This window comes from Balaenoptera acutorostrata, chromosome 3 (assembly GCF_949987535.1).
Source record: "Balaenoptera acutorostrata chromosome 3, mBalAcu1.1, whole genome shotgun sequence".
NCBI lineage: Eukaryota > Metazoa > Chordata > Mammalia > Artiodactyla > Balaenopteridae > Balaenoptera > Balaenoptera acutorostrata.
In genome coordinates this window covers 148,564,109-148,687,759 of record NC_080066.1, presented here as the reverse complement: position 1 = coordinate 148,687,759, position 123,651 = coordinate 148,564,109, and the positions used below count along the sequence as shown (strand labels likewise).

At 46.8% G+C, this 123,651-nt stretch overlaps 1 protein-coding gene and 1 non-coding gene across 2 annotated transcripts; one reads left to right on the top strand and one right to left on the bottom strand.

Moving 5' to 3' along the window:
* Positions 1–2,470: 2,470 nt before the first annotated feature.
* Positions 2,471–82,155, bottom strand: LOC103015127 (uncharacterized). The gene is made up of 3 exons (XR_009007742.1): positions 81,856–82,155; positions 39,399–39,603; positions 2,471–3,280 (listed from the first exon to the last, which is right to left on the bottom strand). It is a non-coding gene; the product is annotated as an uncharacterized LOC103015127 (transcript).
* Positions 82,156–118,964: 36,809 nt separating this feature from the next.
* CCDC177 (coiled-coil domain containing 177) lies at positions 118,965–122,302 on the top strand. The gene is made up of 2 exons (XM_057544584.1): positions 118,965–119,056; positions 119,922–122,302. The coding sequence occupies exon 2, from the start codon at positions 119,950–119,952 to the stop codon at positions 122,044–122,046; it is 2,097 nt and encodes a 698-aa protein (XP_057400567.1). The 5' UTR covers positions 118,965–119,056; positions 119,922–119,949; the 3' UTR covers positions 122,047–122,302.
* Positions 122,303–123,651: the final 1,349 nt, after the last annotated feature.

Sequence of the window (123,651 nt, the reverse complement as noted above, 5' to 3'; positions counted from 1 at the left end):
CGAGCAGAGAGGGGCAGCTCCGAGGGCTTCGGCAGGAAACACACCAGGAGCAAAGAGCCAGCCCCTTGGAAAGGCTGCTGGCCAAACTCTGCAAGTTCAGGTTGCCAATGACAGAGGGAGGCGCCCTGGCAACAGGGGAAGCTTGGCTGCTTGCAGCACTTCCCCTCGCCCTCCCTCCCCAGCACTGCGCCTTAGGACAACGGCATCCATCACTGAACAGTAGACTTCAACAAAGCTGGACTTACAGAGATCTAGCGCATGTGGGATTTTTTTCAGCATTTTATTTTTTTATGATTACAAATTGTGTATTCTTTTTTTTTTTTTTTAACTACCAGTCTATCCCTCCCCCTGCCACCCTTCCCCCCTGGTAACCATAAGTTCATTCTCTAAGTCTGCGAGTCTGTTTCTGTTTTGTAGATAAGATCATTTGTATCTTTTTTTTTTTTTAGATTCCGCATATAAGTGATATATATTTGTCTTTCTCTTTCTCTGACTTAGTTCACTTAAGTATGATAATCTCCAGGGCCATCCATGGTACATATGTACAATGGAATATTACTCAGCCAATAAAAAATGAAATAATGCATTCGCATAATGTGGTTTTAATAAAACTTACTGAAATACACAACGAATCAGAGTGACAGGTGATAAAACACCAGTAACCTGCACAGGGGAAACATTAGCCTTGTTTCCAACATCAATACCAGAAAGGATTCCTTCGCATAATAAAAATGTGACTTCTTGGCATCAGAGGCGATTGCTGATGCATTTCCTGGGAGGCTTCCCAAGCCCCCATGCACCACCCATTCCCTGACTAGAGCGGTCACTGGCATCACTCGTCTCTATCCCGCAGTAACGCCCATTATTTTTCATTCAGGTAGGACTGTTTAGTTTTAAAAGCACCTTCATTGACCTCCTATCTTATTTATTCCTCTGACAACTCCGTGAGGTAGTTATCATTTCTCCCTTTGAAGATGAGGACACTGGCCCACAAAAGTTAAATGACTTTTAGCCAAGTCAGGCAGACCTGGGAGCAGAGCCAGGGCTTCCGATTCTAAAACCTGTGCTCTTCCCACCAGCAGACACTGCTTCCACCCCAGGAGTGAGTGGGCCTTTAAGGAGTGCATATGTCAAGGTTGCCTCCCCTTTGAACAGGTCAGTTAGGGAGATGGCAAGTGGTACCTAAGTGTGGTGGGAACGCTGGTGTAGTTAAGTTGCAGTAATACGTCAGAGGAGCCGGAAGGCCTGAGCAGCCCAGGGAGAAGGCAGCCTCCCCTTCTGAGCCCGGACAGACACTGCAGAACTGAAGTCCCCCGGCAATGGATTATGGGGTGTGCCTAGCAAAAATAGGAGGGGACAGGAGGGGCATCACGGGATCACTGTTAGGAAGGCTGGGCTGGGGGAGAAGACATGCTGGCAGGTGGCCAGGCACCCACAAACTTCAACTTACCACAAGCCTTATTACCAAGCCAGGAAAGACGAAAGTCTCTAAAGGACATTCGATTTTGCTGACAAATACCCTGTCCCCATTGTGGCTACCACAAGGACATCAGTATGAGAATAAGAACTGCTGGGTTTCTTTTCTTCACTTCCTCTAACAGACCTGGAGTCTCTTGACTGTCTGAGATAAGGTGCTCTCCCTTCATGGGACCACCCACCACTCTCTCACCAAATACCACTTCCCTTCAACGTACTATTAAGCAAGATGACTGCCAGCCAGGCTGCGGGGTGGATACTAAGTCAAAAAAGAGATGGTGGCTCCCTGCCCTTGGGCTGCGTGTCACTGAGACTGGGAGAAAAGACTCCACAGTTAAAGCCATTAAAACCCTGGGGTAGGTCCACAGGGATCCAGAGAAGTCTGGGCAGCCTCTCTGACACCAGCAGATGAGCCCAAATAAGCCCCCTCAGTCCCCTCGAAGCACATACCTCCTCCTCCTCTAGACTCTTCCAACACCACCCACCTCGCCCAAGGTCTTGAACGGGAGGGAGACACAGGCGTCACATTCCTTCTGGTGCCTCTCTAAACTCTGGCCAAGTAGTTCAAAGAGCTGGCCAGCTGGATTTCCAAAAGAACCTCAGCAAACTGCTTTACCCCTTACACTTTCCCTCTTTTGTTCAGGGCAACAAGCCTGCCACAGATTCTCCCGGCTCTCCTTGGGTTGTGTCTAATTGGTTCATTTCCTCAGCATAATTAATGATGAGCGCACCCGGGGGGCAGCTCCCGAAAACAGGCAGGACCCACTTACAGGTCCAATGTGCTGGGGAAGACGGTCCCAGGGGAAGGGCTGCTAATTCTAAAACCATTCCTGCTCTGCTGGGTACTTCTGCCCATAAAACCCACATCTTCACGGAATCTCTGAGAGGGGCCCTGGACATCACCTGGCACCCATTTTATACGTGCAAAAAATGAGGTCTACAAAGAGGCGACTTACAATTGTATTTCAATTCAACTAATATTTACTGATTACTGTGTAGGGATCACTGTGCTATGCTCTGAAAAAGGATAGAAAGATAAGCACTTCAGGTACTTGTAGCCAAATAGGGGTATGACAAGTAAGTCCGCACATATATATTTTTAAATTAATTAATTAATTAGGTTGGTTGCACCAGGTCTTAGTTGCGGTAGGTGGGCTCCTTAGTTGCGGCTCGCTGGCTCCTTAGTTGTGGCATGCAAACTCTTAGTTGCGGCATGCATGTGGGATCTAGTTCCCTGACCAGGGATCAAACCCGGGCCCCCTGCACTGGGAGCTTGGAGTCTTAACCACTGCGTCACCAGGGAAGTCCCGACACATATATTTTAAAAGTTGTTTTCTTCATGGCTTCTGGGTTTTGTGTCTTGGGTAAGGACATTTTCCTAAACATACTCTCCAATATCTTCTCCTAACGTTTTATAGACTGGGTCCTTTGTTATGCAAATAATACCTTCATAGAAAAAATAATCATAGGAAATATATACATGGTAAAAATCCAAAAAGTAAGAGGGTGAACATGAAAAGTAAGCCCTTCTCCTTTCCTAGTCAACTCAGTGCCTCTCTCCAAAGATACTCCACACAGATTTATTCTAATACACATCAAAGAAAGGGATTAGTGTCACAAGAGAGGGAGCTGAGAGCAGGAGAGACCAACCTTGTGTGGGGAACGGCTGGGAACGGCTCGTGGAGGAAGTGGCATTTCCAATGGGGCTTGATTTCAGCAGGAAAGGAGGTGGTGGTTTGCAGCTAATGCACCAAAGTAGGACAGTGTAGATTAAGCCCAGAGAGCATCAAGTAGCCTAGGTTAGCTTGGTTGCATAAGAAAATTTGGCAGAATAAATAAATAAATAAATAAATAAATAAATAAATAAATAAATAAATAAATAAAATATAACGATAACAGTAGTAGTAGTAATAATAATAATAATAATATTGTGATGAAACCATTTTGTAGAGGGGCCTTGGCTGCAACAGGAGGTGTTTATACTATATTCAATGGGCAGAATTACAAGAGGAGCTGAATTTGATATAAGATGGACAGAAGTGGAGAGAGCTTTTAGAGTAGGTCAGCAGTAGAGCAACCCTTGCATGGCGAAATAAACTGGACAAAAGTTCTCTTATGTTTGTCTATGAGGATCATACAAAGGAAACAAACTAGAGTACATTAGGTTCAGCGTCACAAAGGGACTGCCCCAGGTCCGAGGAAGAAATAAGGAGGCCTTAGAAGGAAAAGTCAGAAAAGGGCAAGATTGTTTTAAGACACCAAGAACATAAGGAAAAAATATGGCCCTCTTGCCCAATCAAAGAGCAGAGTGGGAGAGCCATGGCAAAGAGCAGGTGTTGGAGTGGACCGTCTCGGTGATGCCTGGGGTTCACAGGAACGGGAAGGACATCAGGAAGAGCAAACAAATCATTCAGTGGCTTCCAGAAGCCCCTGTTCTGGGCAAGAGGCTGACTTCATCTGTGCATCAGGCTTGCTTCCGCTCTGACAACCCCAGGTCCGCAGGGGGAGTTTCAAGCTCTGTTCCTAGCCCCAAGAAGACAATGAACTCATCTGATTTGGCAAAGCTGCATAATTTTAAAAAGAGAAGGAGAAAGCCAGAAGATGGAAATTTTACAGAAAAAAATCAATTAGCTCTCCTTAGCTTCCTTCTCCGCTTTCCGTTCTCTCTTACACCCACTTAGGCCTCCAGTGAGCACGGGAAGCAGCGAGGTAATTCTCCAGGGGGCCCGGCAGAGTGCCTGGAGCACAGCAGTCATTGAGCGAGAGACCATGTGACCAGCTGGTGAGGGTGCAGACGGAGGAGACGCAAAGCCATCTGGCTGATACTTCCACCCCGAAGTCCCCACAGCCTAGAACCATTAGCAGAAACCAACAAGAACCCACAGTCAGCACTTCTAAATGTGTTTTGCTTTTGCCGTTTTGGGGACCAGACTTTTAGGAGGAAGAGACAAATTAAAGACAAAACAAAGTCTTGTAAGATTCCATAACAAGGGAATCAAAACAAGCTCCAGGAATGGCCCTGGGGTCAAAGGATTCAGCTTAATAAACTGAACAGATACTTGAGCCCCTTTAAAACGAGGTGTGGGGCGTAGGGAGTGTGAAGATCAGCTTGCGGAGCGGAAGCAGACATGTAAACACCTCGTGCAGTTAAAAAGACTCAACACTAAGAGGTGTCCATCTGATGTCACTTACCAAGAAAACACTACACTCCCACACACATTGCCTGAGGGCTTAAGAAACTGTGTCAGTGTTCACTGGCAGGTTTGAAATAATGTCGTTTTACACCAAAACCAGTGCAGTGGCATTTAGAACACAACTGAGCACAAAGAAATAGGTGCTCAGTGAAGGCGTTCAAAGGACGGCCAGAGAAAAGCTTCCCTGGGAATTCAGGGGAGAAGGAAGTGGTTCCCCCAAACCCAGCACACCAACACGGCAGCTGTGGTCATCAGGGACACGGCTGAGGCAGTATCAGACGTGTCCCTGTGTGGCTGTAACTGCATCAAACAGTTAGAGCGAGCCTCTCCTCACAAGATGCTCTAGCAGGGCCACAGAAGTAAAGGAGACAGGACCACGCCCTCAGAAAGTTTACCGTCTACAGGACACGGACACGCGCACAGCCAACTCTGATGTAAATGAAAGAAGGAAGTGTTCAAAGGTGAGCTCTTCTATTGGCCTGGGGTGACCTTCTGGGTAGGGACATCTTTTCCGTTCATCTGAGAACGGCTGGCGACCAGGGGAAGGTGAGAGCCCAGGCAAAGAGAAACGGGAGAAAGGGGAGGAAGGAATGGATGGAAAGCACACACCTAGCACAACACTGTCCAACAGAAATAGGATGCGGCCACACAGGTGATTTTAAATTTTCTTAGTGGCCACGTTAAAAATGTACAACTGGTGAAATTCATTTTAATAATGTATTTTATTTAACCAATATATGCAAAATACATTTTTGATAGCTCAACGCATAATCAATATAAAAATTTATTAATGCGATATTTTATATTCTTTTCTTCACAGTAAGTCAGCACTTACAGCGCATCTCAAGCCACACTAATCGCATTTCAAGTTCTCAAGAGCCACCTGGGGCTAGTGGCCATTGTACAGGACGGCACAGATGCTAGGGACCTGAGAACAGCGGGAAGGGTTCAGACCACACGACCGAGTGTGAGACGGGAGGCTAACAGCAGACGAAGACACCATGGAGCACTGAGGGTCCCTTCAGGTTGTGCTTTAAAGCACTGTTTATGTGCTTGCTCTCAAAGCCCTTTCTTGATATATGAAGGTCCAATTTCTACTTCTAGCCCTCGATGGTTTGTTAGGAACAGAGAGAGCCAGAGAAAAAGCAAGGCAAAAACAGCAAAAAAAAAAAAAAAAAAAAAGGGCATTCAAACGTGCAGACTTCTTTTTGCACGTAAGACAAAGAAAATAATAATTACTGCAAACAGCGTTATTACGTGTGCCAGGCACTCTTCTGAGCTCTCTCTTTACACGAAGCAGGTACTACATTTTCTCCATTTTATAGATAAGAACAATGAGGCTTAGCTAGTTGAGTCATTTGCTCCAAGCCACACATCTCTAAATGACTCAACAGGTGCTCTGGCTCCTGAGCTGCAGGCCTGACCACGAAGCCAAGGTGGGCCTGCAGAGGAGGGCAGGACACCAGGCTCCGTTCTGCGGCTCATCCCCCGATGGACTAGGCCTAGGGCCTTTGGAACATCTCGCTACTCTGTGAAAGGTGTGAGCTTGCTAGTTCAAAGGGGAGATGATTCTCCTCAAGAAAGCCTCCCCAGAAAGTTGGTACTGGGCATTCCAGACAAATGCAAGGCGGGGACGGGGTATCACATCTGACCACAGTCTCAAGGTTCCTTCTGAGGCCTCCTTGAGAAATCTCAGTAATTACAGCTCCTAGTCACTGACCTTCTACTATACGCCAAGTACCAGTCTAAGCACTTTACATGTTTAACTCATTTAAACTTCACAGAAACCCTGTAAGAAACATTATTATAACATTATACAGATAAGCAAATTGAGTGAGAGAGGTTAAGAAACTTGCTCAAGGTCACCCAGCAGGTAAGAGGCAGAGTCAGGATTTGAAGCCAGGAGCGGTGGCTTTCCACTCCACGGCGCTCCCTGGGCAGCAGCAAGGGTGCTGAGCCCCGCTTCTCCTCCCACACCCGCACCTCGGAAAGGGAGCCCCGGAGAGAGGAGCCCAGTGACGAAGACAAATCTGGGTGCTGCCTGTGGACACTGGTCTCTCTGGGACTCAGTCCACGCAGGCACTGAACCAGATGGCCTCCAAGTCTGCCACTGGCAAATCTGTCTAAGTTGGGTGGACGGCCAGCCTCACCACCTCCCAAGATTCCTTCATAAAAGTCCTACAGCCACCACGGTTTTGGACTGAGCACAGGGTGTGAGAAGCCCCAGGAGAAGCGCCCTGTCTGTGCAGAGGCTCCTGCATCCGGCGTCAGGGCAGATTCCTACCTTGGGCACGTGGTGAGGGCAGAGGACCAGGCAGGCGGAGGTCAGTTAACTCAAGAGGGAACCAAGGGCTGCTTCTGTCCATGGCTTCCCCTGGCTTTCTGCCTTCCTGGCCCCACTCAAATAGTCAAAAGTCTAAAACAGGCTGCAGCGAGAGGGAAGAGAGGATTTCTCATGCCATTTGCAACCTTCCTCTCCTTTAAGACAAACCTTCCCAGCAGTCAGACAGGAAGCCCATTGTCCAGCCAGGATCCCTTTTCTCATGAGAACTTTCCACATGCCGGGAGGAGGGCCAGCTGTGGCGCTCAAGCCCTTCCCAGGGTGTGGCACTGGAGCCAGGGTGTAGGCTCAGTGGCAGAAGCCACCGCGGCTTAGGCTGTCCCCACAGCTCCTCGCAGGCCCCCAGCGCCACCATCCTGAGAGCGGCCCAGCCCAAGCCCTGCTCCGGGGGCCTGGCAGCTCACAAATGGGTCTGGCTTCAGAGCCTGTCCCTCTTGTTTTAAGCCTGAGTCCCTCACTCCCCCCACCCACCTCACAGGAGAGGGGACATGCCAGCCAGCAGGTCAGAGTCCACAAGAAGGAAGAACATTTTCTTTACTGAACCCTGCCCCAAACATAAAAACTCTTGTCACCTGGAAGTAGCCATCAAAGTCCCTAGTCGTTCTGAAAGAAGAAGTGCTAATCCTCTGCCTGGAAACCCTGACCTGAAAGTACAACGGGGTCACCTGAAACCCAGCCCATCTTTCAAGACTCAGTTCCAAGGTCGCCTGCTCCAGGACACTGTCCCAAAGAGAACTAAGCAGCACAGGGTAGAGATTACCAGCCTGTGCCTACAGTGAGAGCACCCGGGGTGTGTACCGCTCTGACAGTTTCCCACCACGTGGGCTCAGGCAGATCTTCCTATGCGCCAGTTCCCTCATTTGTAAGATGGGACACTAAAGGTATGTACCTCACAGGGGTGCTGTGCAGATTCATCACAATCATGCAGGTAAAGTGCCTGGTAAAGGGCCTGTCACACTCCAAGTGTTCAATAAACAGCAGCTTTATTACTCCTCCTCTGTTTTCCCCTAACATCTTCACACCTCTCTATAAACATCACTGTATTGTTGTCTCTGCAATTATTTTCTCACAGGTCAGTCCTTCCCCTACCTCTCCATTAACCCATCCACCTACCCAAGCTGTAGGGCAAGCATTTGTTCTGCTTCCTGTTCTGATTCTTGTATTCCCAGAACTCGGCACAGAATCTGGCAGAGAGTAGACGCTTAGTAGAAAACTGACTTGACTTGGAAAATTTTGCCCACATTTCAAGGCACTACCTTGTTTTTAAATGCAAAGGGTCACATGGTTTCCGATGTGAGATGAGTCAGGAGCAGGTAACAGCTGAAACAGGAGGGAAGGGGGTAGGGCACAACCTTTAAAAGAATGACACAGCCATAGGACAAGACAAAACTGGTTAGAACTAACCAGATCCACGATGGCGGAAGATTCCACTTCCAGTGGACCTTGAGCCTCATTATACGCTCATTGTAATGCATTAGCTAAATGGTACACCCACTAGCACCATGACAGTTTTGAGGCCAACCATAATAGGTCAAAAAGTGGGCGGTGGCCCAGTTCCTGGAAATCCCCGCCCCTTCCCCCAGAAACAGTTGGAATAATCCTCCCACTCATTAGCTTACGAAATTACCCCGCCCATAAAAACTAACCACCCCATATTTCCAGAGCCTCTCGCCTTCTGAGATGGCCCACTCTCTGTCTGCGGAGTGTGTTTCTCTCTAAATAAATCCACTTCTCACTTATCACTTTGTCTCCCACTGAATTCTTTCTGCAACGAGACATCAAGAACCTGAGCTTCATTGAGTCCTGAAACCAGGTGTGTGATCTCCATTAAAAGACCTTGGGTTCAAGTCCCAATCTCAGTTTAGGCTGGGTTCGAGTCCTGGCACATGGGTTCAAGTCCCAGTCTGAGCTGCACAGTGTCCCAGCAGAGAGACTCCCTCTGCATAGTACATCTCATGTCCTCCGAGCTGGCATCTACCAGTGAACGTATTCTCCCAGCCAACCAGGATCAGGGCCACAGAGAGCCAGAGCATGGTCTGACGGATGAATCTGGGTTTGACCTAGGGGCCTGCCCTGCAACCCTGTCAATTGCCTGAACTCTTCTGGGCCTTACTCCTTGACCGCCAATACCCTCCTCCGTAAAGTGTTTGAGGGGACAGATGAAACTGTGTACCTGAAACTGTCTTGCATCATGCCTGGCACACAGTAGGCACTGATAAATTCTTTACATTTATTTTCACATTGTAAACTAAATTCTTACCTCTGGTTTTTGGAATGGGGTAGGGCAAAGACTCTGGCAAAGAAAAGAAAAAGGGCTGCTTCAGAAATTTCTGGATATCTGGAGAGAGGACAGGCAAGAGAGCAGAGAAGGATGAATACCTTGGAGGCGCTTGCTTTGCTCCCTCCTCCTCCAGCTCAGTAATATGCCAGCCCCTTCCCCACTTCTCAGCAGAGACCGGGCTGCTCTTCGTGGACAAATGGCCTCCATATGGCCTGGTACCCCTTCACCCCCTCTTGTTCTCACAGCTCAGGGACCTGGGGGACATGCTGTCAGCTGGGACTGCACCCCCTACCCCACCCCTACACTGTATGACTGCTATAAAACGGGCAGGCAGGAGGACCACTCTCCTTCTCCTGCTGCTCCAGGCCTGGGCTGTACAGCATCTAAAGCCCCCCACCCAATGTAGTGACCTACAGAGCAGCGCCCACAATTGTCTGCCGCCCGCGCCCCCAGGATGTTGGGACACAGGCAGAGCTAGGGAGCCAGGCCATTCCACAGGCATTAACCAATGATACTGTGTTCCCTTGACAGTGGTAGTTAAAGGGTTAAAGGGTTAAGAGAAAACAGATGTTTATTTTTTTCCTCATCAGCAATTGCTACTTCCTGGTCTCATCTCCGTCATCCTATCATCTAAGGAAGTTGCACGTGAGTCAGCTCTCGCCCTCAGAATTCCTCACCTCCAGGAGGACGCAGGCTGGTCCTCTGGAGGAAGGCCCCAGTCAGCTGCTTAAGGCACTGTCCAACCTCAGAAGGATAATTGATGAGCGAGTGATAATTAACTTAGGAGTCGGGCTTGGAGTTTACAACAGGGTTGGACTCTTGGGTACAAAGCTCAGAGCTGTGGTTTCATTTCCAATTCTGCCATCTAATGGAAATGCTTTATGCCAAGTCTGGTGCCAGGCACACACAGTAGGCCTTCAAGAAACACAAATTTAAATTTAAAATAAATGTAGAGATCTCTGTTGTCCAACAGGGTAGAAGGGACTAAGAGAATTAACATTTATCACCAGGCGCTACACTAGGCACTTTAAAGTTGCCATCCTAATTAATTCTCCCGTCCTATGAGGAAGGAAAGTGAGGCTCTGAACAATTTAGTAGTGGCCTGAGGTTACACAGCCACCCAGCAGTAGAGTCTGGATTCAAACTCTGGCTTGCCTTTCTCCCCATTACAGAGAAGCTCCCTGTCTACAGATGCCACCAGAAAAACTTACCCCAAGACCTACAAAAGTATAGCATGGGGGTGGGGTCCATCTGACAAATGTTATAGTAATTCCTGTTTGGAGAAGAATGTGGACTGGTGAGTTTGCTTGTGCCCAGAGGACTCAGCTCGTATCTCAAGTGGGGCCCCATTTTTCCAGAGAAGTGGTGGGGGGAAGGTAAGACAGTGTCCTTCACTAAGCTCTGAGCATTACAAACAATGGAGCTATTTAAGGAGCACAGATCCCAAAGCTGCAAGTGGGAGAGGGTATGGGGGCATTTTCAGCTGGGAACACAAGCCTTCCAAGAGGGATATGTGAAAGGAAGCTTGCCACTAAACGCAGAACAGGGACGCGAGCTAGAGTAGGTAGAGGGCTGCCCTTCTGCTAGCTGCCCAGAATACATAGGATCACTGGGGCAGCTCTGCCAAAGCCCAAAATAAACAGCCTCTGCCGTGTACCTCCAAACAGTGAGTCAGGCAGCGTCTTGCTTATGTCGGGTGCTCAACAAGCCACTGCTACTTACCGAGGCCCTCACAACTGCAAAGAATGAAAGGAAACAATCAATAAACTCTACCCACAGACGGTGGCAGAAATCAGCTGAGGTGGCAGAAATCAGCTAGGGGGATGGCCTAAAACCAGCAAGCACCACACTTCTTTGAAAAACACTCACCAGTAATTGAGGGGTAAAGGCCTGAATAATCTTTCCTGAAAAAACAGATGTGACTGGGTCTCCCTGTGACAGACAAGGTGCAAATAACAGACTACGAGTCTAAGGCAGGCCACGAAGTGAGCCCTGTATATTCTGTAGGGGCTTGTGTCAGGCTGACCCTACCACAAGACTAAAGGAAATATAAAAGGGAAAAGCTGTTTTTTTGGAAGCGGGGTGGGTGGCATGGGGAATGAAGCTAGGGCTAGGGGTCTTGTCTTTATCACCTCTGAACCAACAAGTATAAGGAACACTGTGACAAACGGACCATGGGAAAACAGAGTCAAAAGTTACAAAGTCCACTCATCTGGAGAGTCTCCTCCGTCCTGTGGGGGATGGGATTCTCTTATTCAAACACTTCATCTGTTTAAACCACCCTGTCTCACATAACCACCACAGGAAAAGGAGCTTGTCAGGCCTTCTTGGTTTCCTCTGCATCTCCTAGAAGGGGAACTTATCAGCCTGCACTATCATTAGCTGATCAAAGGCGGTGAGGAGTCAAATCCGCCCAGAGGTTATTTTGTTCTTCCCTACTTTCAACTTGTGGATCTTTCTAAATTTCTGGACCAGATGGAGCCAGAGTACTCCTAGCAGATCCCCTTCCTCCCCCCAGGCAGCAAGGAAGACAGGAGAGCCTCTCACCTCCTGTGAATCCACTCAAACCCGCTGTCAGGTCCAAAGCAGGGCCCCTGGCCCCCAAGGTGCTTTCTCACCCGTCTGGGACTGGCCTCCCCTTTGATTTTAGCCTGAGTATTTATTAGCCTGACTCTGACATACTGTCAAGACTCCTTGATCATTAAACAGAGCGACCCCAAAACAGATTACGGAAGCTTTGGGGATAGAGTCTCAACCATGCTTTTATTTGTCACACTGAGGCCCACGCTCCTGTTACCTCCCCTGGCCTCTCTTGGTCTTTGGACCCCTGACCCTGGCAAGCCACTTTTGACTGACCGATCGAGATTCCTGGTCAGAAGATGTCGCCTGTTGCAGCCTCACCCATTCTGTGCCTCAGTAGATAATCTTTTGTATCCCAAAGAATGACTTTCACCCAGAAGAGAGGTAAAAAACATTTGCAAGCACTGATTCTTATTCTCTCTGGATTTCACTCTCCTAATAGGAATGCCTTCTTCAATGTAACAAATAAATATCTATGAGCACCTACCAATGTGCCAGGTTGGTGCTAGAAATTCAAGAGCAAATAATACACAGTTCTGTCCCTGAGGAGACTTCAGACTCTTTGGGGAGACAGATGAGGAGCCCCAAGTACCTTATAATAATAGTAACATCTACGCTGTTTATCCTCCAGAGTTCACGTAGGGATTACATGTATCCATCCATTCTTTCAACAAGTTTTTACTAAGCACCAAAGCACTGTAGCAGGCAATGGGAGAAGAAGGGTTGGGAAGATGGCAAAGATATAGGCCCTACCCTCTGGGAGCTTATAATAAATAATCACAATAGACACATGTTAGAAATCACTACGGACTACAATATGAGGTTCTAAAGAAAGATTAATCCAATGAGGAGGAGATCAGAAAGGAAGAAAGAAATGATAACAGAACTCCAATTCTAGGGGGAAACAGGATTGTGACCACGGGATAAAAGACTGTGACTATGGGATTGTGAGTGGGCTAAAGGAAGGGGGAAGAACACGCAAGGGGGACGATAAGGGCATGAGCAGCAAAGGCAGAGGAGCAAGAAGAGGGGGGGGGTGGGGTGTGTGTGTGTGTGTGTGTGTGTGTGTGTGTGTGAACACGCAAGGGGGAAGATAAGGGCATGAGCAGCAAAGGCAGAGGAGCAAGAAGAGGCGGGGGGGGGGGTGGGGTGTGTGTGTGTGTGTGTGTGTGTGTGAGAAACACGCAAGGGGGAAGATAAGGGCATGAGCAGCAAAGGCAGAGGAGCAAGAAGAGGGTGTGTGTGTGTGTGTGTGTGTGTGTGTGTGTGTGTGTCTGTGTAAAGCAGCAGGTTTAGCAGGAGATAGCTGGAAACTGAGAAAATCAGGCTGGCGCCAGAACAGGGAGGGCCCTGACTACATACATAGCTAAGGAATGAAAAAATCTTGGGTTCCTCTTCCATAAAATGAGATTTTAAGGACCTTTCCAGTCCCAAAATGCAAAGTCATGTTACTACTAATAAAAAGAAAGCCTGCTCTACGGTACTAATCCAGCTGAAGAAGCCAGCCATCTCAATCTCCCTGCCTACCCCGGCAACTATTTTTCATGTTACTACTAATAAAAAGAAAGCCTGCTCTACGGTACTAATCCAGCTGAAGAAGCCAGCCATCTCAATCTCCCTGCCTACCCCGGCAACTATTTTTCAATGGAGCTGGCTGTGCTGGTGCGGTGGAGTGGGCACAGGAGAAGAACAGAAGGGGAAACCACGTGAGTTTCCCAGTGCAGATGCATCATGCTTCTTAAGTTTGCCGAGGTGAAGGGGGCCAGAAAAAACTGGAGGGACTAGAGCGGAGAAAAGGAGTACAAAGACATCTCGCGGTCAATTTCTTTCCCAGGGTTCTCTCGCATGGCAGCAGATGGCCTATCCCTGAAGGACTGGATCTCAGAAAGCAGCTGCTCCCAGGTCCTGGTCTAACAGCTGGGGTCACAGGACCTCTCTGCACAAGCTGAATGCCAGAAATCAATGGGTTGCATTGTGCCTGCACGCATGAACTCTCGTGTCCAGGCTCCTGCCCTATGCCTGCCTGGAGCAGAGGACTGGGAAGAATAACACTACACACTTTGAAAGACTGCACTTGCAAATTAATGGAAAGATATAGTATTATAAAGTCCAATTTCATTTAAATTACCTTGACTTTGCTAGGAAACTACTGAGATGATAATTATTTGAGAGATAAAGGACTCATCAGTGAGAGGGTCAAGGGGAGAGGGAGCAGAGGGACAGATCATAATCAGAGGAAAACCCCTAACTGCCTCCCGCCCTCCTCTTCTTCCTGCCCAATGCACGGAGGAGTCTGACTCCACCATACCAACCAAAAAGCGGGCTAGATGTTCCATGTACTGGAAAGGGGGACAAAAATCCATGAAACGATGTGTGTGTACACAGAGGAGTGTAAGTGTATGATTACATAATTAGGCACATTAAAGTATTTATACTGCTGAGACTAAAAGCCCCTTACTCAAAGGCATTCCACCAAAGTTGAAAGGGGAAAAAGAAAATAGAAAATAAAGCATCTAATTGCCATCTCCCACAAAGCCAGACATCCCCAGCTGGTGCCACAGCTGGATTCTCGTAATTAACGTGTGGTAACGGCAAGCAGGAAAGACCCTGTATGCTTATCAACTCCGAGCCGCAGGCCAGCCAGGCATGGGAGAAGCCCGCGGCACTGCTACAGTTAAAGAGATTTTTCTGTTTCCATTATAATGGTACCTTGGTGTAGGAGGTCGGTTATTTTTTCTTAAAAACTTAGCTGTTTAATTAAGCACACACATAATAAAACTCTATACCCACAAAGTCAGGGACTGAGACTGGAGAACATAAAAAAGTTCACAGTCTAGGAGCTGGTTTATTTTTGGTGGTTGGTTTTCTCTTACCGCCCCAAACGTGGGGCTTTCCCAGTTAGAGAAGGCTAGCAATGCTTGAGCAGCCTACACTTTTAAATAAATAAAGCCCATCTGACAGCTTAAAAATCATAGGTTAAAAGTATCTAAATAGAAAAAAAGATGACAGAAATTAGCATATAAATGAGTACAATGCAAGGGGAAAGGCCTTGATACATCAAGAGAGTAGATCAATACGGACTGTGTTCCAAAGGGTACACTCAGCCCCAGAGGGGCCGTGCACATTTACAGAAAGGGTTCTGTGGGACTTCCCTGGTGGTCCAGTGGCTACGACTCCACGCTCCCAATGCAGGGGGCCTGGGTTCAATCCCTGGTCAGGAAACTAGATCCCGCATGCGTGCCTCAACTAAAGATTCTGCGTGCCACAACTAAGACCCAGTGCAGCCAAAATAAATAAATTAATTAATTAAATAAATACATATATATTTTTTAATTTAAAAAAAGGGTTTTGTTTTTGCACAATTCTTGGTCACAGCAGAACCTGGTTTTAGATAGTCCCCCCCATTTCCCTGAAAAGACCCCCTCCACCAAAGTCAAATAATAGGTTTACATATTATAAGGAAGTTGTGTTCTCAGAAAGCCAAACAAGATGGTAAAATGCCTAATTATACTCTGCCTTTTACACTCTTGGACAACATAATTTGCGCATTTTTTTTTACATTATTCTTTAACTGTGTTTTTTCCTCTTCATAACTGAGCAGGGCTGTTGACTTAAGAGTCAGCAAGCGTTCAACTGACACTAATGATTCCCTACTTCTGGCATGCTCATTGAGTTTCCAAATCTCCTCCTCTATTACATCAACTTTAAAAGTCCTACCCTTCTTCTAACTACCATCAGCGATGTCGTTTTCCCATTGTCAACCACCCTTAGAGCATAAACGTCCAGAAATTCAAGTTACTGCTACGGCGTACACGGCTGCGCAGGCGGAGGCAGCGAGGCTGCCCAGAGCGTGCCGCAGGCCGGCAGCCTCACCGCAGACCCGCCGCCAAGACGTTCCTTCTCAGCTGCTGCACCGAAGCCCAAACTCATCACCCAAAGGTGAGCGGGGTGTCGATATGCAATGCGCCGAAGCACAGGCTCTTCCTAAGACAAATGTTCAAAAGCTGACTGCTCAGCACTGCTTCAGAACTACCTCACGAGGAATCCAGTTTGGACCCCTCGCCCCTCGCTCCCCCAACCCCAGAGGCCCGGAAGCATTCTGGTGAACCTGGAGAAAATGCATTATTAGGTAGGCCCAGATACAAATGAGGAATGTGTCCAAGGATCACGAGCACTCAGCAACACACACACCTGCACTTCACAAAGAAGCCGGGACTGCAGCCAGGGTGCAGAGGTTTGCACAGCACCAAGGGAAGTCAAGCTAGTCAGCACCTGCCACAGGCCTGTTACTCAGATGACAGCTCATCCTGGGTTTCCCTGGCCACCGCTTTGCCTTGTTGATGGCACACGCGCAATCAGGGATCCTGAGTCTTCGCAGATGCCTCCAGCCAGACCTTGCAGTGAAATAACGTTAGCAGAACAATAGTTCCTTCCCCACTGCCAGGAGCAACTTGGCCTACGGGAGACAGAATCCACATGCTTCAAAGACTCCACACAAATGGGTGGGCACTCCTTTGGGGCTAGGCCATTTGTACTCGCAGCCCTTGTACAAAACCGAATGAAACCATACACCCCAAGACAGCATAGAACTTGCAGAGCAACTGATTCTGAACTCTGGGCCTTCTCCTTTCTCCCCAACAATCCCCTCAATTTTCCCAGCTAGCCTCACCTCTCAGAGGGACAGAGAAAACACAAACTCAAAGACAGCTGGGCCTTCTGCAAATGTGGGCTGGGCCACTAAAGTCAAACCTCGCTTTACGGACCACCCTGTTACTCAACTGTAACAAAGTGATTACTCAGAATTACTTAGCAGTTTCTCTACCAGCAATCCAAACAGAGTATCTGGGGCCTTAGTTTTCACAAAAAGGGGAAGAAAGCACTGGTCTTTTACATGAGGTAAAAGCTGAAGTTTCAAGGCTCTAGGCTAAGCCCCGGCACCTCTCCTGCACCAGGGCCCCAAAGCCCTCAGTGGAGAGAGCCAAGGCTGGCAGCGGAGCCTCTGCCTGGCCTACACCCTGGCCTGGTTGACAGGCTGGGATGATCCCCAAAGAGGAACTGCTCACTTCCCAGGGCTGCAAACTTGACATCAGCCCTGGCCATGTTGTGGGTCCGTGCTGGGGAGCTTGGGGTGGGTCAGCTGGGAGTGGCAGGCCAGGCCCAGGCCCAGCAGCTGGTACGGAAACTGTGATTCCTTTTCTGACTCAGGCGAACTGGGCAGTACCTCCCTTGGCAATCATTTACATTTCCCTCTTTCTACTGGAAATTAATAGATCTTGTGATATGCAAAACGTGTTTATGCTTGTTTGTCCCCACTGATACAATCTCTCTCAGCAAAAATTTATTTTCTCAATTTCCATTTTTCTCGAAGAGCAGCTACTAGACAGTCTATTAGAAGAGCACTTTCTGGGCTTCCCTGGTGGCGCAGTGGTTAAGAATCCGCCCGCCAATGTGAGGGACACAGGTTGAAGCCCTGGTCCGGGAAGATCCCACATGCTGTGGAGCAACTAAGCCCATGCGCCACAACTACTGAGCCTGCGCACCTAGAGCCCGTGCTCCACAACAAGAGAAGCCACCGCAACGAGAAGCCCACGCACTGCGTCGAAGAGTAGCCCCTGCTCGACGCAACTAGAGAAAGCCCGCGCGCAGCAATGAAGACCCAGTGCAGCCAAAAATAAGTAAATAAAATAAATTTTTTTTAAAAAAGAGCACTTTCTGACTGATACTCTTTGATATTATTTATAATCCAAAGTTACCCAAATTCCTTATTTAAAGTTGTTAAGGGGGTGCAAGGCACAGGGGATGGTAATAGTACTCAGCACTGGCAAGGATTTTGGAAACAGCACTCTTTTACTCCTGATTAGGCATGAGGTGACTTGTGTCACCTGGATCTGAGCAATCATCCCTGGTCAATCACATCCTAAAATGACCAGCTGGAGGGATGGAGCTCACTGCACCTTGTGCCTGGCTCCACTGGGCCCACCAGGGCACATCACACCTCCACGGTGGGCCTGGTCAAAGCTCAACTCGAGCTGGCACCTAATGGCTGGTCCTACTCAGCCAGCACTAACCTCATGGCCTGAGCTGCTGTGCCCTGCCAGGGGGCCAGAGGCCACAGGCACTGTGGGGCCGTGCTCACTCAAGACAGAAGCCTTCTACCAGGCCACCCCTCCCTTCCAGGACCCAAGTACAACTTCCTTCCAAGAACTGTGGATGGAGCTGGGGTTCTCCTACTGCCCACCTGGAGGCATATTCTAACTCACCCTGATCAGCTAATATTCCCCCAAACCACATCTTTCCTAACGATGCTCTCTTCTCAGAATCTTTGAAAGTCTGCCAATTTCTCTCTATAAGTCTGTGTTTCTCCTGGATACGCCAGGCTCTCCACAATTTGGTCTGTCCCATTTCTCCAACGTCAAGTCCCACTAGGCTACCCGTACTGGCCTTATTCACCCACACTCATGGCCTCAGATGGGCCTTCGGGCTCTTCTCAGCTCCTTCTTCCCCTCCTCTCAATATCCTTCATTTCCCTCCATCAACTCAAACCCCTCCCATAGTGCAAGGCCTGGTCTTAGTGCTTTCTTCTACAGGAATTTCCTTCCTGTGAACTAAAGTACCCAAGACTACACAATCTAGCCCACAGTTACACACCATTTTGTTCGCCATTGCTACGTGGGAGTTGGTCTTGCCTCTCCAGGGTACCGTGAGCAGCTCAAAAGAACAGAGAACCCACCTTCACCAGCCTGGGCACACTGAAGGCACTGAACAAATACCTGATGGAGCTTGGGTGCAGAAGGGCTGATACCTCTTACAACGTGGACTGATTAAATGCTTAAAAAGTCCCCAGCTCTTGCTTCTCAGGGAGTCTCTCCTCCCCACACCCCACTCCTGGACCCAGTCCTGGCAGACTCGGAGACTTCTGCCTGCAGACAGCCAGCATTCCAGCTTGCATCAAAGCGTCAAACAAAGGATTTCACAATGCCCCCACCCCGCTTCAGACTCCAAAGCTCTTCAAGGGCACCCTGTTTAAACAAGAGGTGCAGTATATTTTTGGGAAATGATGAAGCAACTTCCCATAAGAGAAAAGAAAAAATTCCCCAAGTGCAGAAGGCTTCTTGGAAAACAAACAGAACAGCTTCCCTTGCCAGGGCAGAGAGAAAGGATTTGACATCCAGGCTCCTCGTCCTTGGCAAAGAAGCTTGCTGTGCGGGAACAGGGGAGACAAGACGCACGGGGGAAAAGGAGGCAAATCCTTATGGCCAGATGTAGAGCACAGCAGTTTTCAGAGTTGGAGGCCCAACCTAACGCCTCATTTCACACTGCCCAAGGTGCCACTGGGAGCTCCACCATCTTCTCTTCCTCTTACACACCTTAAGCAACAGACGTGACCCTATGAAGTTGGGTGCTAATGCAGTATTTCACACACACCAGGAACACCTCTACTTAAAAACAACTGCATAGGGAATTCTCTGGTGTTCCAGTGGTTAGGACTCGGTGCTTTCACTGCCAGGGCTCAGGTTCAATTCCTGGTGGGGGAACTAAGATCCCGCAAGCCGTATGGTGCAAAACAACTGCACAGTGACTCCTCTGGTGGATGGTAAAATCCTTCTGCAGTAACCACACTCTTGGACTTCCCTGGTGGCGCAGTGGTTAAGAATCGGCCTGCCAATGCGGGGGACACGGATTCGAGCCCTGGTCCGGGAAGTTCCCGCATGCCACGGAGCAACTAAGCCCATGCGCCACAACTACTCAGCCCGAGTGCCACAACTACTGAAGCCCGCACGCCTAGAGCCCGTGCTCTACAACAAGAGAAGCCACCGCAATGAGAAGCCTGCGCACCGCAACGAAGAGTAGCTCCCGCTCGCCGCAACTAGAGAAAGCCCGTGCGCGGCAACGAAGACCCACTGCAGCCAAAAATAAATAAAATAAATAAATATTTTTTAAAAAAACCTCATTTTTTTTTAATGGGGGGGTGGGTTTTGTAATTCATACATTAGGTTTGATTATAAGGATTGTTTTCTCACATATTGCAGAGTGTCTGCGTTTCAGGGGAGGGGGCATGAGCAAACTGGGGTAGAAGGAGAAAATTCCTATCATTGTGCTTGATCTTCAAGGCTTAACTAACTTCTCATATTTCATCTTTATAACCACTACTAATCAAACAGTACAGCAACATTAGCAGTACTCTTCAAATAAGAAGAAAGAAAAGCATCACCCACAAAGGAAACCTCTCAGGTCCATATCCATATAAAGACTTAATGTTTCCATACCTAGTAACCAGCATCTGTGTGTTCAGACCTCACTTCTTTGGCATAAGCCCCTTCTCCCTGAACTTGAGAATTCATGTCCACCTGGACTGTTTACATGGACCAGAAGGCAGTGTGCAACACGTCAAATCCTAGCTTTGCCCTCATCAGCAACACGAGCCAAGGAACAACTCTTCCCCTTCTGCTGTCTTACTTTCCCCACCTACCTAGTGACCATTCTCAAGAACCAACGAGGGCTTCCCTGGTGGCGCAGTGGTTGAGAATCTGCCTGCCAATGCAGGGGACACGGGTTCGAGCCCTGGTCTGGGAAGATCCCACATGCGCGGAGCAACTAGGCCCGTGAGCCACAATTACTGAGCCTGCGCGTCTGGAGCCTGTGCTCCTCAACAAGAGAGGCCGCGATAATGAGAAGCCCGCGCACCGTGATGAAGAGTGGCCCCCACTTGCCGCAACTGGAGAAAGCCCTTGCACAGAAATGAAGACCCAACACAGCCATAAAATAAATAAATAAATAAATAAATAAATAAATAAATAAATAAATAAAATTAAGAAAAAAAAAAAAAGAACCAACGAAAGGGCCATAAACAAGCTGCCAAAGAAAGTCAACTCTTTCAGACACAATAACGATGTGAAGAAGGCTCCTGCAAGCTTACAGTCTCGGACTTGAATCCCTTCTCAGGTACACACCCCAACCTCTTACAGCAGGCACGCAGGCCTGCAGTCTTTCCAGCAGTAGCCCCCTTACTCCGTACCCACGTGGATTCCTGCTACAAAGCTCTTTCAGAAAATAAAAGTTAATCTACCTAATCTGCATCTCTAACAGATTTCGAGGGTTTGTGAAATTTTATTTTTTAAGCTGCTGAAGGGGAGGCAGGAGGCTGGGTGGGGCTAAATGGGAAAAACAGCACCATCCAGAATTCCTTCCCTGAGCAGGGCCTTTCCGCTGGCAGCATTAATGCACACATACAACTCATGCATCACTTTTAAAATATGCCAGTCAATTTAAAATAAATGTCAATTTATTATTTTTCAAAATGAGCAATAACTAAATTGGTGGTAGGGAAAGCGAGGGACTAGGTGCTTTCATTCGTCTGTTCAGCGCCTTCCCTTCCTGCAGGCAAGATATGCTGGAAGAAAATTTATTAGGACGTCTACATCAGCTCCTTAACCACAGAAAAGAAATCCCCTTCTCTTGCAGCTACTAAAGAACTGGGATGCAAAATAACAACAGGAGTCAATCTGGTAAACAGAATTTATAGGGAAGGAACTTGTGGGGAAGGGATGGAGATGTAGCAGTTGTCCCCTAACGAAGCCACAAGTGAAACAAAGACTAAAAGAAATTAACTCCAAGTCTTCATTTTAATCAGAAACGCTGAGTTAGTGGGAAGACAAAGATGAAAAAGGGATCATCTTCTCAGAATTTATATTTGAGTTTTGTGGGGACTGAGAGTCAAACAAGCTCTCAGATGGGGAGCAACATGTGAGACGGAGGGAAGAGCGTAAGCGAGGCACTGGGGGCACATGCGATGGTGTGTTATGGGAATGATAAAATGCCTGGTGATGTTCCAGGACGGAGAACAGGCTAGGGAAGTGGCTAGAGAGAAAGCACAGACGAGGGTTACGTTGCTAAGGAGTACAGACCTTAAGAGCAGCCTTATAGCAAGACCTGAATTTGTTTTCGTCTGTTTTAAGGGGAGAAGTATCATGCTAAGTCTGAGATTTTAAGTTATTCTGGCAGCAAGGTGGAAGACAGATTTGAGGGAAGGGAGGTGGGGAATACACTGGAGACAGAGAAATCAGTAAGAGTCTGGTGAGAGGTGATGAGGCCTGGGATGTCAGTAGCGTTATTTTTTTCTTGGAGGGGGCCACCACTATACCCCTCACTGTAGTCAGCCTGGTGGCTGCGTGCCCACCCACTGCCCTCACCCACCCAGCCCAGCCCAGCCCAGACACAACCAGGAAGAAGAAAGCTAGTGCTTCTCTAACAGGAACTCAAATGTCCGGGGCTTTAGAGAGGGGACGCGCTTCCAGAATCCCTGTCACTAGTGAATTCTGGTCCTCTGGACAGCAAGTTGGCAATGAACTAATGATGAACACAAGGATCCAAAATGAGCATGTACAGCATCTCAAGGAGAGACTGCTGTATTCTGCAAAATGCTTGGCGACTATCTTGAACAAAGGGGTCTGGAAAAAGTGACTAAATTCCTGCCTATCCCTCCATCCCTTCCCACCCCACCCCCAAACCACCCCCCCAACCCCCCGCCAAATAGAATTCTACTATAAAGGTAGATATGGAAAACGTTCTATTCAGGCTATACAAATGTTTTGAGAAGGTGTAAAATTAAGCAGCTGACAGGCCTGGGAAATGGCAGACAGCACCCACAAAAGTACATTCCTAAACTTCTAGAAGAAAATATGAGCCCATCTTCATGAAATTTGGACAGAATTTCTTAAGCAAGTCAAAGAAAACATATTCCACATATACACACTACTATATATAAAATAGATCACTAATAAGGACCTACTGTATAGCACAGGGAACTCTGCTCAATACTCTGTAATGACCTATATGGGAATAGAATCTAAAAAAGAGTGGGTATGTGTATATGTATAACTGATTCACTTTGCTGTACGTCTGAAACTAACACAACGTTGTAAATCAACTATACTCAAATAAAAATTAATTTAAAAAAAGAAAACATATTCCAGGAAGAAAAAAATATATGAATAAAGTAGCAGGGGTTCTCAGACCCCTTGTTCGCAAGTCCCCCTTACACTATCGAAAATTACTGAGGGCCCCCAAAGTTGTCTGTGTGTTATAGCTATCAATACATACCACAGTTGAAAATAAAGCTAATTTTTACTATTTATAAATTCATTTAAAAATAATAATAGGGCTTCCCTGGTAGTGCAGTGGTTAAGAATCCATCTGCCAATGCAGGGGACACGGGTTCGAACCCGGGTCCGGGAAGATCACACATGCCGCAGAGCAACTAACCCTGCACACCACAACTACTGAGCCTGCGCTCTAGAGCCCGCGAGCCACAACTACTGAGCCCGCGTACCACAACTACTAAAGCCCGTGCGCCTAGAGCCTGTGCTCCACAACAAGAAACCACTGCAATGAGAAGCCCACGCACCACAACGAAGAGTAGCCCCCGCTCACAACTAGAAAAAGCCCACGCGCAGCAACGAAGACCCAACGCAGCCATAAATAAACAAACAGACAAATAAATAAAATTTTAAAAATAAATAAAAACAATAATAAACATCAGAGTGATTGTGTCAACACATGTCATGTAGCCTCTGGAACTCCACGACACATCTGTGAAAAGAATGAGTGCAAAAAGGCAAATAGCATCTTAGTATTAATACGAAAATAGTTTCAACCGTGTCAGCCTCCTGAAAAGACCCCAACGACCCTTGAGAATCACTGCCATAGAGAAAGTTAAAATAATCTGCAAACTGGGAGAAGACAGTCAAGGAAAATACAAAATTCAAGCCACATGGAGATTCCATTTTATATCCATCAGATTGGCAGAAACTAATATCTAACAATACCAGCTGTTGCAAAGCATGTGGAGAACTAAGAATTTTCTTATGTATCACTAGTGGTGAAAACTCATACAACTACTCTGGAGAGCTACTTGGCAATATACAGAAAGCTGAAGTTGTACACTTCTAATAATCCACCAACTCCACTGCTATGTGTATATGCCAGAGAAATCTTGTATACATATTCAGGACACATGTACAAGGATGTTCCTTGCAGTGTTCCTAACAATGAAAAACTGAAGTCACCTGTATGTCCATTAATGAGAGAATGGTTACAAACATTCTGGCACATTAACACAATGGAATGCTATACTGTAGGTAAAACAAACGTATCAACATGGCTAAATTTCAAAAACAATGTTGAACAAAAAAAGGAGGCTACAGAAGATAACATGCAATTTAAAACATAAAATGATATCCTAGGGGCTTCCCTGGTGACGCAGTGGTTGAGAATCTGCCTGCCAATGCAGGGGACACGGGTTCGAGCCCTGGTCTGGGAGGATCCCACATGCCGCGGAGCAACTGGGCCCGTGAGCCACAATTACTGAGCCTGCGCGTCTGGAGCCTGTGCTCCGCGACAAGAGAGGCCGCGATAATGAGAGGCCCGTGCACCGCGATGAGGAGTGGCCCCCACTTGCCACAACTAGAGAAAGCCCTCGCACAGAAACGAAGACCCAACACAGCCATAAATAAATAAATAAATAAATAAATAAATAAATAAATAAATAAAAAATGATATCCTATATCACTTAGGAATGCAGGTATAAGTATGTAAAACTTGTACATGTCATATAAAAAATACAAAAAAAAAAACCCAAACACACCCCACCAAAACTCAACCTCCACAGACTGAGGGCTCTTAAAAAAAAATGCATGTAAATACATGTGTAAGTATGTAAAAACAGAGGCATGGTTGGAAGGATACACACTGATTTAGCACACTGGCTATATCTCTGGAGAAAAAGATCTGAAGCAAACATGGCAAAATATTAAATCTGGGTGGTAAGTACCCAGGTATGTTAGTCTCTGTATTTTTTTAATGTCTGAGAATTTTCATTGAAAAGCTAAGAATGGGATAATAGATTTAAAGTGGTTACTACCTGAAACATTGCACATTTACCATAGGTATTTCACAACACCCCAAAACTCAGGCATGTCACTTCTTAACAGGGTATTTAGTAACTTGGTTAAGTTTTCTAATTCTTCACTACCACCCTAGGTCCCATTTGGTCCCAAAACACAGACAGAAATCTTAAGATTCACCAAGACTGCCAACTCCTATGGAAGACACTGGATTACCTCTTCCAGGGCTCTCAATGTATATGACCCTCAATCCCAAAGAAGTTTCCTCCACCTACCCACTGACTGACCCCTGACTGCTCCCACTCCCAAAACTCATCTGAAAGCTAAGATAGCAAACAGCATCTGTAAAAATGCTTTTCTTAAAAGTCAGAGGGGGCTTCCCTGGTGGCGCAGTGGTTGAGAATCTGCCTGCCAATGCAGGGGACACGGGTTCGAGCCCTGGTCTGGGAGGATCCCACATGCCGCAGAGCAACTAGGCCCGTGAGCCACAACTACTGAGCCTGCGTGTCTGGAGCCTGTGCTCCGCAACAAGAGAGGCCGCGATAGTGAGAGGCCCGTGCATCGCGATGAAGAGTGGCCCCCGCTCGCCACAACTAGAGAAAGCCCTCGCACAGAAACAAAGACCCAACACAGCCAAAAATAAAATAAATAAATAGCGTTTAAAAAAAAAAAAAAAGTCAGAGGCACATGCAGTAACTCTGAGCATGCACTGTTTTGAAGGTCCTCAGCCTCAACGGCCCCACCACCTGCCTTCAATTCAAGAGAGCAGCCAGACTGACCCAGCCACTGTCAGAGTCAACTTCACTTACATCATTTAATACCACTCCTCCCATTCCTCCTTAGTTTAGCCTAAACACTTAGTCCTCAGGAGTGGGCCCTCTATGGTGTCAAAACCCAGATCCCCAGCCCCTAATGCTTCCTGCAACATGGAGGGCATTTCCTTGGAGTACAGTGTTTCTCAGAGGGCAGGCCACCCTCACCACCTGCAACAGTGTGTTAAATAGCTTCTGCCTCTGGAAGGGAACAAATGAAACCTGCACCCTTGCTTTCTTCTGTTCAGGAAAGACAACCCAAGGGCTGGGAGACTGATATTATTTTAAAACTTTTAAAGAATGCATATTGCTGGGCTGCACTCCAGACTGACTGAACGGTTCCTTGTGGGCATGGGGTGTGCGAATCTGGTTTTAAAAGCACAGTAAAGTTGGAAAAGCATCACCCCAGAGGATGTTAGTTCTCTAAGTCTGATGAAGGACTCAAACCTCACCACCTTTTCTGTATCCCAGAGTCCTAGGCGGCCAAATACCAAACTCCCCTTTCCAGCTCTCCCTTGGTTTGGATCCTGCCTTCCCACCAGGCCCAGCGTTAAGTCTCAGCTCTCTGGAAGCCTTCCTGGATGACGTCAGGGTTAATTCTCTTCTTTCTAATAGCACTCAGTACCTGAACCACTCAAGGTGTATTCTGTCTTATCTTTCTCCCCAATTAGACTATGAGGACCTCAGTTTCTGGCAGAGGGCCCAGCGCATACATAATAGCTTCTTAACACTTCAGTGGTTGAAATAATGCTAAAGACAATGGCATGGGAAAGTCAGTGTGAAACACACACACACACACACACACACACACACAATGTAGTACGAAAAGTATTTCATTTGCAAAGGGAGGACCTGGGTTCAAATCCAGCTTTACCCTTTACTGGCTGTGATAAGTTATTGTGAAGACACCAGTATGACATGATATACAAGAAAGTGCTTTACATTCTGTCAATTGCCAACAGTAGTAAGCTGTTACAGCTATTGCTACCCATTATTTCTCTGATCTCAGGAGGTGGTTCATATTATTTATTCCTCTTTAGAGCCAAGAAAGGAAAAACACTGAAATAGGCATTCTTACCATAAAAACACACAGAGAAAGCCTTAGAGACAATTCCCACGGTCTGCCTGCTGGAACCTCAGCTACTCAGGCCTCTGTGCTTCCACCAGGGCAGGGAGGAGGGGCAGGGAAACACTCAGTAACTAGACCGTGCCTGGCACACCCAAGAGGTCTGTAAATGTTGAGTGATGAAAAGCCTGCATACAGAACTTGGGACAAGAGAGCATTCTCCCAGTGACCCCTTCCCACCGGCACACCAAGAACTAGTAGAGTTTTATAGGAGCCAAAGGTGAGCGAGCCTGAGGCCCCCACGTGGGTGTCAACTGAAGGGCAGCAACAGTCTCAGCTTCTGGAAGTACTGTCAAAGCCGGTCGTTAAAATCACCCTCAAACTGCTCTTCCAGTAAATGAAAAAGCAGCAGTGCAGTATCCAGCTGCCTCAGATTAAAGCAGGGGAGTGGGGGCAAATGAGAAACAGAGTCAGGATTTCCAATTACTGCTAACATGAGGGTATTCAAAAGGGAGGAAATTAATGGAATCATCAAAAGGCTGGTGATTTCACTTAAAGTGAATTAAATCAACCTCAGTCTTTCCCCGTTTCAAAGCAGACCTCAGGCTAGTCAGTGCTTGAGCTGCCTGAAAGCCACCCACGCAGGATCAGAGAGGGGCTAAGTGACAATCAGCCAAGGCTGGGAAATCTTTCATTTGCCCCTTCAGACAGAGGCTGGAGAGACAGGGTCAGACAATGGTTCTGAGGCAGGACGTGCTAATTTTCTCCAGGCCAGGAGTCCTTTAGTCTGCCAATACAAACAGCAGGAAATAAAGGCTGTAAATGGGGTCAAATTCAATCTGAAGAACAGCAAACTCCCCTAGGATGGCAAAAACATTCTGTAACTCACAGCTACCCCAGACAAAGTGGGCAAAAGAGAGAAGGGAAGAGGAAGAAGACTGGGGAGCTCTGCATGTGCCCCTCACACAGATGGCGTATGCAGGGCCTTTGTGATCTCCCCAGGCACACCCCAACCCCTACACACACAACGTACAAACATCAGCGGCTAGCTCTGTCAGAGCAGAGAGTAGTTAAAATGAGCACAGAGGAAGAAGAGGGAGAAGGGCAAAAGGACAATTACACGAAGTTAAGAAGGGAGAAATCAAAGGAAAGGAAAAGAGGCACATGGATACATCCCTCTATTCCAGCCACCAGCGAATATTTTCACAGGCCTACCATGAGCACTGTGCCAGGCAGTGGGGAATGCAGGAGCACCTGGAAATGAGAACTGATCAGACAGCCTGGGAAACACTGCAGTCGACAAGTGTGATGATCTGGAGTGAAGGGATCAGCACCCAGCAAGGATGCTAAGTCACTCCTCTGTGGACAGTTTTATGGAAGCAGCGTAACTGTGGAGCCCAGAGGCTCTCTAAAAAGAAAAGTTACTCCAATTTCCAAACTTCTCTAGTTTCACTTTCCAGATGGGATTCTGGCTCAGTACTGCGTATCAATGGAAGTTCTCACCCACATTAAAAAATAAAAAACAAGTAACAAGCAAGCAGAAGTTCCTGACCCTGCAGAGGAAGCTGTCAGAGAAGGCATTAAAGAATATCCGGTATCTAAGCTCAAAGGGCCCTGGAGAGTTGGTCCAACCCTTACCTCACCGCTGAGCAAAATGAGGGGCCTTCAGTTACTGCTCACTAGAGGCAGTACAGGGGCTGAGGCCCGGGACCTCGGCTCAGGGCCCTGCTCTTCATACCACAGATCCCAAGCCGGGGAAAGACTTTCTAAAATGCAGACTTTCGGAGCTCACCGCTGCCTAAGAGGGCAGAATAAGAAGTGGAGGGAGGAGATGCCCAAGGTGATGCCTCCAGGGCTTCACCAGGCCTGGTCCCTCCCGCTCTGCTGGGTAGTCGGCAAGGACCAGAACCAGACTGGTGAAGGTTAAGAGACCTGCCAGCACCTCCCTTAATCATTTAACCTTTTCTCAGTTTTCAAGTTACGCTGGTCCACCTGCAGCGTCCTATTTCTGAACTTCCTCTCTCCCCAGAGGTTCACGACCTCTCCAGCCCTCTGTCTCCACCTAATCAAATTTGCTCTGGAAGGGTTAAGTGAGCTTGCTCAGCCCCACTGTAAACCGGTGATTCTCAAAGTGTGGTCCCCAGACCATCAGCAGTAGCCTGTAAGAACTCAGTAGAAATACTGATGCAAACTGGAGGTGGAGGTGGGGCCCAGCAATCTGGGCCCTCCAGGGGATTCTAACGCACACTCAAATTTGACACCCAATGGTGCTTATAACGTACATGCTTCAGCCGGTTGCTTCTCTCACAAGTAGGTGACTTAACTGGCACAGCTGAATGACCTGAACTTCAAGCCCAAGAGCCCACGGAGCTGCCACTGGGGGCAGGAGGAGCTTCCCAACTCAGCATCCTCTTCCCCTGCTTCCAAGGTTCAAGGTCTTGTACAAGAAAGTACACAAACTGTCCTTGAAGCTGTGACCAGAGGCTGGAAAGCACAGACTTGGGGAGAAAGATCTCGAGGACCCTGAAGGGCCTGACCTAGTAAAGTGAACAAAACGGAACCTCCCTTCGCCAGCTCTACACTGCTGAGACCAGACTTCAGAAGGGACAACGTTGGGCCAAAGGGCTCAGGCCTCTTCTTGACTGGAGAGTTGACATGACTCTGATCTGCCCAGATGCCATCCTGCCCCATGGAGGCTGCAGTACTTGTTCTGCAGGAAAACTGGCCTGGGTCAGACACTCAGGGAGTTGCCTGATCCCGCCTCCATGGGGCTTCACCATGGGACCTGCAGAAGACAACGGGCACCTGCTGTGGGTGCCCTGACACACTGGGTCACGTCGGGGTGGTGAGTGGGTTTCCACCGGTGTGTGCCAGGGAGCAGTGGTACCGTGGTGCAGAATCTGGTGCCTCAGGTATCGCCAACCACGGCCTAAACAGAACAGGACCTGTGTCCAAACCTGCCGTAATTAGCCTTCTGCTTCTCTAGCTTATACCAGGCCCTCATTCCTAGTAGGGACTCTGGGGCTTCCCAGAGGAAAATGGATGTCAGATTTCTAGGCCTCTAAAAATCCTGACTACAACAACCTTGTCTGACATGACCATGTCTGTGAAAAAAAGACTTTTTTAAAGGTCCCTCCATTTCTCCTCTCACCTTCCCTATTCTCAGGAGTGAGGCATTCTCACATTTGGAGGTCCAAGCTTTAGACTCCATAGATTTGGGCTTCAGACTCAGGATCTGGGGCTCTGTTGGAAACTTTAGTTTGATCTCCTGCACAAAGGGGGCTATCAAATGCCAGCCTCCTGCCCAGGGATGGATGAAGGATTAACTGGTTAGTGTTAACCAAGTGCTTTGAGCAATTCAGAAAAGAGATACTCTCTTTAAAAAAAAAAAAAAAAAAGAGTATTATAATAATCCTTTCCATTGGAATAGACTTTTATTATTTACCCAGAACTTTTACATGTATTATCTCACCTAATCCTATCATTCACACTCTTCATTATTCCTGCAGGGCCAGGGTCTGCCATTACCGGTAACAGAATTTCTGTTACTGAGACGGACTGCAAAGCTTCTCAAGTGCCTGACAAATTGTTACTGAGATGGACCGCAAAGCTAAGAACAAGAGCGTGGAGAACGGGTTCCTCTGCTGAAAGCCTCTCTCAAGAAACTCGAGACACTGGGACTTCCCTGGTGGTCCCGTGGTTAAGACTCCATGCTTCCACTGCAGTGGACACAGTTTTGATCCCTGGTGGAGGAACTAAGATGCCCACATGCTGCGTGGCCAAACTGGAGACACATCTCTGCTGGAAGGCACAGCGGTTCTCTGCACCCTGAACACATCAAATCACAGAGAGTCCTCACCGCAACAGCTCCAGTCACGCCGGCCTGACCCCAGCTGAGGGGTCCTGGATACATGCGCATGCCCGTGGCCAGCTGCTGCTCTTCCTCTCTTCTCCCTTCCTGAGCATTAGGAACTTCCCCATGGAATTCCTGACGCAGAGATCTACATGGGGACCCTGTGCAGTGCATCAGACTGGCTGCAATAAGCCATCCTTGTCAGGCACGCCTGCCTCCCACGGGTTGGCTGGGCTGAGGTAAGAGGATGAAGGGCCTATCCTGAGTGACGCCCTGGAGGGGCGGCCTCACTGAGCCAGTCACTTCCTGTTCCCACAGGCAAATAGGAGCCCATTCTTCTCATCCCCATCTTGTACCAAAATCAACACCCTCTGTCAGCCCTCCTTATTTCCCTGTTTAGACTCATTCAACCTTTAATACATTAACTGGTGTTTGCTTTTTTTTAATCCATTAACTGGTGTTTGCTTTTTTCTTTAACCCTTTGATCTTTCACACCAAGCTTGTTCCTCCTCCACACTCCCTACCCCTCCACAGCTCTGACAGCCAGCTAGGAAGGGCACCTACCTGCCTCCACCAGCATCTTACCCCTGGAAGCTTCCCCCAAACTGTGCTTCTGGTGATGTTCCGCCCCATCTCTGAACTCTGAGGCTAAGGATAGACTTCATTTTTCTTTTCTGAAACGCCAGCTTCCAAACATACTCCACCAGGGACATCCCTGGTGGCGCAGCGGTTAAGAGTCTGCCTGCCAATGCAGGGGACACGGCTTTGAGCCCTGGACCTGGAAGATCCCACGTGCCGCAGAGCAACTAAGCCCGTGCGCCACAACCACTGAGCCTGCACTCGAGAGCCCGCGAGCCACAACTACTGAAGCCTGCGTGCCTAGAGCCTGCACACCGCATCCAGGAGTAGCCCCCACTCGCCGCAACTACAGAAAGCCCACGTGCAGCAACGAAGACCCAATGCAGCCGAAAATAAATAAATTAATAAATTAAAAAACAAAACAAAACAAAACATACTCCACCAAAGTAGAAGAGACGACTCATTCATCCAGCAGGGTAAGAGGAAAACCAGTTTAGAGAACAGAGTATATTGGACTTCCAAAGTTTCAACAGAAGTGACACTGCAAGTTCCAAAGGAAGGAAGAGCCAAGGTGAGCACAGCAGACACGAAGCTCTCCCTCTCCTCCCTCCAGACTGCCCCCAACATGCTGGCTGAGGTGACACAGAGTAACATAATGATGGTAACACCACAACCCTATATGGTGAGTATGTTATCCCAATCTCACACATATGAAAACTGAGGGACACTGAGAAACTTGCTCAAAATTAGACAACGTGTTAGTGGCAGAGTTAGGATTCAAACCAGCCTACTTGGCCCAAGAGACTGCATTCTTAACCTCATTATGCCATCTTGTCCCCCTACTTGCCTCCAGGTCTCAGTGTACACTCCTCTCCTTCAGAGAGGCCTTCTACGACCACCCCTATCTGAATCAGGAGCCCCGCCCACGCGTATTCCAGTGCAGCAATGACTTCCCTGATCACAGCAAGTATCTCCCAGAACTGGAGCTGGCACAGTCGCAGCACTCAGCAGGAGCTCAGCAAGTAACTGTGGATAAACCAGAGTCTGAACCATCCCGTCCGCATCCCTGCTGGTATAGAGTACTGCTCCTGGCTGCAACCGCCCGCCTCTCACAGGCTGACTGTGAGGACCAACTAGATGTGGTAACTTCCAACAAGAGCCAGTCCAGTACTTGGCCCCAGGAAGCCCCTTACGGCATTACCCATCTCCTGCTGTCCTCCCTGCCCGCCTTATATCAACGCACACTTGCTAAACGAGCTGATGCCGCTTATGAAAACACCAAACCCAATCTGTCCCAGAGCAACCCTGGCAACCCTGGTCATTAGGGTTTGGAACAAGTCCATACAGGGTTTGTGTGTCATGATCTGCAGAACTAAGAGTTCAGGTTCCCCAAAGCTGAAGTCTTAACGAGCTGTCCAATCCCTTCAAATAATCAAAGACAGTTAAGATTCTAGGAGTTGGAATCCTGTTCATAGGAAAAACTCTCTGACATCCTCCCAAGAGAAAGGACTGAGACCAAAGAGCTCCTGCGAATTCCATTCAGCAAATACACACATAGCCCACTCTCCTTCCTGCAGACCCTATTACTTCTAGTGGTAAGGGGATGGGTCGGTGTCTCAGAGGAGGTTAACTATGAATTTGATCTTAAAGGATGAAGTGAAGTACAGGAGGGAGGGGAGGCTGGGATTCCAGCCACAGGAATCTAGCCACTGAAAGAACAGTGTGAGGATAGGCTTGACTGTGCTAATGTTCAGGAAAGGGGAATAAGGAGTCCCCTTAGCCTTGACTTTAGGGACAGAGGTAGAGGGAGCTGTGGGTGGGGAAGGGAAGCCAAACCCATGCAAGCTGCCTTTCCCCCCTCCAATGTCAGTATATTTTTAGAGCCAGCACGGTTCTTCCATGCATTCTACCACATGACTTCACTCCCCATAGGTAATGAAAGCCTTCCTTTCCTCCCTCTTCGTCACCTAAAGGGACCCACGCTGGGTTCAAAGATCCTCACTCGGGCTGAAAGTTAGCGCACTCTGTGATGAACTCTTCTGGGCAGCCTGCCCAGTCCCACTCCCTTCCTCTCAGAGGAGCCCCACCACCTGCATCCCCTGAGGCATGAAGACACTTTCACATCCTTCTCCACTCCCAAGAAGGCTGTGGACAGAACCTCACGGGGAACCGCAGATCAGGCTGCTGCTGCTCACAGGGCCGTGGACTCGTCCTGCTTATCCTCACGCACAGGACGGGCCATGATCCTGCACAATCCTGCCAGGAGTGACCCCCTCTGGGGTGATCACTGGCCTGGTTACAACAAAGCACAAAGGACTCTGTCTCTGCCTTCAATGAGCTTACATGCAAACACTTACAAAACCAAGAACAAAGAACACGAACTAAGATCAAGTGGCTCGTGTACAGAAGACTCAAAGATCAGAGACTGAAGGGGTCTACTGTGTGACAGGTATAAAGCAGAGGGCCACACAACCTACTGATGTCACCACCTAACTTCATGGACCATTAATTAGCAATTCGGGGCAACCGTGCATGGTTTTCAGGAGCCCGAGTGGGGCTGCACTGACTCCAGACACCACTGGGTCCTCTGCAATCTGGCCTCGAAAGTAATGAGACCAACCGGGAAGCAGAAACATCCAAGGCTTCTCTCCTGTCGGCCCCCGCACCTTGCTGTGATCAGTGCTCGGCAAATACTGACAGGTGGCTCCCCACGCCCACTCAGTCCTTGTCTGGTGTGTGACAATCCCAGCGACATTCTCTCGTGCCTCCCACCATTGCCAGAGTCAACAAGGCTGAGCTGTCAGAACTCCAGCCAGTGACAATAAACACACAGGTCCCGCCCTCTCCCAGGGAGACATGTGTCCACTGCACGTGAAGAACTGATCATCAGGCCCATTGTATTTCATAAAGTGTCACTAGTTACTCAGAATAACAAAGGCTAGAGCAGAGTTATTTTATAATCCTGCGGGAGTACTTGGCCATAACTTCCTGAAACACATTTTTCCCCTCCTTGGTCGAAACACCTAAAATACTTTTGTGAGTTTGAAAAGAAAAAACGTTTTGCAAAGAATAAACCTTGATGAGAATCTGTTTGTGTTCCCTGCACTACTTCCCAGAATTTTGAATGATTAAACAGTTGTACTTTTAAAAGATTTGGCTACTGGCAAAGCTAACAAGTTAAAAAAGTTAAACAAGGGAAAAACCTTGTCTCTGGGGAAGCAAGTGAATCTAGGTAGGAAAAAGCTTCTTACAAGAAGAAATGCTGTCAAATATAGCTAAGTAGGAGGAGGCAAAAGGACTACCAAAATGGACAGACGAGAAGAGAGCTCCTATTTTTTAATTCTAATGTTGTATTCTCACGGATGTGTTTAGGAATTCTTTAAAATGTAATCCTTCAATCATATATCACTGTGCTGATGAAATGAAATACCTCATTAAAAGAACAGACCCTTGGCATTCTCAAATTTTTAAGGTTTCAAAAAAACTCTGAAAGTTCCTAACAAATAGCAGCTTTGAGGAATCCCAGCTCTGAGATGCCAACAAGACAGCCTCACTGAAGGGAAGGGCTGACTGTGAGATGACCTAGCTGACCCCTCAGCACAAATATCGCCAAGGGCCACGGCCCCTCTTTTCTGCTTGGCTTCATGCATGAGATGCCAACATGTGGCATTTGAGAATTAGGAACTTGTGAACTATGAAGAACTCATGCAGTACGTGTCTAACTCTGCTCAGGATGCACCGAATTGAATCCAAGAGAATCCAAGACACACGGAAGAAACAAGGAACTCCTTCCAACCCGAGCTAATCAGCTATGGTGTCAGAAGTGTAGACTGGTATCAGCTGGTGCTAGAATCTGGTCTTCAAACCTAGGAATTACTTCTTTGTATGCCAGTCAATGTCCTAAGTGCTTTATATATTCTATCTTATTTAATCCTCGCAACAGTGTATTAAGTAAGATTATCTAGTGTCTTCCCTATTCTAGGGAACATCGACAATGATGTCTGGAAGATTATCCAAGGTAATACAGGCAGCTAGGCATAGAGGCAGTATTCACCCTCATCTTCCAGTGAATTCAGAGTTCATGCTTCAGGTTGGCTGAAGGTGCGCTGGGTGAACAGGGCTGGGAGAAACCAGCGGCCAGCACCCCCCTCAGTCACACCACACCATGGCAAAGTTGTCTCTAAACACTGCTGTCCCTCCGGGCCCCAGAGCTAAACACGAGGCGGGCCAAGGTCACTCCTGATCTGGCCCCAGTCCAGGCAGCCAGCTACACCAGTACCAGCCACCTGGAATGGGAGGGCTGCTCACATCCTCACAGGCTCATGCTGCTGGGGTGACGCAGAAGAAAGGAATCTCCCAGTGGGTAAGAGGTTGTCAAAGAATTCATCTGAAAACCTACCTAGAATAATTAAAGACTCCGAGCACTAACCCTAGTTGTTTTTTTTTTTTTTTTTTTTGCTTTTTTTAAGCACCCTGTGACCCCCTTTTGTGGAAAGAGTTGGGCAGGTAAGGATAACCTCTAAGCTTGCAATTAAGGACAGGGTAGTGAGGCACCTTTGTTTGGTAGGTGGAATCTGTGCCTAATGAGGGCTTTAACCCAGACGAGAGCCACTGAGGTGTTCAGTCTGGCGGACTCCTGGCTTCTTTTGTTCGAAAGTTACAGTGCAAAGGTCGCACCATGTGTTGGCAATGTTCTAAACATGGCACAACAATCAGCCTGCAGAGGGTAATTTCTCAATGTCTTTTCATGACGCCAGGGTTCAGCAAGCTCTGTAATGACCCATCCAGCCTCCTACCACAATCCCCAAGTCTTTTTATAGTCACAGGTAATTACACCATGGAGAGATTACATCACGTCGCCAGCAGGGTTTGCAGCTGACAGGAAGATGCTCTGCGGATGTTTTGGGAACTACAGCCTCATTTAGCAAACAATTTGCTGTGGTCCCTATTGTTCCTTTCCAAGAATAGAACTGCCTTGGCAAACCTTGTGCCTAAACTGGGACCCAAACCACCAAGGGCCACTGTAGATAAGAACAGAAACAACCACAGAGGTAAACATGGTAACCCAGAGATGACTCCTGCATCCTATACCCAGGGAAGAAAACAGATGGTGCCTCTCTTCCTCTGTCAAAATCACCCTCTGAAGGGTGATCTGAGGGCTCCAACAGAGCAACACAAGACACAGGTCTCAGAGAAGCCCGCCACTCAGCACAGGTAGTACAGTTCTCGGCAGAGCATGGGCGACACGGTCAGACAGACTGCACGCAAATCCAAGCCTGCCTCCCCACCTACGACTGCGTGTCTCTGACCAAGCTACCTAACTTCCCTCTGCCTCGTTTTCTCACTTGTCAAACAGTTACATGACCACCTAGCTCACAGGCACTCTGAGAACTTTACATGTGACGACAGAGCCCGACACACAGGTGATGTTCCACACGCATCGTTTCCCTGCCTGTTCTCTCTTCCCAGTTCAGTGTATGTTACCTCTGACTCCAGGTCCCTTCAGAGACCGTGAGGTGAGCCAGGCCACCTGCCAACATCTCTCTGCCACAGCAGTGCTTAACGGCCAAAGTCACATCATCCCCTGAGAGCCTAGCTCTCCACATTTTCCATCTTCAGTGAACACTAACTGCCTGGCTTTCTCCCTCTGCCACACGGAAATGCAGATGGCTGCCTTCCCTGCTTTAGGTGCTTGTGTGACGTTTAACAAGGCCGCTAAGTGTTGTGGCAACATCTTAAAGGGAAAAAAAAATCAGAAACAAGTAAAATACTAAGGTTTTTTTCAATAAATATGCTCAGAACAGGGAGAGAATGGAAATTAAAAGCTTTTTACATGAGCTAGGTTGAGACCATCAAACTATGCAAACATGGAAGGCAAAAGGGATTCCGGAAGTAATCAATCCTTCCTCAACTGGTCCAGTTTGACACCTCCTCCCAAACCCTTCATCCCCAACCCAAAAAGTGACTCTGCATCTCCAGTTTCGTTTTTTAAAGACTGCAGAGGACGTCATCCACAGGAAGTCTCTTGCCCAACATGACTCAACAGGAGGTCAAATACCGTCTCTGCTGCTGTTGTTATTTAGGAATTACGCTGAGCATTTTTATATGTCAAGTGCCTTCCAATCATTTTTATTACACAACACCAACCTAACATCCTTAAGTATCTTATTTCTGTTTTACAGGGCACACAAAGAGGTCAAGTGATTTACCTAAGGTCACACACACAGCAACTTTCTTAAGGTCACAGGTAAAGACATCTGGGAGAGGCTGCTACACAGTTGGGATCCTAATTCCTCTCTAGCCCAAGAAAAGCAAGTTGGGTAGCATGAGCACAGATCTTATTTTTAAATCTGGTCTTCCCCTGCAAGCTGTGACCAGGTGTGAAGAATAAGATATGCTTCCTTTTGCCACCTTGAAAAAGGGAACTTTATCAATAACTCTCTTCATCTCTGCTACAGGCATGACCATGGGGCAAGCTGAACCCGATGTCTCCGTAACCGCTTCTCTGTTATAACTCCAAATCTCCAGCTGCAGATAAGAGGAACCAGGATGGAAAACTGAACTTTGAACATGACATATGTAACTTTTCCCAGAACTTTACCCCAGAACTCTCAAGTGCCTCTTCATACATGATTCTTTTTTCTAAACCTGAGCAATTATGGCCAAGACTAGAGGTGCCTGTGGGACTTATGACCAGAGACTGTGCAGGCCAACGCCCCACCGAGGGTGCGCACTGACCTCTGTCCCGTGGGATTCTCACCGTCGCGAATGTGCCGGGACACACGAGCATATCTACTAGAGCTCACTGGGTAACAAGCGCCTCATTTAAAAAGGCCTCTGGAATGGGTATTCAGGGGAAGCTACAGGAGCAGGTAAGAAATGCAGGAAAAGGAAGAGGAGACCTTGCCTGACCTGAATTGCCTTTCCTCGACTTCAGAGTATCTGAGGGCCTTGGTTTCTTGGCAAGCTTGCTTGGCACGCTGCTCAGGGCAGGCACAGCCGTACAGGTGTGCTCTGGGTCTCAGGCCAAGGTGTGGGCACCTCCTTCCCTCAGAAGCCACTCCAGAGAGAGGGAAAAACATCGTAACTTGGTGCACTGGATCGAAGAAATGATGAAACCCCTTCCCCTGCCTGCACCCTGCTCTGTGCCAGTACGTTTGTTTTATGGAGAGTAAAAAAGATTGGGCAGAGGGAGTGGCGTGGCAGGGGAGGAAGGATTCTTTGCAGATGGGGGAGGGAAAGAAAACAACAGAGCCAACTTTCCCATCCTGGTCTGAGCCCACACTACAGATATATTTTTCCATACTGGAGAATAATAATCCCTTTATTCAGCCAGTCTGGAAGCATCGATCCCTGATAATTGATTTCAGACCTGGAATGGAAAGTTGGGAAGGTGTGGGTAGCTGGAAAATGGGGTGGGGAATGGGAGGAGGAAGGGGGGAAGCCCATAAAAGAGAGAGTGGCAGTACAGGCGATGGCTTAATGGAGCTAAAGAGGCTGAAGGCATCAGACACCGAAGGCAGATGCTCTGCCCTCATATTGCCACGTAACATTCCAGGACCGCTTCCCCAGCAGAGCCCTGGAAGAGGATGGTGGTGGTAGTGCACCAGGCACTAGGCGAGGTTCTGGTCCAGGCACTGCCATGAGCTGGCCCTAAGGCCCTGGGCCAGTGCATAGCCTCTGAGGGCCATCCTAGCTCTGCCCAGTCAGTCCTTCCTTCCTTCCTACTCTGACAGCCACTCCATTCATAGGCATTCTTACTGAGCACCGTCCGTTCTGGGCTGGGGGTAAGGTGGCAAACCTCTGCTATAAAGGGTCAAGCATTTTAAAGCGTACATATTTTAGGCTTTGGGGGCCACATGGTCTATGTCACAATTACTCAACTCTGCCATCTGGCACAGGTGAGGGAACTGAGGCTTACAGAAGTGGAGACTCGCTCTCGGTCACAGAGCCCGCAAGCAGCAGGACTGGGCTCTGAAAACAGGCAGTGGATTCCAAAGCCGGCGCCCTTACCTGCACGTCGCACCCTGAATCCTGCACCTCCGTCCCACCCGTGACTACAGCCGGCGGAGGGGCGCGGTCCCGTCATCCCCGGCAGGCTCCTACACCCACCCCCGCCCCCGCTGGCTCGCTAGGCACCTCAGCCACCAGTCCCACGCCCTCCACTGGCTCCCCGCTGCATCAAGAGAACAGAAGCCCTCACCCTCGCCCCCCGGCTAACGGCGCCACAGAGAATCCCTTCTCCCAGCCTTCGGGAGAAACGGTGGTGCTGAGTCTTCTCCCTCCCACACACAGGAGGCAGGCTGGGGCTCACCCGAGGCGAGGCCGTCTCCAAGGAGGGTGCCAAGAGTCAGCAGCAGAAGGAACACTCCATGCCCCGCGGAGGCCGCGGCCGGCAGTGCGGTGCTCTTTGGTGCTATCCCGCCATGGCACATCTTTCATCCGTCCAAGTTACTTTAAAAAGAAAAAATTTTAAAGCCGGAAGTAAGAACACTGAAGTCAGCCCTGGGTAGATTCACCTATAAAAAAGAAACCAAAAACAAGGACGTAAGTGAAAACTTTAGCCATAAGTTACTTACAACAGGCACTTTACAGTAAGGAAGCCATAATCACATACAAAGTTGAAAGAATTCTAGCAACTGAATCCCCACTGCCAGGAGAAGAGACAAGCACGTAAGCGGCTTTCCGACTCCTCCCTGGGGAAATGCCAAGGCCCAAAGCAAGCTGCCAAGGGCGTCAGCATCCGGGCGCCAGATCCTTGCGACAGGACAAGGAGACAAGCGCCGGCTCACCTGGAGATCTGTCAGGCTCGGCAGAGCTTTCAGAAACTGCCGTGGCTCTGCCCTGCTGCCTGCCTTGGAGGCTCGAGCAAAGAGGAGGAGAGAGATGGCTGTTGACTCAGAGCTGCTACACCAGAGTCTGGCTTTGCCTTTGCCACTGGACTCAGAGCAAGTTCAACTAACCGAAAAGAAAAAAGAAAAGAAAAAAAAAAAAAATAGAGAACACATGTCTTAAAGGGAGAAATACACCGCCTAGAGAAGGAATGCAGCGGCGGGAGCCAAGGGCCCCGGGCTTGGCTGGATGAGCCCCCTGAGGACCTGGCTCTGACTCGACACCCACGAATCTCAAAAATGGACTAATTAATCAAGGCTCACCCAACACACCTGTGACCCCAGAGCCCAGATTTGTTGGCTACGCTTGACAATGATTGAGCGGAGAACGGGTTGTAACTCTTAATTAGCCCCACCATCCACTCTAGCTCAGACAAAGACGTAAGAAGAATAGGAACCAGTATCTTAAAAATAATAATAATAAAATCAGGGATTAAGACTTTTCAGGATTTTTTTCTACTTGCCTTCAGGGAAGAAGAGGGTTGATGATACATTATGATATAGGCCTATTATATTTTAGTTAACCCACGTGACTTCATTTATCCTAGTTTATAACAGGTATTCCAAATAATAAGGTAACACTTCCTTTTTAAATTCCATATACACCTCCTTCTCCAACAAGGCTTTATGTAAATAGATAAAGGAGCCTGCCATCTACAACCCTAATAAAGGATGCCCCTGAGGGATAACACCCAGACCTGACTTTAATCCATGTATGAAGCCTTGACTCAAGCCTATGCACCCCTTCTGAAGAGAGTTACTACAAACAGCAATATGAATTGTCTCAGTCCAAAGGAAAAGCAGCTATGAGGGTCTTCAATGAGAATGAGCCAGGGGTTCAAGAACAGAGCTAGCCACCGGGTCTTTATCCACTACCCCCAAATAGTTGGGACTGTAGCAGTCCTCTGTCCCCAGCTTTTACCCAGATTCCAACTTGAGCCTTTATGGCTGTAGAACAGGGATGGTTCGTGGAGAGCTCTAGGGGTGGAGTCTGTGACTGACCCAAAACAGTACACAAAACCATGTGTAAATGTGTAAACAGTTTTGTGGCTAAGAATGGTAGAGTCAGAATGCCAGAATTCAAATCTATTTCCTTTATTATGACCTTGTGGCCAAATTACTCTCTTAGCCTCAGTTTTTCTCATCTGTAAAATGGAGACAGTAACCATGCCATCATCTTCACAGGGCTGATGTAAGGAGTAGGATCAAAGTGCTCAACACAGTGCCTGGCACTTAGCAAGTCCTCAGTAAACACCAGTGGCTGCTGCCATCGTAATTATTAATAAGATCTGAGCGTCGAGGACCTTGGAGGTCATCAGGCTTCACCTCCTCTTTTGACAGATGCCAAAACCAAGGTCCAATGAGTTAAAGGATATGCCCAGGGCCACCAGCCAGTTAGCAATGGGTCCTTGGTGCTGCCCTTGTACGTGCAGCCACAGCAGGTAACCCTACCAGGCAGTCATCATCCCCTCCAGGCAAGAACCAATGGATCACCAAGGATGACACCTGCCCGTGCCACGTCACAGCACGTGCACAACAAATACTTCTGCAGTGAATGGATGAGGCTGGATCAGGGTGACGCTTAGTGTTCCACGCCCGACTGGAGGAATGAGGAAAGATTACCCACAGGAGGGGAGGCTAAGCAGATTGCTAAAGGACGTGTCTACTGGCAAAGGAAACGGAGACACCAAGTACAAGTGGCTCAGAGCAGTGGAACCCAGCGCTCCGGCAGATGCTAGAGGCAGGGGCTGGACTAAGTTTAAACTGTATCCTGAAGACCACGTGAAGCTTACAAGGATTATAAACAGGGAAGTTACAACCCCAAATTCATTTAGGAAGGTCACTCTGGCAAGGGTTTTAGAGGACTGGCGTGGTGGGGGACTTACCAAGTGGTAAAGAATCTTACATTTCGTATTTTATAATTAATATAGAGCTCTTCGGAGAACCATGTGACAATATCTGTCCCCAAAACGCACACATTGTCTGACCTATCAATTCTACTTCTATAATCTGTCCTGAGAAATCACGTGTGCAATGATATATATGCAGGATACTCAGTGCATTATTTGTACTGGCACAAGACTGAAGGGTGACTAGTTAAATAAGTTGTCATACACCCACATAATAGAATACCACGCAGTGGTTTAAAAAGAACTGGGCAGTTCAGTCTGTACTAATATGGAATGACTTCCAAAATTAGTATATGAAGAAAACTATGTGTGTGTATGCGTGTATTTTTAAAGGACACACACACACACACACACACACACACCTGTATGCACTAGAAGTCCTTCTCTGGAATTGATGCACAAGAAACTGGTAGCTACCAAGTGCTGTCAGCGAGGGAATCTAGTGGTTAACAGGGAAGAAAGCTCATTTTTCACTGTATGTATTCCCTTTTCATCTTCTTGAGTGTTGTACTTTGTGTATGCATTACCTATTCAGACAGATAAAATACAGAATAAAATTAATGTAGCAAGGCATTCCCGTAAGCCACCTGTCTCCTCCCTCAACAAACTGACTGACACTCCCATAAACCTGATTGCTCTCTCTGCCAGGAATACAGTCAGTTTCAGGGCTCAGCACAAGGGTCACCTCCTGGAGGAATTCTTTTCTGACACGTCCGTCACGCCCGCCTCCAGTAGAACTAACCCCCTCCTTACTCCCAAAGTGCCCTGAGCACCCTACTATGACTGTACCTCTATCAAGCTATTATATGTTTATCTGTCTCACCTCACTAGGCTCAAAGTTCCTTGAAGGCAGGGACTGTGAATTACTCAACTTGGAATCTTCATAAGCCAGCACAGGGCCTGGCACCTGACAGGCAGGCAGTGAATGTCTGCCAAACTCATGAACACTGTGGGGAGGAGCCAGTGTGGGACTGGGGAGAAGATGCACACAAATGAGCCCATGTTCTGTTTTGTTTTATAGAAACAGCTGGTTCCTCCCTTACTGCTTAAGCAGCTACCTGGGCCAAGGGACTGATTCCACCATGAAGCCTAAGACCTGATCAAGTGCAAAACAAATGGGGTGATGGAAATGGGGGCTCTGCAAAGAAAAGAGAAAAGATGAACAGAGGAGAGTCAAGGAATGTTTATATGCAAGGCTGAGCCAAGGGTTAGTGCTTCAGAAATAATACAGAGAAAAGTGAATCCCCACAGCCCCAGGATATCACCCAAAATGGGAAAACCCAGCTACTATGAAGAAAGGGTCACACGACATCTAATCATTTTCAGAAAGAATCCACTTAGAACACAGAATTTTAAAAAACAAAATAAAACCTGCCCTTGAATCATGGCTTTAGACCAAGTGAAAAGAGGAACACTTAGAACAAATTAAGACTAAGTATTCATTATTATCCCTAGAGAAACACATAGACGAAAACGTAGTTAAAAAAAAACAACAACAACAATTCATTTCGCTTCAGTATTCCGCTGGTGTGTTAGTGACCACTTCCCCTGATTTAAAAAAATTATAATTTAGAGATAAAGTAAAATGGTGGATGTCAGGGGCTAAGGGGAGGGAGGAATGGAGAGTTACTGTTTAATGCGTATAGAGTTTCAGTTTTGCCAGATGAAAAGAGTTATGGAGACGGATGGTGGTGATGGCTGCTCAACATTATGAATGTACTTCATACCGCTCTTCTCTGGCTTCCGTTTTCACACCTAAAAACAGCTCAAAGGTCTCTCTCAATCACAGAATTCTCCAGAGCAGCCACGCTTCTCTTTGTATAACCTATCTCTTCCTCCAGCTTTTCCAAAACATGGGGTGGGGCGGTGTCATGCCAAGTCTGCGTTCACCCTTCTGACTTTCCTTCTTGGGACCAACGCTGCCGCCTCAACAGTCTGTGGCAAGGGGAGACCCCCGTGAGCTAGACTGCCAGCCCCTTAAGGTCAGGATCTGGCCTTTCCCCACCTCTGCGAACCCAAAACATCAAAAGCTGAGTGACTGCTCTGCTGAACGAGATGCCACGAACACTCGTCTCCTGTCCAGAGTGATCCTCCAAGAGGAAGGACACTGGCCTTAAGCCACAGCTCTGAACCTGGGGAAGAACTGTCCCACATCTCTGCCTCTGTTTCCTCATCTGTAAAATGGAGGTGCTGCTTGCTTTGAATATCTCACCAGTGAATATCTCACCAGTCTGTACTGAGGTTCAAAAGGAACAAAATATAAAAGACTGCTTGCTCTTTAAACTGGTAAGACTCAGGTCCTCCCATTTAGTCTTAGCCTATAAGCCAAGACAGCAGAGGGTGATCTGAGGAACTGCTCATAAAAAAGATGATGATAAGCATGGCAGGCTTCTGGTGTTGAGGAGAACCTGTAACACGAGCTCAAAGTTCACACAATTTGCTTACTTGTTGTTGCCACAGATGCTTCCAGATTAACCAAAAAGCCTGCCTAAGGTGAAATGTGTCCTTAGAGTCACCTTGAAAACTGGCTCATAGCTTAGGGAGGCAGCAGCAGCTGGGGGAGGGGCTGGGAGTGGGGAGCCACTGAACAGCCAGGGCACCCAGCCCCCTCGACACGCAGGGCCCAGATGTCCGCAGCGCAGGCGTCCGGGCTGCCCTGGGGCCTATCCCTGCGGGCGGAGGATGTCACAGTCCCGCTGAGGCGCAGTCATGTCACACTCTACGGAGCGCTCCTCTGCGAAGGCAAAGGGTCCTGACTCAGCCACGCTTGGTGCCCAGGGGCTAGGTGAGTTTCTCTACATCTCTGTGCGCTCAGCCTCCGTTTACATGTAATACTCAAGACAGATTATTTCCTAAACCATGGCCATCTCTCCATTAGTTACAGGAGGGAATTGGGCAGGTACAACCAACATAAATCCTTTTCTTGCCTCAGACTAGTCTGGAAAGGGGATGGTGGTGGTGGGAGAATCTAGAACAAGAGTTTGTTCCTTTGATTAATACTACCATGTGCTGGGGGGAGACAAAGAACAGCTCAGGAAGTTGGAACACAACTTAACCAACCATTACATTTCAGACTGCAAAGATAAGAAGTCCTAACTCTGGAGTCCAAAGTTCCCCAGAGGGTGTGATAAGAGAAGGGAATAATGTGCTGGGAGGCCCCCCCTTACCTCTCCCTTTCTCCCTGCAATGTCCCCCCTCTTCACTCCCACTCACCCTGAAACGGCTGGGCCACAGCAGCAAAAGGTATCTAAATGTGTATCAGATCTTAGTACCTCCCACTCCTCCCCCACAAAATGACAAAACTGTGTTACTTCTAGATGTCTTCAGTTTACTTTTTTCCTCCCTGGGGATAAATGGCTCCTTCCAATCTTCCTAACCTCTGTATCTTCCCCTTTCTTTTGTGCCACCAGCAGCTGAGTACTTCAATAGGCATGAAGTTGTCTATCGGACTTTGAGATCCTTGAGAGCCATAAGTTACTTTATCCATTTCCTTTTCATCTCCAGCTCCAAAGTCCAAAGGACACAAACATCAAACTCTTGTTAAAATTTGCCTCCTACAGGGACCTCCCTGGTGGCACAGTGGTTAAGACTCCACGCTCCCAATGCAGGGCGCCTGGGCTTGATCCCTGGTCAGGGAACTAGATCTCACATGCATGCCGCAACTAAGGAGCCCACGAGCCACAACTAAGGAGCCTGCCGCAACTAAGACCTGGCGCAACCAAATTAAATAAATAAATAAATAAATAAAATTCCTAAAAAAATAAAAAAATTACTTCCTACAAATCACAAAAATAACCCTCAGCCTTTCTCAGAAACCACCGAAGCCAGGGTAGGGTAGTTGTTTGAGGCTTTTTTGAATTGCTTTAATATTCCTTGTATTCTTGTCTTACTCCCCAGAACTGCTCACTACATCCTCTTGTTGTCCCACTTTTCCCCTACGCTACTGCTCAGGCTTCAGACAGCAGGGACACCAGCAGACACACTAAACCTTCTCCTCAATAGTCTCCAGAATCTCTTTTCTAGCACCTAGCAGCAGGATGACTGCAGCATGGATCTGAATGCAGGAGACAGCCCTTAAGTCCCAGCTCCACCAACCAACAGCGGATTGGCCTCAGGCAAGTCAATCATTCTTCCTGGTCCTCACCGGGTAGGTCTGGATGATCCCCAAATGCCCTCTGAGTTCTAAGGAATCTGGAATGTCTTCTAGGGAAAAGGAGAAGCCCAGAAGTATTTCTCCTGAAAACATAAGTCAACAAAAGCTCTGACTAGAAGGAAGAAATGTTAAATCCATCCTCTTCTTTCCGCAGAGCAGTCCTTTCCCCCTGCATCTCCCCAGACCTATCCTAGCATCTATCTCCCTCTGCATTGCAGCAAACTCCGGAGACTCCAACTTTTCCATTTAGAGCTTAATCAATCCATCAGCACATTTGTATAGGCCATCCGTACACAGTGTTCCTAAAGTGCTTTCCAAAAATAACAAACATCTGACAAAAAAAACCCAGCCTCCACACACACACACACACACACACACACACACACACACGGATCACTGCAGAGCTGTAGAGGCCCAGAGAGAAAGAGAAAATGCAAGAGAGAAGGACACAAGAGAACAAAACAAGACAGGCTCAAGACAGGACAGAAAAAAGGAGAGAGAAGGCAGAGTGCCTGCTCACAGGCACTTGGCTCAGGCCATAAATTTCCAACACTGAAGGCAGGAAACCACTTCTTCTCTAGACTGATGGGCTAAACTAGAACCAATCAGTTCGCCTCTTGATGCCTCTGTTTCCTCATCAGTAAAACGAAACAATTCAAGTATTTCTCTCTCAGAGAGGCTGGATTCATGGAAAGATTCTGGCAGGCTGGGCCAGAATCTCTGGTCTGCTTGAATATTATTAGTTAGGTGGCCTAGGGCAAGTTATTTTCAGTTCCCATCTACAAACTGGATAAACAACACCCACCTTGTTGGGCTGTTGTGAAGTGGAAATGGGATGAAGGTGAAGGATCAGGACAGTGTCTGGAACACTGGGCCCTCAAATCAGTGCTGTTGAAGGCCCCTTCCTGCTCTAACAGCATGTTACTGAGCCCCCACTAGACTCCCGAAGGGCACTGTTTCAGCTGGGCTGAAAACACATGCCCCCAGACTAGGCTCAAAACACAGTTAGTTTAGATGAAAGAAGAGCCAAGAGGTTAAACAAATGAACCTCCAAAGGTCTCTCCCATGAAGTTCTGAAAATATATTTTTTTAAGGAACTTAACATTCCCTCCCCCAAAATTAAATAATCATGTATGTGACTATACTGAAGTGATACTTGTGTCTAGAGGGACCAAGGAGGTTTTCTAGCCTGAATATGCTACAGGAGAGGATAAGGGCACAGAGCTTACATGTCTGAGATACACACACACACACAGACACACACACACACACAGACACACACACACACACAGACACACACACACACACACACTCATTACCTCATTATATAGGTGCCATTATGCCTATTTTACAGATAAATGGAATCAAAGGGGCCTAGAAGACTTTCCTCCTCTTGCTTTCCTACTGCAAAGGGCTCCCTGTTCTTTTTTCCAAATTCAAGGTCAAGCTTATTTGCATCTCCTCTGGGAAAACTCTTCAATTGAGCCCACAAGCATGCAAGGCTCTTCTGAACCCACAGCATCACTGCCTGGAAGACTGGGAGAACCAATCATATCCTTCCCCAAGGCCCACTCACAGTTCCTTAACTGTTGTATGCTACATTTACTGCAAGTAGTAAATTCCTGCAGAGCACCAACTCCGCCTCTTTCTGTGCCCCAAAGTGCTCAACATTTATTTGTTCAGGAAGGGGGAAAACAGATAAACCCCAAACCCATAATTTGTATAGGAAATACAAGATGGCAAAGTAGCAGCAGATATAAAACAGGAGGGGAAAAGGGTATATAAAGCCTGAAGTTTTGCCAGGTAGCAAAACAGATGCTTGGTAGAAGTGGCTGTAATGGGTTCCTAGACCCAGAGATACATCTATGTGTCATCACACCCCTCTGCTTGGTTCCCATCAGAGCTGAGTGGAGCAGGCTTCAATACCCACTTGGCAAATAAAGTCTGGGAAGCTGATTTGCTAAATCTGATTTCTTAGTGCTCAGTGTTTGCAGTGACTCTACTGCAGTTCAGCAAATATTTACTGGCTGTCTTCAGTGCAAGGCTTGGGTGATCACAGAGATGAAGTGGGGCACAGTTCTTATTCTCAAGGAATTCACAATCTACGTGAGAGGAATTATATGTTTATCTACATAACACTGTGAAACTGCGACTAGGGTTTGTGTTTTTATTTTTTGTTTTGTTTTTTAATTTTAAAAAGTGCTATGAGAACACAGAGGAGATAAGAACAAAGGCTTCTGGTTGGGAGTAGGGGGAGGTGACAGAGAAAGCTTTGAGCTGGACCTTGAAGATCACACACACTGCCCCTGCGCTCTCGGGGCAGTTTTGCATGCACAGTGCTAATTATAAAGAGAGAGAGAAAGAAAAAAAAGAAATGGAAGAACAATTCACCAAAAGGATGGCAGAGGGAGAGAAGAAAAATAAAGTGATAATTTTGTCTGCCAAGAGTCACTGAATGCTGCTGTCTGGTAACAGGAAATAAATATGTCTATATACCTTCACTCAAGGGGATATTTCGGTGCTAGATTTTGGTTTTCAAAGAGTATGTACTCATAGCTGTGTAGGAAACACCTCCTCCAGGTCAAAAATAGCAAACCCAAAAGAACTGGTTGAAGCAGTTGTGTTTACTTTTTACTGTCTCTGTGGATCGCTTTCCAAAGGCTCCCAAGTGGAAGGGTATAAACAGGTCTGTGTCACTTCCTGGTTCTCAGGCCTTCTGCTACATTCCCAGTCAGTCTGGGAATGCTGCCTATTTAAAAATAAACTGTAAAAACTCACCAAAAACCCCAACTCTACTTTTTCCTCTACTTCATTCAATTTCACTGTAATTAAAAGGGGCTGAGCGAGAGATGAGACAAAAATGACCACAGAGAATGAATTTTCAGGTGAAAACAAAAATATAGGCTTACTGAGTTCAAGGTCAGGGGATTTGGATTCTACTCATGTTCTGCCTCTAACTGGAAAACCGGACCTTGAAAAAGCAAGATGCTTCATCTCTCTGCACAATAGCTGCTTCAGCATCCTCTTAACCCCACTATAGTTCTCCAATCTTTCTGGACCTCAGTTTCCTTATCTATAAAATAGCACTAATAATAGCTACCTCATAGGGCTATTGTAAGTATCATATGGGAAATACATATAAAGCACGTAGTATAGTGTCTGGCACTCAGTAAGTCATCAAAAATGGTGTTATAGTTATCACCATCTATCATTACTGTCATCATCATCTGAAAATGGAAGGGCTGAGCTAGATGACCACTACTTGAAGAACTTCTCTGGCTGCAAAATCCTATGATTCTTTAAGTCACTTTCTCCTTTTCTTTTCTTTTTTTTCTTTATTTTCTTTTCTATTTTTTTTTTCATGGGGGTTAGATGGAAAGGAAGGGAGATCAACTTGGAGAAGCATGACAGTTACTGACACATCCTCAATGTTTATGTTAGAAACACTAGAATACAATTAAGGAAATCCATCAATGAGCTTGAAGGGGGCGTGTTACCCTCCCCAAGGGAAAAGTCTATCTATGACTCACATTGAAGCCACAGCACATGGCAAGTTCACCCACAACTGCTGCCTCTACTCCCATGTTCATCAAGGACAACACCCTACTGGGCCAGCACAATCCGACTTCATCCACCTTATCTTTAACTGTGAGCAGCTCCTTAGGGAGCCCGAAAAGACAGCATGTGGCTAATCCACCCATTTCTAATAATAACTAATCCCCCCACAAAGTATTCCTGTTTTAAACAAAAAAGTGCCTTCTCCTTAATATAATTTGAATGTGGTCAAAAATCAAATGCCCTTCCCCGAAAGTTACGAGTATAATCAGAGATGTTTGGATTTATCAAAGCCAAAGTGCTAAACTGTAGTTAAATTCAGATGAAATTAATAAGCGTTTTCTTTTATTCATTCAGTGTCCATAATGTGCCAAAGGCTGTAGAAGATGCCAGAAACTAATAGGATGGGATGAGTGAGAACAATAAAGGATGACACCTAGGTTTGGGGCCTGTGACTGTGTGAATGGTAGAAGCTACCACAGGAGGGAAAGAACACAGGTAGACAAGCAGGTTTTGGTGAAGAATGTGATGAATGTAGTTCAGGTTATTTTTGGGTGGGTTGAACTGTAGGTACTTGAAGGATATCCAGGTAGAAAAGTCTAGCAGGCAAGTTAGAAATGAGTATGAAACTCTGCAAAGTGCTCCGAACTCGGGGTATTGCCCTGGAGTGATTGGCCTGAAAGTGATGGCTGAAACCATGCAAAATAGATGATGAGCTCACCTAGGTGAGAGAGATGAGCGAGGAGAGAGTCAAGCCAGAATCCTGGGGAGAACGCTAACTTTTTAAAGCGGCATATCAAGGAAGGAGAGACCATGAAAGACACTCCAAAAAGCACAAGGAAACCAGAAGCCTGTGCATCACAGCTGTCAAGGTAGGGACAGAGTAATTCAAGGAGGATGTGAGGGGGCACAGTGGCAGATGCAGCAAAGGTCCAGTAAATAAAAACTAAAAAATACCCACTGGATCTGGCCACTAGGATATCACTAGTGACCTCCTCAAGAGCACATTTATTAGAGTGGTGAGGGCAGATCATGTTGACTTTAACATGAATTCAAAGTGAGAAAGCAGACACAATAAGGGCCAAACAATTGGGGGTGGGTGGAACTGGAAAACAAGGGAGAAGAAACACTGGATGATGGCTTCTGGCTCCAAATATATTATGAGTTGTACCTTCTCAGTTAACCCAAGGATTTCAGTTAAAGCTTCTGGAACTGCCCAGATAGCTCCGAGACACCCTCCCCCCAAACCCAATCGAGAGTCCCTCTGAATGGGCACCCAGACACACACACTATGGTTGCCAAAGCTATGGAGACGCTGGGGATGAATATTTAAGACCTGCCTGCTTCCTTAACGTTCAACAACAACAAAAGCCTCTCCAGCCCATCACCCCTTTTCCAAAACTACTACCTCTTCTGTAGGATTCATGAGTGAGAAGAAACAGTCAACCTAATGGCAGGGCCAGAGAAGTGGACTTAGTGTCTCTCAGGCCTTAAGGTGCTCCATAAATACGGTCTCAGTTTCTGCCATTTCCCTCCTTTCTACTCAAATGTCAGCTGAGTATTTTCCCCTAAGGTTCAGGATTCCAGAAGCGTGTTCTTCACCTCCATCTACTGAAGCTTAACAGCCCCAGTGACGTACACATTTAGAACAAACAAGACACTGCCTTCTGGCTCCAAATGTTCTCCATCTTGTATAAGTTCCAAGAAGCCTCCTAATTTATAACCAAACCATGACTCTTCCCGTCCTCCTCCTTACAAATTACCCAAACTTCCTGTAGGTTGTCAAGGTTGGACTGCGAGGCCCCAAGCAAAAATGAGAAGCAGGAACTTGCCTACTGTTCCTTCCCCTTTGATTAGTCCCACGCCCCAGCCCCACCTCTGCCCTTACATGACCCTCTCATTGTACAGAGCCCCTCCACCAATGCCTGCATGCTCTAGGTCTAGCTCCAACCATATCTCCACAGTTTTCTCCACGAGGGGTTCTAAGTCAGGACTGGAGAAGAAAGGAATCTGGTTAACTCACAAGAAGGAATATTCCCTTAAATCTCCAAATACAGACTCAAAAGTTACCTCAAATTAGTCAAAGCTCAGGCAGAGGTATCAAATGAAGAACTTCATAAAGTCCAGGTATCATCTTAGAAAACGTTAAGAGAGATTGTGATAAACACAGCAGATAAGAAAGAAACAGCAGACTATACTACAAACCTACAGTAAGCAAGACAGTATGGTACTAGCACAAAAACAGAAATATAGATCAATGGAACAGGATAGAAAGCCCAGAGATAAACCCACGCACATATGGTCATCTTATCTTTGATAAAGGAGGCAAGAGTATACAGTGGAGAAAAGACAGCCTCTTAAATAAGTGGTGATGGGAAAACTGGACAGCTACATGTAAAAGAATGAAATTAGAACACTCCCTAACACCATACACAAAAATAAACTCAAAATAGATTAAAGACCTAAAGGTAAGGCCAGACACTATCAAACTCTTAGAGGAAAACACAGGAAGAATGCTCTGTAACATAAATCACAGCAAGATCCTTTTTGACCCACCTTCTAGAGAAATGGAAATAAAAACAAAAATAAACAAATGGGAACTAATGAAACTTAAAAGCTTCTGCACAGCAAAGGAAACCATAAACAAGATGAAAAGTCAACCCTCAGAATGGGAGAAAATATTTGCAATGAAGCAACTGACAAAGGATTAATCTCCAAAATACACAAGCAGCTCATGCAGCTCAATATCAAGAAAACAAACAACCCAATCCAAAAATGGGCAGAAGACCTAAATAGACATTTCTCCAAAGAAGATATACAGATTGCCAACAAACACATGAAAAGATGCTCAACATCACTAATCATTAGAGAAATGCAAATCAAAACTACAATGAGGTATCACCTCACACCAGTCAGAATGGCCATCATCAAAAAATCTACAAACAATAAATGCTGGAGAGGGTGTGGAGAAAAGGGAACCCTCTTCCACTGTTGGTGGCAATGTAAAATGTAAATTGATGCAGCCACTATGGAGAACAGTATGGAGGTTCCTGAAAAAACTAAAAATAGAACTACCATATGACCCAGCAATCCCACTACTGGGCATATACCCTGAGAAAACCATAATTCAAGAAGAGTCATGTACCACAATGTTCACTGCAGCACTATTTACAATGGCCAGGACATGGAAGCAACCTAAGCGTCCATCGACAGATGAATGGATACAGAAGATGTGGCACATATATACAATGGAATATTACTCAGCCATAAAAAGAAACAAAACTAAATTATTTGTAGTGAGGTGGATGGACCTAGAGTCTGTCATACAGAGTGAAGTAAGTCAGAAAGAAAAAAACAAATACCATAACACATATATATGGAACCTAAAAAAAAATGTTCTGAAGAACCTAGGGGCAGGACAGGAATAAAGACACAGATGCAGAGAATGGACTTGAGGACACGGGGAGGGGGAAGGGTAAGCTGGGATGAAGTAAGAGAGTAGCACTGACATAGATACACTACCAAATGTAAAATAGACAGCTAGTGGGAAGCAGCTGCATGGCACAGGGAGATCAACTCGGTGCTTTGTGTCCACCTAGAGGGGTGGGATAAGGAGGGTGGGAGGGAGACCCAAGAGGGAGGGGATATGGGGATATACGTATGCATATAGCTGATTCACTTTGTTATACAGCAGAAACTAACACAACACTGTAAAGCAATTATACTCCAATAAAGATGTTAAAAAAGAAAAAAGAAAAGAAACAGCATAACTTAATAAGGGAATCTGATATCTCCCTCATTCCCAACACACATCTTTCTTAAGGAGCTTACTGACTTCGTTCAACACATATAATGAGCACCTACTTACCCTAGATTCACACGAAAGGTACAAAGATGGGGGAAAGCTCATACCTTTAAAGAGTTTATAGTCTACTGGGGGAGATAAGATACATACACAAATAACTATAATGAGGTAAAAAGTGAAAACACATTGGAGATATATAGCCAAAGTGTCAAAGACGAAACAGGGAAGTAAGCTGGAGCCAGAAGAGGGAAATGAAACGGTTAATTACAGAAACAATCACAATGTGAGTTTTAGTGTCATATAAAAGGGAGTTCAAATCCTGATTCTGCCTCTTGCTTCTTAGGGGTGCTAGGTGTACTGCTTTACTTGCTGTGAGCCTCTGTTTCCTTATATATGAAATTGGAGTAGCAGACATTCAACAATAGGCAGCACAGGGCAGTGATCCTTGAAAAAAGGGGAAGAAATGCAGTGAGTCCTACTAGTACCCCAGCTAATCCCCTAAAGGAATCTTCAGGTCACAGAGTAGGGAGAAAAAACCTGAAAGTGTTCAACAATTTCAATGAGTTGAAGAGACAGAGTTGGGAATTTGGGGATGCCAAGGTGGCTAGAATGTGCAGGGCAAAGTAACTGAAAGGAGGGAGCTACAAAGAGAAAAAAGTGCAGAGATCTGCAGAGGCTGAGTATACTGATCTGTGCAGGTGTTTGAGGAAACAAGGCTGAGGAAAGAACCAAAGGAAAGAAACAGGCAGCATAACCCCTAGCACTCACACAGAGCCAGAAATTTTCATGTTCCCCCCTGGCCAAAGTGGAAAAAATCTCCTAACCCACAGGGCATTGGAAGGAATCTTCAGAAGGGTTTGGCCGCAGCAGTGGGACCATCCTAGCCCTAGACTAAAGGCTGTTCTGGACCCACCCTAACAAAACTGAAAAGCAAGCCTTGAAAGGATCAAACCAGTTCTAAGTAGTAACTAAATTGCTTCTGAAAACAAAGCTGAAGAGTTTTTAAAGGATACAGGAAGTTCCAGCACCCACCAACACACAACTCACTATGTCTAGCTTCAAATCAAAAACAGGCAGGGCTTCCCTGATGGCGCAGTGGTTGAGAATCCGCCTACCAATGCAGGGGACATGGGTTCGAGCCCTGGTCTGGGAAGATCCCACATGCCGCAGAGCAACTAAGCCCGTGCATCACAACTACTGAGCCTGCGCTCTAGAGCCCGCGAGCCACAACTACTGAAGCCCACGTGCCACAACTACTGAAGCCCATGCGCCTAGAGCCCGTGCTCTGCAACAAGAGAAGCCATCACAATGAGAAGCCCGCACGCTGCAACGAAGAGTAGCCCCCACTAGCCGCAACTAGAGAAAGCCCACGTGCAGCAACAAACCCAATGCAGCCAAAAATAAATAAATAAATAAATTTATTTTTAAAAAAAATTAACAGGCATGCAAAGAGGCAGGAAATTATAACCATGACATATGGTCACATGAGGAGAATAATCAAACAATAGAAATGGACAAGGAAATGACACAGATGATAGAGTTAGTGGACAAGGATATTCAAATCTCTATACAAATATACTCTGTGTTCAAGAGAAAAAAGGAAGGCATGAGCATGATGAGGAAAGAAATGGAAGACAAAAAAGAAGACTAAAATTGAACTTCTAGAGGGAAAAATACAAGTATCTGAAATGAAAAATACACAGGATGGGATTAACAGATTAGACACTGAAGAGGAAAAAAATTAATGAACTTGAAAGCATAGCAATAGAAACTGTCCAAAGTGACATACACAGAACATCAGTCAGAAGTGTTGACAATATCAAGCAGCCTAACATATATATATAATTGGGGCACGGGGAGGGCACATGGGTAGGCTCAAAAAATTTTTTTTTAACAATGGCTGAAATTTTTCTAAATTTGATGAAAACTATAAACCCACAGATTCAAGAAGCTCATCAAATCCCAAGAAGCAGCACAAAAAGAAAACACAACAAGGTACATGGTAATCAAAATGATGAAAATTAGCATTAAAGAGAACATATTAAAAGCAGCCATGAGGGGGTAGGAGGAGAGACAGTGCATTCAGAGGAACAAAGAATTACAGCAAGTCTATTGTTATAAACAACGCAACCCAGGAGGCAATGGAGCATCATGTTCAAAGCACTGGGAAAAAATCAGTCTGACACTGGTTAAGGAAAAGTTGACAAGAACTATGAAGTTCCCATTACGAATGCTTTTTGTGCTCTGCAGTAATATTTCTCAGGCAGGCCTGTGCTGAGCACAAGATGGAAGCTCAGCGGCCTTACAAACATTTGCAAGTACTGTATCCTAGAAGAGTAAAAAGGGGTAAAGACTCTTAGGTTCATACAGAGCCATGTTTTACTCATATTTTATACCTATGTACTCAGAACATTACAGACTATAGCTCTTATGTAGTCATATTCCTTTACACACTGGAAAAGAGACAAGAAAGGTCTATCAGAGGAGTCATCCCATAGCAGAAGAAAATCAAGAAATAAAAAGTAAATCTCATGAAGGAATGAATTAGCCTCACCAGCATCAGGCCTGACGAGGCCTCCCTCTCCTCAAGTGTACACTTCTATTGGTTAATGTGTCTGACTGGCCTTTACAGATTCAGATAAAAGGTTTTCTTCAGAATGGAAGAATGCTCCTTGAGAAGCAGGTAAGAGTAACTCAAGAGCTGCATGAGAGTCATTCTTAGCCATGCGACCCAGCCCAGGGTAGCACAGCCTCCTCCTCATTAAGCACCTGGGCCGGCACCCCATTCTTCAGAGTCCAGCCTGGGGCTTTACCCTGGAGGGACCGTTAAAATGGCAATTTATCTGTTCTGGGCATTGGTTGGTCTGGTCTCCCCACTAAACTATAAGGTCCTGGGAAAGCTGGGGCCCCATCTGTTTTTTATGCTTTCTTTGTAACTCTGAGACCACCACACTCTCAAAAAAAAACCCAGTATAGGTGCCCAAGAGGGACCCTCCTTCCCAAAATACTTTACTGCCTGAACTAGCGGTTTTCAACTGGGGACACTTTTACACTCCACCCCAGTCCCAGGGTTTCTGGCAACATTTGGAGGCATTTTTGATGGTCATAACTTGGGGGGTGCTATTGGCATCTAGAGGGTAGAGGTCAGGGATGCCACTAAATATCCCACAATGCACAGGACAGCCCCCAGAGCAAAGAATTTGGCCCCAAATGCCAACCGCGCTGCAGCTGAGAACCCTGGCCTGAGTGGGTCAGCACCGAGCTGCAGCAGATGCCAGTAGATGTGCATGTCTTGCAAATTCCCTCACACCACTGGAAAGCCTCTTGTCCTACCACCTGTCCCCTGAGCCTCCCGCTGTCCCTAACTCAGGCTTACAGGCCCTCGAGAGAGGAGCTTAAGGGTTCAGACTTCCGGGTTTTCACCCCATCTCTGCCACTAGCTGTTTGATACTGGCTGGACATGTCACAAAACTTTTCTGGGACCATTTCCTCCTCTGTAAAATAGAGAGGTTGGAAAAGATGACTTAAGCGTTCTTCCAGCTCTATTTGAAATGCTAGCTTTGGCCTTATCATGAGCCAAAGAGAAAGGGGAAGGATCCAGCTTAGTCGTCAGTATGCATATCCACCCTCTGAAGGACAGAGGTTCTTCTATTGTGGAAACCGAACCCGGCCAAGGGGAGCTCCAGAGAAGCCTGGAGCTCAGGTATGAGCGACCCAGAAAGGGCTCTGCAAACACTGGCTGCAAGTCCAGCCCAGGCCCTCAGGTTTAAATTATGAAAGTCCTTACTAGCCTCCCTCCTGCCTTTCCCATGTCAATCTTTTTCACCAATGTTAGGAGGAGGAGGGGGAGGCTAGGGCCACTGAAGAGTAGCACCGGCATCACCTGGGAGCTTATTAGAGACGTTGAATCTCAGCCTTCATCCCTGATCTACTGAATTAGAATCTGCATTTTAGTACGATTCCCCAGGTGACTCCTATGCTAAAGTCTGAGAAGTCCTGGTTTAGGGTATGCTGCCCTTCTATTCTCTGCTTTGTCATCTCCTCACTTGTAAAGATGACTTTCAAGACTCTGTCCACATTCTACCCTAACCCCACCTCCTTGCACACCCTGTGCACATGTACACACACGCGCGCACGCGCACACACACACACACACTTCAGAACTTCCAAATCCAGAGTCACCAAGAGTCATGGGGACAGGTTCCTTTCTCCTTGCCTCTTTCCTACATCCACACAAGGGGAGAAAGAAGCTAGGCTTGAAGCACAGGCCAAATTAGAGCTTTTCTGAGAGTGATTCAGCCCACCCCTGCTGTTCAAAGATTCCCCAGGAGGAGGGATGGAAAAAGGGAAGGTGAACCCAAAGGTACAAACTCTGATGGGAAGAGATTCATCATTTGCATCTGAACAGAGACCAACAGGGGTCCAAAGTTTCATTTCTAAAGTTTTTTTTTGTTTTTTGTTTTTTTTTTTTTTGCTGCTGCTGCTGTCTTACATTACAGAAAGATTCTTGGGGCACGGGCTAAAGGGCAAAGCACACACACAGAGTAAACAAAAACGCAGCAAGGGTTCTCCTGGGGGTGGGGGCAGCTAGAACAAAGCAAGACCATGCTGAAGGGTAGCACAACAGAGCGCTGGAACAGAGGACAGAATGTGGGGGGCAGGGGGGCTGGACTCTGCTGAGAAGTCAGTGTAGTGGAGGAGATTAGGCTGCTGCTCGCCCCTCACCCCACCGGCTGGCATAAGCAGCAGATGGCCCAGCCCCAGGCAGCTGGCAGAGACAGCCATCTGCACGTGCCTGCCCGCCCCTCCCCCAAGGCTGAAGATGGGGAGGAGCAGGGCAAGGTCCAGGCCCAACCCAGGTGGACGCATCATCTGGAAAGCGCACCCTGGGGGTGGGGTGGCAACGTCACCCAATGCTCTGCCACCGTGAGATGAGCCTCAAAAACAACTCTAGCATTATCCAAGGTTCTCTTGCACTGACCTTTGCTGCCTCTGGTCACCTTCTTTACCAGGAGCAGACTCATGGGTCTGTCTTGGGATCCTAACACAGCCTGAAGTCCAACCTATCCGTGTTAAGAGGGAAAAACTGAGGCCTAGAGCGGAATTATGACTTGCCCTGGGGACACAGAGCTTGTTAGTGGTTGAACCAAAACTAAGTTCTCCCAACTCTCACTAATAAACAAGGTTCCCCAAATATCTCCCAATCAGAGTCTAACCACTGAGCCCCCTCAGACAGAGTGCCAGCCCCAGCACTGTTCACTGTGCTCTGTCCATTCTCAGCCCGCAAGGAATTCTGCCAGATTAGGAAGTCCAGCAGCATTAGTCTCCAAGAAGTGTGTGTGTGTGTGTGTGTGTGTGTGTGTGTGTGTGTGTGTGTGTAAGTGTAAACGAAAAAGGGCTGTTCTGAGAGCTGAAGGGAATTATCAGCCAGCACAGAAACAGAGGCGAGTCTGAGTTACTGCCAAACCAGACTGGCTTAATTCAGACCCTCCCACCCTCTTCCCCAGGAAACCCACCCTCTCCTCTGGCTGGTCACACTAACCTAGCTATAAGCAGCAGTCACTTCAGGGAAGCCGAAGCCCTCTCAGTTGACCTAGCCCTGGGGGATGGGCCACCAGCCAGGGAGCCAGGCCACTGGAGCTTCGGCACACCAGCTGCCCTTACTGTCACCTCAGCATCCACCTTCAACAGCATTTGCTCCATAAAGGTCCCCCAGCCTCCAGCCCACTCTGGATCAGTGTGCGCGCACAGTGGAAGAAAACACTCATGAGCTTTTCAAATGTAACCCTCTACAGAACCTAAATAGAAGGCACAGTTATGCAACTGCAAAGCAGAATTCCTCTTCTTATAAAACAAAGATGCACGTCCACAACCAGCCATCTGGTAAAAGCTGGGTGGAAAGAGGCTAAGGAGCATTGAGGTTAAGTTGATTTACTTAACCTCATCTAGATGCCTGGCAAACGCCAGCTTCAAGGCCCTGAAGCACTGGTATAATGAAAGCATCCTAATGATCAGAAATCTTTCCTGCCCTAAACGCCCTCAGATGCTGCTTCTGACCCTACACTCCAGTGCTATCACCATAGGCTCATCCTGGCCTTTAGGGCCAACACCAGCCCAGGACGATGGACATGGGTATTCAGGGCCAGAAAGTAGCCTGCCAGAAAAACTGACTTACTCAAGAGCTGAAAAGCAATGTTTGGTCCAGTACAACAAAGGGTCATAATGGGCACCTTGTACCCCAAACTCCTTCACAGCCGCCACAAGGAAGCTCTGGGTAGAGGGGCGTGGGGTGTGCAGTAAGGGTAGGGAATGGGGACACTACTTCCTTTACTTCCGCCCAAACCACACCCCTTTAGAACCTGCCCTCCTGAAAGGCAAATGCAGTTCTGACTTCCAAACCTCACTGTTTGAGAGAACTTCTGGTCTCCTCTCTTCGCGCTTTAAAACAGACGACTGCTCCCCTAGGGAGAAAAAGCAGCTGTAAACACAGGAGAGGGCAGACGAAGAACCCTGCTAGGAGTTCCAGAGGAACCATTACACTACTGTAAAAAGGCTTCTCAGAAGAAGCAACACAGCCCATTCCAAACAGAAAAACACAACTTCCTTCAAAGTATTTGTCTAAAGGGTAACCTCTGGGCAGATGATTTCCCTACACTCCACGATGCTGCCTCCTCTACTCAACACTAAGACCTTGACATGTAAAGTGAGGTAGTGATTTTCTTCCTGGGAACCTTAAAAGTAGCAGTTCACAACTCAGTCTACCTGCTACTGTCTACTGCTATCATCATCATCATAATCATTAAAGGGCTAAACTTCATTACCAAACTGCTGCAAACATTTAAACAAATTTAAGCCATTATGTTTTTAGGCAGACTGAAGCCACAGTGTTTACTAGTGGAGAGAGAATGGGAAGAGGGTATAAATCTGAGACGCGCAGCCTGGCTTCTGCACTTATTACTTTCCAAAAGGAATAGCAGTTTTCAAAGGCTCAGGATTCTGGGAAATCACCCACTGGCTTATTATACCTCTCCATCACAAGTAATGAGGCTGCCACCCCAAAACCCATTTGCCAAAAATAAAAGATCTAAAGAAGCGTTTCAGAGAAAGTTTGTGAGAAGAGAATTCACGCTGGTTTTCTTTTCATACAAGCTACAATTAAATGGCTTTGCCTCCGTAACCACACTTCCTACCTAGAATTCCAGGAAGTTTAGGTGTGCCCCTCAGATTTAGACTGGATTACAGGGAATTTAGCTGGCTGAAACTGGTCCCAGCCCATAAATGTTACTAACCTGTTTTCACAGTCCTAGTTGGATCTGAGAAATAAAGGGGCGGGGAGGGGGGGGGGGAAGGAGGGCAGGGAGTCAGTGCTACACTTATAATTCTGCCCAACTCAGAAGAGGAAGACACTGCTTTTAATTTCATGCAAGATTCTATTATTAGAAGGAAAAATGCAACATAAGCCATAAGCCCCATCAGTGACAAAGCAAAGTAAAAAACATATTTACAGAATATATTTAAATCCCTAAACTTCCCAGAGGAATCAATACAAACACCATTAATACAAATAAATCAAATCATGTCTGCTCCCCGTTGCCCCTAATGGTCTGTTCACTTAAGCTACAAGCTTCCCTGTGGCACCTTTCACACCCTCCTTTTGAGAGGATTCGTCACACGTGCATCTGGCCTCACCACAATTCCCCAAGAACACTGGCCAACTTCTAGGATGAACACATTTTCCATGTGAACCGGGTTTTCAAGAGAATCTCAGAGTGAGACAAGCTCCTGGGGGACAAGCCTGACTCTTTCTGACCTTTCCATTTTCTCTCAGGTCTTGGGTTTCCAGAGCCCTAAAATTCCTTGATGGTCTTCCAGCCTCCAGCCCACGCTCTGCTCCAGGCCATCCAAAATCCTGCTAGGAACCCCACTCCCAAGCACTGTCAGATCACCTTTCACCTTTGTCCACTCCGTGAATCATCATTCCCTGACGGTCCTCTACATAAAGCTTGCAAAATGTACAGAAAGCACAGGCCCCGGCCCACCAGGAACTTTCAGTGGAGCTGGAGAAGCTGCCTACACTGACAGCAAACAATCAAGGCACATAATAAGGCAAGAGTATCTATTTCAGTAGTCTATGTGGGTACAGTAAAACACTAAGTCGGGACTTCCCTCGTGGCCCAGTGGTTAAGACTCCACACTTCCACTGCAGGGGGCATGGGTTCGATCCCTGGTCTGGGAACTAAGATCCCACATGCTGCGCAGCGCGGCCAAAAAAAAAAAAAAAAAAACACAACCACTAAATCGTAAGGTATGAATTTTAGAAAATAAGGAAGAACAGCAACTACTTGACAGTTATGGACAGAATAATGGGAGAAAAAAAAAGACATAGAAATGGATCTGAACCAAGACAATTAAAGAGGGCCGTAAAAAGGAAGGAAGGGAGATCTGACCTGAAAGCCTTGAGTGCTGAGTAAGTATAGAGATAGAATTTCTGGGGCTGGAAGGCTTAAGTAAGCATGATAAATTAGGAAGGTAGGGGTGGGGAAAGAAGTCAACAATCAGGGAAGAACAGAAAAAAAAAATCCATCTGAGATCCTTCAGGGCAAGGGACAATTCTTACGGTTTTCCTGGTATCTATCACATAGCAGACTCTGGTTATTCCACAAAGTATTAAGTATTCAACCGAATACTTACGATAAGGCCAGATTGTACAGCTATGAAAAACAGGCAGAGAAATTCAGCTTTGGATCAGTAGGTAGTGAGGAGCCAATGAATGTTCTCGAGCAGGAAACATGACCTAATCCAATTCAACGGGCATTTACTAAAGGCCTACTATGTGACAGACACCAGAATACTCGGTCCTCACCCTCAAGGAGCACCGCCACCATGGGAAGGGATGGTAATATGACCTCCCACACACATAGGGCTGCATTCTCTTACCTAGTCTCACTTGAGATAAGAACAATGTTAACCGGACATGAACCTGGCAAGAGAGGCTTAAGTAGCTTGGGAGGCCAGACAGGATGATAAGGTCTGGGCCAGAGTGGTGGTGACAGAAACCTACAGAAGAAAGAACTGGCAGGAGCTGGTTACTGACTAGACAAGAGGGGCTCATAAGAGGGGAGTCACGATGACACAAAGTCCGAGAGCAGGATGACTCGGATTTCAGTTCCCAGATGGTGACGTATCTTCAGCCCATGCTTTGGCCCACTGACCGCCTAATGCTAAGGTCAGTCGGCTCCACTATTCTGCCCGTTTCTGGGAATGAGGGTTACACACTCCATCCTTCCCATCCACACACAGTTCTTTATGCTAGTTGTGACTTCCTGTAATTCCCATTTGCAAGGGGATAAAGGAGATCGATGAGGAGTTGACAATTCCTTTGTCCATCACAACAGTAATAAATACATCTCAGTAGTCCTGCCCTAAAGTTTTACTGGCAGCTCTTATTCTGGGAAGAGGAGAAAAGGGGGAGGAAGCACTACATTTTAAAAGCCTTGAGGCAGTGTTCTCCTTACCCAGTGAGTTTTCCTCCTAGACAGAGCCTCCCCAGCGACATTTAGCAAGGCAGAGGCAAGAGATGGAAAAGTATCAACCCTGAGAGCCAGTACCAGTTCCTACAGAGAAAAGAGGCCCAAGATCCCACCCCACCTGGCTACGTGAAAAATGAGCACACAGTCAGGAGGGCAGAATCAGCATGAAGCAGGCCCAAAACACTTGAGTACACAGAATCCATGGAAACAAGTAGCTGGCCTTCTACAGTAACTGCTCTCTAGGGGAGACGACACTTGAGGACTGGCCAAGTGCTCATCCCAAAGTAGAGCTGCCCAGTGTAAGACTCTGAGCCACAGGAGGGCCAGCTTGGCTCCCAAAAAGGTGGCCCCTCCTCAGAACCCTGACACCCTGCCAGCCACTGCCATCCCTGATCATCCTAGACAAAAGCAGCACAATAACAGGTGAACAGTGGTGACCTCTGGAAGGAAAAATCACAGCTGATTTTCTCCCTCCATGATTGCAAGTAACCTGTATTTCCTATTCTTTCTTCAAGAAACAAGCAGAACTTGTGGTTTCTTAAATTTTTTGAAAACAAGTAAGTTGATGGCGGAAATGAATTTGACATGTGTACCATTACAAAGGGAAAGTGCAACTTAGCCCTCTTTCCTAATCATTAAACAAGAATAAGAGGAAAAAACGAGTGCAGACTGAATGAAGAACAGTTATTGGTTAAAACAACTTGATGGATTCTCTGACATTTTCTAAACAAGTGCTTCCCTCCCACCTGTGACACATCCTGACTGCCTGAGAACAGTCACCCACACCCTTCACACAGCGGCTCGGAGAACTAAAACTGGGATGCTGAGAATATGTTATCACAAAGCTTTTTCCCAGTGCTTGGTTTAGGCTTCCTATGGTTGGCAAGGCCTTTCATAAGCCGGTGGCTTGGCTGTGTCAGTGGGAGAGGGACGTTTTGTTACCCTGCAGGACTCTACTCTGTAACTGGGGTGGTCATACTCCCAGTAACATGAAACCTCAGGATAATAAAAATAACAACAATAATAACAACATTGTTATTATTACTTGGAACCTGACTGCCTAATCACTGCACAGCAATCTAAGCATTTTCCATTTAATATCTGATTTAATCTTCACAAGAACCTTAAAAGGTAGGTACTACTACTATCTCCATTTCTGGACAGTGGTTAAGTAACTTGTCCAAGGTCACAGAGATAGCAAGGTTACAAACTAAGCAGTCTGACCCCAAAGCATATAATCTTGCTAGAGGTTCAAATCAATTCCATGTTAGATAATGTAATTCATTTTAGATATTAAAATTATCCTGGATATATTATGGAATAAGAGGCAAAACTTCCACTCACTAGAAAAAGAAAACAGGAAGCTTTGAAGATTGTTCATACTGCTGCTTGCAGCTCTGCACCCTCTTGAGTGGGCTTGGACTTGGCTTCCCAGCTCTACTTCAGAACCTAAGCAGAGGGAAGTATTTTAACATGCAGACCAACTCTAGGGCCCCAACAAGGGAAGGATTCCTCAGGTATAGTGTGGATCAGGTGATTCTAAAGCACACATTGAGAAACACTATTTTGGGGTATTCTAGGAAACTTTTTTTTTTTTTTTGGATTTATTTACTTTTTTGGCTGCGTTGGGTCTTCGTTGCTGTGCATGGGCTTTCTCTAGCTGTGGTGAGCGGGGGCTACTCTTCGTTGTGGTGCACGGGCTTCTCATTGTGATGGCTTCTCTTGTTGCAGAAAACGGGCTCTAGGTGCACAGGCTTCAGCAGTTGTGGCACATGGGCTTCAGCAGTTGTGGCTCACGGGCTCTAGAGCGCAGGCTCAGTAGTTGTGGCACATGGGCTTAGTTGCTCTGCGGCATGTGGGAATCTCTCCGGACCAGGGCTTGAACCCGTGTCCCCTGCATTGGCAGGCGGATTCTTAACTGCTTAATAGAAACTTCAACACCAAAAGGCTGAGTGGGGAAGAGTTTTTTTTTTTTAAATGTGTGATTTTTCGAAGTCCCAACACAAAGCTTGTTGCCTAGGGCTTTGCACTCATTTGTAAATTGAATAAAGATGCACTCGCTTTAAGGTTTTGCCTCTCTGTGTTTTAGTCAGAGTTAGTAAGTGTCCATCCACATATGTGAGCTCACCAATTTTGTCCTTCCTCTTTGGCTTAAATTATCTATGTCAATTGCATTACTATCCAAGAAAGATGGCTCCAAGTTCGGAAACGGTTTTGGTAATTTGATTAAGTTGTACAGAAATGCTAATGCTTTCTTAGGCACCAGTGACCTTTCCCTGATCCTTTCTGGTCTCTGAGGGTTAAGTCCTGGCTGCTGCCTCCCCTTGAGGTGGGGCCCCCTCTATTCTCTGATTTCCTCAGGGTCTTCACAGAGGCCACACAGTCCAGCCAAGACTTCAGATTGCCTGCTTCTGCTGCTACTTACCAGCTGTGCCATCCTAGAAAGTGTTTTTTATCCTCTTTTGGCATCAGTTCTCACAACTGTAAAAATGGGTATAATATAAGCAACCTACTCTGAAGTTGCTGTGAAGATTAAACAAACTAATATATATAAATCACTTGGAACAACGCCTGGCACACAGAAAGCACTCAATACGTGTTATCTTTTATTATGACTCCACCTTGCAATATTAAGAAAGTTTTGAATGAATCTAGAGTTTTATATTTTTGAAGCAGTCTCAATTCATTATTACTACAATCAGCCCTCACAATAACCATTTACGTGAGACAGGACTTGAAGTTTATGGATGCTTCCTGCTATAAGGAAAAGGAACTGACCTGGCCTGTTACTCATGAGCTGTTTGCTCATTAGTCCCAGTCACTGGGTCAGAGACCCACCTCCGTCATCTTTGGATACCACTCCCCACACATATGCCAGCAGGTGTCAGTAAATCAAGGCTGAACCGCACTGAAGGTTTACAGCAAGGGCGAGCCGTGCTATAAACAGAGCAACCCCAGCCTTAAGGCAAGGAGCGGGGGAACAAATCAGAGTCCCTGTTCTAGGGAATTCCTGGCTACCCTGAACACAGAGACAAGAGGGCTAATTTCCTAGTCCTGACTCCCACCTCATCCCCGAGAGAAAAAGGAGCAGCTGCAGGAGAGGAAGCAGCCAGAGGTCACTTAGAGGGAAAGGGCAGAACTGTCCCTGCACAACCTCTGAGGCAGCAGGGAATCAGGATAATATAACACGGCATTACCCAGCCCCTCCTGCCGGGCCAAATGGGGATCCATAAATGCGGTGTTTCAAAGGCGAATAATGCTGCCTTCACTAACTGAAATGGGAGTTGCTTTTGAGTAGAGTACAGGCCAGTCTATAAACACCAGGGATTAAAAGGCTTCCTGTAGGGCCCAACTGCCACCAGCCTAAAGACAGAGTCTATCTGGCCCTCCACGCCCCAAACACACTCCACGGCACTTCCTTCAGGGAAGAGCTGCCATCATCCAATGGTACACCCCTCAAAGTGAAACCATAACCCTTTTTTTTCTTCTTTTTTTCCACTTCAGATCACTTTGCTAAGCAACCTCTCCTTTCCACATCCTTCACCCAGCACCATTCACTCCCCAGCACCCTCCACAGCAGCTCCCCACCTGACCCTGTCCTCTGCTCTCCAGGCATTTGTTTTCTGTCTCCCTCACCACCTCATCCTCCACCCCAACAAGTTCCTAATACACATGCATTTTATCTGCCATGAAAACAACACCAGCTTTGGAATCCTTCCAACCTTGGTTCGGGCTCCACACAGTTACTTACAGTACTTAACTTTTTAGAGCTTGGTTTTCTGATCCATGAAGTGGAGACAGGCCCTCCTAGGTACAACACCTAGCACAGGGCCTGGCACAGAGCGGGCACTCAATACTTCCTGCCTTGTCCCACTCCCCACAGGATTTTTCTTCTTCCTTCTTTCCTGGGCTCTGTGACCCTGATACAGTCACTCTTTCTAGGTATCACACCTGCTACATCCAAAGGTCTCAACTCAAAGGAGTGACTCAAATGATGACCATTTTAGTCCCCGATGTTATCTGTGTAGCAGGCACATTCTGGGCACATGGTCCCATCAGCAACCTTCAAATTACACTAAAGAGAGGACTGGTCACCTTCTATCTCCCCACCACAAATGACCCATTTAATGAGAAAAGTAACCAGAGGGGATGGGAGGACACGGAGTTGAGAGTCACTTGTGGCCAGAAGCAGGAGATAAATAAAGGCCTCTGTAAGGTAAGGGTAGCATTTCCACATGCAACTAAAAACCCCAAAAGGAAAATTCCCGTAATTCCACATTTACATGTAAAAATTTTAAATCAATTCTGACAGCAAGAACATCTGCCAGTTTTGCTAGAAACACCATCTGGTTCATTTCTGATAAGCCCCAGGCACAACTTCACACAGGCCAGGAACTGCCTACAGTTTGGTTCCCAAAAGGTGGCATCCTCAATGACAGCTCCAAGGCAGTGTGCCACTCCTCCCTCCCTGGAGCCCTAAGGCCGCTCCTGCTAGCTCATGATTAGACCTGAAATAAGCCCAGAGCTTGACTCTTTTGTAAGTACCTCCTCCAAAACTTCCAGGCATCACCCTTATAACCAGAATTAATTTAAGCAAGTCTGTCTCCAAAAACCCGATAAATACTACAGAAACATGACAAACAGCAGGAACAACTTGTGTTTCAGAGGGGCTTTCATAAGCCAGGTGGGAGGGCAGCTTCTCCACTGAAGAGTCTTATTTTTCAATTAGCTAAGAGTAAGAGGGTCCCCTCCACGAGGTCTTTAAGCTCCTCCAAGTACCTGCCTTTTGTCAAGCCAACAGGAAACACTTTGATGCACTTCATGGAGGTCTTCAGGCCACCATAAATAAGGAAAAGAAAGCAGCCTGGGAGTCAGAGCAGACTTGTCTCGAGGTGCAATGACTTGGTTTGTGGTGCCTCAACAGCAGGCCTATTCTTCAGATCCTGATGGGGAATTAAGCATAAAATGTGAACCCAACACCTACAGCAACGATATACCCCAAAGAAAAATGGACTACAAGGTTCACCAGCCACCACTAAACACAAATGGAAAAAGGTGTATTTGAAACACACGAAAACAGGATAAAAACTATCATGTGCAAGAGTCTGTACAAATATGCACACCCCTGGGACTTCCCTGGTGGTCCAGTAGTTAACAATCCGCCTTCCAACGCAGGGGACACGGATTCGATCCCTGGTCAGGGACACATGCCGTGGGGCAACTAAGCCCACCTGCTGCAACTACTGAGCCCATGCACTCTGGAGCCCGCACGCTACAACTAGAGAGCCCGCGTGCTGCAACTACTGAGCCTGCGCACTCTGGAGTCTGCTCACCACAACTAGACAGAAGCCCACACGCTGCAACGAAAGATCTCACATGCCACAACAAAGATCCTGCGCGCCACAACTAAGACCCGACGCAGCCAAATAAATAAATAAATATTCAAATAGGCACACGCCCTCTTCTAGTCCACTAAGCAAATCTGGGTTGGTGAAACTTTAAACACTGTATTGCCTGTATTGTTCACCAATTTTTGGTATTTCATGACCCCTGTGAAGACACAGCAAGGCAAATGTGGTAAAGAGAGAACTGAGAAGGCAAGGGTGAGAAGCAGGCAGTACAAACCCAAGGTGAGAAACTGCGGCATAATCAGCTCTGGCCTCACAACTGGGTTTGGGGATGAGAATCTCTCACTCTCTGAAAACAGTGCTGGGCAGAAATCACTCAGCGTTTTTTCCTCTCAAAATGTGAATACACAGAACAGGAGCCCACAGCGAAGCTCCAAACTGACTTCCCACCAAGTGTGGCTTCAACTCACCCATTCAGCCGCACAGACAGGCAGCTAGCTGAGGAGCAGAGAGGAAGCCACCGGCAGTACCAAAGTGGTGTGGAAACAGGCCTACCCCACAGAAGCTGAGCGTCCTTGTGCCGGCCTTCCAGGACAGAAGGAGGAGGGCTGGGAGGCTGTCGGCGTGGACTCCAGCAGCAGGGCAGTTTAACAGAGAAGGCCAGACCGGAGGAGCTGAGAAAACTGAACCCACAACAAGGGCAGTGGTCAGGAGTCCACCACCTGACAAGCCAGGAGGATGTGAAAGAAAAGCAAGAGGAAACAAGCCCCTCCCTTTTGTCAATCTGGATGCGGTCCATCTGCCTTAGAAAGTAGAGGAAGGATGTGGCCCTAAACTGGCCTCTCCCCTTCTCGGAAAAACTGACCCTCAATAATCCCCGCTGTCCAGACCAGCAGCATGTTTCACACCCAGCACCTGGCCGGTGCTTCGCGTCTGCCCATCGGTGAGACCTCCCTGGGTTGCCACCTTGGCCAACAGGCCGCACAAGCATAAGCATCAGCACCACCATTTCTGCTGCTAACTCAGCCCTCAGCCTTACGACAGCACACTTGTCCTAAACTACTCTGTGCCTCACATTCTGTAACTTTAAAGTGGGCATCACTCCCACCTCACTTCCAGGGTAACTGAGAGGATAATAGCCAACAACAGATAATATTTACTGAGCACTTACTATGACCCAGGTACCAGGCTAGTTGCTTTCCATGTCTCCTCCAAACCCCCCTATGTAGTAGATACTGATGTTAACCCCCATTTTCAGTTTAAGAACTGGGGCTTAACAAAAAAACTTATCCAAAGTACACAAGCCAGACAGAAAATCTAACGCTACAAAAAGCAAGGGTCAAATACTAATTAATACCACTTCTTCCCCAAATAAACTGCCATGAGTATCTTTTACTTGTCAGACACTGAACCTAGTGTTTTAACTATCCCATTTTATTTGATTTTCATAACAACCCCATGAGGGGTTACATTTCAACATAATTTTAATTATTTAAGTTATACATGCCAACAGTGAAAATTCAAATGAAACAAAAAGTTTAAGAAGTTATAGTTTCCTGTTACCCTTTATCACCCCAGAATTCCCACCCCAGGTAATCATTAATATTCTGGTAGGTCTACCCCTCTAGAGATAGGTAGTGGTAATATTATCATCTCCATTTTACAAGTGATAAAACTGAGCGTCTCAGAGGTTAAATTTGCTCAAGGTCATACAGCTGGGAAGTGGCTGAGCTGAGACGGGAAGCAGGGCGAGTCTGGTCCCAAGGCCCGCTCTCCTCCGCTGCCTCCCACTCAGTACCCACTCCTCGAAACAATCGTCCATTTTCATTCACCATAGGAAAGGGGGAAGCTCTGCCTGGCCCACAGCCAGTCTCACTTCTCCACTTTCCCAACCAAATGGAAACAGCAGACAGGCTGTCCGAGCACACCCTGCCCCAGGAACATTGGCACTGCTTTATGTTTTTCAAATCTAAGCTGTCCTGATGAGGCAGGACCTTCACCTCCAACCTCCTCACTGCCCAGACAGGCTCACCTTCTGCCTCTGAAAGTAAGGGCAGGACAATGGGGAAGAGGAGGTCAAGCCAGGCCTACAGGAGACCTTGGATCCCCCTGTCAGCAAGAAAGGACACTCTTCAGGAGCCCTTAGGAGTACTGAAGCGAAGACAGTCCGCCTTTGGAAACAGCTGCGGGGGGCATCTCAGAAAGGCCCGGACCCACAGTTGATGCCTAGAGTCAGAACTCACCTGCAGAAAGACAGAACAAGACTGCAACGATGCTGATACAGACTGCAGAGCCCTCAAAATCGCCAACACAGAGCCCTTAGAACCCGAGGAACTTAGAATCGCCAACACAGAGCCCTTAGAACCCGAGGAACTTAGAATCGCCAACACAGAGCCCTTAGAACCCGAGGAACTTAGACTTTCTGCTCTGGCTCACCCCCAAATGGACCTCTAATAACCTGAGAACTGCATGGGTTTCTAGATACCAGGGTTTTGCCCCTGTGGCCTCCCTGCTCCTCCAAAAAATAAAAATAAAAACCTTCTCAGACTATATGGCAATGCTTTTTCCTTAGTTAGGAGATGAAATTTGCCCTTTCTAATTACACACACTTTCACATCTCTGTCCCATCAGTACACAAAAACATACCGACCTTTAGAGTACCTATGTTGAGATGGGGGTAGGGACAAGGCAAGGGGTTGTTACACTGCTTTTCACACACAAGTTAAAATTTATCAAGTCTGCAATTCCAAGAGCTTTCCTATTTCCCAGCAGGATACCAATGTTTGATTCAACCTCAGCTCTGGCTGACTCAGCATCCCTATTTACAAGCACAGTGGACGCTAAATGTCCACTGATTACCAAAGGCCTTGGCTTTCCCGTTTGTAAAATGGGACTGAAACCTTCCTCACAGTAATTATCTGATTTCTTATGTGAAAGCACTTTATAAAATAAATAAATCTTTATTGCTATTAATATGAATGCCCAACCTACATAAGTAAATGAAGAAGAAACTTAAACCACCCCTTCCCTCCTCAAGGGGTTTGACATCTATGAGGGGAAAAGATTAACCAAAACACTGGAGAACAATTCAAAATCTTGGTTATACTGTGCTGCAAAGAATCCCTGTGGGGAGATGATTATATGGGAAAGAGCATCCGATACTTGTTCAATTAATAAATTAGTTCAGATGCACTGCTTAACAAACATCTACTTGTTACCATCCACAGAAAGTTTTACCAACACCAAAGGCTCTGGAATCTGTTCATTCACTGTCGCACACATCCCAAGAAAAACAGTCAGCATTTGCAGAGAGCAGCCCTTCTTTCAAAGATGTGATTTTTCAAAAGCATTCACAGACCTTCAAATGAGATGACCCACACAATTATATTTTGTAATTCCAGGAGCAAAAGAACCGCCCCCAGAAGAACTCAGTTGTGGAGAACAAACAGAAACAAGCCATCCTGTGTTAACCACTTCCTGGCCTGCAGCCAGAGTCACAGTGGATAACATATATATATGTAAAAAAGGCCAAACCAGTAGATGCACACATGTAAATTGGCTTTAGGGTATGACTGATGCCTCCTGAAGCTTTTAAAAGAATGACAGAGTTTTCCAGAAACAAAGGCACTTGAAAATTAGAAGGGGTGAATCTCTGGTCTCGGATCAAAATTCGTAAGGGGTCCTATAGATTGTTTTTGACTGGCCTTGCTAAAACATTTTGGACAACAGCCAATACCCTCTCTTTCCTTCTCCTCCTCCCACCTCCATGGTTCCTGAGCTGTCTTCTTTTCCTGCCACCAGTCAGAGTAAACTTGGTGAATGTTAACAGCTTTTTATCACCTTGTTTATATTTGTTTTTTCACTCAAACCAAGCCTCCCCCCAAATGTTTCTTTTTAGAATTTCATCAATAATACCACTCTTACATTCCTTGTCATCAAGGCTTATGGCCTCAAGGTCACCTTGCCCTCTCACCCTTTTTACTTTAATCCTCTATACCTGGTCAATCCTTCTCAACCAGTCAATTAATCCAGAAGCTGAGTATAAAGAAGTGGACAAGACAGTCACCGACCTCAGGGAACTTCCAGTCTCAGCCTAGAACCTGAGCCTACATGGAGATGGCTTACCCACAGAGGTAAAACATACGGGGATGTGCGTTTATTGGGACCCTTATTTGTGCCAGTAGTGTACTAGGTCCTTTACTGCCCCCAGCAAGTTATAAAGCCAGATATATCAGGAAGAGACACAAATTAACATACCTAAATTGAGGCTTGAAAGAAATGGAGAAAAAAGGATTCCCTAAGGAATTCACACCACTGATCCTACCTATTTCCCTTCTCCCAATTTCTCACTGTTGAATTCACACCCGCTTTTCTCTCTAAACTAAAAAAAAAAAATAGTTCAGGGTCAGAAAACATTCCCACATTAAAAACTGGTTAGTTAAGTAAAGCTGGAAAACCGGAATCCTCACACCAGACCAAACTCCAAACTCCTAGACCGAGCTTGCTCCACAGAGAAAGGCAATTTGCTCTCTTGCTAGGGAGGCCAGGAGGAATTCTCCAAGGGTATTTTTCAAGTCCTCCTCCCTTCCAGGGTGGTTGCTGGTTTGGAGCACAAATGTCCCCGAAAAAGCTAGAGCCACTCCTTCAGCGTAGTCAAGCTGAAAGCCTGCTTTACACAACAGATCCCTCCAACGCTACTGTCAAATTAAATAAGCTGCGGGTACTCCCCCAGACTGTTAACTTCTGGAGGGCAAGTGCTGTGTGCATTTTGTTCTGGTTCACAACTGCATACCTAGCACTTAACCACCACGGGCATTCACTAAATACCTGCCACACAAATGACTTGACTTCCTTCCTTCCTCTTGGTTTCTGCAGCAACCCTCTACCCACCTCCCACCAGCCTGACATCACAGCCCAACCAGATTTTCAGCTCACAAATTATGAGAACTTGAAGGTGCATGTAAAGGGGAAAATAAGATGGACCAATGAAACCTTATGAAACCCAGAGACTGTTTTTCTTGCCATCCTGCTGGGTAACAAGCAAAATTCCCACAGGACTGAAACGAGGAGGTAGATGGCCTTCCCATGGCAGAGTGTCTACCTGGGAGTGGATGAGAATCAAGGATTGATAAAAGTGTGCACCAGCCAACATACCATTTGTTAATTCTCTAAAAATGTCCTGAGCATGCCAATTGAAAGAACAACACCCACTGAACACCAAACTACTCACTGGCTTTCTGGGATGGAGAGAGCTAGCATATATGACACCTCAACCCGAGAAGTCTATTTCCTTCCTGGCTGGTTAGAGACACAGTTAGGGACGTGTGTTCACACTGCATTTGGACAGGTGGCTGACCCACATAAAATAAACCTGAGGATATCAGAACCACAGTTGTGAAGGGGTTCAGTCTGCTACAAGGGAGGGGCCATCAGCCGTCCTAGACAGCATGTTCTCAAATACTGGGCAGTCCTACTACATCTAGGATGCCACCAGCACCTACCTGCCACTGTCCCACCTGGGTGAGCGAGACCCAAACGGGAAAATGACTCAGGAACCACATCCCATTGGCCTGGAGTCAGGTGGTGTTTTCTAAATTGTAAGGAAGCACAGTACAGAGATAAAAGAGTTAAGCAGGCCCAGCCTAAGCACAACTCCCATTTTAAGAACAGTTCTTCTTAAGAACTGAATTTAAAGACTCATTCCCTTTTGTAATTTCACTATTAGACTCAAAACCACAATCACAGGAGGGATAGGAGTTTGTTCCTAACGATATGAACCACATACCCTTCTGGGCTCCAATCCCCTTTCCTGGAACAGGCCCAGGGAAGAGAAGTTGATCACACTGGGATAGAAAAAGTACCAGACTAGGAATCTGCAGCCCTGGCTTCTCCCCTGGCCCTGTCATCACTCAGGAAAATGAGCTCTGAGCAACCATTTCCCATTTTTCTATTCTATAAAGTAAGGCTGTAAAATGAGACCATCCTCGGAGTCCCATCCTCCCAACTCTAGCATTTCATGAGCTCTCTCTGGTCACATGCTTGGCTTGTTGTGCAATAAGTTTTGGTAACATCTGGATACTACAGTCAAGCATTCAAATCTTCAGATAAGAGTCCTGTCTCCTCACTCAGCCTTTTGAGACTCCTAGTACTTGGGAACAGAATTTGTATTAACAGTTACAGCCCACTCCAAATCTAAAACTTTTGGCAGTGAACAGTGGCAAGGAAGTTATGGCTGCATTCATACACATTTACACACACACACGAGGGAACTTTCTGGAAAAACTGGTCCTTGGACTTGGCTCCAGGTGAAGGAACCTGAAACAGGTACAGGGGAAGATGATTCAACTTCCTAGTTTTTGTCTGGCTTGTTGGACAAAAGGCATGTGCCCTGTGTCCCATGTGTTTCCGAGGTAGAACTATCTTGACCCTCTGACCCTTAAGTGGCCTACACATGCACACTTTCAAGAGCTTCTGGGAGGGATCTAGGAGCAGGAAAAGCAAGACCAGCTATTGGTCACGAATGCTAGGAATTCCAATTAGAACAAGAGTGAAAGAAGGCACTGCACTATTTCAGTACTGAGGCTGCTATGATGTAAAACCACCCAGGGGTAGATTAATCTGTAGAGGAAATGACACTCCCAGCAGCACCATCTGTTCCTCTTTGTGTCTGGCCTGATCTATATTTTAAACCTCGGGTGCAACTAAGGTCCACCAGTAAGAGCCCGTAAGAGCCGTTCTAAATAACATTCTTTCTCAGGCCTGCGTTTAAACCACGCTCACAGCCCCTCTCCCTCCCCCCCTCACGGGCTGGCTCTCTATTCAGCAAGCATGCCACTCCCCAGTCTAGCAGCAGCCTCCAAGCAGGTGCACAGAACCCTCGCATGGAATTTTTCATAAGGAAAGGGAAAACTTCTGAGAACTATAAATTACATTGATAAGGAAGGCTCTGTGGGGTTCACTGTAACACTCTCTCCAAAAGACACAACGATGCAATTTACAACTGAGGCTTCATGCTGAAACCACCCCCCCCCCTTTTTTTTAAAGCAGCAGTACATGTGCACTGAATTTAGGCACTAATGCATCTGTCAACTCTCACTACTGTTTAAAGTTCTGCACCAAAGATTTGGAAACAATGCTACTGGAGAGTTCAAACCTCTTAAACAATATATATATATATATATATATATACACACACACACACCCACACACACACACACACACGTGTATATATATACATGTATATATACATATATAAATACACGTATATATATACATATATACACGTATATATATGTATATGTGTATGTAGCACCTTTTCTTAATTCAGGGCAATACCCTCAACACCACAGTACCAAGAGATTTCGCTATACTGTTCTTGCCCAAACAAACTACATAACCAAGTAGAACGTTAACTCCAAAGTAGAAATATGGATGCAGCTTTTAAGATATCTCCCTGAGAAATGAAAACATATGTCTACATGAAACCCATGGGTTCACGGCGGCATTATCCATAATAACCAAAAAACACAAACAATCCAAATGATCACCAGCTGATGAATGGATAAACAAAATACGGTAGTATATCTAAACCACAGATTGTTCAGCAATAAAGTAGAATGAAGGGCTTCCCTGGTGGCGCAGTGGTTGAGAATCTGCCTGCTAATGCAGGGGACACGGGTTCGAGCCCTGGTCTGGGAAGATCCCACATGCCGCGGAGCAGCTCGGCCCGTGAGCCACAATTACTGAGCCTGCGCGTCTGGAGCCTGTGCTCCGCAACGGGAGGGGCCGCGATAGAGAAAGGCCCGCGCACCGCGATGAAGAGCGGTCCCCGCACCGCGATGAAGAGTGGCCCCCGCTTGCCGCAACTGGAGAAAGCCCTCGCACGAACCGAAGACCCAACACAGCCAAAAATAAATAAATAAATAAATAAATAAGAAAATCCTTTAAAAAAATAAAATAAAATAAAAATAAAGCAGAATGAAGTAGCGATATATGCTGCAACATGGATAAACCTCAGCAACATCATGCTAAGTTAAAGAAGCCAATCATTAAAGACCGCATATCGTATGATTCTATTCAAATGAAATGTCCAAATAGGTAAACTATAGAGAGCGGATGAGTGGTGCCCCTGGGCTAGGGGGATTATAGAGGAATAGGGACTGACTACTAATGGAGTTTCTTCTGGGGGTGATGAAAATGTTCTAAGATTAGATTAGATAAGATTATGGTGATCGTTGGACAACTCTGTAAATATACTAAAATCCACTGCCTGTGCACTTTAAATGGATGACCTTTATGATATATAAATTGTCTTAAAGCTGTTTTTTAAAAATGTCATATGAGAAAATAAAATCACCCCTCCAAAAAAAATAAAATCTCCTTGAGCAAACTTAGAAATAATCTAGATGTATGAGAGAGGGTATTTAAATCACAGCTGATCTATTTGATGGAATTTTATAAAGCCACTAAAAATAATTATAAAGGCTATGTGTTATTATAGGAAAATGTTTATGCTATAATGTTAAATGAAAAAAAAACGAAATACAAAAGTGAATGTTACAAGGACTACCAACTAAAAGAAAAAGTAGAATACATGGAAATGTTTGTGTTAGGATGGTAGAATCATAGTGGTTCCCCCCCTCTATTTTTCAAGCTTTCCGTAATCTTGTCCCAGTGTATTCACGATTAAAAACAAAAGAAAACCCTCAGTCCTCCCTCAGTTTGCCTTGACTACAACTTAAAACGCAAAATAAGCAAAACCACCTTGTTCTCTTTTTCAAGTTCCCTTTTTTAAACTTCCATCCACTTAGTTTACTGAGATCAACTAAGAACAACTCAAAGAAGGAAGAATGGGGTAAACACTCCTCCTCTGCTATTCCCAGAAGCTAGTTTCATTTTCCTGGCTTTGTCAGAAACCAAAGCCTAGTCTAGCCAAAATTTCAGCAAGGAGAGTCTACACACAGGGCAACTCATGTTCTGTTCTTAAACTTCTGTGGGTGAAGCAAGTCACTGCTGGCAGGAGGCTGGATTTGGAAAGATCAGACTTTCCCCCTCCTTAAAAAAGGATAGAAAGAAAGGGGAAGCTGGGAAAAAGCCCCTATTTGTGTCTGTTCTCTGAGGTTTTGTGTCCAATCTCCAACTACAGGAGGAAAGAATCCTGAGTCATTTAATCTTTCACCACAGAAGATCCTCTTCTGAGTAATAAAGAATTGTCAGTCACCACCTCTGCCATCTGCAAACCCACTGAGAACCTATTACTATCATCAGGAATCCCAGGCTACCTGTCCCCATATCAAGCAACTGGGCTCTGCCAAAAAAATAATAATAATAATGGTACGTGTGTATGGGAGGGGAGAGTACATTTAAGGGCACACTGCTATCAGGTAATTTTAAGGATCCACTAACACTGGCGACAGTAAACAGGGAGCTACATCTGTTTCTGCTTGAGAAAAATGCTTCAATAATATCCTGTCTCTGGAGTACTGCATGAATTCTTGGCACACGGCTTCAGATGCTTCAAGTGTGGCTATTTTCCTTTTTCGAGATATAAGAGCCAGGGAGGGAGAATACATCACAGGCAACACGAGAGTCTGTGAAACCCGTTCAGTTCTCACCACAGTCGCTGCATTTTCTGCTATTGCATTTTCTGCTCCGTGAGTCTCTTCACGGAGACTCAGCTGTCCCCTAGCCCTGACAGCAGCACAGGTGGCCTTTCACAGCTGAAGTGACCCAACTCGGCACCACCGAGAGGCCTACCAACAGAGTGGAGACTTCCACACTCAGGTAAGAACCAGAGGATGAGAGAGCAAATAGAGGAATCCTGCTGGTTTCTAGGCCAAAGAACTAAAAGGGAAAGAAAAAGGACAGCATCACAGACACAGGTGAGCACAAGAAAAAGGAAACATCCACAGGTGCCCGACAGGCTCTGCCACTAAAACCTAACCCTTGTAAGAGGTGCCTCTTTCCCCAGTACCTCTACTTTTTCAGATAAAGCTTTCACACGGATACACTGGAACTTACAGCCATCTAAGGGAACAACGGCTGCTGCCTTGAATCCTAGCCGGGGCAGGAGTGAACACATCTTGATGCTCAAGGACGGTCACCCCCATGCTGTCCTGAAACTGTCATTAGTCTCAGATCCACAGCTGTTAGCAGCTTCAAATACTCATCACACACATCCCCCCAGCCCCAACCCTGAGCTGCATCTTTCATTCCCACCAATGGGGAAACAGCCCTACCACATTACAGGTATCATTTCTCACTGCTCTAGTTTCCAAGTTTCCTGCAATGTGGCAACATAACTTAAAAATACTAATTTTTTAAAAACCATTCCCATTAAGTGAAGCCTCACCATGGTGGGATATGCGGGTGGCCCCTAGACTGAAGCCATCTTGAGGAGAAACCAGGGGAAAGAGTCTCTATTATCATACAAGCAGGTGTCCTAACCTCACAACTCAAGTCTGCACCACAGCAATATTTGCTTTCAAAGTTAAAAAAAAAGACACTGGGCTTCTTCCTCTCCTTGTTCCTTCCCATCTTTCTCCTACTGCTTGAGGGAATGCCCTCTCCACAAGACTTCCCTACTGTCTAGGTGGATGAAAGAGGGAAAATGAATCCTGCTCGGCACCTTTCACTAGGAGATCACATGTCAAATTTAGGAGCTCAGTAAAACGCTTCATGCATGGCAATTACACAACGGGGCCTAGTGGGTCTGCAGACATTCAGGCCTCCAAGTAGGCATTTCAGGCCTGTAAGCAGGCATCACATCCCTGCTGCTGTCTCTCGGTGAATCGTCCCTGAGTAAATGGGGAACTAGAGGGGAAGACAAGCACATGTGCTCTCTGGCCTTCCTTCTCTGCCTGCAAGAGGCTCTGCTAAAGACATTCTCCCCAGTTCACTTGTTTTGGTACGGAAATGAGGAAGATTACGTGGCTCACTAATTTTTTAAAAAATACTGTAATTCTCTGAGCCCACAGACAGATACCAGTTAGTTACCTGGCTATCAGAAGAGCTAAGAATGCGGAAAGAGAGTACTAGGAAATATTTAAAACATAAGGCAAGTTTTTTTCTGGAGGATGGAAAAGCATGGAGGAAGTGAAACAATGCTGAGTAGCAATAAAGTTGAAATAAGTTCTTACTTTTAAGAAGCCAGATAAATTATTCCCTTTGGACGGTGCTTATGTGTGTGTATGGAGGGGGAGGGTAGCTATAGGAATTGCTGCCCTGGGAACGGCAAGGGAGGAAATCCCCTGCCAGGAGACGCACCATTACATAAGAGCACAAGTTCAGTCACCACATAATGGAGACCTGCCAGGAAACCAGACAAAGTGCTGAGGTCTCTTCATCTGCCAGCCTGCATCTGTAACACCTCATTCTACCTTTCTTCCTCTTCTTTCTATCTGCCCACATGCTGGGCTTTGAGAAGGCAAGCCTCAGCAAATAAGTTGAACTGCCATTTGACAATGGGTTTGCTCTCTGGGTTTAAGCACTGCAGGGCAGAGGAGAGGCATGTCCTACTCTGAGCACTCAGGGACCTGTCCCCGTCTAGCTGTAGGTAAGGTTTGGTTTCCTATGCCATTTCTACTACAGTATCCAAAAGACCACCCTGTGGACAGGGAGTTCTATTTAGCAGGAGTGGTATCAGTACTGTTCTCTATTTAACGCACTGGTTAGGACTTCCTTAAGCAGCAAATGGCCACCAATGAAAATTAACAACATAAGCCAAAATAAATTGACTTAAAAACCATGAACTCCGTAAGAAATGGCAGGGTTCTGTCTTATTCACTGCAGTAACCCCAATACCTAGCACAGTGCCCAGCGTATATTCTGTATCACAAATACTTGTGAGTACTAAATAAAAAAAATGAATGAATGAACACACGAATGTTGTGCAAATATACCATAAGTGTGTACCTTGGAGAAAGAAATAAGGATGGCATGATCTGAGAAAGCCTGAGGAAGTAGTGCTTTGGAAAGAGTCTAGAAAGACTCCAGTTTCAATTTTACCAAATGGTAAGCAAACTAGAAATTAACAGTATAATCTAGTAGTTCAGGGTGAGGGCTCTACTATGAGATACCTTTGTGACCTTGGGCAAGTTACTTGTTTGGCTTTGCTCTCATCTGAAAAAATGAGAATAATGACAAAATCTACCACAAAAGTTTGTTGTTTATTAAATGAGATCAAGAAAGTAAAGTTCTTGGCACAAAACTCAGTTCACAGTAAGTCCTCAAGAACTTCCCCCTGTTATTGCTATTATTTTTTCATTATTAAATATCTCCTCTACTGAGGAGAAGGCAGATGTACTCTCCCACCCCAAACTCTGAAAATTTTCATTTCTGGTTGAATATGCATCTAGCTAAAAATGGAAAGCCCAGAAAATTCAAAACTCAATGCCAAGCACATGTCTCTACTAGCCTCCACTAGATGGTGACAATTTGGGTGTGGAATTCCCAAAACAGAAAAGGTGTATGTATGCATTCACCCCATTCATACATATTTTTTAAATCAGAGCAATGAAAAGAACAGAAGTGAATTAACCAGTGTAAAGGATGGAAAGACACTCTTGTCACCTCTGCAGACGTAGAAAGGGTGTAAAATACCTACGGTTTAATTGAACTGGGTAGTTTCACTGCACCTCTGTACAGAGCACACACAAGCCCAGTCAGCAAGAGCAGTAAAGCCCAGCGAGCCGCCTGCCACCAGGGGACATTCTATGGGAACAGCAGCAACAGGCCTCACTGCTGAACTTCCCTCGAACCAGCTGGAGATTTGTTCTCGACGCCTCTTTTCTCCTGGGTCTTACGGTCCCCAAAACCACCTCCCTCTCCTGACCTCCTCACAGGTAACTTCCCACTTCAGCAACCCCACAGTCACAACCCTGTGGGAGGGTCAGACCGACACCAGTATTTGTCTCTAAAAACCAGAAGTGAATAAAGAAAGTCTACATACATAAACAGGAAGTGGTTTCGGTGCGTCTCAGCCCGGATACTAAGAAAAGTTTTTGAGATTAAAGACCAGACGAGGAGCCGGGGCTCCAGAAAGCTCCGGTGCTCGCACACCCGGTTTCCAAGGTGCCCTCGGAAGTCCACCATCGCTAAGCCAACCCTGCCCCAGCGCAGGACCCGCAGCTTTAGTCGGCTTGACGGGAAAACAGTAACAGTAATAAAGACAGCCAGCCTGTGACTACCTCCTCTCCAGCGACCTGCAAAATGTGGTCTCCACCCTGAATTCCGGGCCGGAGCGCGACCCCGCACGCCCGGCGAGGCCCGGGCGGCGCGCCTCGATCCCGGCCACCAAGCTCCCGGCCGCAAGCCGGCCGGCCGGTCTTCCTCCCGGCCTCGGCACAGCTCCCCCCCGCCGCCCTCCCGGCCCACGCCGGCACCGGGCTCGCCGCCGGGCGTCGGGGTGACAGCCAGGCCGGCGCAGGAAGCGCGGAGAGCAGCCGACGCGGGGCGGCCGTCCGGGCTCCCCAGCGTCCCTCCCGGGCGGTGCGCCGGTCCTGCACCCCTGACAGCCGGCCGAGGGCGCCAGTGACACAATGCCCGGCCCCACCGTCCCCCGGCCGCGGTGACAACTCACCCGGGGAACGGCGCGGCGACCTCCGGGAGGCGGACGCTCACAGCGTCCGCGGCGCCGGGATCCGCTCCACCGCCTGCGCGCGCCCGCAGCCCTCTTGGGTCTAGGCGAGACCCCGAGTGCCCTTGTCTGGCTGGCGCTGGCCGGCGCTGCGGGAGGAGGAGGCTGGAGGCAGGGGACGAGGATGTCGCCGGCTTAGGAGAATGGAACGCGGCGGCCGTAGCAGAGGCAACGGCAGCAGTACGCGCGTCACCGGCCCAGCTGTACCGCGCGGGAGGGGGAGGCCCGCGGAGGGGGAGGGGAAGGGGAGGGCGAGGGGCGGGGCCAGGCGCGCACGCAACCAGCGCCGGCGTCGCGCCGCCGCGACCGCCCCGCTGGGAAGCCCCGCCGGTCGACGGCTGGCAGCACGCACGCGCCGCCGGTCGGCCCGCACGCCCCGCGGGAGGCGAGACAGGGTGGGCGGGGGGTGTCCTTAAAGGGACCGTCACGCCAGCGCTGCTGGAGTGGATCGGGCGGTTGTACAGATTCAGACTGCGGTGCCTTTGCGCTGCACTCTCCAGTTCTTTTACTATTATTATTGTATTAGTATTTGGATTACTGTTATTTGCAAAGAATTGGTTTGCTCTCCGGTCGACAAGGCGCTTTCATTCCTGTTGCCTCCTTAGCTCAGGAATCCCTCGCCAGGCCTGTCGCTAAGCGGTACTTCTCCCTGTGAAGCGGTACTCCTCAAACTATGTTGCAAAGCCTACCCACCTCAAAATTGTCCCGGGGGTGCAGGTGTAAAAATGCAGATTTAGGGTCCCACGTCCCTCCATTCTGATTCGAAAAAGCTACGATTGGACTCTGGAATCTACCTTCAAAAGCATTCCTAAGGGTTTCCTCAGCACACTAAAAGCACGCGACAGATCTCAAGGTTCAGAAAACTGAAGTTCAGAGTGCGGACTGGCAGAGTCCGGGCTAGAACCCCGCCACACGCCTAACTTTATTTCCCATCCTGAGCCTTGTCTCCTGGGGCTATTTTCCAACATATGCTAGTTTGTGGACTTTATAGCTACAGCATCTATAGGTGATCCCACTGCGGCCCTAGGAGATATGTCCTCTGTATGTGTTTACAGGGCTTGTGACCCCTTAATGACAACGGTTTTGACTTTGTGGCCCAGGGCCTTGAACAGTGCCTGTCTCAGAGGTGCTCAATTAATGTTGAGGCGTTCCTACTTGGGAATCAGTGCCAGAGTCTGCGCTCGGACCCAGAGACTTCAGCCTCTGCTGCAGATTGGGTAAGGCAGGCTCTCCTTTCTGATGCCCTTTGGACACCCTCTCAGGGCCTCTCACCTAGCCTAGTTCTGGCAGGTTCTCTGGAAGAGCGCTGTGAATTAACAGGTTGAATTTTTGAGGTAGCTCAAACAAAGCAAGGAGGGTGTCGCACTGACCCCCGCCCCACCACCATGCACACACACCCATCCCAAGAAAACCCTCCCATTCTGGGCCCCACAGAGCCTATGGCTGCTGCTTCCTTTTCCATAAGCCTGTCTTTGTTCTGCCTTCTTTCCTCCTTGAGTTGTGTTAAAGAGAAACCCCACAGGCCCAAAATGGCGTCGCTTGTGCTAAAGCCCGTGATACCAAACCTAGATTTAACACCTAACCTAATTGCAGTTTTGACCTTCACCATAGATGTAATCTTAACCAGTTTGGAATCCTCTGGTCAGCACCAATGAGGTGCTGTCACATTGTAATCTGTCACATGGACCCTCTCCATTCCCCAGAGGAAGAAGAGGCAATCTGCATAATAAAACCCTTGGCAGTTCTCTTCCCTCCCACCAAAAAAAAGACCTTCGGGCCTAAAAATTATCCTTCCTTTTCTTTTAATAATAGCTCCCTTGCCCCAGCCTTCTTCCTATAAAATCCTTCCATTTTGTACAACTCCTCTGAGCACGCTTCTAGTTGCTAGAAGGGATGCACCGTGATTCCTGAATCATTGAATAAAGCCAATTAGATCTTCAGATTTAGTTGGTTGAATTTTGTTTTCTAACATCTCCTAGGTCCAGACTCACTGCAGAAGATGGACACCTTCCCTTCCGGCTCATTTCCTCCTCTACTGGGGTCTCACTGCCCAGACCACTAAGGGGGTTGAAAGCAAACATTAGATCTGCCTGGATCTGCAACCGAGTTCAGCAACCTGCTGTCGGCTGCAGGAACACCCCAGGCAGACCCAAGGCCCAGGAAAGCAACAAGGGGGTTGGAAGCAAAGGAAGGGCTAGGGAGGAGTTAGAGAAGACAGATGAGAGAAGAAGAAAAGAAGAGCAGGCAAATCATCCTGGAAGGCAGCTTGACATGATGGAAGATGGGTTAGGCCAGGCATTGGAGCCCCTAGTTTTGCACTGCAGTCAGTTTGGCCACTAACCGATCGGTGACTTCATGCAAGACCCTCTACCTCACATTGTAAAATGGCTTCTGAGACCTTATGCAAATCTGTTACTATCTAAAAATCTTATCCTGGACATCCCAGTGTCCACTGAACAAAATCAAACTTGGAGCATGTCTTGGACTGTGTCTGGTGCACCCTACAATCTGGCCCAGATCCTCTCCATCCCTCCACACATCCCACGCTCCAGCCTCCCCACACCACCTGCATGCCTCTAACAAGCCACCTACTTTCACACTTCAGAGCCCATGCCCACACTGTTTCCTCTGCCCGGAATGCCCTCCCCAGTCACCCTTTGCAACCTTTCTAGAGCTTCCCTTCTGCTCTTCTGTGGCATTTTGGGTGATCCTCAGTTTAGCACATATTTCCTTCTGCTTTATATTGCCAGGATCAGGGATGAATCTCTTTTCTCCCTTTGTAAATGCTGGCTCCCCAGCCTCTCCTCTCCCACCACTTCCCCTCCTGCCAGGTTCCACTGGCCTCCTCTATAGGGCTGAGCAAAAGCTCCTGTTACATTCTGCCTGGGGGCCTTGCTTGTCTCACCTGCAAAATGGGGATGGTACTCCCTGGCAGAGGTTAAATATTTTTAGGCCATTAAAGAGATAATTCCCAAGATGAGAGTTAAGAATAATTTAAATTTAGAGATTCTCAAGTGGGAGGAACAGTTGATTTTTTTTTAATTTAAAAAATTGTTTTAAAATTTGTAAATATTTTTGAAAATTTAACAGATTTACTGAGATATAACTCACATACCATACTACTCACAGTTTAAATACATAATTGTATATTTAAAATGTACAACTCAATGGTTTTCAGTATATTTACAGAGCTGTACAACCATTACCACAATCAATTTTAGCACATTTTCATGATCCCCAAAAGAAACTGTATACTCATTAGCAATCACTCCCCATTTCCTTCCACCCCAACCCCTGCCCTAGGCAACCAATAATCTACTTTCTGTTTCCATAGATTGGCTTATACTGGACATTTTTTATATGGAATCCTACAAGATGTGGTCTTCATAATTGATTTTTTTGTATCTTACACCTAGCATAATAAATTTTAAGGCCAGAGTTAATTTTTTAATTTTCACTTATTTATATAGCCCCTGCTTTGTACTAAAAGGACTTAAGATGGCTCTTCAAGCTAATATTCCTAGGTCCATCCAGATTTCCAGTACAAATCTTTATACTCTAAATCTAGGTACTGGAAAATGGCTTGGTGGCTAGACCCAGGTTGATGGTGAGTAGATCAATCATCCCAGTTTGCCTGGGGCAAAGGGCGTTCCAGGGACATGGGCTTCCAGTGCTAAAACTAGTACAGTCCTGGGCAAACCAGGAAGAATCGGTCAGTCCCATGGAATGAGTCAGAGGGCATGGTATTTCTTCTCCCTCTCCCAGGAATCTAGGAGCTTGTGCCTCTACCACTTAGAGGGCAGGAAAGAGGAGCATGGCTCCCTGAAAGCGAAAGCGAGAAAAGGTTCAGAATTTGTACCTTGACCCTTGAACAGGGTGGGGTTAGGGGAACCAACCTCTCTGCAGTCTGAAATCCGCTTGTAGCTTACAGTCAATCCACCTTTATGCAGTTCCTCTGTATCCACGGTTTGACATCCCTGTATTCAACCAATGGGGATCATATAGTACTGTAATATTTACTGGAAAAAATCCGCATGTAAGTGGACCCAAGCAGCGCAAACCCGTGTTGTTCGAGGGTCAATTGTACTTGGTATCTCTGTTGCTATCACTATTACATATAACAGCAGGAATGACGGCTACTATTTATTGTGCACTTACTGTGTACCAGATACTTGGTAGGGACTTTATACATGTAACCACTAATTTTGACAACACCCCCAAGTTAAATATTGTCAACACTGCTTTACACGTGAGCAAACAGTCTCTGAGAGATTTCTGTGACAACAGAAACTACATAGCATTGCAAAACCAGAATCCATTCTTGTCTGTTCCAAAAGTCACACTTTTTCAGGACTTCCCTGGTGGTCCAGTGGGTAAGACTTTGTGCTCCCAATGCAGGGGGCCCAGGTTTGATACCTGGTCAGGGAACTAGATCCCGCATGTCGCAACTAAGAGTTTGCATGCTGCAACTAAGGAGTCCACATGCTGCAACTAAAGATCCTGCATGCTGCAACGAAGATCCTGCGTGCCGCAACTAAGACCCGGCGCAGCCTAAATAAACAAATAAATAGTAAAAGAAAGAAAAAAAATAACCAGACCTTGTAAGAAAAAAGAAATGTGAAGCCCTAATTTGTTAATTTGTTGGGCAGATACTACTAGGTCCCGGGTTTAAAAAAAAAAAAAAAAAAAGTCACACTTTTTCAAATAAATCACATGCCTTCTCCTGTCCCCAATTTTTAAAAAGAGCAAATAATGACGCAAATGGTCTTTACATATTTCTTGATCTTTTTGAAAGGACTTTCTTGCACACCACCTCATTTTATCCACACATCCTCCCCATAAAGTGAGACATTATTATCCTCCAGTTTTATCTGTAAGGAAGTTGAGGCATCTAGCAGACTTCTGGCTTGCCTAACCTGAGGCGGGAATTAGCATGGGGTTTCTTGTTTTGATTAAAGATTCCTTGGGCAGCCTTCAATGTAAACAAGTAAGCCCATCTGACCCCAGGGGAGGTGGAAGTATTCAAGCCACCGTCAGCACAGCAAGTCAGAATCCAAGGTGGGTGGGCTAGGCAAGGCTGGGCACGCAGAGTTGAAGGGCAGTTCCCACTGCGGGGGAGGAAGACCCTGAGCTCAGGTGGTTGTGCGTCAACCATGGCACCTCTCCCCAAGCGTGTCAGGAACCTGTGAGAGTCAGGCTTGGTGGCCCAGTCCCTGTTGGCCACCGATCTCCAGGGGCTTTGCAGAGGTCAGAGGTCAGAGCGGGGCTTCCCAGAACGGCAACTGTGATTCCCCGCTCACCCCAACCCTGAGCCCAGCCCTGGAAAAAGTATACCTGAGGCTGCCTGGTCAGCAGGTGTGTGTAAGGGGGTGAGCCAACCCCTCCTGTTGTTCTGAAGCACTGACAAGTCTTTGATGACATCTGTATCTCTGACACAGACCAGGTAAGCAGGGTAAAAGTATCAGCCCCATTTTACACTCAAGATAAGCCAAGGCAGCAAAGAGAGCATCTACCTGCTGTATCTTCAGATGGGAACTGCCCAGATGCCGCCTGCACAGGTGCCAGCCAGCCTGATTTCCTGCTTCTTCTCCCTGGTCTTGGCCCGAGGGCTGGGCAGCGGCTGTGGGGGGCTGCCAGCAGGGAAGGAGGAAGGCCCTGGGAGCAGTGGTGTCCTGAGGCCCTTCCAGACACAAGTGGCCCTCCACCCTTGCTGCTCCTGGTCACTTGACACCCATTCCCTTTCTTTCTCAAGTCTGTCCTGACCATTCATTTTCAAGTGATTTAATGGTGGGAAGGCAGGTGGTGTGATTGACTCTGCTACCTCTGACAGCAGGTGGATGAGGATGGAGTGGCCCCCTCCCTTCAGATGGGCCGGGTAGGCAGAGGCAGGGCTGTAAAGCTCTGGTGCCACTGCCGATTTACTAAGTACCCCATACTGTCTGCCAGGCACTGTGCTAATGGCTTTACCTACGTGATCTCATTTAATCCCTGCAGTAACCTGTGAAGTTAGTATTAATACTGTTATCCGCATTTTGTAGAAGGAAACTGAGGTACTGAGAGGTTAAAGATAAGGCCAAGGCTACAGTTACTAAGTAGCAGGGCCAGGCCTGCTTACCTCTTACGGAATACAACTGCAACTTGCACTGCAAAAAACAAATGTGATTTTTTTTTTTTTTTTTTTTTTGGTGGGGTTAGTTTTTTTGGCCTCGCCGTGCGGGATCTTAGTTCCCTGACCAGGGATCGAACCCGTGCCCCCTGCATTGGGAGCACAGAGTCTTAACCACTGGACTGCCAGGGAAGTCCCCCAAATGTGATTTTTTTAAAGGGAGACCAGAGCCAGTTACCTGCAGTGTTGTGCTGGAGCCTGCACATGCTGTCTCTCAAGAACCAACTGTAAAATTCCCAAGATTTTTGTGCCCCAGTTGTTAAACATGGCCTTTATTAAGAATTAAATTATATATGTAAAACGAAATAAATTTTAGGTTTGGGAGAATGTAAATTGGTGCAGCCATTATGGAAAACAGTATGACGATTTCTCAAAAAACTGAATATAGAACTACCATATGACCCAGCAATTCCACTCCTAGGTATGTATCTGAAAAAAAGAAAAAAAATGAAAATACTAATTCAAAAAGATACATGCACCCCAATGTTCAGAGCAGCAATATTTACAATAGGTAAGATTTGGAAGCCACCTAAGTATTCCTCAACAGTTGAATGTATAAAGAAGATATGGGTGTTTTTTTTTTTTAGAAGTGGATTTATTTTTTATTGAGGTATAATTGACATATAACTTTATATTAGTTTCAGGTGTACAACATAATGATTTGATATTTGTATACACTGCACAATGGTCATCACAATAAGTCTAATTACCATTTGTCACCATACAAAGTTACAAAAATTTTTTTCTTGTGATGAGAACTTTTAAGATTTACTCTCTTAGAACTTTAAAATATGCAATACAATATTATTAACTACAGTCACCGTGCTATACATTATATTCCCACGACATACTTATTTTATAACTAGAAGTTTGTACCTCTTGACCCTCTAAGAAGATGTGATATTTAAATACAATCGATTCCTTCTCAGCCATAGAAAAGGATGAAATTTTTCCATTTGCAACAATGTGGATAGACTTGGAGGGTATTATGCTTAGTGAAAAAAGTCAGACAAACACTGTATGATAGCACTTATATATGGAATCTAAAAAATAAAACTAACTAGTGACTATAACAAAAAAAGAAACAGACTCACAGATATAGAGAACAAATTAGAGATTACCAGTGGGGAGAGGGAAGGAGAGAGAGGCAATATAGGCGTAGGGGATTAAGAGATACAAACTACTATGTATAAAATAAATAGGCTACAAGGATATATTGTAGAGCACAGGGATTATAGCCAATATTTTATAATAACTACAAATAGAGTATAATCTTATAAAAATTGTGAATCATTTTGTTGTACACCTGAAATTTATAAAATATTGTAATACATCAACTATACTTCAATAAAAATAAATAAATAAATAATGGTATTTACATTACACTAAAAAAATTATAAGTTTTAAAGTAATAAATACCCAAACTTATCAGTTCCTAACTGTACTACATTGTGCTTTTACCTATGCTTTCAAGTCTATTTACATCCATTATGTACGTATGGTGGAAATACTGTATAATATTATATTACTTAGAATCTCTTCCCAATTCCAGGTTCAACAACATCTCATTAAAAGTTTGAAATTAGACATGGTGGAAGTACTGACACCACAGAAATTAGCAAACACTACAAATCAACCCTCACTCCCAGAACAAGTTGTTAAACATTTACCAGCACGTGTGTCTGCAGAAGCTGCCATGTAGGAACAGTGAACCCAGCATAGGTGGCCTAGGGTTAGATACACTCACCAGTAAAGCCAGTAGGTGAATGAGGGCAGAGAATATCTGGGGTACCCCTAAGAGACAGCCAAACCCTAGAGATTCTCCATTTACCAGGGAATGTGTGTGAAAAAGATTTGATGCCCCAAAAGTATGTCACTTCCATCACCTCCCTTGAGGTGCACTATGAAGATTTCTTTTAATTTCCCCTGGTAATAGACAGTAACACAATCAGAGTAGGAGACTTTAACACCCCACTTTCACCAATGGACAGATCATCCAAAATGAAAATAAATAAGGAAACACAAGCTTTAAATGATACATTAAACAAGATGGACTTAATTGATATTTATACGACATTCCATCCAAAAAAAAACAGAATACACTTTCTTCTCAAGTGCTCATGGAACATTCTCCAGGATAGATCATATCTTGGGTCACAAATCAAGCCTTGGTAAATTTAAGAAAATTGAAATCGTATCAAGTATCTTTTCTTACCACAATGCTATGAGACTAGATATCAATTACAGGAAAAAATCTGTAAAAAATACAAACACATGGAGGCTAAACAATACACTACTAAATAACCAAGAGATCACTGAGGAAATCAAAAAATACCTAGAAACAAATAACAATGAAAACACAATGACCCAAAACCCATGGGATGCAGCAAAAGCAGTTCTAAGAGGGAAGTTTATAGCAATACAATCCTACCTCAAGAAATAAGAAACATCTCAAATAAACAACCCAGCCTTACACCTAAAGCAGTAAGAGAAAGAAGAACAAAAAACCCCCAAAGTTAGCAGAATGAAAGAAATCATAAAGATCAGATCAAAAATAAATGAAAAAGAAATGAAGTAAATGATAGCAAAGATCAATAAAACTAATAGGTGGTTCTTTGAGAAGATAAACAAAATTGATAAACCATTAGCCAGACTCATCAGGAAAAACAGGGAGAAGACTCAAATCAGTAGAATTAGAAATGAAAAAGGAGAAGTAACAACTGATACTGAAGAAATACAAAGAATCATGAGAGACTACTACAAGCCAAAATATGCCAGTAAAATGGACAACCTGGAAGAAATGGACAAATTCTTAGAAAAGCACAACCTTCTGAGACTGAACCAGGAAAAAAAAGAAAATATAAACAGACCAATCAGAAGCACTGACATTGAAACTGTGATTAAAAATCTTCCAACAAACAAAAGCCCAAGACCAGATGGCTTCACAGGCGAATTCTATCAAACATTTAGAGAAGAGCTAACACCTAACCTTCTTAAACTCTTCCAAAATATAGTAGAGGGAGGAAAAGCCCCAAACTCATTCTACAAGGCCACCATCACCCTGATACCAAAAGCAGACAGAGATGTCACAAAAAAAGAAAACTACAAGCCAATATCACTGATGAACATAGATGCAAAAATCCTCAACAAAATACTAGCAAACAGAATCCAATAGTACATTAAAAGGATCATACACCATGATCAAGTGGGGTTTATTCCAGGAATGCAAGGATTCTTCAATATACGCAAATCAATCAATGTGATAAACCATATTAACAAATCGAAGGAGAAAAACCATATGATCATCTCAATAGACGCAGAGAAAGCTTTTGACAAAATTCAACACCCATTTATGATAAAAACCCTCCAGAAAGTAGGCATAGAGGGAACTTACCTCAACATAATAAAGGCCATATATGACAAACCCACAGCCAACATCGTTCTCAATGGTGAAAAACTGAAACCATTTCCACTAAGATCAGGAACAAGACAAGGTTGCCCACTCTCACCACTATTATTCAACATACTTTTGGAAGTTTTAGCCACAGCAATCAGAGAAGAAAAAGAAATAAAAGGAATCCAAATTGGAAAAGAAGAAGTAAAACTGTCACTGTTTGCAGATGACATGATACTATACATAGAGAATCCTAAAGATGCTACCAGAAAACTACTAGAGCTCATCAATGAATTTGGTAAGGTTGCAGGATACAAAATTAATGCACAGAAATCTCTTGCATTCTTATACACTAACGATGAAAAATCTGAAAGAGAAATTAAGGAAACACTCCCATTTACCATTGCAACAAAAAGAATAAAATATCTAGGGATAAACCTACCTAAGGAGACAAAAGACCTGTATGCACAAAACTATAAGACACTGATGAAAGAAATTAAAGATGATACAAACAGATGGAGAGATATACCATGTTCTTGGATTGGAAGAATCAACACTGTGAAAATGACTCTACTACCCAAAGCAATCTACAGATTCAATGCAATCCCTATCAAACTACCAATGGCATTTTTCATAGAACTAGAACAAAAAGTTTCACAATTTGTATGGAAACACAAAAGACCCCGAATAGCCAAAGCAATCCTGAGAAAGAAAAATAGAGCTGGAGGAATCAGGCTCCCTAACTTCAGACTATACTACGAAGCTACAGTAATCAAGACAGTATGGTACTGGCACAAAAACAGAAATGTAGATCAATGGAACAGGATAGAAAGCCCAGAGATAAACCGACACACATATGGTCACCGTATCTTTGAAAAAGGAGGCAAGAATATACAATGGAGAAAAGACAGCCTCTTCAATAAGTGGTGCTGGGAAAACTGGACAGCTACATGTAAAAGAATGAAATTAGAACACTCCCTAACACCATACACAAAAATAAACTCAAAATGGATTAAAGACCTAAATGTAAGACTAGACACTATAAAACTGTTAGATGAAAACATAGGAAGAACACTCTATGACATAAATCACAGCAAGATCCTTTTTGACCCACCTCCTAGAGAAATGGAAATAAAAACAAAAATAAACAAATGGGAACTAATGAAACTTAAATGCTTTTGTACAGCAAAGGAAACCATAAACAAGACGAAAGGACAGCCCTCAGAATGGGAGAAAATATTTGCAATGAAGCAACTGACAAAGGATTAATCTCCAAAATATACAAGCAGCTCATGCAGCTCAATATCAAAAAAACAAACAACCCAATACAAAAATGGGCAGAAGACCTAAATAGACATTTCTCCAAAGAAGATATACAGATTGCCAACAAACACATGAAAGAATGCTCAACATCACTAATCATTAGAGAAATGCAAATCAAAACTACAATGAGGTATCACCTCACACCAGTCAGAATGGCCATCGTCAAAAACTCTACAAACAATAAATGCTGGAGAGGGTGTGGAGAAAAGGGAACCCTCTTCCACTGTTGGTGGCAATGTAAATTGATACAGCTACTATGGAGAACAGTATGGAGGTTCCTTAAAAATCTAAAAATAGAACTACCATACGACCCAGCAATCCCACTACTGGGCATATACCCTGAGAAAACCATAATTCAAAAAGAGTCCTGTACCACAATGTTCATTGCAGCACTATTTACAATAGCCAGGACATGGAAGCAACCTAAGTGTCCATAAACAGATGAATGGATAAAGAAGATGTGGCACATATATACAATGGAATATTACTCAGCCATAAAAAGAAACGAAACTGAGTTATTTGTAGTGAGGTGGATGGACCTAGAGTCTGTCATACAGAGTGAAGTAAGTCAGAAAGAGAAAAACAAATACCATATGCTAACACATATATATGGAATCTAAAAAAAAAAAAAAAAACAATGGTCATGAAGAACCTAGGGGCAGGATGGGAATAAAGATGCAGACCTAGTAGAGAATGGACTTGAGGACACAGGAGGGGGAAGGGTAAGCTGGGACAAAGTGAGAGAGTGGCATGTACATATATACACTACCAAATGTAAACCCGATAGCTAGTGGGAAGCAGCTGCATAGCACAGGGAGATCAGCTTGGTGCTTTGTGACCACCTAGAGGGGTGGGATAGGGAGGGTGGGAGGGAGGGAGATGCAAGAGGGAAGAGATATGGGGATATATGTATATGTATAGCTGATTCACTTTGTTATAAAGCAGAAACTAACACACCATTGTAAAGCAATTATACTCCAATAAAGATGTTAAAAAAAAAAGAGTCATGTACCACAATGTTCATTGCAGCTCTATTTACAATAGCCAGGACATGGAAACAACCTGAGTGTCCATTGACAGATGAATGGATAAAGAAGATGTGGCACATATATACAATGGAATATTACTCAGCCATAAAAAGAAACAAGATTGAGTTATTTGTAGTGACGTGGATGGACCTAGAGTCTGTCATACAGAGTGAAGTATGTCAGAAACTGAAAAACAAATACCATATGCTAACACATATATATGGAATCTTAAAAAAAAAAAATGGTTATGAAGAACCTAGGGGAGAACCTACCAAATGTAAAATAGATAGCTAGTGGGAAGCACCCACATAGCACAGGGAGATCAGCTCGGTGCTTTGTGACCACCTAGAGGGGTGGGATAGGGAGGGTGGGAAGGAGATGCAAGAGGGAGGAGATACGGGGATATATGTATATGTATAGCTGATTCACTATGTTATAAAGCAGAAACTAACACACCATTGTAAAGCAATTATATTCCAATAAAGATGTTTAAAAAAAAAAAAAGAATATTAACAGAACCGTTATTTGCAATAGCCCAAAACTGGAACAACCCGAAAGTCCACCTACAGCAGAAGGGATAAACACGTGTGGTATGTTCATACAATGAAATAGTATGCAGTGACAAGAATGAATAAACTTCCAAGTCACACAACATGTGGCTGAATCTCACGAACATGATCTTGACTGAAAGAAGCCAGACACAAAAGAAGTATACACTACATGATTCCATTTATATAAAGTTCAAAGATAAATAGGCAAAATGAATGTAAGGTGTTAGAAGTCAGGATGGTAGTTACCTTTAGGGGGGCATTGTGACTAGAAGGGAGTATGAGGGGACTTCTGGGGTGCTGAGAATGTTCTGTTTCTTGACCTGAGTCCTGGCTACACAAGTGCTTGTTTTGCAAAAGTTCATAAGGTTATATTCTTATGATTTGTTCACTTCTTTGAAGTATGTAGTTAGTTAATAAAAAATTTACTTAAAAAAACCCAAAAAATCAATCAATCCAATGCTTGCACCTAGAATCACCATGACTTTGGTAACTATAAACACAGATGGATGTAGGTATGTAGTTTTAGTGACTCAAATGCCTTAAGTGTTGTTGCTGCCTGTTGCATGATTTTCCTGAAACGGTGAGCTCTTGGTAAAGTGCTGAAAAATAAAGCACACTCTTCCTGCAATTGTTGTGATTGTTGTATTTCTGATTGTTATACAAAGGGGCTTTTTTTTCTGTATAAACACCCAGCGGGGCATACAAGAAGCTGTGGAACACAGGGTGGTTCTTTGACGTGCAGGGCTGTCCTGTCCATTGCAGACCTACTAGCATCCCCCCACCCACCCTGCCGTCTGTGAAATGGGTATGATGGCAGTATCTAGCTTGTAAGACTGTTGTAAAGATTAAATAAGTTCTTTTCAATAAAGTGCTCTTCAATAAAGGAGCCTGGCACACAATGAGCACAAAGTAAGTGTTTAAATATTATTTTTGCCCTTCTGACCACTCCCACCCATTAAATGCCAATGGTGCTGTTAATCATCATAACAATCAAAAATACCCTCACAGGTTTCTAAACAACCCCTAGGAGGTGACACTGCCCATAATGAACCATGGCTTTAAACCCACCGGATGACCAGGGCTCACAAGAAGTAGCAGCAGCATCCACTCATTCATTCATTCCTTCGTTCACTCACCAAATACGTGTTAAGGACTACTTTCTTCCAGGTCCCACCCTCAAGTTGCCACCAGGCTGAGTGGGAAGACCAAGATGTCCACAAATAATGACAACGCAGGATGGTAAGGGTTTACATAGACCAGCCAATTGTCTATCGGAGATTCTAGCCTCCTGTAGAGGGGCGTGGTCAGCCTTCGGTTTTGTTTTAATTTTTTATTTAGTTACCAGTATTTGAAAAGGAGAAGATTTCACATAAAAAGCAAGACTTCCTGCTTCTCTTTAAAAATCCAAAGCTTTGTACAGGCTGGGCCTGCATTTACAAGGTCGGGGGCTCTGCGTATACCACGGTCTCCAGCTGGCCCTCATTTACCTTCCCTGTCTTGAAGACCCTGGAGCTTGGGGCCACTGTCACAGGTCTGTCTGCTGGTAGCTATGGGGACCCTGAGGAAAACGGAAAGCCTCCAGGATGAGCAGGTGAGTGAGCCTTGAACCCCCAGCGGGAGGCAAAAAAAGAGGGAAAGGACCTGTCACTGGAGGAGGAAACGGTGCTCTGAAAGCAGGGGCATGCCTGCGGACCAGTCGCTAAGACATGGAGACATGTGGCAGAGCCCTCGGGCCCACTGCAGCAGAGGGAGGCCTGGGACCAGCTGGAGTCAGGCCAGCACTTGGAAGTTCCGAGGTCTGAGACCAGCCTGCTGTCTTTCTCTGCGTACTTGTTTGATAGAGGTGCGAGGTCAAAATCCGAGCGAGTGCCTGGGCTGAGGTGCTGCCAGACACTGCTCACGGTGTCCTTGCACCTGGGCCTGCCTGTCACACGTCTGGGGTTGGGGCTTGGGAGATGAACAAGAAGCATGAAGAAAGTGGCAGGGGGCTTCCCTGGTGGTGCAGTGGTTGGGAATCCGCCTGCCAATGCAGGGGACACAGGTTCGAGCCCTGGTCTGGGAAGATCCCACATGCCGCGGAGCAACTAGGCCCGTGAGCCACAATTACTGAGCCTGCGCGTCTGGAGCCTGTGCTCCGCAACAAGAGAGGCCGCGATAGTGAGAGGCCCGCGCATCGCGATGAAGAGTGGCCCCCGCTCGCTGCAACTAGAGAAAGCCCTCGCACAGAAACGAAGACCCGACACAGCCATAAATAAATAAATAAATAAATAAATAAATTTTAAAAAGAAAAGAAAAAAAAAAAGTGGCAGGAACAGTGTGGTCCTTAGGGTCCTTGCAGGGCTGGCCTGACCTGGCATGACTGAAGGGTCAGAGACACCTCCTCCCACATGTCTAAAATACACCATTAGAGATTCACATCCCCTAGCTCGGCGCTTCTCAAACTTTTCTGTGCACACCAATCACCTGGGGGAGCTTGTGAAAATGCAGATTCTGATTTAGCAGGTCTGAGGTGGAGCCTGAGAGTTTGCCTTTCAAACAACCCACCAGGGGTGCTGTTCTGCGAGTCCAGAATCACACTTGGAGACTGGATCGGGGTTTCTCAACAGCCCCACTACTGATACCGTGGGCCGGGTAACTCCTTGTTGTGGGCCCGTCCTGTACATTGTAGGATGCTGAGCACGATCCCTGGGCTCCACCCGCTAGATGCCAGTACCAGCCCCCTAGCTGTGACGACAAAAAATGTCTCCAGATACTGCCGCATGTCCCCTGCGTGAGGGACAAAATCGCCCTTGGTTGAGAACAACTGCTCTGGAGTCTGGAGAAACTCTTAAAATGTAAGAGTTTATATGTCTATGGGCTTTGCTGGAATTTAGAGAGCCTTCAAGGTACCGAGCAGGGCAGACTGCATAATCTGTGGGTCCAGTACAAAATTAAAATGTGGGAGCCCCTGTTCAAAGAGCAGGAAAAATGTGCCACTAAAGGTACTAGAATATAAAGGTTTTGCCTTTGAAATATTTTTATTACTTGTAGAATCTATGAGGGGTAATAGAGATACATGAGAAACAACATAAACTCACAAATTGTACAAACGTATTTCTGGTAACTTATTTTACATAATTCAATATGTAATAATACTTCATTAGTGTTAGATCTTGATTGATTATAAAAATTTTCTGGCTTGCTTTTCTGCAAATTCATTTATTAGGTCATAAAAATGTATAATTTTAGCAACTTTATTTTCAGTCAGTATAATGGAGAGTGATGTTAGTTGCTCTTGGCAAATGTAAGATTGCAAAATTTTCAATAATTTTTTTATTTTGAGACGGAGCTTTCTGCTGGTGCAACTGTTACTGAAGCTGTTAAGAGTATTTTATGGGCTGTGAATACATTTCTGATAAATTATTTCAAAATATAAATTATAGTACATTTAGAGCTAAAGATTCTCATGGAAAAATTTTTCTAGGCAGATTTAATTCTTCATACAAATCAGTTTCATTCAAGTCTGAATTTGATTTTAAATGTAAACTTACACAATGGCCTTTTAATGTTTCTTCTGACATTTCCTGTATCTTGAGGTCATATAAGAAACTGAAAGTGGCTTTATCTTTTGTATATAATTTAAAACACCTATTTCTTCATTCTTTCATTGTATCTTCAATTACAAGAAACATTAATTTTGAAATTGTCTTGCTTGTTAATGATTGGTTTAATCCAACCTTCATATGAATACAGTGTTCTTTTTCATTGAATGAGACAATTCAATTTAAATCTAATTCTTCTTTCTAAGCCTGTGAATACTTGCTTTGCAATTTTTCAGTAGTCTTTAAAGATTCTAAACTCCTTGAAGAATTCTAATAATTCCCTGATATGCTCTATTACAATGCCTATATATATGTTTTTATTCTGTAATAATTTACTGACAAAGTCTACTGCCTGAAGGCCAGGAATTCCTGTCTGGGAGCTCAGATCCAAGAGTTATTTTTTGTACGGACACTGCAAGGATGGGCTCCAGGGACACAAGTAGGCCTCCCAGTGGGGTATCTAGTGCTGCCTTCCTGTAGAGCCCCTCCCCGCTCCTGTGGTTGCTGCTGCCACCACTGTCACTGCCACCAATCTGGGCCCAGGTCTGGCCCAGCGACATTGGAGCCCAGTGGTGCCCCAGACTGTGCTAGGCATGCATGTGCACGTGAGGCCACTAGGCCCGTTGTTTTGTGTCCCTGTTGCCTACCCACCTGTTGTCTTGTCTCATGTGCGCTCCATTGATCCATTGGATTTCACTTACAAAACACTTATCTATTTCAAAGGTTAAATTATTAAGAATTTCAAAATGGAGACAGAAGAAAAGCATTAACCAAGGCAGATTTTGGGAGTTCCCTGGTGGCCTAGTGGTTAGGATTCCAGGCTTTCACTACTGGGGCTGGGGAACTGAGATCCTGCAAGCTGCATGGCACGGCCAAAAACCAAAAAACCAAAAAACCAAGGCAGATTTAATGCTCTTTTGGAGCACAGGACCTGGTATAATCACACAGGTGGCACACCCAGGAAGCCTACCCCACAAAGGATAGTGATAAGTAGTGAATGAAAGGGGGCTTAGTGAGAGCAGTTACCAGCAGAATCCATGGGCCTCTCAGAGGCAGCAGGATGGCATATGGAAAGGAGAGCTAGAAGACTCTGAGGGCAAACAAGATGTTTTGTTTTGTGTCTTTTTAATTTATTTTATTTTTGGCTTAGTTGGGTCTTTGTTGCTGCATGCAGGCTTTCTCTAGTTGCCGTGAGCAGGGGCTACTCTTCGTTGTGGTGCGCGGTCTTCTCATTGTGGTGGCTTCTCTTGTTGTGGAGCACGGGCTCTAGGCGCGCGGGCTTCAGTAGTTGTGGCGCATGGGCTCAGTAGTTGTGACTTGCAGGCTCTAGAGCGCAGGCTCAGTAGTTGTGACGCACGGGCTTAGTTGCTCTGCAGCGTGTGGGATCTTCCCGGACCAGGACTCAAACCCGTGTCCCCTGCACTGGCAGGCGGATTCTTAACCACTGCGCCACCAGGGAAGTCCTGAGATGTTGACTTTAGAATCTACACATAAGCATCCCCTGCACAGCTCCATGGAAGCAGGTTGCTCTGGTGGGGACAGGAGTCCCTGGGAGAAAGCATGTCCATGGGGACTGCTGGTTCCCACAGTTACTCAGGGAGAGACCCTCCAGGTTCAAGGCCCCCTTCTTCTGCCCTCTGACTTCCTGCACTTTCTCTATTTGCTGCTCTCACACCATTCCTTTTCCCGACTTCACTCCAACTTTTCTCCAGCTCTTCCTTCTCTGTCCTGCTCTCCTTTGCAAATGTGTCTGGGGGCAGGCCTAGATCTTCCTTGGTGGTAAGAAATACTTCCAGAGAAAGATTAATTGCAGAAAGATGAAAACCTTTTCCCTAAGGCTGAAAATAAATGGAAAAAATATGACAAAGGGAAACCAGCCTCAAAATGTAAATACCTTTTAAGGCTTCGGTGAAATCCAAGCTGCCAGCCTCTCAGCAGCTTGCAGGGAATGTCACCACAGCTTCTGTAGTAACCGCCCCAGAACAAGCAGGGGTCTTGGGCTGAGAAGAACAATCACAGCAGAGAGAATCTGCTCGGCTAACAGAACGTCCCGGCACCGGCAATGCCAGTGACACTTCGGGGCCGCCACTGCTAATAAATTACACGTGTGCTCAAGGTCCTGTGAGCGTGTTCACAATCACAAGTCTGTGAGGCAGAAATCAATACCCTGCTTTAGCGATGGGAAATGGGGAATCAGAGAAGTCAAGTAACAAGTTCAAAGTCACCCAGCCAGTAATTGTCAGAAGCAGGATTCAAACTATGGTCTACCTGACTCCAAGTCCAATGCACACCGTCGAATAATACGTCTTTGTCCCAAAGCTGCCCTTAAGCAGATTAGCACAGTCAGCAAAGTGTATCTTTCACCACATCTTTTTAGGCCTCCTGGCCTCACCTTTTGGGTCGTCGTTGACCTGACTCAGCCACCCACTTCTTCCAACTGGCAGTGGCAGAATTTCAGACGTGGTAACATGCCCATGGAGAGAGATGTCCTCCGGTTGGCATACCTCTCTGGTCCCTCATTCACTTATTCCAAAGGGCAAGATCAGCTTTGTCTGAGGCTCTGGGCTCCGTGTACAAAACACATGGTTTATGGATATGGTGCCTACATTATTCCTACTGTTTCTCGAAGCCTGACTCCTTTGCTGAAAGCAAAATTCAGGCATTAAGTTGTTCCCATTTTCCAAACGGGGAGGCTGAATGTAAAGCTGCAAGAAGGAGGAATATCCACGGAGTACCGTGTGGGCGTGGTATCGGGGAGGTGCTCATAGGAATGCCTGTTCTGTGCCCTTTCTTTCTGTCTGAAATGAGTCACTGCAATTCCAGTCTCTTGAGGCACTGAGCGGGGCTCTCCTGGGGACCCTGACAGCTGACCCTCCCTCCGCCTGTCCATCGGAACAGTGTCTCCAGGGCTTTGCTCAACAGTTTTGTGAGCCAGCCAAATCGCCGTCCACGCCTACCTCCCGCTCAGCTCTCTGAATGCTGGCGATCCACAGGCAACATCTGCTCCAGAGGCTTAATCCAGCCTTTGGAAGGTTTCCCTTCTGAAATCTCTGGCCTGGCGCCACTCCCAGCCCCAGTCATCAAAGAGCTGCTGCATTGCTGTGGCTTTTCCAGCAATGGCTTTGTATGGTCGAGGGAGCAGCTTTGATCTCCATGGAGCTGGGAAGGGCTGGGGATGGAGGAAGGAAGCCAGAGATGAGAAGGCAGGAAGGCCTGCACACACTTGCTCAGGACCTTCCACCCAGCACCTGCAGGCTCTGCACAACCCCGAGGAGTCAACAGATGTGACTTTTACACTTTCACAATTCAACTTTGATACTAAGCTTCAGGCATAAACAGTTGTCAGTTCTAGCAGTATATCGTGGGATTTGGAGTTAAGAAGGATGTCTCTGAATGCACTGTTTTATCTTTCGGAGTTAAGAAGTATCTATGAATGCACTTTTCCATCCAGTTATGGGACATTTCAGTATTTTGTAATCATATTAACAAAGACACTCTGTCTACAGTACTGCTCTCTGGGTTCCCCAGCTTCACAGATTATTCTGAAGTATTGCTCTGTAATATGGCTTGGAAGAGGACAAGGCTTTTGTGACAAGTGATGACATAGATACTCAAAAACAAGAAGTAATTTGACAGAAGTCACAGGAATTTCGCAGAGAAAACCGCATCATGAACAATCCAATGACCTCAAACAATTAACTAACGCAGGGTCCCAACATCCCCATGGTCTCTCTGGTCTCAGAGCCCTGCAGAAGGTCCTCTAGACCCCTCTACCCGGTCCCAGCACCAAGAGCCCTCCTGTCCTTTCCCAGTGGCCCCTCGGTAGCCTTTGTGGAAGCAATGAGTGTTCACTTTGTGAACCATCTCTTAGGCTTCCCCCGACCATAGCAGTCCTGCAGCGTGCCTCAGGCTCCACCCTCTGACTCTAGCCTTCCAGATGTGCAGTCCTCCCCAGAACCACTCAGAGCCAAGGCTCTCGCAACCCCCGACCCTCACCCCACCCTAACCCTCATAAGACTGACCCTCTCAGGACTTGTTGGGTTCAGGAACAGGATTAGATGAAAGCCCATCACCACTGACTGATCATTTTCTGCAAGTCTTCCAGGGGGCCAAGGGCCCCTCCTGGGCTCTTATACTCCCACCCTAGAGGCCTCATCCCTCTCTCCCTGAAGCTAGCATCATTGGTTGGAAAATTGAACACCAATAAGATTGCTGAGTACTTCTTTCCCATGGCAGGAACTCAGGCTCAAATGGAAGCTGAGGGGATACCAGCTCACTCCCTCCTTTTGGGCTGTCCTTAACATCATCAGAACATCTCCATGGGTACCACATCTCTTCTTTTGTGCTCTTATGGACTTTCTTGACACTTATAAGCCTTCAGACTTTTTATTAGGCCATTGCTTCAGTTAGTATTACCTTTAAAAGATATCAAACTGTGGCTTAAACACACTCAAGATGGCTGCTGTAGCTCCAGCCATCCCATCCATATTCAGGCAGTAAGAAGATGGGCTAGCACATATACCTGGAGGAAACTATAATTTGAAAAGATAAATGCACCTCAGTGTTCATAGCAGCACTTTTTACAATAGCCAAGACATGGAAGCAACCTAAGTGTCCATCAACAGATGAATGGATAAAGAAGATGTGGTACATATACACAGTGGAATATTACTCAGCCATAAAAAAGAATGAAATAATGCCATTTGCAGCAACATGGATGGACACAGAGATTATCATATTAAGTAAGTCAGAAAGAGAAAGACAAATACCATATGATATCACTTATATGTGGAATCTTAAAAAATGACACAAATGAACTTGTTTATGAAACAGAAACAGACCCACAGACATGAAAAACACACTTATGGTTACCAAAGGGGAAAGAGGTAGGGGAGGGATAAATTAGGAGTTTGGGATTAGCAGATACAAACTACTATATATAAAATAAACAAGGTCCTACTGTATAACACTAGGAACTATGAACCCTGTAATAAACCATAATGGAAAAGAATATGAAAAAGAACAGATACATATATGCATAACTGAATCACTTTGCTGTACACCAGAAACTAACACAACATAGTAAATCAACTATTCTTCAACAAATAAATAAATAAGGAGATGGGCCAGGAGAAAAGAGGTGTTTTCCTGGAAGCCCCACCCAACCACTTCCAATTACATCTCATTGCCCACTTTTATTTGCAAGGAAGACTGGAAAGCAGTACTTTAGCTGGGCACATTTCTATTCTTAATAAAATCAATCCGGGTTCTATATTAAGCAAGACGATAAGAATGGATATTGGGTAACCAATTAGCAATATCTGACCTGCTATTTTTATACCTTATCTTTCTTGTCACTGTTGGGCTAGATGTGTTTTGCAAGTCAGAATTCCTTGGATTTTATAAAGGTGATATGGAGCTTATACTGCGTGTTATATAATACCCCCACTGGGGTCTGGTACAGCACTATGTAGCCCACACATTAACTTTTCCATAGTGAAATGTTTGAGCAGTCACATTAGGTGTGATAAATAAAACTATAAACGGCCTCACATCAGCCCAGGTCAGATTTCATCACCTAACCAGTTTTTATAGCCAAACTTAGTGGAAAATTCAATTTTTAGAATTTCTGGGATTTTGCAGTTATGAGTGAGGAATTGTGGCCCTGTATCCTCATTTTACTTAGGGAGAGAGCAAGGCTCTTCTTCCTTAGAGAAGTTAAGTAACTCACTCAAGGTCACACAGCTGTAAGTGCGATAGCCAAAACTGGAATATGGGTTTTCTAACTCTATGGTGAGCACATAGGGAAAAGAGGCCTATGGGAAGCTGACTTTTCATGATGATGCCCGGAGTCACGTTGAAACAACACAGGAGTGCCTGCTTAGATCGAGGTCTGCTTCGGGGAGGTTATATTTAAAGCGAAGGTTTGTAAACACATTTTAAGTGCACTGTGGATGAGCTTAATTTAAAAAGAAACCACCTGTTATATACTCCAAACAGTCCAAATGACAAGACTTCTAATTTATTTCTTATAAAGTTCAAAGAGCCTACTCTTTACTATTATTTATATAAAATAATACATTTTTTATGTTACATGTACATGGTACAAAATTCAAAAGGTACCAAGGTGAGAAGTAAAACCAGTCTCCCACCACTTCTTCGCAGAGACAGTTGCAGTGACTTTCTTGTGTACCTTTCCAGAGGTAGCTCCTAATTTAGAAATTACCAGATATTATCAGTGGTTGCCTCTGAATCATGGGATTAGAAGTGTTTCCTGTTCTTTGTTTGTTATACTTTTATACTGTTGAGATTTTGTGCCAATTATTTAACCCCATGGAGCCTCAGTTTCATCCTTGGTAAAAGAGATGTAATATTGTCTGTACAGTGCATGTATCAATATAATGCGCTTATCCCAGAGTCCAGCCCAGAGCAGGCACCCAAGCCCTTTCCCTTCCGGTTTTGGATCAGACCAAAACACAGCCAGGCTCAGACCCTAAGTGCATCGGTGTGTGCTGGCTGCTGACCACATTTTTCCCCTGGGTACCTCACCTTTGTGTAGGGGTGAAGAAAGCGGGTGAGATTTCAGGGCGGACGGGGCACAAAACCTTTCCAGGGTTCTCGTCCACCTCCTCCCGCCCTCTTCCCCCTTTATCTCCAGGCAAAGCACACTTGGGCTCACAACTCTGCTCCAAGACGGGAGGCCTAGGAGCCTTCCAGGCAGATCCAGGGTCTTGCCTTTGCAGGGTTAAGGCAGCCAAAAATTGTGTCACCACTCTCCTATAAATGAGAGGGACAGGATTGGCTACATAATTTTTTTTTTTTTTTTTTGGCTGCGTTGGGTCTTCGCAGCATGTGGGATCTTCCCAGACCAGGGCTCAAACCCATGTCCCCTGCATTGGCAGGCAGATTCTTAACCACTGAGCTACCAGGGAAGCCCCTGGCTACATAATTTGCAGGGCCCAGAGCAAAGATAAAAATCTGGGGGCCCTTGGTCAAAACTTAAGAATTTCAAGTTGAAAACAGTAAACCATTAAACTAAGGGCAGAGTTATACTAAATGTGGGACCCTGGGAGACTGCACAGGCCTCATGCCCAGGAAGCTGGCCCTGGATGGGACCGAGATAGGCTCTGTCCCCACAGGAATGTCCTCTGTAGGCCACTCTCCCCTCTCCCTGCCACTTGGGGAAGGCATTCACCAGCATTTCTTCCTCTCCATTCTACACCTGAGAGGATTTGCAAGAAGACTCAGACCTCAGAAAAGATACTCAGGGTTCTGATGGAGGTCGTGTCCACCTACCCAGACCGCCAGCCACATGCCCACACAGAGCTTGCTGTGTTTGCTCTGCTTTGCACAGTTTGATCTCTTTGCCATCCTGAAGGTCTCAAGCTGACGTTGCTCAACATAGTCTATACATGTGTTTGAACATGAGTGCCTTTAGGTAGAGCAAGCCCGTTCTCACACAGCCACGGGCCCTCCGCTCTGCACTGCAAGCACCTGCTCTAAGGATTCAATTATCTGGATGGTATCCGATCATTTTTTTTTTTTTTTAAACGGAAGGCCTTACACCTCATGAGTCGTTTTCAGTCAGATCTTCTCTGGGAGGCATGAGGAAGGTATTCTCCCACAACTGGTTCCCTCTCCAGGACTGTTAGTCTTTGAACATCTTTGCAGAGATAGCATGGCTTTGAGCTGATCTGGATTTTAACCCTGGTTCCACTAATTAGCCGGGGTTATAGGACTTCTCTCTTGTAAACCAGAGCTCACTTCTGCTGATTCATTGATATGCATCAAACATCTTTAAAATACCCATGTCCCTAGTTAAATTATCGTCTATCCTTGACAAGAAATACTATGCAACTATTAATAGGAATGAGGAAGCTCTTTATGTAATGATAGGAAACATCTCTAATTTATACTATGTAAAAAGGGCAAGATGTGCTTGTAGTATACCAATTTTAGTTTTCTAAAAAAATGTGGGTTATACAGACATATATCTGATGTTACACTCATCACCTCTGGAAACATGCACAAGAAAGCAATTTTGGTGCCACTGAGTGGGAAACTGGGAGACAGGAGTCTCAGGTAGACCTCCTTCTCACTGTATATTCTTATGCTGTCTGAATTTTTTTTTACCACTTGTACATTTTCCTGTCTAAAAATTAAAAATTTAATACAATAAAAAGTAAAAAAAAAAAAAAAGTCCACATTCTTTATCCCAGTAATTCCACTTCTGTAACTCTATCCAAATGAACTAATTGAAAATATAGACCAAATGATTGGCACAATCACTGGCACATTCATAAATAGTGAAACATTAGAGATAAATGATGTCTAATAAGGGAGCGTTTAAATAAACGATGGTAAAAATAAGTGATGGAATTTTATTCAGACAGTAGACGCTTGCATAAAACATCTGATGCCAGTGTATAGTGTTTATGACATAAGGTTAAACAAAAGAAGGGTGGTGTTTATTTATCAAACATTATGTAACTTTGGTATGTGCTGGCACTCTTTTTAGTGTTTACAAATAATTAGCTAGTTTACACCTCAAACAACTCCATGTGGTAAATACTAATATTATCCTCATCTTACAAATGAGGTAACAGGGATAAGAGGTGGAGTGCTTTCTTTGCTCACGGTCAGACATCAGATGAGGGGCAGAGCCAGGATTCAAGCCCGGGCCAAGGGCCCCAGAGTCCACCCTCTGACCACTCCGCTTCACTGCTCTCTAGACGTGTATACACACACAAACACGCACACACAGACACACACGCGCGCATCAACAAAATTGTGTGTCTGCACGGTATGCTCTCACTACATCTTGTAAAGCCTAGAAAAAGTGTTACAAGGAGTTATGGCAAATGTTATCAATGATTACCTCTGGATAATGGAATTAAAAGTGGTATTTTTCCTTCTTTATACTTTTTTTCTACTTCAGGGAATGTCTGCACAGATTCATTTTATCAGCAGAAAAGAAAAGAGAAAAAGAAATCGGATTCCCTTAAAACTCCTTCCCACGGACCCCAGGTTTTTCCGGAAACAGCTCTTATGCCTCCCCAGACATCTCCGCCTGGGATAAATAGTGTTTCTGGCCTGTCCTGCTCACTGCCCCAGTGTGGCCATCATTGAGGTAAGAGAATCTAGTTTGTCTGTTAGGGTCCAGGCAGGGTCTGACCAGCGCCAAGAGCAGAGGGCCCATCCCCCGACTCTACCCCTCTTTCCTCAGAGCAACTTCAGATTATGTTGACTCTACCAGATCAGCTGAGACTCCAGCCTCTCTCATGCCAGCCCAGTTCAGGCAGCGTCCTGGACTTAGGCAGCTGCTGTGCTGAGTTCAGGTACAAGACTCTACACGTATCCTAATCAATTTCTTGAAACTCAGTCCAGAATCACAGCTCCCTTGGTACCCAGTAAAGTCTGGTGCTCTGTTTCTCAAAGGTGCCAAACCCGCTCCGCCTTGGGGTCTTCCCCCAGGTCCTCCCCACCATGGTTCCTTTTTGCACAGATGTCACTTCCTCAGAGACACCTGCCCTGACCATTCAACCTGAAGTGGCCCTCTCCTTTTATCCCACTTTATTTTTTATAGCACTTCTGTGAAATCATCTTTTTAATTTGTTTACTTCTTTATGCCCATTCTCTCCACTAGGATGTAAGCTCCAAGAGAGCGGGATCTTGTCTGCTTTACCTCACATACTGCCTGGCACGTGGAAGGACCTCGATAAATATACGTTGAATGGATGGATGGATGGATGGATGGATGGATGAGTGAACAAATGAATGAATGCAGTTTGTCAGTGCTGATGTGAGCTTTAAAGGGGTTTCCAAGCCCATCTCACCACTTGTTAGCTGTGTGACCTTGGGCATTTTGCTTAGCCCCTCTAAAACTGCTTCCTCATCTGTCTACTGGGGACTGTAATAATCCCCACTTCTCCAGGACTATGACCATTAACTAAAAAGTAAAAATTATGTGACAGGGTGAAAAGTTCCTGGCATAGAAATCTAGTTACAATTATTTTTATTATCTCTCTGCCCAGATTAGTGTCATCTTTGATCACCCCGTCTACAACCAAGTTGTGGATAAAACCCTTGAACAGCATTCGGGAGGGCACTGCCACTAGAGATGACAGCAGAAGGCTGGAGTCTGACCGGGAACACGCTTCCCCATCCCGTCCACAAAGGGTGTCCAGCACCTTGCCTTTGATTGCCAGTGTTGCCCTGATCTGCCAACCTAGTCAAGAAAAGGAAATGAAAGCACCCTGGTTCTGTTCTTGGTGATCCTTCTTTTCCTTTTGAGGCTCACAGACCATTTGTTGGCTGACCTCACCCAGGGCTGACGTCAAGTTCACTTTTTGCCCTGGGCTGGGCCGGGTCGTGTTGCCTGGCAACAGAACACTTGCGTGTCCTAGCCTGATCCCCTGGGCTGCCCAGGGCTCTGGCCTCTGGCTGCACCAAAGCAAGGCGGACAGGCTGTGGGGGTTGCTGGGTTGCTCTGGGGGGGGAGAAGCTAAGGGGTGCAGTGATGGAGAGAAGGAGAGAGAGGAGGGAAGCCACTTCTGATTTCCCAAAACACTGGGCAGAAAGTGCCTGAGATGCTCAGTATTTGGAATCTGTTCTTTAAAAACAGTTCCTCTGTATGCCTCCTTGAGTAGACGGCAAGTGCTCCTTGAATGGACATGTTCTCAGCTGTCACCTTAGGGAGACTTCCTTGGGGAGAAGGAGACTCTAGTTCCTGCAGCCACTTGAGAAGAGGGCCACACGGGCTGAGCTAGGAGGTTTGGGAGGTGAGGCTGAAGTAGAGCTGTGTGACAGGGAGCTCTGGGGGTGGGGGTGGGTATCCACCTGGAGTGCCCCACAAGTGGATGGGGAGAGTGGATGAGCTAGGGGTGGAAGGATGGAAAGGTTCTCTTCTCCCTACACACTTGGGCCTGGCTCATTCTCATTCGTCTTTTTTTTTTTTTTTTTTAATTTATTTTTTATTGAAGTATCGTTGAATTACAATGTTGTGTTAATTACTGCTGTACAGCAAAGTGACTCAGTTATACACATATATATATATATATTTTATATTCTTTTCCATTATGGTTTATCACAGGATATTGAATTTATTTCCCTGTGCTATACAGTACGTCCATGTTGTTTATCCATTCTGTATACACCAGATTGCATCTGCTAATCCCAAACTCCCACTTCTGCCCTCTCCCACCCTCCTCCCCCTTGGCAACCACCAGTTTATTCTCCATGTCCCTGATTTTGTTTCTGTTTCATGGATAGGTTCATTTGTGTCATATTTTAGATTCCACATATAAGTGATATCATATGGTATTTGTCTCTGACTTACTTCACTTAGTATGATAATCTCTAGTTGCATCCATGTTGCTGCAAATGGCATTATTTTGTTCTTTTTTATGGCTGAGTAGTATTCCATTCATCTTTTATGTCTCTGTTTCAACATCACTTTCTCAGGGAAGCCTTCCCTTCCCCCAGACTAGGGTAGATCCCCCTGCTCTTCCCTCTCATAGCCCACACTCTTTATTCACAGCCCTTATCCCTTGTTGCAGTGTGCACCTGTCTCTCCCTCCACCCCAGCCACGAACACCATAAGCTCTGTGAGGGCAGCGGCCACCTCTGCCTGTTCACTGCCAGTCCCAGCACCTCACCCCGTGCCTGCACACGGAAGGCACTCAAGAGCGTGGCGTATCAGATGAAGGAGTAAACGAATGGAAGAAGGGACAAACAGAACAGGAGGGCACTTGCAGAGGCCCTGCTGCCCTGGTCATTTGCCTCAGCCTGCCTGGCCTTCCTGGTCGGATACTGAGGGCTTGGGAACACAGGCAGGCTGACGTTCTGTTTCCTATGCCCGGGCAGGGGAAGCCAGTGTTTCCCAAAGATTCTTGTTGTCACTGCTCCACCTGCATAATGAATAACAGCCGCTCTTCCCCAAGGATGAAATCATTTCCCTGGGATCAACATAAAACCCACAGGAAGGAAACTAGCATTCATTGCACACCTACTATGTGCCAAGCCGTTGGGTATCTTACTTGACTCTCAAAACAGCTCTGCAAAGCAAACAATTTCTGTTTTAACCGAGGCTCAGAGATGTTCAATAATTTGTCATGTTCATAAAAAAAGATCTGAAATTGGGACAGTTGTGTGCGTGGCCCTGAAGCCCATACCAAGCCTCGGTGGAGGATGGTGTCGTGGTGAGCCTTAGCCCTGAGTGCTGCCGGGAGTGCCCGTGGCCGCCTCTCCCTGCTTGCTTCTCAAAGACCAAGGCGATGATGGGGAGAGCCTCCCCAGAAAGGAGGAAAGAGGGGGCAGAGTATGAACAGAGAAATGAGACCAAGTATGCATCAAGTGTCCATTTATTCCTCAAACCTTTTGAGTATCGTTGTCAGGCACAGGGGTTTGGGGACAAAATGTCATAAAAATACAGGCCCCCTCCTCACAGAGGTCATTATCTAGTGGGTAAACCGAATAAGAAAATCAGACATTACACTTTAGCAAAATTGATGTTATGGTCACTCATTCTAATTTTTTAAATACTTGAAGTTCTCTACAGTAAAATGTTTAAAAATACATATTATAGCTCCATTCAAATGCAGGGCTCAGGGTGTGGAGAAAGCCCGGTAGAGGGGTGTCCAACCCAGACTGAAGGGCCGATCGGGGAAGGTGTCATTGAGGAGAGGACATCTGAGCTGAGTTTTGCTAGACAAGAAGGAATTCGTGAGGCGAAGGGGCAAGAAACAAGTATTGCTGGCAAAGGGCACATGCAGAGAGACGCCGAAGCGTGAAATGGCATGGCCTGCTGAGAGAATTGTAGGTACCAGTCAATTCCTATGGCCAAAATGAGGAAGATATTTTCTTCAAGTTCCCTTGTAGAACTGTCCCTCAAGTGCATTTGACACCCCTCGGGTTTTAGGGGTTTGGTGTGGTGTTTTTGGTCCTGGTTTCTCACTTTAGAGGACAGCACCAGAACCACCAGCAGGGACTTCCCTGGTGACGCAGTGGTTAAGAATCCGCCTGCCAGTGCAGGGGACACGGGTTGGATTCCTGGTCTGGGAAGATGCCACATGCCACGGAGCAACTAAGCCCGTGCGCCACAACTACTGAGCCTGCGCTCTAGAGCCCGTGAGCCACAACTACTGAGCCTGTGTGCCACAACTACCGAAGCCCACGCGCCTAGAGCCCGTACCGCACTGAGAAGCCCACGCACCACAACGAAGAGTAGCCCCCGCTCGCCACAACTAGAGAGAGCCCACGCACAGCAACGAAGACCCAACACAGACAAAAAAAAAAAAAAAAAATCACCAGCAGATGAACAGAGGAGGGGCACCACCTGGTGGCCAGAGTGTGGAGCGTTCCCTCCTCAAAACTTGCCTTCAGTAAACACAACAATCCTGCCTGCCATCAGCTCTATTAAAGAGCTGAGCATCAGGGAAATCCTCTGATCTCCAGGAACAAAAGGCAAAATAAGTAGAGGGCAATGTTTCCAAATGGAGCCGAGGAACTGAAATCCAAGTTACAGGCATAAAGGAAATTAGCCAAAAGAAAGCTTGGATTTGCTTGTCATTTCATCCAAATTTAGCAACCATATAGTGATACTATATTTGTGGAGTGTTTTTTTTTAAAAATATTTTCTGCTTTTCTGGCCTTTAAACTGATTTTTTTAATTTAAAAAAATTTTTTTTGGCTGCACCGCTCATCATGTGGGATCTTAGTTCCCAGCCAGGGACTGAACCCGCATCCCCTGCGTTAGAAGTGCAGAGTCCCAACCACTGCACCACCAGGGAAGTCCCTATTTGTGGAGTGTTTACCATGTGCCAGCGACATGGGTACACTGTGCTATGTGCTGAACATATTTCCTCTCATTTAATTCTCAGCAACAACCTTATAAGGGAGATACTACTATACCTATTTTATAGTGAACAAAGGGCAGTTCAGAGAGGTTGACTAACTCTCCCAGGATCACACAGCCAGGACACAGACAAGCTGGGATTTGAACCCAGGTTTGTGGACTCAGAAGCTCATGCTCTCAACCATTGGGTTAGACGCCTGAGGGATATGGCCATTAAACAGGTCCAAAGAAGAACTCATCATGTTGGCCCCAAACTTCTTCCTCTTCCTCCTGCATTCCCCATCCCAGCAAATGGCACTACCCTCTGCCCATCCAGTTGCCTAAGCCAGCATCCTGAGAGTTTTGACCCCACACCTAATCACTCACCAATTTATGATGCTCATAAATATCTTTAACATTTTTCTATTCTGTCTTCACCGCTGCTGCCTTAGTCCAGGCCAGGGCCATCTCTTGCCTGATTTGATGTTCTCCCAGCAGTCTCTCTCCTTCCCAGCAGTCTATAATCATCTCTCCCATTATAGACTCCATGACGATAGGGCTCCACCACTATAATCCCAGTGCATAGCACACAGTAGGGAACTCAATCAATATTTGAATGACTGAAGATAGCCTGGAATCATTATTTCCATTTCACCAATGTTACGGGCTGAATTGTGTCCCCTCAAAACTCATATATTGCAGTCCTAACCCCCAGGACTTCAGAATGTGACTGGAAATTGGACCTTTAAAGAGGTAATTAAGTTAAAGTGGGGTCATTAGGGTGGGCCCTAATCCTGCATGACTGGAGTCCTCATAAGAAGAGACTAGTCCACAGAAAACAGAGACAGAGGGATGACCGTGTGAGGACACAGCAAAAAGGCGGTCGTCTACAAGCTGAGGAGAGAGACCTCGGAAGAAACCAAATCTGCTGACACCCTGATCTTGGTCTTCTAGCCTCCAGAGAGTGAGACAATAAAGTTCTGTTGTTTAAGCCATCCAGTCTGTGGTATTTTGTATAGCAGCCCAAGCAAACTAATATAGTCAAGAAAGGAAATCATTCTCAGAGAGGTAGAAGGACTTAGCCAACACTGGATGGTAAGTAGTAATAACTAATTAGTTATACACTCAATAGTAATCCATTAATCACATTCTGTCTTGGGATCACTCTTTTAGGTTGCTTACCAAGTCTTATAACTGACTGATCTCTTGTATTATTTAACTTCTTGAATATTTGGGTACTGTTACTTCAACTGGCACCCAGGACCAGGACGGTCTTACCCTTCTCAGTATTCCCAGACTTCCTAGCTCAGCTTGGTGCTTTTTAACAATAACTTTTCAATGCACTCTTTGTTCTGTGTGATTGATTGCCACATTTGGATGGGTAACAAGGAGCTTAGTGGAAGATTCCTGATCCTCAAGAGAAATATGCAAAAAAAGGGTCACCATTTCCAGTAGTGGAATATGACTCATCTCTGAATCTCCAAACACAAACATCAGGATGACTGTCTAAGACACTGTGGAAGGCAGTGATGCACAATGTTTGGTGTTAGAATTTCCGTCTTTTAAAAAAGGAGTGTGTGTGTGTGTGTGTGTGTGTGTGTGTGTGTGTGTGTTGCCAGATAGTGGGGGAAAAGGCCTGTGGGAACAGGAGCTATATCTTCAGAGTAGCCCCTCTGAAAACAGAAGGGGCCTAAAGCACTGTGCAGGCAGGTGGCTTCATGCCAGAGACAAGACGACCCAGCAAGAGAGGCAGAGACCGAAGACAAGTCTGGCTCCTGAGCAGTAGCCCCTCTTTTGAGTAGACCTATAAACATTTCATAGTCAAAATACCCAGGGGGCCCCCAGGGCCTGGCCATACTCAGGAATGAGGACACTTCTCCAGTATCATACAAAATGGAATGAGTATGGCCCTTCCAGAAGTGAGAGAAAACCCCACTAGATTAATTGTAAGACTCCCTCTAGATTTCCTTGCTGACGCACCTCCATGGTTTAGTGCAGGTTGGGGTCTCCTGTCGCACAGGACAGTCCTCAAACATGAATATCACCTGCTTAAGATACTTAACTCTAAAGATTCATCCAAGTGGCCTAATAGCTCAAAATATCTTGACAAGGCCAGTTTCATGGGACATACGGTGGGCAAAGTAGCACCAGTTAGACCCTGTTCCCTCTCGTTGATGCGTTCAGCAGGAGGGCCCACAATGTACCAGGCCCTAAGCAGTTGTGAGCAGCAACAGACACGGACCTGTCCTCCCATAACTTATAAGTCCCTGCCACCTACACACCAAGCTGTGTAACTGAGCTGGTGGGCTTTGGGTGATTATTTATCTACAGGTAATTTTTTTCCTTCTTATTTTTTAATTTCCCACTCTGATGAACATATATTATTTCAATAAAGTATGAAAGAGAACACTTTATGTTTATTAAATATTACCTGTACCTGCTGGCTTGTTTCATAAATTTCTTCTTAAGGCCTTAGTCTCAAGCACTGGGAACGGTTACACTTTACACTGTATATTACCCTGTGTCTAATCAGGAGACAGGAACCACGCGGTAATTTAAACAGAGGGAGCTTAATATAAAAAGTTACTAAGCTATGAAAAGGGAGTAAATAAAAAGATATAAAGAGAATGCTCAAAGGTTCCCTAAGGCTGAGGGACAGTCCTCAAGGAAGGACAACTGGGAAGGGGAGCCCCTGCCTCATTGGAGAGGGTGTGGTTACAGCCCACTGGGTTGCAGAGAAGAAGTCTGGGGCAGAGCTGCTTCGCAGTTGTTGGGCGAACAGGAAACAATCGTCACGGGCACAGGTGTACAGAGGCTGGTGAGAGGGAGTAGGGGGACAGCACAGGCTCAAGGCTCAGAGCACATGGTGTCCGCCTCAGGAAGGCACGGGAAAGCGGTCAGCGGGCCTGGGCCAGGGCTGCGAGGTTGCCAAGGGACTGCTCTGAGTATGCAGCTGGTGTAGGGGGAACACAGGATAGTCCCACACACCTGCACCGCTCACCACGGAGCAGGAGGAAGAAAAAGCAGAAAGCACAGCACACAGGAACCAGGAAGAGAAGCCTCCTTCCTCCAGCAAGGACCCTGCAGCTCGCTCTGCTGGCAAACCTTAGCACTGTGTCCACTGTCAAGTAGAAAACGCTTATAGACCATTATCCCAGAGCAAGTACTGATGGGTGAATCTGGAGGTATAAGGCAATAAATTCATAGCCGGCACAAGCTGTTATCAGTAATTAGAATAAGGGTTGCCAAGCTTTTTCTATAAAGAGCCTGATAGTTAATATTTTAAGCTTTCTGAGTCATATGATCTGTCAAAACTGTTCAATTCTGTCATTGTTGCATGAAAAACAGCATACAATAAGTCAACAAATAAGCCTGGCTTGTTCCAATAAAACTTGATTTACAAAAATACCCAGTGGTTTTGACCCACAGATCATCATTTACCAACTCCTGATTTAGAACTTTAGATTGAATCATCTCTGTTCTGTGAATGGGATTACACTGAAAGGAAGGGGAATGAATGCACAGAGCTGAGGTGGGTGGTGGAGACTAAGAAAAAGGAATTTAAACGGAGATTATGTCTATGTTGTATTTTTTTGGTCCAAATTAGATGAGTGCTATGTACTGAGTGTTTGTGTCCCCCCCCACCCACCAAATTCATATATTGAAACCCTAACCCCCAATGTGATGATGTTTGGAGATGGGGCCTGTGGGAGGTAATTAGGTCATGAGCACAGAGCCCTCATGATGGGATTAGCGTCCTTATAGGAAAAGACAGGAGAGAGCTTGCCCTCCACCATGTGAAGATACACCAAGATGGTCATCTGGAAACCAGGAAGTGGGTCCTTACCAGACACCGGATCTGCCAATATCTTGATCTTCCCAGTCTCCAGAATTGTGAGAAATAAATGTTTGTTTTTTAAACCACTCAGTCTATGGTAATTTGTGATAGCAGCCCAAACTGACTAAGACAGTGAGCTATTATATTAAAGGATCTAACGGGGAACTTAATAAATTATTATCTCTAAGGGTCTTTGCAAGACAAAATAACAGTCCATATTGTGCCTTCTTTTCAGGAAGCTGAGACTCAGAGAGGTTAAGACACTTGCCTCAAATCACAGAGCCTGGCTGAGACAGAATGTGAATGATTAATCTGTCTGACTCTTAAACCCACCATGTCCACTACTCCACTCATAAGGGACAGGTGGGTGTTCCCAAACTGGGCTGCTTTAATAAAGTTGGATTTAACACCCTTGATCTTTGGCAGGCTGGGATTCCCGATCTGGAGGAAATCAATGCTTAACCTGTGGGAAGCCCATCTCCTGAAATGTCCAAGGCACGTAGAGGTGAGAGGTGAGAGATATCTGACTGTTCAGTGGCACCCCATGGATTGCCAAGTCAGTTTTGCTGAATTGTCTGGCTAGGTCACTGTCCTATTTTAGGGCCCCCTTCCCATGACTGCTTCCACGACCCTCCCAGATGAAGAATCGTTTCTTAATCAAGGATGGAACATTTGTTGGGCTTTCCCTTAAAATCTTGCAGACACTACACGTGTCCTCATTCTGATCACCCCTATTAGATGAGCTTTATCAAAATAAATAGTAACAATTTTATCACTGTTTACTGAAATGTGTTTGTCTAGGTACTTCGCATACAGTCTTTCCAGTTCTGACAACAATCCTGAAAGGTACCTAATACTGTCTCTATTTAATGACAAAGATGACATTTACATAGCAGACATTATTAATCCTTGAGGTAGACAATTTAGTGGGATCTTCTGTAAAGAAGGGAAAACCGAAGTAAAGAGGTTTGAAGAGGTTGACTTGCCCACCCCACTTATCTCCATCTGAATCCACATCTCTCCAGATGTTCAATTTGGTGTAGAAATGTAATACATGGGACCCACTTCAGGGTTAGACAGAGCCAGGTCCAAATCCCAGCCCCATTTCTTACTGGCCATCTGACCAATTGCTCCTTTTCTCTACTGAGAGCAATTCATGGCATTTTTGCATGTCTTGTAAAGGCTTTTATTCTGGACTACTTTTCAAGGATGTTTGTGCAGCAAACATCCTTGGAAGACAGAGATAGAGTCTCCCTCCACGTCAGGGGGAAAATTTGTTTTCTCCCAGGATAATAAAGATAATGCCTTCCTCTGGGGCAAAGTTTAAACAGGTTTGCTAGCAGTCCCCTTTAAAAGGGTAGGATCTACTAAGCTTAGGGTCACTCAGCTGTGACACAAACCCATTATATATAAAATATCTATCTCAGCCCACCTCTCCATTGCCCCACGGGACTTGGGGAGCAAAGGGGACCAACAAGAACATAAACCTCATGCTGCCTGCTGTACCATGAGTAACAAAGTCCTTTGTTTCTGACCCACGAGTTTCATGTCTTCTGCCAGCGTCAGTGAACCGGTGGCAGGCTAACTTGTTAGCATGTAAGTAGGATAAAATCTCAAGCCCTTCACAGTCTTTAACACTCTCATCCAAATGTCAAAAGAGTCAGTAACTCTCACTTTCTCATCTCCCACTGCACCTCAGCCTCCTGTGGTTTGGCATCAGCTCCTAGGACAATACTGAAACTATTTTTGCCGACGTCACCAAAGACCCTCTCACTGCCAGTTTCAGTGGGTATTTGATTCTGACAAAATCTTTCTGGACCTCTGCAGCCTTAACACTAGGGGCACACCCTCCTTCTGAAGTACTCTACCATTAGATTCCACGAGACCACACTTGCCTGCCTGTCCTTATTCGTCCCTTTCATGGGCTCCTCTTCCTTTAGCAGCCCCATCAATGCCCTGCCCACCTCCCTGTTGCTCCGCCTGCCCTCCGTGGATGATCTCACTCACACTCCTGGTTTTAGGAACCTCAAATATGGTGATGACGTGCTAAACTGTAGCTCCAGTCCAGACCTGTGACACAACTTACTCAGTCACCTGCTGAGGGGCTCCACCTCAAACTCAAGTGATCCTAAAAGGAACCCATCCTTCCTTGGCCCTCCACACCACCCAATCCTCCTTCTTGGACCCACACTCTCAGTTTGTGGTACACCCACCCACCTCATCGCTCCAGGAAGTCATCCTTACCCCTTCACCACCCCTCACACCCCAGAGCCAAGCTCCCTTTGAGTATTGCTTCTTTTACTCTCTATTTCAGGAATCTGTTCACCCTTACCTCCCACCAGACCCAGGCCTCCTACTGTTGTTCCCCCTCAGGTCCCAACCCTTCCTGCCTTGGGTGACTGTAGTGTCCAGCTAACTGGGTTTCCTGCCCCCCTTTGGCCCTCCTATAGCCCTCACCCCATGGTTGCCAGAGTTATGTTCCTAAAGTATAAGCCAAATCATGTCATTTCCCTGCTTTAAGCCTTTCACTTGCTCCTCACTGCTTATCTGACAATGTCCAGGTTATTAAGGACAGAGTTCACAGTGCTCTCTAAATGTTATGTCCCACCCACGCTCCAACCCCCTCCCTTAAATATTCCTTCCATCTGTCTGCTGTGGCCACTACCACTCAAACTGGAAGAGGTGGGGAGGAGGTATCTCAAAATAGCACTCATTAACTGGTACTGACTGGTTTTAATTTGTATTTTCTGGAACCAGGAATTCCTAAAATGTTGCATTAAACAGTAGGCACACATCTTCTGCTTGCCTCAAACCTATCTGAATGTGTTTGGTTGGTTTTTCTTAAAAAAATTAAGTCATGGTTTGGATCAGGAGCCAGAGTTCTACCAAATTATTGCTCTCAAGTTTGTTTGCTTCTCAGGGTCGTCTTGAGAAGGAATGAGCTATTCCTTCATTCTACCTAGTTAAGGTGCCGCTAGAACAGGGTTTGTTGATGAGAGAGAATATATACATCCCGCCCCCCCCCTCCTTTGCCATATCAGCAAGCAAATCAACACCCTTGAGCGTCCACCAGGAGGCGCCCGTGGGGGGCCCGTCGAAAGACCTGCGGTACCTTCACGATTGGAGAGGCGGCGGTGGATGCAGCAGCGATGGAACCCGGCTTGCTTCCTTTTTTAAGAATCAGTGTGAAGGAAGGGAGCAGAGCTGCGTTATTTTAGGGAGACCTTGTCGCACTCCCCCTCCCGCGGGTAGGTAGCGTCTGGGGTGTGCGCGGGCCCCATGGAGAGACGCTGGCGTTGGCTGCGGTGGCAGCTGGGGCTCCTATCGCGGCTGCGGCCGGCAGTAATCCGACCCCGCCGACGCAGGGACTGAAGAGGCGCAAGCGAAAGCGGCAAGCTGCGAACAAAAGCCCGCCGCGCGGGACGTGCGGTAAGCTAACCGGCCGGGGGACCCGGGAGCGGACGGGCTCGCTGAGCTCCAGTAGCCCAGCTGTATACGGTGGGGGGACTCGGAGGACATCTGGGGGCAGGTGGGTGTCCGAGCCTAGACTGAGGTGCATCGCGCTTTTAGCATGGACTTAAGAGAGGATTAGGTGCATCTGGGAGGACCCAAGCTCCTTCACCGTCCCTAGCAAACACCCGGTGGGGGGGACGGGGGAAAGCGGGCACAGCTCCTAGCAAGCCCTGTCCAAGAGGCAAGAGCAAGAATCGATCACCCGTCCCAGGGAGGTCTTTTCGGACTGAGGTATTTCTCTGCGCCCTTCCATCACCCCTGGGCCCGGCGCCTGGGTCTCCTTTGGCAAATGAAAATCAACCATAAACTTCTTCCCTAGGCAAATGGGGTCTTCAGAGCAGTGCACTCTGGGGATGAACAGACCTCTTCCTTTTTGTTCCTTCAAAGCTGCATCCCCGGTCGCCCGCCTAAGCTACAAACAAATACGCTAATCCTCCCGGGAATCCTCCAGAGCCTCTCTGGTCGGCTACTGCCTCTGCACCTCGATCTTTTCATTTTAACTCGCAACAGGGAGGAGATGCATCTAACGGGCCAGACGCCCAGGGGAGCTTGGCCACAGGCCTCCGCCCAGCACTCCGGCGCTGAGGGAGACTGAGGCTGCTCTCTGTGCACCCTCCCGCCCGCTGGGGTTTCAGGGCATCGGTATTATGATTTACATTCCACCGGGCCTCTGAGCCTAATCCCAAAGCGGATTAAGTTTGGGGGGGGGCGGTGACTATGAACGGGGAGGGGGAAGCCGCTTTCAAATGTATTCTTCGATGTCCTCCCTTGTCATCCGCAGAGCCTCCACAAAGGGACAGGGCTCAGCCATGGTGGATCCCGTGCCTGTAGAGGAGAAGGCGGGAGCCGAGCCCGGAGGCTCCGGAGGGGACGAAGCCGCCGCGACCGTGCCCCCTGACTCCCAGGGCGCCCCGCAGCCCGCGGCGTCTTCGGCCTCGGCCTCCGCCGCGGTGCCCCGCAAGGCTGAAGTCCCGTGCGCAGCAGAAGGCGGGCGGCGGGAGCAGTCCCCGCTGTTGCACCTCGACCTCTTCAACTTCGACTGTCCGGAGGCCGAGGGCAGCCGCTACGTGCTGACCAGCCCCCGCTCGCTAGAGGCCTGCGCCCGCTGCGCCGTTAAACCTGTGGAGCTGCTGCCACGGGCCCTGGCGGACCTGGTGCGCGAGGCCCCCGGCCGCTCTATGCGAGTGGCCACTGGCCTGTACGAGGCTTACGAGGCGGAGCGGAGCGCCAAGCTGCAGCAGTGCCGGGCAGAGCGCGAGCGCATCGTGCGCGAGGAGAAGCGGCGCCTCTTCACGCCTTTGGGCCCCGCGGCCGCCGCGTCCTCGGCCCCGAGCGCGGGCAGCAGCAGCAGCTGCAGCAGCACCAGCCTCCCGGCCTCGCCCGCACCGCGCGCCGCCCGCAAGGCCTCCTCCAGCCCGTCCCCGGCCCGGCCCCAACCTACGCCCGCGGGGTCGCGGGCAGGTAGGAAAAGCCACTCACTAGACTCCCTGTCCCGCCGGCGGGAGGGCACCCTGAGCTCCGAGTCAGGCGCGTCGTCGTCGTCCTACAGCGGTGAGAGCCTGCGGGAGCTGCACTGGCCGCCGCGGGCCTCGGCCAGGAACAGCTGCCCGGCGGGGTCGGCGTCCTCTGCTCCCAACCCTCTGGGCCGCCCATCCGCCCTGGCCCTGGCTCCCCTCACCGGCCGCAGCTTCAGCCTCGGCGACCTGAGCCACTCGCCACAGACGGCTCAGCACGTGGAACGCATCGTGCGCCAAGTGCGCGCCGAGAGGGGTCTGCGCGCGGTGCCGGAGCGCGACCGGAAGATCGCGGCGCTGATGCTGGCGCGGCACCAGGAGGAGCGCCTGTTGCTGGAGCAGCGCGCCGCGGCCCACGGCCAGTGGGAGCAGCAGCGCGTCCGCGCCGAGCAGCGGCGGGAGCGCGAGGAGCGCGAGAAGCAGCGCGCCCTGGAGCAGGGCCGCCGAGCCTGGGCCGCGCAGGTGGAGGAGCGGCGCGGCCGCCGGGGCCGCGAGGAGCACGAGGAGGCGCGGCGGCGGCAGCGGCAGTGCGAGCGCAGCGAGGAGCGGCGGCGGGAGCTGGCCGAGCGCCAGGGACTGCTGCGGCGGGAGCGGGCGGAGCGCACGGCCCGGGAGGACCGACTCCGCAAGCTGCAGCAGGAACAGAACCTGAAGCAGCGGGAGGAGGGGCAGCAGGAAGTGCGCGAGCGGGCCGAGCAGGTGCGCAGGGAGCGCGCTCAGCGCGCGGCGCACGCCAAGCAGAGTCAGGAGGGCCAGCTGCAGCGAGAGAAGCGGGAGCTAAGCCGGGCGGAGCGGGCGCGCCACGAGGCGTTGCTGCAAGGCCGGGCCCGGCTGGAGCGCCAGGAGCGCGAGGGCCTGCGGAGCTCCCTGGAGGCCAGCTTGGGCCGCGCGCAGGAGAACTACGAGCAGTTGGTGGAGCAGCGCACCCGCGAGCTGCGCGAGCGGGCCCGGCGGGAGGAGCTGCAGGGCCGGCGGGCCAAGGAGGCGGCCGAGCGCAAAGAGCGCGAGCATCAGGCACACCTGGAGGCTCTGGCCCGGGTGGGCGAGCGGCGGCTGCAGCACGCGGCGCAGGCGGCCGAGGAGGCGGTGCAGCAGAAGGCGCGGCGCGTGGGCCAGAGCCGGATGGAGAAGGAGCGGGCCCAGCGCGCCAACAAGGAGAAGGTGGAGAGGGACGAAGACTGCCGCCGGCGGGAGCTGCTCCAAGCCATCGGTCGCAAGCTGGAGCGCAGCGAGCAGCTGTCTCGGGACCGGCGCAGCGCGCTGGAGAGCGCCCGCTCCACAGCCCGGGCCTCCTTCCACGTGCGCGAGAAGGTACGCCAGGAGACCAACACGCGCTCCTTCGATCGCATGGTTCGCGAGGCCCAGCTGCACGCCAGCCTGGACCGTAAATGACCGCCGCCGTGCGCTGGCCAGAGTGCCCCGCTCAGCCCCGAGGGGCCTCTTTTGGCCATTTTGACCGGACCGTGGGAGTCCCCAGTCTGGGCGTGGCACTGCAGCGTCGCCAGGCTTCTGACTAATGAGGCAATGAGAGGACCGACGTGTGAGACCTTTCAGTCCGCCGCCTTTGTTTTTAAAAACTGACTTCGTTTGGAAATGACATAGCACAGTCTTTGACCACATCCAGCCTTGGTGGCTCCCTCACCGGTCCTTGCCAAGGTTCCCATTGTGTCTGTTGAGTTGGAAAAGAAAAGTGCTGGGAGAAAGGGTCTGGGTCGAGGCTGGGGAAGGGGAGGGCAAGGAGACAGTGCAGAGGTGACTGCCCCCTCCTGCAGTAGCCACCCCAGGCATCTTTCACATACTGGTGTCTGAGGCGACTGCGGGAACTGCAGTGGACGAGGCATCTCCTTGGCTCCCCTCCCTCTTTTAACATATGGCAAGTTGCACAAAGCTCGGAGGCCTTGCAGAAAAGCACAGCTCTTCCAAGGTATTAGGCCACACTCAAGTGACCCAAAAGCTATTGATTTTTGTGTGCTAGACTTTTAATCTGCCTCTCGTGCAAATTCTGGTCTTACTTCTGACAGGTTTTCCCTTGATTCCCCTAGGTTTTCTAGTTAGACAATCATCTGCAAATAATGATCAATTTGGATTTTTTTCCCCCTCATTCTCCCAAGTGACACAAGAAATCAGTTGGTTTGGTGATGCTGTTTCGCTTTAGTGGGAGCCCCCAGCCCCTCGGGGGAGGCGGGTTCCTTAGGCAGCAGTGTGTCCCCCGATTGAGCTTTCCTGCAGGGTAGTTTTAGGGGAGGCAGTGTCTGATGGCCACCTCCCAATGTGGAGCCCACTCCTCGCAGACAGCAGCCGTGCCTTAAGAAGCAGAGCTACCTTATGTGCCTGCCCAGGCCAATTCTGCCTCAACCTCCAGCCCTGGATGAAGTCCCAAGAGTGGGCCCCAGAGAGTCTGGGGTGTCGGATTCCCTCTGTGAAGGAATCATCACAACTGCTCTGAGGGCAATTACTTTACTGTGGTGGCAGAAGAGCTGGAATTGCCTCTTTGCTGTGAGGGTCGTGCTCACTATGGTTGGCAGTGTATCTTCCTCTCCTCTCCTTCCCCACGTGAGGAAAAAGAGAATCTCCCTCTGACATTCCTGTGTCCCTCTCCCCTACAACTGAAAGTATTTAGTCAATCTCTCTGTGCCTCACCTTTCCTATCGGCCAGATGGGGCCATCAGTACTCTTCTCCTGGTACCTCAAGATCTCCCGGATCCAAAGCACCGCCTCAGTATTATTTGTTGGTCTTCTTTGTGCCTTTCTTGACCTGGAGTTGGGAGGCAGGAGCGCTGCTGTTGGCCTAGTTTGTTTCTGGGAATATGGATTCCTGGTGTAGGAAGGGGCAGTGCGTCAGGGACAGATGGTCATTTAGCCTCTGGGGGAAAATGCACGCAAGACCAGGCCACTTTCTGGTCCAAAAAGTCCCATTCAGTTGCCTTCGGGCAACTTTAACCTTTAGAGTGCTTCCCTTCCAGGAAGCCGAAATCAGCCCCCAGCTATGTCCACCCA

What these genes read in the sequence shown, in the direction of transcription:
- CCDC177 (XM_057544584.1), top strand. Translation starts at nt 119,950, where the DNA reads ATGGTGGATCCCGTGCCTGTAGAGGAGAAGGCGGGAGCCGAGCCCGGA.